Source organism: Pholis gunnellus, assembly GCF_910591455.1.
Source record: "Pholis gunnellus genome assembly, chromosome: 19".
Taxonomy (NCBI): Eukaryota; Metazoa; Chordata; class Actinopteri; order Perciformes; family Pholidae; genus Pholis; species Pholis gunnellus.
In genome coordinates this window covers 19,499,763-19,615,516 of record NC_136546.1, presented here as the reverse complement: position 1 = coordinate 19,615,516, position 115,754 = coordinate 19,499,763, and the positions used below count along the sequence as shown (strand labels likewise).

Here is a 115,754-nt window from a genome sequence, read left to right as displayed (position 1 = left end):
GAGGGGAGGAAACAGAGAGGGGGAGAGTGAGGAAGAAATGATGAGGTAATGAGAAAAAGGGAGAAAAAGATGAAGGATGGGAAGGAGAGGAGGAAAGACTAGAGGAAAGGGACTGACAAGGAAATTATGAGGAAGGAGTTCAGACGATACAGGGAGAGAAAAAACAGAAGGAGGAAAAGAAAGAGGGATAGGGATGGACTTTAAATGACAGAAGAAAGACAGAGAAAGGAAGAGACAGAAGAGGGGGGTGAAAGGAAAGAAAAATACATGGAGAGATGGAAAGAAGGGTGGGAGAAGTTAGAAGAAAAGGAGGGAGGGAGGAGAGGAGAGAAGGAAAAGAGTGAAGAAGAAGATGAGACAAAAACAGAGTATGGGAAAAGGGGAGGAGAGAAAAAATGGTGAGATAATGGAGAGATGGAAAGAAGGATGGAAGAGGAGAGGAGACGAGGAGAAGTGGACGATAATGGGACGAAAAAACGGTAAGAGGGATGGATGGAAAAGAAAGGAAGAGGTAGGATGAAAGGAAAGAAGTAATCTTAACAGGAGAGAAGGAAACGAGAAGAGGAGATGTGAGGAAGAGGAAAAGACTGAGGAGATGAAGGAAGGAAGAATAAAAAAGAGATGAAGACAAAAGGAAGTAAAGGACGGGGAAAGAAATGAGTCAGAAAGGAGGAAGGAGATCGAGGAGAAGTGGATGACAAGGGGGAGGAGAAGAAAAGGAAAGAGGGATGGATGGAAAGTAAAGGAAGAGGATAAGAGGATGAAAGGACAGAAGTGATCTAAATAGAAGAGGAGACGAGAGGAAGAGGAAACGACTGAGGAGCTGGAGGAAGGAAGCATTAAGAGAGAGGAGGAGGAAGAGGAGGAGGAGGGAGAGGGAAGCCTGCCCTGTTTAGGCTGAGCAGCTCGGGGTTGCTCGATTGCATCATCGCAGGATAAGCCTTCTATAAATAGGGTGACGTCACCCCGCTGCTCTCGCTCCACCCCCCCCATCCCTCACCTCCCCTTTCTCACCCCTCCCTCCCTCTCTCGTACAGCATTCCTGGTTGCGTCACCGGGCCCCGCCTCCGTCGTCCGTCTATATAAGCGGGTGATGCAACTCACCGGCCACAAGCGCAACTTTACGCACCGACAGGAAGAGACACGAGAGGAGAGAAGCAACTTTAGAGAGCTTTGTTTTCTTCCAACGACAAGTTCTTCTGAACCCTCAGACATTTATCAGGTAGGACGGCCGTCTGTTCACCGGGGGGGGGGGACCGGGTTTGGTGGCGGGGAGGTCGGTGTGTGTTGTGTTTCTGTCACAGAGAGGACCGGTGTGTGTCCCGGTGAGTACAGCGGAGACGTCCCGTCGCTGTCCCGGGACGACTTCACTAAAACTTTTAAAGTTGCTTCTACTTGTGATTAAATGAAAACGGAGAGGAGAAAAGTGTTCTGGCTCAGATTTCAGCAGTCATTTGTGATTATAAAGCAGTTTTTTATTTGTTTATAACACTTTGGGGAGATTTTACTCTGATAGGATGTTCTGCTTGGTCTCAGTTTGCGCTTAATGATAATAAAGAACTAAAGTAAAACTAATAATAATAATAATAAAAGAATAACGTGATATTTGGGGCGTTCTCTGGATGTTTGTGATTTATGTATTTGTCGAGTTAAAGTGAAGTTTCCTTTTCTGTTTTTATTTTAAACGTTGGAGCTGATGACAAAGATTTAGAGGTTATTTATTTTAAGTTAAATGGAAAACAACTTTGTTTATTCTCTGACTCGTTTTTTTTAAATGATAGTCTGCACATGTAAAACAAAACCCGAGGAAGAGTATGGACACGAAATGATCAAACGTACTGTAAACCAGTTGCAGATGTTCGATGAATTGGTAAATGAAAACAGTGTCTTATTACGACACCGTATGGAAATATTATAGAGAGAATAAGTTGTTTTAACTTTGCCTATATGAATGTGTTTTGTTGTTGTCTCACAAGGCTGATCATAATCGTATCAAGTCATTCTTCTCATGAGTCACTCCTCAGTCTAGATAACACATTAATGATTCTCTTTAATTGTTTATACCCCAGAAAGGCAAATAAGTTCATGTGGTTATTCCTCCTCCTCCTCTGTGTTGCATCAGATAACGCCATCTTGACTTTTGTTTACATGTTATACTTGTTGTGCAATATTTAAGAGCTTTACCATTATTACTCAGCAAAATCAATATCACTCTAAGTTATTAATAAGTGGCTTTAACATGCTGTAAGATATGTTTAACCTCTTGTACTATTACTGTGTTTGTGCAACTTAATATTGAGATTAAATGAGTTTTATTGCCTTTTATGTATTCATTTTATCACCATGATATCTTTATGGGCACATATTGAGGTTATTGTGTCTTTTTATTGTATTTGTTTGCAAAATATCCTTATAATTGTATTATGTGTGTCTACCTTAACTCTCGGTGACTTTGACCGGCATGATAATAATCTGTTGACTCTTGTTTTTTTTATTCAGAATGATGCTGCAGCACCCGGGTCCCTCGCTGGCGGACATCAGCTGCTCCGCCCTGGTGCCCTGCCTCTCCCCGCCGGGCACGCTCACCCTGGACGACTTCACCAACTTCACGCCCATCGTGAAGGAGGAGCTGCGATTGGCCATCCAGACCAAGCGTCTGTCTAACGGGCTCAGCGCAGACATGAGCTCCGACGGCGCCAGCTCCAGCTCGGAGCGAGCCTGGGAGTTTCGCGCCGGAGGATCTGGAGGAAAGAGAATGGTGAGGCAGGGAGGGGAACCGCTTCAGAGCGTTGCCATGTGGGGCTGGTTGACACCGTGTATTGACATTTTATCTCCGGTTTTCAGACCACACCTCAGGAGCTCGAGAGGAGGAAGAGACGGAGGGAGAGGAACAAGGTCGCTGCCGCCAAGTGCCGCAACAAGAAGAAGGAGAAGACTGAGACTCTGCAGCAGGTAGCTTTCAACTTCTATTGATTTTAGAAAAAGACAGATACACTTTTCTACCAGTTTTTAATCATAGAAGCGCAGTTTTGTTTCACTTTTTCCCACCACAAAAATAACTGCGGGTCATAAATGTCTGGCTCAAGGAGAAAAAAAATATTCAAATTTATTATATGTGATTTAAGAAAAACTAAATTCCAACAATAAGTTTTCAAATAAAGTTGTTTAACCGTTCAATGTGCGAGCTTTATGTTTTTGTGACTCCGCTCTTAGAAATTCAGAGGTGCTTCTAAAGTTCCCTCCTGCTGTAGGATCTGTGCTGATTTACAACAATCTTCAGACCTGCCTAAAATACAAAGAAGCTCGCCAAACAAAGCTTTAACATCCGACATACGAGCACAACATTAATTGATTTCTCCCTCTGTCTCTCCTGCAGGAGTCAGAGAAGCTGGAGAGCGTCAACAGCGACCTGAAGGCTCAGATCGAGGAGCTGAAGCAGCAGAAGCAGCAGCTCGTCTACATGCTCAACCTGCACCGGCCGACCTGCATCGTCCGAGCCCAGAACGGCCAGACACCCGAGGACGAGAGGAACCTCTTCCTCCAACACATCAAGGAGAGCACCTTGCAGCTCCACAACCTCACCTCCTCCACCAACACCACCACCACCACCACCTCCTCATCCTCGTCCATCTCCACGCTGTCGCCTCTCGACGGAGGACTTCTGACCCTCGATCACATTCACTGTCCCGGTTTCCTATGATGAGCGACCGGGTGCCACTTTTCTAAGACTTGCAATGCCGCCATCGGTGCAGCAAAGGATGTTGGAGAGGCTGGTGGAGCCGCCACACAGACCTACGACCCGAGAATGACAGTGGCTCTTCACAAACGCCATTAGGGATGAGTCCTCGGTCTCATTCACTGTTCACGAAGCTGCTAGAGACCTCAGCACCTCCCACTCCCTGAAGCTGCTGATGGGACAGGAAGTGTCCACAGCACCTTGACATGTATTACTGCTTTTTGTTTTGTTTTAAACATTACAAATAGTCATGGCCAAGGACAGATGCCAAAGCACTAAAAAAAACAAGAACAAAAACATCTTTTTTGTTTTTAATTTACTGGTATTTTGAAAAGATGAAAGTTAGACTTTTTTTTTTTTGTACCAAAGTGTGATTTCAAGGCACATCATTTAAAAGTTCACCTGAAAAGAAAGCAGATGGACCGTGTGAGTGTGCACAGACCGAGTGGGTTTTGAGCTGCAAGACTTTAAAAAAAGTCTTTGTTCTTTGTGCTTAGTGATTGAACATTTTTATATTTATTTAGTAACTAGTGTATGACATGTCATTGCCGTATCAACCCTGTCTGCTTGTCCTTCATACAACGTGAACTACTAAATTTGCTGCTACTACTAACCACTCCGGACCTGTGCTGTTGTGTAGAAGTTTCAGGTTGTCTGCTATCAGGGCCGCAGTAGCAGTTACAAAAAGGGAAATGTACTTTGCAGGCAGGGTTTATAATTATGCACTTAATAAAAAAACAAAGTAAAAAAATTACAATATAATAATTTATGCCGATGATAGCTTACTTTTCTGAACAATTTGCTGGCAAGCAAACTTGTCCCAAAAAAAACAAAAAACTGTATAGAAGTACACTTTATTTTATCACTGCGTTCCCTCTTAACGTAAACGGAACTAGTGTTGCTTTTTAAATCTTCTGTGACGATGAAGCTCCACAAGTACGAGTGTTATGTTGTTTTCTAGAGACGTTCCAATACCAGTTCTTTTCTTCCCGATACCGATTTCGATACCTGAACTTGCATATCGGCTGATACCGAGTACCGATCCGATACCAGTGCTCTAAAAACAAAATAAAGTTAAACAAGTCAAAATTCCCTTTTTATATTTTTGTGAAAACATCCTCAAAAAACTATTCATTCAAGTTTCTTGTCAAAACTGAATTTTACAAGATTACATTTGAACAAATCATTATGACAATATAATTCACCTTCACCCCAAATTATTGTTTTGACTGAATAGAGCTTGAACGCATCGTAATGTAACTCTAATGGAACCTCCGTACGTTGGCTGTTGGCTCCATTATTTAGCAGTAGGACTGTGCTGCCCGCCGGCTGCTAACGGCTAACGTTAACTAGCTCTCCGGCCGATTTCAATGTGGTTGTGTTGTTCAGAATGTAGCGTTGTCTGGGAAAAACAGGGTGACAATGATTGTTTTAAGCACAGGTGTGTAGTACTAGTTTGCGCATGTGCAGTACGGATCAGATAGCGGGTGATGTGTCGTTGTGGTTCCTGTGTATTGTGAGCTGATAAATTATATGACAACTCGATATCAGCATTTCTGAATCTGGTATCGGCATCAGAACAACTCCATTGTTTTCTACATAAAGTATCGAACATTGTATCGACTGTGCGTTAATTATGTGCTCCTGTATGTAAACACTGGATGCCTCCTTTTGATCTTGTCAGCGCAAAACAAAAGAAAAAGAAAGATGGTTTATTTTCTAAAATATATTTTTATCAACAAGATTTGGTTTGGAAGTTGTGTTCGCTTGATATCGTTAGCTAGGTATCGGAAGTGTTCATCAATCATCTTTTCGGCTAGACCTTCAACGCTGAGTTATGCACGATGACGTGAGGTGTTTATGCTTTGTGTTATGAACTTTTATCAGTATCCAGGCTTTAACTCACTGCCAAATAATTCCCCCTCCCTCCCCTCCCCCTTTCCTCTCTGTGGCCTGGTCGCTTTAGAGTGAAATCGTCCCTAACGAACGAGAGTTAAGACGATGTTCTCCTCGTCGATCGCTAATCATAGCGGCAACCGAGGGTTTCTAAACATCTGCGAGCGAGACGCTGAAACCCTCTGAAGAGGGAAACTCAAGCTGATCAGTGTTTGAATAATCGTCAGTAAGCCTGTCTGAACATTGAACATCCTGTTAGCTCCAGGTTATCCTAAAGGTTTGTCACTGTTGTGGGGAAATATCATCTGTTTCCTAATAGAAGAGTAATAATTCATGCAGCACATTACTGTCACGTTGAGGACTGAAGTTTTATATTTCATGTTTGCGTGGTAGAAGGTTTATATTGTTGATCGTGTGGTGTATATAAGCAGTCACATGGTTAAAGGGACGCAGGCGTTCACACTGTGTTTGTGGTTTCCGTGGTTCATTGTCCTGTCATGGCTAGATAGCTAATGAGCACTGAGTATGTATTCTATTGTGCCTACTTCTACTGGCTGTCTGTGTTGTTGTGGTTTTCTGCAGCTGCTCGACTGTTGGAGCATCGTGGCCTAAAGGCTGTCAAGTACAACTGCACTGCTACTACCAATGTGTACTTCCATCTTTGTGATCTGTCAACTTTAGTTTTTGATACTTTGTTAATTAAAAATATGTATTGCAAATGTAACCGTGCATGGTGTCGTTTTTTTGGGGGGAAATAATCACGTTGCTTTTAAAAAGACGTTCTTCGTCTTGAGAGATGTTGCTAATATTGTAGCCACGTCCCATTCACCTACATCACATACTCTGTTTTTTGAACTACACATCAGACATTTGTCTCTCAAAATGCATACGCACCTAGATGTATTTTTCCAGACAGGGAAGCTGATGTAAGAGGAAATTATTTTTGGCAGGTCATCGCTTCAGGCACTCCGTGTACAAAACTTCATAAGAGTGACATGAGTTCACCAGCAAACATCCTGCATGTGAGCTCAGACCGGCTGTGTTTGTGCTGCAGAGAGAGACAAGACTGGACATGTCAGCTGATCAGAGCGAGAGAGAGAGAGAGAGAGAGAGAGAGAAGTTACGACCTAATCGTTATCTGTGTAGATAAGCTGAGAAATACTGTTCAAAGAGTAACAAACCCACCACCTCACACTAACACTGGATGTTTTAAATTTGTGGAGCGTTAGCTTTTACAAAAGAGCTTATTTCCTTTCATTTATGACCTCATACTGTATAATCTACATTGTTAAGACCTCTGGCAGGTTTTTGAAATCATGCAATCATTGGTCAAATGAAATATAATAAATACAATGTTGGATGCAAACATATCATGAACCAGATTTTGGGAAAACTACACACTTCAAGTACAATTTTAAGGTTCTTGAACTTTTTTTCTATTTTATGCATCTTTAAACAGTTCAGAGGGAAATATTGCTGCTGTTTACATTCCTTATGATGCAAATACAAAAAATGCACGACAGGAATGTTTTTGTTTGTCATGTGTTTGTTGTGTTGAAAATGGGCTACAACTAAATTTCGTTGTGCATCCTTGTGTTGCATAACGACAATAAATGATCATTGAATCCTTGAATTGAAAGCTTGAGACATGGAATGCAGGACAGAGTAGATTTAAAGTGTTGTATTACTACTTTTACTTCACAGTATAAGAGTACTTCTTCCATAGAAGGTGGTACAACAATGCATGAGGTTCGGACGCTCACACTAAACGTGTTGCAAGTCAGTTTAATGGACTTCTTTTGGGGTTTGTAGCTAATTACCCAATTGCGCAACCAGCTAATTGGCCTGAAGCAGTGAACCCCACCCTCCTGCCTCACCACTATTTAACAAACACAATCACACGATCCAGGTTTACCGGTTTCTGCTTCAAAGGTTACCTCTAATGTAGCGTCACCCCGCCCGTCTAGAATGAAAAGGCGATTCAAACAAACACTGACATACGTCACCACGGCTTGTTTTTATTGTGCAGCTGTTATCACACATTTCTATTTTAATTCTATTGGCTGTTCGACCCCGGATAGAACACCATATTTGGGTGAAATCAGTAATATATCAACCACTACAACTAATTTCACCTAATTTAAACATACATGTAGGTTATTAAAGACAATTTAAGAGTACAAGGAGTCAAAAATAGTCTTACTGTCATAAGACTACATACTACAGATCCACAGCACTGTGAGAATGTGGGCGGTGCTGTTTGCTGGAGGGAAATGTTTCAACCTGCTTCAGTATTGTTTGATACACAACTGGTATGTTAATTATATCTTATAACATCCCCAGGTATCTCATCCTTCCTCTGCTCTTCTCTGGTTTCTTCCTTCACCTGTTTTATCTTTGATCTGCCCGGTCGTCAGAGAAAAGTTGGCTTTGTCCGTTTCTGCAAACCACGGATTTATGGCATGCGGATGTTTTTGCATTCAGTCAGAAATAACAAAAGTACAACGAGAGACCGCTTTTGAAAGTTACGTGGTATGAAATCTATGTGCTGTAAAAGTGGGTCAAACAAACACAGGCCTTTCATCCAGGACACTGCTGTTACGCTACGTTGTAACGCTACGTTGTAACGCTACGTTGTAACGCTACGTTGTAACGCTACCTTGTAACGCTACCTTGTAACGCTACCTTGTAACGCTACCTTGTAACGCTACCTTGTAACGCTACCTTGTAACGCTACGTTGTAACGCTACGTTGTAACGCTACGTTGTAACGCTACGTTGTAACGCTACCTTGTAACGCTACGTTGTAACGCTACGTTGTAACGCTACGTTGTAACGCTACGTTGTAACGCTACCTTGTAACGCTACCACCTTGTAACGCTACCTTGTAACGCTACCTTGTAACGCTACCTTGTAACACTACCACCTTGTAACGCTACCTTGTAACGCTACCTTGTAACGCTACCTTGTAACGCTACCACCTTGTAACGCTACCTTGTAACGCTACCTTGTAACACTACGTTGGCCTCCCCAAGTTGACATTTGCTGCGGGGCTATTGTATAACGTTACTTTATATTTGCTTGAAAATGGTTGTGGTTTTGGCTAAAGCTAACCATTATGATAAGAACGCTGCTCAGACTAAACTTTATTCAGAAGGAGCATAATGCAGAAAGGTGTTTTCTCCTATTTAAATGTTTTTACTATTATTACATCTGTTTTTAACAAGTCCAAATGTTAAATTGAAAGGAAATATCCTCAAATATAGATGCATGTGCATTTCCTCTTGTACTGTCTTGCAAAGGAATGACTTAAACATGTCTCTTATATTTCATCTGATTATGCGTTCGGAGGTGAGCCAGCGTTCAGCTGTCTTTTCTGCAGGCTTTAATTAAATGGGAATTAAATGGTTTGATGGGAATGCCGGGAGGAGAAACATTGGTGGCAAGAACAGGATCTGACATGAAAGAGTTTTGTAAATGAGACTTGTTTATCTGATTTTGTTTACGATGAGAAATCCTGCTGAAACACAACTCCTCAGTCTCTGTTTTTCTGGTATGCAAATGCAAAGCAACGGTGGAGGAAGCGTTCAGATCCTTTACTTTGTACAACCCTGTAAAGAAAACACTGTTGTTCCTCAGTTGAAAGTTGATTGGAGGGTTATTCAGATCACCTGTTGGTCAGGATGTGAGGACTGGCTCCTAATTAAGAATTGAGAGCAGCTTGATGCATTTCCCCTCTTGGCCAATCAGGATGAAGACAACTTCCTTTTCTTTAGGGTTCAAGAGAGGTGAAGAACTGAGCAGTCATGGTGTTCAGTTCCTCATTATAACAGAATCAGCCAGATGCTCTGGTCTTTAGGCCCTTTCAAGACTTCTTTGCTGTCTTAACTTTCCTGATTGAGGGTGTTTTATTGAAAGCTGGAGTAACAGTAAAGAGCATCTTTACGCCAGGTTACCTGCATCAGGGCAGGTCTTATTGCAAGAGTTGTTATTTTTCTCATATTGTCCCGTTTGAACCTGTATTCAGCCTCTGTCTGAAACGCTCCGTTTTAGCGCCTCTCTTTAAGCCCCACTCCCCCAAAAGAAGCCCAGTCTGCTCTGATTGGCTCGTGAGAACACATGTATTACAACACCTTTGCAAAGGTAGTTTTCAAAGCCTTCTGGTGGAGATACTCCGATGGGCTCGGTGTATTCCAGTGAGCCTGCAGGCTATATTTAGTGTTTTTGTTTATTAGTTTATTTCCATTGAAACACTCCAATGTCTTCATCATCAAAGAGGCATTTTATTATAAGTGAAGAGGCATCCTTTCATTATTACTAAAGAGGCTTTTTCTTCACTGTGGTTCTCAGGCTTCTTCCCGATCAGCTGAAATTTGGGAAATCGGTAAAACCACATGATTATAACCAGAAACAAAATAAAAGTACTTGTGCAGAAAATATATCCCCTGTGACAGTTATTCTGTTCAATATGATATGATTAGATTATTATTACTCATGCATTACAGCATTATTTTTACTGTCTGTTTACTGTAGTGAAGTAGAAAGTAAAATATTTAATTGAAAAGAATCCGGTAAAGTACAACTACGGGAAATGTGTACTTCAGTACAGCACTTGAGTAAATGTCCGTAGTTTCTTTCCACCACTGATTCTAACTTCCATTACATGTCTCAACGTCATTTCATACAAACAGTCCATCATTAAACCAAAAAATCACTCAACAGATTACAGACTGTTCTTTCTGAAGCTCTCTAAAGTACAGTCGGTTCTCGCTTGAAGCGGAAGCAGAAGTGGGAAGTTTCAACACGACTCTGTTACACAGTGGAGTATATTCTCGGGTTAGCTCGGGGTCACGAGTTGAGGTCATCGTAAGTTGCTCTCTCACCACGTTTCATTCCAGGAACTGATCGCTGACTTTCATCCCGTTGATGACATGCCAAGATGTTTCCAGCCGGGTTCGTCTTCACCGGAGTGAAAGCTGAAAATCTCAAAGTGCTGAACGGCTGTTATTCCCACACGGGACGTTGGTCAATATGGTGCCACAGTACAAACACACACACACACACACACACACACACACACACACACACACACACACACACACACACACACACACACACACACACACACACACACACACACACACACACACACACACACACACACACACACACACAGAGACACACACGTGGGAGAGGGAAGAGGCTTTGTCATGGAGGGAAATAAACTGGTGTAACTCAGTCACAAGTGGAGGCAAGGTGACTGATGCAACAGCGATGTCATAATCTTTGACCGGCAGCATCCTGTGTGGTAGGTCAAAGGTCACAGCTGAACACACAAGCACATTTTGCAGGTATTACCAGACAAACGAATGTCAAGTATTCTTTTATGCTGCTGCAGTATATAGGCTGGTTCGAATCAGATATGTTTTATTATCTTACGGTAAATGTCACAAATGATCCAGCCTGGTTTCACTCCCACAATGCACCCCTTCATCTGTATGAGACACACTGGACGTTCAACGTGAACCCATCTGTGTCATAACTAGACCTCGGGCAACAGAAGTAGTATTAAGAGGAGACTGAAACGAGAAGTCAACCCAAACCATCTTTTCCTAAACCTAACTAACTATTTCACAGTTTATTCCTAAATGTAACCAAGAAGTTTTGTTGCCTGAATCAAACTAAGTTTCCTTTTTGTTTCCTTTCATAGGAAAACGCACAAAAAATAAGAAATCACTTCTTCACCATACCGTTGTATGAGGACACGTCGCGTTCAGTCACTTGACCACAGGATTAAGGAACGATACGCCACATCCGAAGCTTACGTTGCATTTAATTCACACTTATTTGAAGCTAAAGCATGATGTGTTTCCCCTGACTTTGTAGTTTCGATGCGTAAATCGTGAGTTTCGCAGCATAAACCACATGTTACACGTTAACCGGGAACATTTCGCAATGTTAACCACGACCCGCGAGAGGCTGCCGTCATTACAGTGACGCTTTCTGCCCAGATGGCAAAATATGATGAGCAGTGATGAGATCACGTTGAATTATCTGATACACTAGTGAAGTTAAGTTCCTCAACAATCCTCTTTTAAAGGTAATACATTGTTCTTCATAAAGAGGCTGGTTGTCCCTTTCCTTAAAGAGACAAATATAAAGTACAGAGTACATCGACTGTAAGGAAGAAAACATTTACATGGAAACAGCCTCCTGGGCTCACTATGACGCATCAGGACTGCTCACACACTGACACATTAACAGAGTACAAGGAACAAAGGTTCCGTTTAAGGAAGTTACCCTGAACTAAATAGAAAGCAAGAGATTAATGAAACGTTTGCAAACCATAAGCATGATGCTTATTTCACTTACGATTAAATAAACGTATGAGTTTATGACACCAGTGTTCTTATTGTTAGTATTGAATCAAAGGGCTTTTTAAAGACACAAGGAAGTAAAAGAGGCTCTAATCTCTTGTAGAATCTCTGGTGAGGGGAAAATATAAGAAGGAAGAAGAATCGGACACAAGATAAGTGAAAACAAGGAATAACAAAAAACAACAAAGTAGGAGCAATAAAAACAACAAGAGGACGAGGAAGTAAACCTGAACAGTGAAGGGACGCTGATGGGGAAAACCGATCATCAGTTAGATGGAACGCTGTTTGTCTGGAGGTTGTATTTCTCTCACACATGTAACAGGTGAGAAAAGCGCACGTGTTTCCAGTCAGAACATTATATTTTTCTTTCAAAGAGACTGTGCAGTGTTGATGAAACGTGTGCAAAATCCACAATGTGAAGCCACACGCGCGGCGTAACGGATCTCGTTTGCTTTATTAAGCCGTGATGAGGGCCCGGTCTCAGTGATGTAAGATATTGGCACTGCTGTGTTATTCTTCCAGAGAAGTTATTCAGAATCCACTTGACAATTCAGTAGAAGTGTGTGCGTGTGTGTGTGTGTGTGTGTGTGTGTGTGTGTGTGTGTGTGTGTGTGTGTGTGAATGGAGGGTGGGAGGTGTGTATAAGTTGGTGTGCTGTTGGTGAGATTTTCAGATAATTCATCGCTTCAGTGTATCAGTAAAGAGGTGAGACACCGGCAGCACAGCGCTGAAGCTGAAGTTGTACTTTCTGCGTCCTCGAGGATCATCAGAGGGTTCAGCAGGCTCTGTGCAGACGTCCGCGTACGGCTAATTCACTGTGACGTGTGCAATCAAGTGGTAGCGTAGCGATCTTGGCTTTGGTGCAAGTGCACTTTACAGCTACTTTTGAAGACCCTTTATGTGTTCATTTGTAGGTTTTAGCAAACTTAGCCAACTTTAAACTCCATCATTAGTAATATTTTACAATCAGCAACCTCCGGAGATGAAAAATGAAGCAAAACAAGTGGTTTTGGTCTCTATAGCTAATGTCCCCGTTCATATACATGACATAAAAACACCAAAACAACTACAAAGAGATGCAAAGAGACACAATGTGAATATAAAAAGGGGCAACACAACCACAAAGAGACATGAAATGACCACAAAGAGACACAAAACAACTACAAAGAGACACAAAACTACAAAGAGACACAAAACAACCACAAAGAGATGCAAAACAACTACAAAGAGATGCAAAGAGACAACGTGAATATAAAAAGGGGCAACACAACCACAAAGAGACATAAAACAACTACAAAGAGACATAAAAAGAGCATAAAAAGCGCCTTTTTGGATTTAAAAAAGTTTTTCTGTGCCGTCTCTACCAAGATGGCGACGGCCGGAGCCATGCACCCACTTTAGCACTCCTCAGAAACCTCTAAGACATATTTTATTCAGTTTATTGTATTTTATCAATTACGTATACGTGCTTCAGCATTTTCTCTGCTAGAACTGTATTTTTGGCACCGTGGGAAGGCTTTGAAACATCGTTTAGATCTCCATAAACTTTAATTCTCACCACCTGAGGCATCAGGGCCGCACCTCATTTCATCAGAAGTCTGGAAATATTGATGTGTGTGTGTGTGTGTGTGTGTGTGTGTGTGTGTGTGTGTGTGTGTGTGTGTGTTTATAATTGCATCTGTTTTTGTTTACAGTTTGCAGTGGAAGGCGCCTGTGCAGACTTGCTACTGTATTCCTCAGAACCACTCTGACAAGTTGCCTCCTGCCTCCGCGGTGTTTCCTGGTTTGCTCGGTGACCGGCGTTCTCGTGACGGCGGTGCTTTTGGTCACTCGGTTAGAAACTGATCCGAGCTCTATAGTTTCCATAGTGACAGTTTCATGCGGAAGTCTCGAGTGTTGGGACGAGTGAAACCAAATTCTGTTCTCCACCAACGCTCAGCGTTTGTCTGGGACGTCACCCGGAAGGTTAACAGACACAAACACCACACTTTTCAAGAAATCAGTGCAGTTTTTCCAGAACATTGCAGCAGAGAAGCTTCAGTTCCACTTGGTTTATGTCGTCAACATCTTCGATATAGAGAATTCATCCCCCTCGCTGTGGAAGAGGAAGGAACAATTAAGAAAAGATTAGGTTTGATGTGATCGTGGTCAGATTATAGGGAAGTGTTCCTCTCAGTGAGCGTCCACTAACGTAACGGACCACAGCTCTGTTTGCTGATGAGTTCATGGATCCAGTCTGACCTCAAAATGACCTCGAGAGCTTCAGTAAAACGAGGAAACGTCCCAGAGGAACGTGCTCAATGATGGTGGTGAACGATCGCAGGAGACTGATGACACACTTGAAGGTTTTTTCTGTTTTCATACATCAGTTGTCACAATTCTGACATTATGAATCACTGGGGGGTTTTCTTCTGGTTTCCTTTCTGTATTGTGTCATATTTCTGTTTTCTTTTTATGTTTTATAAAAAATGTATTGTAAAAATTCCTTTCTTTGGTTATTACATGACGAGACATTTATTAATGATTTCTTTTCTATTAACTCTGAGGTCACTCACATCTTACATATTTATGCTGCGTTCAAATCCACAAACTTATATTGGAAATATTTTACTTCCACAATTATCATCAAAGTTCTAGAATACTGAATGTGTCGCACAGGATTTAATGGAAATGTGTAAATGACACAAAAAGGCATCTGGAATATCTCCATTTAAAAACTCTCACTGTATTAATTATATCATCAAGTTTTTTTCCTAACTTTTTAAAATAAGTGAAGATTTAAGGGGAACATCGGGATTTAAGAGGTTATTAAAGAGTGATGTGTTTCTCACTTGTCTACACCAACCAATCAGAATCCAACATTAATCTAACATTTATAAAGACCTTATAAAGGATGCACTGTGAGGAACAGTTCTTTGTTATTAATATCATATCATGACGTTATTACTCTGATTACTGCTGTATTTCTAATAGAAATGTTCATATAACATAAATTAATAATGACTGAAAATGTCACAATCTTTGTTCGACTCATGAATCTTTTTTATTTTTTATTATTTATCTACAACAAATAAACTTTATTCAACAGAAAGATCCACTGTTAACTTTACCAGTGCACGTTTTGAATTCATGTTTGTTAGTTGAATATCTGAGTGAAACAAACTAGAACATAATTAATAATGCTTCAAAGTGATTGAGTGATTTTTATCAGTTTAATTGTATCAAATTAAACACATTGTGAAATTATTTTATTGACTTTTTTGGGCGACAGCTGACTAGAATAACAATAATAATGTAAGAAGTAACTCTACACATAACAACTTTAACTTTAATATCAGTGATGTGAAAGGACTGTACAGATAATCTATTACTGTATTTACATTATGGACACGAGCTGCTGCATATGAGGTTGAACCACCAGAGGACGCGCGAGGTTCTGAGGTCTCCTCTCAGCGAGCAGCGCCCTCTGCAGGTGTTCTGGTGCAATTACACGAGAAGCAGCTTCAGACTCATTGCTGCTTTGCCTCAGACTGAGCGGGCCTCCATGGTGTCAGGCTGCAAACTGCACGAGGCAAAGGAGCAGTGCATGATGGGACAGAAGCGCTCGTGGGCCCTGAGGGTCTCAGAGAGCATTCGCTGCTCCTCGTGCAGAGAATCCACCTGAAGACAAACCGACCCAGACATTATATTAGTCATCATAGTGTAGATACGATCTTTGTTTTGTTTTCACATGTTGTTTAAATGCACATAGTGTGCTTGTGTTGAGTACAGATATAATGTACAGTAGTTATTTATTATACCTCTCTCCTCAGCTTCCTGTTCCTCTGCTCCAGCAGCTCACAGGCCTGGAGGAGAGGAGAGAAGGGAGGAAGGAAAGGAGAGAGGAGATCAGGAAGAGGCATACATGATGAAGGATTTAAAGACGTGTTTTATCAAGTTTTCTTTCTTTTACATTTAGTGTAGATACACTGATACCTGACTGAATGCGTTGTACATTAAAGCTAGGGTAGGAGATGTTTTTAATTCATTTTTATTTGTTGAAGTTCTCTTTACATCCAAACACACACATTGCTATCTTAGCAGCTTTGAGTACGAACAATAGTCCTGTTGTTTGTTGAATTTTGGGGGCGTGGCTTTGAAGGGTCAGTGTTGCAGACTTGGCGACTTTCTCCCTCGATGTAGCGACTTTTGGAGCTAATGCTGCTACTTTGTAGAGTTTTTATTAGGTTGGATCATTTTTAATGAATCTATCTGAAGGCCTTCACACACCGGGAGCTTCTTCTCACTGCGATTCATTTGCTCGTCAATATGTTTTTTTCAAACCGTTGCTTTCGTCTTTGGTCGTGCATTCTTTCACACAAAACGTTTTCTTTGCTCTTCCTGGTTTCTCCTGTAGCCGACCTCAGCTTTCAGGAGGAACTCCTGCATTAGACTCTGGAGATTCACACCTATACTTACACTTTAAAATCAACATATAACGCCCTTTAAAACACTATCTTTTGAATATCGTCTTTACTGAATAACCGGAGTAACTTTAACCCTAAAACCAGGACTTCACCCTCGAACATCCATTTGATGCAGTGAGGAACACAAAACAGTCCTCGCTCTCAGGGTCTATAATCAGAACAAAGACCAGAGCACACAAGGTGCACGCACACACACACACCTACACACACACACACACACACACACGCACACACACACACACCTCATGCAGAAGGTCAGCTCTCTGTGTTTGTCTCTTTCTGCTCTTCTGGGCTGCAACTCTGTTCTTCTCTTTCCTCTTCAACTTCCTGTCTTCATCCTCTGAACCCTGAGAGACACACACACACACACACACACACACACACACACACATGATCCATTCAATTGGCAGGTCACATTTGTGTAGTTTAACTTTATTCCAACATGTTTTTTAATAAACGGTTTGCTTCACTGAAACTACATTTTCTTTATTTCCTTTTCATTAAACAGCAATACTTTTAATCTGAGGCCTCACAGACATCCTGAAAATGTTGCTTTGAATGTTTGCTTGCACGACCTTTGACCTCCCTGTGGGATCAGCAGCAGGTTGCACTATGAATAACGTCCCTATAATAAGACAATAAAGACATAACGTAGCATCAGTGTGATCTCACCTCACATCCTTCACAGAGGAGGGATCTCTTGTTCTTCTGAGGAGATTTGCAGGAAGAATCACAGTCTGACATCACAGGTTTGTTAAAAAGCTGCATTCAAATGATGGAACGGGAGGACGCCCTGCACACCGGCTCGGTCAGAAACATAAACAGTGTGGTTGGAGGACTGGGCATCGGGTCCAGTGAAGCTAAAACAAGCCGGGCTGCAGTTTCACTTCAGCTTTCTTTTCACTTTTCAATTTCGCTGCCGCTTTAGCAGAAGCAGCAGCAGCGAGGGCAGTTCACATAAGTCACATGACCCAGACGGTTCCTTCATGCCTCACACACCTGAGCGGAGGGTCCAAACCTTTTAATTCCTTGAAGCCCCGCCTACTTTTATCGAAGAAAAACTGAGCTAAAAAAGTACAAATCCGTGAAGAAAATCCTCAATTTGAATAAAGTGATTCAGCGTATTGATCGAGTTAGTTTGCTTTTATTAAATCAACTTAATGAAAAGAAGTTGACATAAATACGCAGCCACATCTGGAATATAATTCTACACATAAACGTATAATAATAATCTTTATCTGCACAAACACCAGGTTCAAACAGGATGTGGACTTATACACTAACAATTTCTATACAGACTTTTGCATAAATGATCCAGTTAAGAGTGTTGTTGTGTTTTTAGTTATTCATGCTAATCTAATTCTGACATCCGAGCAGACAAATCCCAGCACAGCCCCTGTAACCTCTGGGGGGCCCCGGACCCCAGGTTGGGAACCAAATATGTATTAATCCCCCAAAAACGCTGATGTTTGAGTAACATCTTCAGTAGAAACCGACGGGCCGCAGGATGAGCAGACGCGTCAGAAAGTATCGAGACTCACAGGATGTTGGTTTTAGTATTTTATGGAATTTGTTTAAAATCTGTTTCAGTGGCAGAAACATCTTAAAATGAAGACATTGTTGAACATGTTGTGCTCCATGAATCAATCCACGAACCGTTTATGTGAAATCATAGTAATGTCTCCACATTAATAATATTTATTCATGTCTAAATGTGAGACACGATGGAACCTTTACTGCACGTTTAAAATGAATAAACCTGAAGAAGAGTCATTTTTAACCGCTGCTTCCTACAGTTTAAAAAGAGAAAACCACGGAAGCAGGAAGTGTCACTCTGGTTTGTCGAGAGGCACGTAGCAGTCCGCGGCTGCTGCCTCCTCTACGGATCTCGCGATTGGCGGCGGCGGCGCGTCCGATTGGCCGTCGGAGCCGAACACTTCTCGGTGGATCTCCAGAGTGGCGTGACTCGGTTTCATGTCGAGGATCTCACACAGGCCTTCGGCCTGTTTCTGCAGAGTGTTGATTGACTAGAGGGAAGAAAATATAAATAAATAAATACATCAATAAAGCTTCTTTATATCCATCCATCCATAACACTATATGGTGCGTTCAGGTGTGTGCGCTACCTTTATGACCTGGATGGCCTGTTTCACCATCACAGGAGCTGCTGCTGACAAGTCGTTCATGATGCTCTCTGGAGAACACACACACACACACACACACGCACACACACACACACACACGCACACGCACGCACACACACACACGCACACGCACGCACACACACACACACAAGAAGAGCACCGTTACACCGGTAAACTAACTGAGGCTGGTTTGTTTGTCTGCTCGTTAGACATACATCTATCTATATGTTCCTGCATACACATCTAAATATATGCAGAATCACGTTAAAAAATCAAGCTAATAATTCTCTCTATATATATATAATATTCTGCAGATAAACTGTTGTGTTGTTTCACGATGAATCCATGAACCGGCTGCTACACTTTGTGTTCGCACTCTCGGCTCCAAAGTCTCCTGAAACTCACAGTTTGAACAAAAAACAAAAGCACGGATGCATTCAGGTGTTTCAGTTCATTTATGCGTCTCAAATGTACAGCTGAAAGAGAAGTGGCTCTTCCTGTCAATCAGACAGGAACATCATGTATATGACGCCATAGGAGAGTGTGTGTGTGTGTGTGTGTGTGTGTGTGTAGCATTTAAAATGCTTTAAACCAGCGAGAAATTATACAAACGGCAACACAAAATATGAATATTTAGTCTCTTTTCTCGCATGCTTTTTGCAAAGACATCACTGAACTTTTTTCTGTTGATCTCTTACCCTCAGAATATCAAAGAACACTAACGTTCAGATTAAAGAATGTGTGTGTATTCAATGATTAAAAAGGTAAGAACCTTGAGCAGGATCTTTGAGCACCTCTTGAGGTTTGACCGCGTGCTCGTACAGCCCCTGAAACACAAACACAGATAGACGATAAATAAAGTTAAACATGTATTAATCGAATACATTTCAGGGTTTGATCACTAAACATGATGTAATTGATACTAAATCAGTGTAACGTTGATCTCAACAGTCACTTGTCAGCCTGAACATCAATCTGTGAAATGATGGATTCCTGTTTTTGAGCTGTGACTGTGGCTTTAATGTCTAAAGTGCAGCTTTGCAGCATGTCCCGTCCGCTCACTTTACTGCACATGTATCAGCCCTGAATGAAGACGGAGCTACTGCGACACCCACCATGAGTTTACGCTCAGCTTTGAGGGAGTGGACCACATGGGGCAGGATCTTTCTCGGGTACGTGCGGCGCCTCCTGGTGGTCTCGACTATGGTGTCGTCCAGCAGGCTTTCCAGATCCATCGCCTCGTCCTCGGCTGAGTGGAGGAGGGAGAGGAGAGACAGGAGCTTAGCTTTATTAAATAGGACTTTATTTCAGACAAACATCAACATTATTTACTGACGTGTGAATCACCTTCGGCATCAGGTGCCTCCTCCCACAGCTGTCCGTTCACCAACACGTTGTCCTGAACGGCTGCCTCAAAGTTCTGCGCGGATACAAACACAACAAACAATACAGCAGTTCACATCGAGCACAGTGTGCAAATACTCCTGCAGCACATCATCAACTGTATCGCATCTAAGGCGTGTTTCTAGGGCTGCAGATAAGCTTCTAACTATTCATGAACCGGCTGAATAGTTTCTAAAATGAGAATCTGAAAATGACAGAAAATATGTCATCAAATGTCTTGTTTTGTGCGAACCAAGAGCTCGAAATTCAAAGATCTTCGGTTTAGTCTCACTATCGAGGCAAAGAAACGCGCACGATGGAAAATTGGGAATATTTGTGCAGCTTTGCTTAAAAAGGTAACTTTTATCTGCTCCCCAAATACTCTTTATCTGTACGCTGAAAAACATACATACAGGAGTTTAGAGCAATCAACTATTCCTTTGTCATGTACTTAAAATAAATAAACACACATACATGCATATATAAATATATATATATATACATATAACACCTTTAAGCCGAAATTATCACTTCAACTCAACAAATATTAAGAGGACCTTTTAATTGTGTTTTTGCTGTTATGTATGAATGTTGACCACAAAGCAAACATTAAATTCAAGATTTTATACATTTGATTTGGTTCGGAAGTCACCAAAGAGACAACTGTGCGCACTTGTAACAAAAGTCTTCAATCAGCAGTCTTTTGATACTTGACAGGAACGGTTAATCCTTTAATTGTCTAAATGTACAGTTAGTACTAACATTAGGAGGTAAACAACGGGACCCACCGCCAGCAGCTCCTGCAGTAAAACTCGCTTCGTCTCCTCGGAAACTTCCGGCTGTCCGTCAAGAGCTGTCTTCAAAATGTCTTTATATTTATTTATCTGTCCTATCACGTGTTTCTTGGACGTGACTTGCACTCTGTACTCCTGATTTGTCTCATCTTTCGGTAACAGTCCGCTCTCCACGGGCTCCATCTTTACCGCCAACTTGTTTATATTTTTTTTTGTGGCCGCAAACCGGAAGTGGGTGTGTACCTTTCTGGTCCGACTGCTAATGTGTCCCCGGAACAACACTTCTAGCATCGCAGCAGCGTTCCGCCGGCTGTTAGCTATCGTTCGAATGTAAAAAATGGACAAATGTCGCGGTTTTTTAGCATAGTTTGGACTCATTATTTAGATTTCATCAATGGAGTATGGCTTCGTTGACTGTCACTGTCATATATCAGCCCGTGAGTTCGAAGAGGTAAGCGCAAAGTTAACTAAACCAACCTAAACAAGTAGCTTTGTTTTTAACAGTATATGGCCCTCATTACATCCGTTGTAGACTAATTATAAGTAACTAAAGCGTGTAAATATCTACTTTGAATCATAAAAGCTGTTTGTAGACAACAGCATGTTAGCGTGCACTCACTGTCCACACAGCCTGTTACAGTTGTAACTACAGTCTCTGTTGAATAGTTAGGTTGTGTTTATCTAATTTATGTGTCCTCCTACTGCTGTGCAAACTTCTGTTTGTCTTTGTAGGATCTGGAAGATGTGATCCAGAGGACCACTGAGGTCAGCACACACACACACACACACACACACACACACACACACACACACACACACACACACACACACACACACACACACACACACACACACATCATCATCATAGTAACATGATGAATACAAAGCCTTATCTGAAGGAAAAGAGACATTCATGTCTGTCTTTATATATATATATGTGTGTGTGTGTGTGTGTGTGTGTGTGTGTGTGTGTGTGTGTGTGTGTGTGTGTGTGTGTGTGTAGGCCGGGGTTAAGACTCTGGTTGCCGTTACAGAAGGACTCGGAGAGTTTGACAGAGTTCTCCAGCTGCAGGGACGGTGTGTATGTCTTCAGTCTCATAAACGTGTATTATAAAGTGTGCTTCATGGAGAAAGGAAGGACTGCATGAAATAAAGAAAAAAGAAATGGAGCTAACGATGATCTAATTAAGAATTTACTGGCATAATATACAGTTAAATGGCTGAATAAATTAAAGATATTTAGATGTAATGCACACAATCATTTTTCTGTGTGGTCTAACGACCTCATGTTCTGCTCGGTCATTTCCTGTTCTCACTTAATTTGCACATTATTTTCAGGGTAACTGCACTAGTCAGATCATTGTAATCAAAGTGTATAGTCTCACTGAAATTCAAGTGAAGTGCCAGAACCTCCAAACTGCAGCCACAGTGAGTGCAGCAGAGCTAGATGCTCTCAGCTGGATCACACGGTGTTTATTGTTCAGGCTGTTACAGTTGAATCCTCCTCTCACAGGTATCCACATCTGGTGGCTCCGTGCTTCGGCCTCCATCCGCTGCAGGGAGGCGAGGGCCCCGAGCAGCGCAGCGTGACGCCTCAGGTAGCTCAACAGTCAGCGCCTCAGCCGTCCTTTTGATTATTTGACTTGATTCATTCTGAGAGTAACTGAATCCGGTCCTGCTCTGTGGCGGAACACGGGAGGAGAGACGGAGGCCTCTGGAGGAGATGAAGATGTGTATTTATTTTTCCTATTAAGCTATTATTATAAGTACAAAATACAAAAACATAAACCTCCGGCTTACAGGGTGTAGAAATAGGGAGTAGCCCCCCAACGTTTCTTTAAGACTCACACATTTAGAAACACCTTTTTTTCGTCTTTACAACTTTAAATCTCCAAATAAAGCATTCACAAGTGAAATGATGTCTGCTCATTTCAAAGGTATAATATGCAACAATGTCCTACAAAACAATGTATAGACGGATAAAACAATAATCCCCCTCTCAATCATCACTTATGACCAGACAGCAACCTCCAGTTCTGCCGAGTGAAGCCGATGCTTCATGTGTTAAAGCTGCATTCTCTCTAGTGTCCACCAGGGGGCGACTCCTCTGGTTGTATAGAAGTCTATGAGAAAATGACTCTACTTCTCTCTTGATTTATTACCTCAGTAAACATTGTAAACATGAGTTTATGGTCTCAATCTCTAGTTTCAAGTCTTCTTCACTACAACATGATGTTCATTTAGTAAATTATGGTCCATTGTTTACAAACAAACAACAATGTGGCGACATATTTGACCTTTAACGACCCCTCACAGTTAACGGATACTGATGGAAATCTGATGCCAAGCAGAGAAAAAGAGTTTCATCTTTCACTTGAATAATCCATTGAGGAAAAATTTGGCACCAGACTAAAATGTAATAATTACCAATTTCTTGATATCTTGATGACGTGTTGAAGCACATCTTTAAAGCCCTTTAACATCCTGAACGGTTTGTGGACTTAAAGAAGCACAAAGTAGAGAGTTCTGTCTGAATTCTTCCTGATGTTGTTGTGTTCTCATCATAACGAAGAGCAAATGTGCAGAACATTCAGATGAACTGCTGATTAGAGTTCCAGGAGGTCACTAAAGCAACACTGAATGAAGCTAATACAGAGTTAAAGGGAGTTCAGGTGTAAATTGTCCTTTTTTAATAGTAAAGAGATGAAGTCACATTTGCATTGTTTTGGAAAATTGCTAAAAATAGCTCTATACTCTTTCTTTATCTGTTCTCCTGTTTTCTGTGATGCACTACTGTCCTCACACGTCAGCCCGTCGTGTGTTTGAACAGGTGCCGTTGGATTAAACCATGTAAAAACATAACAGATCCTGAACGGTGTTTAAAGGGAACTGAACATCTTTTAATGAAAGATGTCTTTTCCTCAGGATCTGGAAGCTGCTCTGCCGCAGTTCTACAAACACAGAGAACGCCTCGTCGCTATTGGAGAGGTAGACACACACACACACACACATTGTGCATTCCTGCTCATGTACAAACCTCCGTATCGCAATCGGGCTTAAAATCAGGTTCTTCGTCACCTGAATTCAGCGTATTTTTGCTTTTTGTCCGGTGCAATAAAGAGCCGACGAGGCCAAACGAGTAACGTACGGGCGGCCGTCATAGACTGTGTTTAAGAAGTGGACGTAGTCGTCGTGACATCACCCGTTGGTTTGTGGACTGCCGTTTTGCAGCCTTTTGGCCGTCGCCATCTTGGATTTCTGCCACCAGTGAACAGGAAGTGACCATATGTGGACTGTGGAGGAGTGACGTAGAGACGCCGTAAACAGCTCTGGTAGAGACCTGTCAATAAACAGCAGGCCCGCCCTAAAACCATGATCCAGATTAATATTGGAGTAATTAGGAAGTCCTCTGTCATAGACGCTAGTTTGTTCTTCTGTACCTGTTGGACCAGTACTGGGATAACACATTCCTTAGCCCCTTACCGTTACTTTAATCTCACCCTCAAACAGCCCATCAAAGGAATGGGGACAAAATGTCCCCACATACACACACACACACACACACACACACACCCTTGATTCTGTAGCTGCGTGTTGAGGAATGTGTGTGTTTGTCAGAGCAGATTTCAGGCACCACAGGGCTCAAGTCGACCGTCCCACGCTGACTCCTGTCCCAACAAATGTTATTTTTATGGATCGGGTTGGAAGCGCAGCGAGATGCCCCCCCTGTAGCTGCTGTGAGAAGCAGCGGGGGAATTCAGGTTCAGGTTCAGGTTCCTTTTATTTGTCCCCGTAGGTAGACTTGGTTTGCAACAGAAGGCGAGGCGTCCATCTCGACACACGTCATCGACACAGACAACAAGACAAAACATGATAAAAGTACACAAGGCTACAGATCAGTCAATCACTAAATAAAATCAATAAGTACACAAACGCTGCTTCTATAGCATCTGTGCACTGTTGCTCTAATCTGTTCGCCTGAGTGATGGCTGCTGGGAACACACACCTCCGTCTAGAAGGAAGAAGTCGTCCTTTAACACGGAGCCGGTGATCCGTCGTAACTGTCCGGTGTACGGCTGTGACTCACCAATCAAGTACGAATGTAACAAGTACCGTACTTTAAGTAGAGTGTTTCTATTTCCTGCCACTTTCTACTTCACTACACCTCAGAGGTACATATCGTACTTATGCTCATACATCTAATAAGTGAAGATTTGAGCACCTGGTCACTGTAACACAACAGGAACAGGAACACTCTGTGTGCTGATGCTGCTGCGATACGATGAGTTTGCTTTGTCTCCAGGTCGGTTTAGACTTCACGCCGTGGTGTGCTCCCACTCAGCGGGACAGAGACGACCAGATGTGCGTCTTCATTAAACAGCTGCACGTCGCCAAAGAGCTGGACCTGCCTGTGTGAGTAGAGAAGAATTACATGTTTTCACCTTTTATTGTATTGGTTGTGCTGCTGCCGAGCCAAAAGAGGCTGATTTCACTCCGATTTAAATCCAATTTGCACAGAAGCACGTTAGACACACGTTATTAAAATCCACCGATTTTCTTCTTTTCTCTGTGATTGTCAGATGGATAAATGACTCTTGGTGCTTCCTGTTTCCTGCACAGGAACGTCCACTCACGATCCGCTGCTCAGGTCACCATACAGACCATGAGAGAACAAGGTGCGTGTAGCCGCTCCTTTTTTGTCACGTCAAGACATAATAAGTTACGACATTTGGGGCGTAACCGTTCTGTGGTTTTCCGTCAGGTATCAGTCGAGCTCTGCTTCATAACTTTGCGGGGAAGCCGTCGGCCGCTCTGGAAGGTGTGAAGGCCGGTTACCTCTTCTCCTTCCCGCCCGCCGTCTGCAGGAACCGACAGGTGGGCGGGGCTTCACACGTCACATGGGTTTGATTCCTTTTTTGAAAGAAGACAGAAAAAAAACACAAATAAAAAAGCATCATTTAACAAACAGAAGATATTTCTCATGAAGCGATTTCTCATAATGTAAGCGGTTGTTTCATGGATGAGTTAGAGCCGTAGACTTCACAGAGAGGATTATATTCGCTGATGGTCTGATCCCTGTCTGCCATACCAGCTAGATCATCACAGCCCTGGACAATGATCTCTAGAAGAGAGTGGGGACCCTGAACTAAGTGCAAACATCATCATCTTAAATGCTCTTTGGTCTCATCCGGAACGTCTTCGTCTGCATTTCTTGTTAAATCCATAAAACCTTAAAGCTGAACGTTGGGCTCATCTGCAGTCGTATAAAAATGTACAGACGAAGTATGTTCTCTCTGACATGTGATGCACTCTGGGTAAAAACACCCAATTTATAGAATACACGTTTTTAGTGATAGTAGACAACGTGTGAATGATTTATCATAATTTATAATCTTAGTCATAATGCCAGTTTTTACTACTGGGATGGAGAAAGGAACTAGCAGAGCTAGTATTACAGCTAGTACTGCTAATACTAGTAGAGGTTGTTGTACTCGTAGGAAATAGTATTAGTAGTTTCAGCAGTACAGGATATTTTACCTTTAATATATAGTAATAAGAATGTATTGTGTTGTCCCCACTGTATTACGGTTATTTATATACACATTAAATGTTTTATGTTAGAATAAGTTTTTAATGCAGAGAGTGGCAGCAGTGCTAAAGAAGGACCTAATGAATCTGTCCATCACATTGAGGATAACATATGTTGAACACCACACAGAGAGACAAACTGATCAGGCAGATCCCGCTGGAACACATCTGTCTTGAGACCGACTCTCCCGCGCTGGGACTCGACAAGCACGTGAGTTTCAAATGTTTAAAATCTCATCGCAGACACTTCCAACACAGCTGCATCTCCTCTGCAGATGTTTGTGTTTTCTTATAATCTCTTTCTGTCTCCCAGGTGAGGAACGAGCCCCGTAACATCGTGCTGTCCTGCCGGTACATCGCCGACGTCAAAGGCGTGTCGCCACAAACCGTTCAGCTCGTCGCCGCACAAAATGCACACAGACTTTTCCCCAAACTCAAGCGCTAGCACGCAGCGCACACGTTTCTGAAAGGGCCTGAGGGTGGCGCCAGAGCCACCTTCAAGTTACTGCGAGGAACCAGTCTCAGTGTAGTCCTGATCCTCTATCAGACCTCCATCAGTAAAGAGACCATCAGTGAGAAGATGGTCTGTTTCTATAGAGTTGTTCTTGATGCTCGTCATCGGAGCCACCGGGTCGGGTTCTGGTGAAACCAGATGAACTCATGCAGGTTCACCAGAACCTCCTTCAGCTCAGACTCCAGCAGAGACCGGTCCACCGTGCACAGACCCAGATCCCCCGGCAGAGACCGGTCCACCTATTTGATTTCTTTAGAGGTGGAAGCAACAAGGCAAAGATGAACGCTCGTCATACTCCTGTAGCTCTTATGAATGGATATTTTATTATGAGGTATCCATTAAAGTTTCTTCAGGTCCTGTGTGTGTTTGTAGCCGCCCACACCAGCTGTGATCGATCTGGAGGAGAAGAACTGAGGCATCACACACAGGCTTCAACTTGTTTTTATAACATTTATACATGATTCATATGGTTTATATATATATTATATATATATACTGTGTATATATAAATCATGTGTAGGCTACCCTGCATTGCTGCTGGATGATTTCCCAAGTATACCATACAAAATTAGATTTTTGAATTATTATCAAGAACTGTTTTTAAACTTAATTCTCAGTGTCCGCTCAAGAGGATAAATGTAACACAACCGACTTAATGAATGAATAAATAAATAAACACTAACTTCCAATTTCTGTTTTCCTTCTCTCTTCTATAAGGCATTATAAAGATATCACAGCATGGCTTTAATGACGTGACATTTTGATAGTATAAGAAATGTGACCCTCCCTTAATCAGTTTGAAATGAATGGAGTCGTGCACGTGCAAATATGATTGCCATGAAGACATTAGGAGTATTTCAGTGACATCTTACTGCTCTCTTCGAAGTGTCTTCTCTCCGCAAGCTTGGAGGCGGGCGGCCACTCGCTGCGGGCCGGCCCGCGCTGCAGTCCGCCGGTCAGAGCGGCGAGGACGACCGGGCTGGTGCTCAGGTGACAACGGTAGTGTCTCCTCTCGGCCCTCTCCCGGAACCGCTGCGAGCTCACCTCCACCTGGCACCACTTCTCCCTCGTCAGGTTAGCCCGCTGCTCGGCTCCAGACATCCTGTGAGTGTTTGTGTTGTCTTTGGTTGCAAATGATCGAAAGTGTGTCTGTTCTGTTTGTTTTTGTGTAGGATGCCGTTTACGTGACAACGGGAAACCTGAAGAAGCGCGTTCCAAAGATATGTTACGTTACATGTGTATACATACCATACAAAATTAGATTTTTGAATTATTATCAAGAATTGTTTTTAAACTTAATTCTCAGTGTCCGCTCAAGAGGATAAATGTAACCGACCTAATGAATGAATAAATAAATAAACACTAACTTCCAATTTCTGTTTTCCTTCTCTCTTCTATAAAGGCATTATAAAGATATCACAGCATGGCTTTAATGACGTGACATTTTGATAGTATAAGAAATGTGACCCTCCCTTAATCAGTAGGGTTGGGTACCGAAACCCGGTGCCAATATGCACCGGTACCTATACGACCGGTACCTACCGGACCGAAACGCAACGCAGATTTCGGTGCTTCTTTTCGGTGCCTGAGCCGATTGAAATACTTTTTTTAACACTACTCTGATGACTCCGTCCTGGCAGCAGGTAACGATAGCTACCGTTTGTATAGCTACAGCAGCTAGCTAGCCATCAACCTTTTAACAGAGAAAATGCCGAAAGGTAAACGGTCAAAAGTGTGGCTGTTTTTATTTTGAAAGTCCGTTGCTCACTGGCAGCGGTGGAGGAATGGAGACTACTGGACATCGCTGCGGTAAAGTTAGCAGACACTCAGGTCTCCGTGGTCAACTCAGCACACACTTACATGTTAGTGACCTATACGCTGAAATTCACGGTAAACGCATTCAAACGGCACAGATCGGGAGCGAGCGAAGGACTTTGAAAGTTAGCGGAAAGATTTAACGCGAGACAACATCCGGTTTCTTCAGAGGAACATCCGGTTTTCAGAATAAGATACCAAAGTATGAATTAAATTCACATTAAGTATAAAACATGCTACCTGCATCTCGTGAGTTAAAGGGAAAATACACCTACATTGTGCGTAAGTGTGTCTTTATTCTTTGATCGCTGGGTAACCATCATCACCTCTGAGTTACAGCATTATATTGATGAACAGTAGAGCTGCATTCACATGCTCTGTCATGAAGACGACACACATTTAGATGAAACGTGCTGAAACATTGTATTCCTGTTGCACAGCAGTGGAACGTTTCACATGACGTCACACACTGAGCACAGATAGTGAAGAGATAGAACTGCTACTGTGTAAAGGGAATACTGCTGTTAAAAAGAACCTTATTTGTTTAAAGTGTTTGCAAACCAAATGTTATTGCACTTTTGTTCATATAGCAGTACTTTTAAAATAAAAGTGCACAATACACTACCTTTGAATTAATTATTGAACTTTGCCATAACAATGAGATTAATCGCAAAAAATCCATGTGATTAAAAATTGTAATCGTTGCCCAGCACTAATATGTATAGTATACTTTAAACAGTTAAATATATTGTTAAATTTGACTTGGCAATAAAAAAAGTATCGGTTCAGGCACCGTTTAGGCACCGGTATCGTTTTAGCACCGGTATTGGAAAAAACCCAAACGATACCCATCCCTATTAATCAGTTTGAAATGAATGGAGTCGTGCACGTGCAAATATGATTGCCATGAAGACATTAGGAGTATTTCAGTGACATCTTACTGCTCTCTTCGAAGTGTCTTCTCTCCGCAAGCTTGGAGGCGGGCGGCCACTCGCTGCGGGCCGGCCCGCGCTGCAGTCCGCCGGTCAGAGCGGCGAGGACGACCGGGCTGGTGCTCAGGTGACTCCGGTAGTGTCTCCTCTCGGCCCTCTCCCGGAACAGCTGCGGGTTCTCCTCCACCTGGCACCACGTCTCCCTCGCCAGGTTGAGCTCCAGGAGAGCCCGCTGCTCGGCTCCAGACATCCTGTGAGTGTTTGTGTTGTCTTTTGTTGTAAATGATCGAAAGTGTGTCTGTTCTGTTTGTTTTTGTGTAGGATGCCGTTTACGTGACAACGGGAAACCTGAAGAAGCGCGTTCCAAAGATCTGTTACGTTCCGGAGGATGAGGGACTCTGTTGAGAGTTTAAAACACACGTAGAGGTTCTGGCTTTTGTTTTACAACACTTGGAACTTTTGAGATTCTCTAAACCTTTATTTTCTCATTGTTTTGCTCTTTTTAAAGTCACTGAAAAAAGTCCCAGAGTTAGTTTTTGTGTCTTGGTTATTCAATCAAACACACGGTTTAAGAGTAAAACTATGGACACCATTTTTTTTTCCTATGTAAAATAAAGTTGAATAGCATTGTCAGTAGTTTTGCTCTCAAACCTCTTCGGTTTGTTAAGACACAACCCCATAATAAACAGATACCTGTCATGACTCAGTCTCATATCGCATGTGATATTTCTTACACAATATATCTCCTTATAGCAAACTCTTATCTCATTAATATGGTTTGTTAAAACAGGATTCATCAAACTACACTGAGAGTAAATTCTATTTTTTCTTTGCCCTCGTGGGACTTTGAAACAGAGACAGAGTGAGAGCTCCCTCACTCTGAGGTTATTTGATCCTCCTGAGATAGACCGACATCCAACAAAAGGGTTTCAACTGAAAAAAGACACAAGTAGCTATATTATATATATTATAGCCTCAGTTTGTTTTTATTACAACCTGGATAATAACTCCTTACTGACCGGTGTCTGCCATTCAATGGAATTTATATATTTTAATTAGTAGTTTGGGATCTGGCTTCTGCAAAGAGTCTGTCACTCTAAAAATCTCACTGTTGAGATGAATGAGTTCATCTTAAAAAAACAAACAGTGAGCACACTGAGCACCATCAGGGAGTTTGCAGAGCAACTGAACACCAACTTAAAATCTTGTTTTTGCTGAAGTCCTATGATTTCACGTCTCCCCTGCTGTGTACTCAGGACATCAACAAGACAGGCCAGTGAAATGCTGTTTCTCATGACATTCAGTCATTCTTTCATGTTGCATTAGGTCAGGGCCTAAAATACCATTTGGGGTTTAATTTTATTTCACAAATGTTGATGAAACAATTAAGTTAATGTACAATAAATATGAGTTTCATGTGGGATTAGACTGGTACCTGCTGCAGTGGAGTCCTGCAGGTCAAAGGATGATTAGGATTAGAGCAGATAACGGCCTGAGCACATGGTCAGACTCACTGTGAGTATCAGGACCGAGCAGCACTGTCACAAGGAACACAGGGGTTTACATTTGTCATTTATTTTAATGGATTTGTCTTGTTAATTATTCAAGATGAGACACTGCAATAAGTTTTGTTTCTGCATGTTCAGACTCGTGGAAAGAAAACATCCAAAATACACATTTAGATGTTTATTTTACTACTTTGTCTATTTGCCTCGGTAGATCTCTACTTGCCTTAATGTGAGTAGTCAATTGGGAGGTTTCATGGTCTTCTTTGTTGTTTTACATTCATATTTCACCATTTATAACAACAAACGATGATCATGAGCTCAAACTGAGATGAAACACACATTTAATGTGATTATTTAGTCATAAAACAGAAATGAATTGTGACATTTTCTTTAAAATGTTTCATAATGTAATGATAGTTTTCTTAAACATGCATTTAATAATAAATAAAAGTGCAAAGTCAGTGCAAAGACATTATCGTGACAGACTAAACAAGGAAATATAGTAATTAAACTGAATTATTTGTAATGTTTACCTCTTGTAACACGTGCGGTTATAACCTATGTACACGCTGTTGTATCGTCGCATGTCAGCCTCCACGTGGTCACCGATGCTTCTCTTATAAATATAAATATATAATATATTAAAACCACAGGCAGCAGTACAACATACCACCAGCTCTTGCAGCGCTACTATTGGCTCATCAGAAGCTCGTGCGACATCGTCGGATGAACAAAAGATAGAGGAACCACTTCACAGAGGGAGAGACGCACGAGACGCGCAGTACGTCAGAGAGAGAACAACCGGATGTTTTCTATCCGCGTGGAAGTAGTTTGTTTTAAAATGTATCCAGTCTGAGTGTTTCCGTGTTATTATATTCTCTAAAGCATCGTAGAGGTAGTTTTTCATCGCTTCCTGGCTCGCGTCTTGTCAGCAGCGGGAGGGAGGGGGGACGGGACGGGGGGACAAAATAATAGAAAGCGTCAAAACGGGCATCATGGTCGCCGGTGAGCTCGTGCAGGAGCATCTGCGCGTAGACACCGGCGAACTTGACGACATCGCGGTCAGCAGGAAGACTCCCGAGCCGGACGGAGCGGCGGATCCGACGTATGGAGCGGCGCCTACGGGCGGGGCTGGAGAGACGGACCCCGAGCGAGAGAAGGAGCTGCAGCCGGATGAGAGAGAGGCAATGCTGCCCAACGGAGGAGGAGGAGAGGCGAAGGAGAAGCTCGAGACGAAGCTGTACCGGCGCCGGTTCGCCGTGCTGGCCGTTTTCAGCCTGTACTCTTTGGTGAACGCCTTCCAGTGGATCCAGTACAGCATCATCGCCAACGTGTTCACGCGCTACTACGGAGTGACCAACGGCAAGGTGGACTGGCTCTCCATCGTCTACATGCTCACCTACGTGCCGCTCATCTTCCCGGCCACCTGGCTGCTGGACCGGAAGGGTCTGCGGCTCACGGCCCTGCTGGGCGCCGGGCTCAATTGCGCCGGCGCGTGGCTCAAGTGCGCCAGCGTGAGCCCCGGGCTGTTCGGAGTCACCGTCGCCGCGCAGGTCGTCTGCGCCGTGGCGCAGGTGTTCATCCTCGGCCTGCCGTCCCGCGTCGCCTCGGTGTGGTTCGGGCCCCGGGAGGTTTCCACCGCGTGCGCCACGGCCGTGCTGGGGAACCAGGTCAGTGTGTGTGCGCGCATGGCACAGATTATTTATAGGGCTATAATTTACAATGTGTTTAAGGTAAGACGAGTGGAATAGATAGAGTCATGGAAGAATTGGATGGTAGGGAGAGAGAGAGAGCCAGCAGACAGTAAAGTACATTTACTCAGTACTGAAGTGCAATTTTGAGGTACTTGTATACGTGAATATTTCCATTGTATGTTACTTTATTACACTCTCTCTCTCTCTCTCTCTCTCTCTCTCTCTCTCTCTCTCTCTCTCTCTGTCTCTCGCCCCTTAGTTAGGAACAGCCATAGGCTTCCTGTTGCCTCCAGTGTTGGTTCCCAACACGCCCCACGACGATGAACTCACGGGTCACAACATCAGCATCATGTTCTACGGCACCGCCGCTGTCTCCACCGCCCTCTTCCTCCTCACTGTTATAGGTACACACACACACACACACACACACACACACACACACACACACACACAGCGGCCTTGCATACGTTGCCTATGTGGCGCTATCTGCTCCAGTTGCTGCAGATTAGTGGTTCAGTGGCCTTGAAGTCCCGTGAGGTGACCACAGCAACAGCTGCGCAACAGAGGTGTGTGTTAGTGTGCTTGTTCCTGCACTTCTGAGGACCCAGATGTCCTCACAAGGACGGAGGATATTCCTGAAACTTTTCAAAAAGGGAGACATTTTGCCGCTCCTTAAATCTGTGGGCGACCGGTTCAGGATTAAGACTTGAGTTAGGGATTAAGAGTAGAATAGGATCAGGTTTATGTTAAGGAAAGCCCTGTGGTGAAGTGTTATGTTTTCTCTACATCAACACTGCATTGTGTTATGGAGTTAGTGGGTGAAATAGACCTTACAGATCATCAGTAACACCGATCCAGTGTAGTGATGGAGGGAAGCCGCTCCTTTAACTTTGTTGTTCATTATTGAGATCACAGTTATTTAAAATTACTGTGATGTTAATAACTCGTTATGAACCAGTCTCAGTGTAGTCCTGATCCTCTATATGAACCAGTCTCAGTGTAGTCCTGATCCTCTATATGAACCAGTCTCAGTGTAGTCCTGATCCTCTATATGAACCAGTCTCAGTGTAGTCCTGATCCTCTATATGAACCAGTCTCAGTGTAGTCCTGATCCTCTATATGAACCAGTCTCAGTGTAGACCTGATCTCCATCAGTAAACGAGACCACCAGAGAGAAGAAGGTCTATTTCTATAGAGTTATTCTTAATGCTCGTCATCAAAATGAGATGAAATCACGCAGGTTCACCAGAAACTGCAGAGACCGGTCCACCGTAGACAGACCAGAACCAGGACTGAGCGGAGCAGACTTTCAGACCCTGCTGCAGTTAAATTTGAGGTTTTCTGAAGAGACCACTTTTGTCCACAGTACCCACGAGGTAGACACTAAATTCCATTTATTTGTAGTAACTTTACCAACTTTACGATTACTCATCAACTTTGGATTTGAACATCTATGTAACCTGCTTTTGACACTGAACCGAGCCAAGTGATTATTTATTGTACTGTCTCTTGTTCGATATGGGCGCTAAAGCACAAACGAATAACCACGAAACACTCAACCGACACTAAAATCACCAGGATCTTCCCGGTGGGAACGCAGCTTCGGAGGCCCAGCGAGCTAACCCAAACGGTCTCTTGTGTGTCCTACAGTGTTCAAGGACCGCCCCCTCCTCCCTCCCAGTCACGCCCAGGCCGTCCTACCAGGCTCCCCCACCGCTGATTACTCCTACAAACAGTCCATCGTGAACCTGATGAAGAATAAAGCGTTCGTGCTGCTGCTCATCAGCTACGGTGAGTGTTTCTAAGGCTCTCGCGGCGCTTCTTCACCGTGACTTCACAACGTGTCTATAAAGGATCCGTCACGCATCTCACAGGCCGACTTTAAAGAAAAGGGCGAGGCCGTATTTAACGTCATGTAGTCATTTGTCCTGCGGGCGTTAACGCCTTTTGAGTCTGTAACCCAGCAACAGCCAATCAGGAATGCAGACACTCGCAGCCAGTCAGGACACATAGACACAGAGATAGTTGTATGCAAACACATGTGCTCTCTAACTATCTCAATGCATGCGTCCCAGTGAAGCCTGTGGCTGTTCTTCCATTTAGAGTTTGATTTAACAAGTTAAATTATAAACGTATAGACTCTCTGTTGGTGTTTGTTTGCAGGTATGATGACCGGTTCCTTCTACTCAGTCTCAACACTTCTCAACCAGATGATCATGGCCTGCTATGAGGTAAAGCAAACGGTTTAATCTTGTGCTCTTTCTCTCCACAACCGGACTCCTTGTCTGTTTCTCCCGGGTTTTAATTAAGGGAGGATGTTTTTGTGAGATTCTTTTTGGAGAAAGTTTTACGGATCTGTCGATTTAAATCAGTTAATCGATTAGTCGACAAAATGGCGTCAACAACCTTAATGTAAGGTCCGCTTCTAATCCTACTCCAGAGTTTTTAAACAGCTTCAAAACTCTCTAGTGATGAGGACTGTCGGTCACTTCGGTCCAGAGTGAATATCTGGAACATGAGAGGGATTACAGGGAGATTTGGTCCAGATGATTTGTGTTCTGCCGAGGTTAACAGGAAGTAGCAACAACACAACACACACACACACACACACACACACACACACACAGAGAGGCTGCAGATACAGAGAGAGTGAGAGTGCAGATACAAAGCAAACAAAACTATCTGTGTCAGCAGCTGCTGATCTTTTCTTAATCAGTACAACAACTTTCCCACCATGTAGCCGTTTCATTTCATTCTATTCTGGGGTTTAAAACATGAAACAGAAACTGGACGTTTGGATGGAAAGACAGATGAGAGAGAGAAGAACAAAGAAACGTTGATGGCTTTGATGAGACATGAGCTCATTGTCTGAGTTCATTTTCACGCATGCCTGCTGCCCACCGCGACACACACACACACACACGCACAGCAAAACGACAGAGAGAAAGACCGAGACACTCACTCTCAAACCCTCTCACACACACACACACTGACTGACGGTCAGTTTCTGCTTTTCTTAGCAATACATATTATCCCTGTTACACACACACACACACACACTTAGAGATGTTCACCCTTGCATGAACTTATAAAACTCTCTCAGATGACTTAACTACCCTCTCCCACCAGAAGCACTGTAAATCCCTGACCCCCCCCCCCCCCTACCCTCCAACTCATATACACACACATACAGAACTTGTGACTGGATTATCGTCCACCTGTACGAGTTTAAAGTTGCACAAGAAGCTTTTTAGTCAGCGGTTTGTTCCCTCTTGATGCATCATCAACACATCTTATCTCCTCTCCTGTCCTCCAGAACCAGGAGTTGAACGCCGGGAGAATCGGTTTGACTCTGGTTCTCGCTGGAATGGTCGGCTCCATCCTCTGTGGCGTGTGGCTGGACCGCACGAAGACGTACAAGTAGGCAACACATGCACACACACACACACACGTTCCCCACCCGTTTCCTGAGGTAATAAATCAAGAGGGCCGTAGAGTCATTTTCTCATAGACTTCTATACAACCAGAGGAGTCGCCCCCTGGTGGACATTAGAGAGAATGCAGCTTTAAGGCTTCACTTTCCCCATGATGGGGTTGAGGTCTGGACTCTGTGCCGGACAGTCTATTGCTTCCACACCAAACTGGGAAATCCATCATCTTAAAGCTGGATTAGTTCAGGACATTGTTATTGTGACAAAGGAAAGGGTCTAATGACTACCGTATCATTGTTTTCTGTAGCTTTAAGACTTCACTTCATTGGAGCCAAGAGGCCCCAAAACCTTGAAAAGGTGTCTCAGACGGGCCGTGTAGTGTGATATAAGAGTCGTGTAACATGCTCGCGGGAGAACAGCTGGGAGAGTAGATGAGAAATGAAACCTGAGACACAAGTTGAAGGGAGCTAAATAAAGATAAATTCTGACGCCACTTAGACACGCCAGGTTTGCGTCGGTGACAGGAAATTCGAGTTCTGCAAGCGATGTTTAAACGTGCCGCTGTAGTTATAGTCAGAGGAATGGGATTTCATTCAACTTCACAAGACGAGTGGGAGGAAAAGGAATCTAGAGAGCGATCACAGGAGCAACACGTGGCCTCTGATTGTCAATCAAAGTAGTTGAATAACGCTGTCATGTTTGTGTTTCACAGGATGACGACTCTGATCGTGTACGTCCTGTCCTTTCTGGGCATGGTGGTCTTCACCTTCACTCTGGACCTCGACAACATCATTCTGGTCTTCTTCACGGCTGGAGCTCTGGGGTACGCCTGGATCCCAGTCACTGAATGTCTACACTTACACGTTTAACAGATACTTCATGTCCTCTCGTAAACCATCTCCAGTCACGTCAGAGGGATCGTAAAGACCAGTGACAAACAGCATTGACCTTCACATGGAGATGTGTCCAAACTAAAGAAACTGAATGATTTATGAATCACAAAATCCATTTCATACTTTCTTGAGATAGAAAGTAAGCAATTGATTTTGTGTTATTTTCCTTTAAAGGAATACTTCACCCCCTAAACGACCATTACTCACCCGGAATGACCTTGAATTTCTGTTGGAAACGTTGTTTTTTCTCTCGTGCCTCCACGGGAAACGGTGTCGGAATCAGAAAACGGAGAAAAGTCTCATGTACCCAGTGGTACGCTCACTACTTCCCACACACGTGCATCTTCGCTAAAACGTCCATGCAGAGGTTGTTTTTAAATCGTGTGCTTTTTACGAAAGTAGTGCGAGTACGACTGGATGAACGAGACTCTGATTATGCTGCACGAGTTGTGTGAGAGTTTGTATTCGGACGTTTTCATGTAGTTTTACTGTTGCTGAACGCAGCCCTCCTCCTACTCATATTCATCAAGATGTTTTTATCTCCGCCATGAAGATCATGTGATGGTTTTGCTGATAGAGCAGCGAGGACAGAGCGTCTCTGTGACCTTCAGGCTGCACAGTCCTGCTTTCAAAACAAATGAAGAAACCGAGCGTCAGCTCCGTCTCGTTCTCTCATATTGTTTTAGGTGTAAACACACCTGCTGTACGAAGCAGGCGTGTTTACACCTACACTGTGTGCACGTTTACAAATCACATTGGAATCACACTTCAAACCTCCTCCAGAAGTGGTTTGGATCCGATTGGTCAGAATCACATTTTAGTTGTGTTTTTGTGTTGTTAACAGGATAAAAGCTGCAAAAACAAACCAACGGATTTGAGGCGGCAGTCTGAACAAGACCGTGCGCTCCTTTGTAATGTTGTGCACGTGACTGTATTTAAGTTGAAGCGTCTTGTGTTTCAGGTTCTTCATGACGGGTTACCTGCCTCTGGGCTTTGAGTTCGGGGTGGAGATCACCTACCCAGAGTCTGAAGGCACGTCGTCAGGACTCCTCAATGCTTTCGCTCAGGTACCACCAAGTTTCTCAAAAGGTGTCCTAAAGGTGCTGCATGTAAGAGCTCTCACACCCATTAACTATGCATATGTGTGTGTGTGTGTGTGTGTGTGTGTGTGTGTGTGCAGATGTTTGGGATCATTTTCACTCTGATTCAGGGCAAACTGACCACAGACTACAGTCCGCTGATTGGAAATATCTTCCTCTGCGCCTGGATCTTCTTGGGAATACTGCTCACCGGTAGGCTGCGTGTGTGTGTGTGTGTGTGTGTGAACATGTGTTTGTGTGTGTGTGAACATGTGTGTGTGTGTGTGTGTGTGAACATGTGTGTGTGTGTGTGTGAACATGTGTGTGTGTGTGATCTTTTGTGCATGTCAAGCCAGATATCAGAGATGTAATATTTCCTTGTTTTATGTTTCAGCGTTAATTAAGTCGGAACTGAAAAGACACAATATCAACATGGAGGCGGACAACGACCACATGAAATCAGTGAGTACACTAAAACACACACACACACACACACACACACACACACACACACACACACACACACACACACACACACACAGACAGCAGATCACTTTCTTTGCACAAGTTGACTGTAACATCTGGAGAGAAACATTCAGTCTGTTTTTCGATGCCACATTTTCATAACTGGAAATAAATTGTGGAAAGTTTGAGTCAGAGCAACAGACCAGACTTAGCAGGAAGTCACAGAAACAGTTACTTCCTGTTAGATCTGATCTGTAGGCATCTTGTAGTTTTCAGACCTTGTCCGGATTTATTCATCTCTGTTTGTAGAAATATATTTATGTGGAGCTGTTTGTGTATCTGGCATTGTATTCTATCCTTTATTCTTTTCATGTCATAGCAACAATCTGCCGTTACATGTTATGTCTGCATGCACCGGGGCAGGAGAGGCACAATAGGATTCATTTGTTCTTTCGTGAGCTTGCCACCCACGGTGCATCAGTGGCCCTTTGATTCATGTTAGCTTTAGATTGTTCGGGACAAATGGCCCCAACATCTTTATTCATTTCGATCATTTTCTCTTTCATCTGCGTCCCGCCGGTGTGCCCTTTAGAGAGGACAGCGTTGAGTGTGAGTGTCTCTTTGTTCAGCGTCTCTCCTCTCGCTGGCGTCCCGTGGCGTGACCTTATGGCGAGACAGATTCTTCATCCGTCCTCTGCTTTCTCTTCAGTGTGGACATTAAGTGTCTTGGGTGTGTTTCTGTTCTGGCATATAAACCTTCCTCGACACAAACAAAGCTATAAAATACTCGACTCTGCTCGCTACCAACTGATTATCTCTAATGGTGTCTGAAGGTGCCCTGCGAAGCGCCCTTCAGACACCCAGACCTTTAAATCTGTTTCTGGACTCTTCCGTGCATCTGAGTCTCAGCTGAAGTGACCTTCAGAGGAGGCGTTTCATCAAACACATCCTCTCCTTCCTCTTCATCCCTCGCTCAGAGGTTTACAGCTCAAGCTTTGGTTTCCCCCGAGAGATCACACGATCAAGTTTGAGACACCAGCGATCGACGAAAACACCAGCGATCACAGATAAAGCGTCTTATTGTCTTATTATTCGTCAGGTTTAAAGCAATCTTTAAAGATATTGAACTTTGTATGGCAGCCGTTGATTGAGAGGAGAACTGGCAACAGCTTTGTTTGCTACAGTCTTTGCTCACATGTTTGGTTTCATTGTCGCTGAGCAGAACAGTGTCTGGCTTATCAGGTGTGGAGCTCGGAATGTGTCCTCTGGCTCTCAGCCCAGCAGTAGGTTTGAGCAGGCGGCAATGAGGAAGTGCCCTAAACTTGTATTATCTCTCATAGCCGCCAATCGTGATGGAAAACATCACTAAGGCCAAGTTTGTCAAATCAGTTGGTGTTAGCCTAGGGGTGTTAGGTGTTAGGTGTTAGCCTAGGGTTCATCCCGGTTCTTCCAGACTGAAACAAATGCTTGTGGACTCGTCTTGCCGGTCGCCATCTGAAGTGTCTCTCTTGTGTTTCTGTCTCCTGTAGCTTCCTACTGAGAGTCCCGGGGACGGCCCTTCAGAGAAGAAAACCAACGGCGTCAAACTGGAGCCCTCGATCAGCTTCTCCCGTGAAACCTCCCTGTGACCCCGCCGAGTCACCGGATCCACCGAAGAAGGTCTCCCCCCGCTGCCCCGGGATACTTGTTGGCACCGAAATCTACGTGAAGTACCTAAAAAGCACACTTTGATTATATATTTATTTTGCCAAGCTCCTTGATGCCCATGTCTTATGAAGCACGGCCACAATCTGCAGTGGATTGAAGGCAGGCAGCTGACCAACGCGCCGCGGCGCGGTCGACGTTCTCCATCAAAGCCTGCTGTGGGATCCGGGTTCTCCCACTTCTAAAGTGTTACCTCCAATTCACAGAACGTTGGCTTTCATTACGGAGAGGTAGTTGTGGATTACATAAAAAAAGACAAGAAAAAAAAGAAGTATGCACGCAGTGTCGTGCAGAAGAAGCTCCACTGCACTTATCAAAGAACAACAAGCTTCCAGCTCTTACATCACCATCACCAGGTTGGCTGGAGTTGAGAGAGAATACTCTACAGGTGACATTGTGTGTTCGTTTGGAGTCTCCAGGCCGTCTTGGAGAACGAACCAGAGAGCCATTCTGTTTGCTTTTTCGTACCACTGCACACCGCACGGGGCCAACGTCTCCTGAGTTTACTTGAATTTGACTGTCGTGCTCTGGACTGAAGTTGTGAAACGCGCTGTAGATGTTGTTGATATCGCTTCATTTGATTTCTTCTTCTTCGCGTACGAACCAGTAAAACCATCTGAAACCTGGTTTTGGAGCGGCCTTCGACGGGAACAGACGACACAAATCGTGTTTATTTTTCTGTCATGCTGCATGCATAGCAGAAGGAGAAGCAGCTGCAGGCGATTGTGCGTGCTTTGTTTTAGTCTCCATGATAACGGGCGGACTCTGTCATGACAGTAAGTTCGAGGACGTCTCGACAATTACGGGAGGTTTTTATTCGCAGCTTTTCTTTTTGACACCGGTTTGAGTATGAATGTCGCTCTTTACTTGCTGTAATCCATAAAAAGACGCAGAAGAGTCAAATGTTTCCAAGAATGGTTTTGGGCTTTTAGATTCCTGGGGTGCATCGATGAGCTTTCCTCTCTTTTTCTTCCCTTAACTCTCCACCTCGTAGGGAGAAGAGGACATTTAGAACGGGTTATGAAGCTGTCCTGACACAACACTATGCAGTTATGAAGATGATTATGACATTACAGAAGTAACCGTCTGCAGTAGTAAAATAGATGTGTTGATGTGGCCGGCTTGTAAATGTCCTCTCTGCACAAACCGGAGAAAACAGAATATGAACAGTTCAGTGCACAATTAGAAAATACACGTTTTATACTCAAAGGCATGATTTCAGATGTTTATTACACTCTGTACGTCACAGCTGAGGGACGGGGGGACAGCGCCATCTTGTGGGTTTTCTTCAGCAGAGCGGGACAGCACAAGCACATAAAGTCCCATAAAGCTTTCTTTAACCATTTATAACTAAAAGTATTCTTATTATTAGTTCGGTTGAATAAAAGTTGCCAACTTTATAGTTTCAAAATGTGTAATTAGTCTATTTCAAGTTGTTTAACTGACACATCTGATGTTTTAAAGCTTAAAGTAAAACATAATAGGCTAGCTCAATTCTTTTTGGTAAATTATTTATATTTTTTATATTTATCCCTTTTAAAAAGTGCAAAAATAACTTAAACAACCAAACTTTAATATTTTGATCTCCATATTTGGGCTTTTATGTCTCACTGCATCGCAGCACTTCCCCCCTTTGTGACGGGACGTCGTCATCTTCACCCCAACGAGCTTCATGTCGGCTTAACTTTATTTATTTCTGCTGAAAACAACTTCAGCTGTTTGCACATCCCAAAAACACCCTCGACACCATTCTGGTGAAGAAATATTGTTGCTGTCAAGATTCAGAAGTTTGCAACATTTCAAAATGAATATTAAATAATGGTCCAATGAAATGTTATTGTTGTAGGTTGATGGAGAATATTAATCAAGTGTTGACTTGATGACATACTTTTCTTAGTGTACCTTCAACGTGATCGCATGCTTCTCCAAACCACTGTTACATCTTCTGTTTCTCTATTTATGTTTTCAAGCTTTATGTAAATATTTCATGTGTGTACTTTAATTTTCACTATCTTAACAAATTGAGATCTGTACGTTTCTTTGTCTTTCTCTAGTTTTTATAACAGGAACTTTTATAGAGCACTTAAGTTTTATCATATGGTCATATGATTTAGTTGTTAATTAATTATGAAAGGGTTATTAACATGTGACTTAGTTAATAGGCTTTAGTCAGAAAAATACTGAGAATCTAAGACCTCATTTGTGCATTTTCCCTTCAGCTCTACTGTGACTCCTTCTTGAAGGAAAAGGCTTGTGTTGGTCAACACATGTAGTGTGTCTCTTTATACTTTATGACTTGGGTACCCCATCCTGAAGCCCATAGTTGTCTACTGGGGTCGTAAGTCATAAAGTCAAATAACAGGTCACACATATATGAATGAAAAAAGGCTCAGAAATGTCCTTGAACAGCTGGCTTATTTATGTGTTTTTTTACAGCTCTATGGCAGAGAGGAAGACGATGTCCTTGATACACTTCAATTAATTGTTGATTTGTTCACAGTAAGAACAAGGAGAATATCGTGAGCCTCATCCTGTAATTCTCTGTGTATACCGACCCAAACCTGTAGTAGAGATACCTACATTTGTGCAGATTGTTGCACTAAATGTATTCCAGTATTCAAAAATGTAAATGTTTCATTCATCTGTGAAGCTGCTGTTGAAAGATGTAGAAACTTGTCTGCTGTCATAAATACTGGAATCACATTACTCTGAAGACATTGGGTCAAATCACAACAATAAAAGCATTTTTCTCCAGTACTCCCCAGTGTTTTACTCCAATGTCTTTCCTCTTGAGGTATGCTCAACAATGGCGCGTCGATGTTGTGGTTAGAACTGTCGCCTCAGATCAACAGGGTTCTGGGTTTGAACCAGGCGGCAGCCTCCGGTTCCACGGAGTGAAGCCGATGCTTCATGTGTTAAAGCTGCATTCTCTCTAATGTCCACCAGGGGGCGACTCCTCTGGTTGTATAGAAGTCTATGAGAAAATGACTCTACTTCTCTCTTGATTTGTTACCTCAGTAAACATTGTAAACATGAGTTTATGGTCTCAATCTCTAGTTTCAAGTCTTCTTCAATACAGCATGATGTTCATTTAGTAAATGATGGTCCATTTAGAGTCAAACAGACCATAAAGCAGGGTAGAGAAACCACTTAATCGACCACTTAATCTCATGAAACCATCTTCAAATCTTTTGAATATTGTCAAAAAAGAATTACTGTAACCGCCTCAGAGAATCAAATGAAGGAAGTCAAATGCTGCAATCGAAGTTGCTTCATTGTGATTACACAATGATTGTCTCAGGAATACCAACACACCCACACAAGTTCTTCCGAAATGCTGTGACTTAAATTTCCCATTAATACATTTTACTGAGAGAAATAAACCAATGCTCTAAGGATGCACGCACACAGACGCCTATAATGAAATGATCTCCCACTAAATGCTTGGGTCATTTTGAGAGACATTTGATTCACATTAAAGGAACCACATAAGCTGGTTTAAGTCCTGTCTACCACATTGTTTTCAGTTTGTTAATGTCAACAATTAATCCTGCTAATTCTATTCACCTTATATATGCTTCCTTTGGGGATTATTATTAGGAAACACTCTCAAACTTTCATTGATATGCAGACAATGCCCAATTATATCTATTGATCAAGCCAGACGACACCACAGTTAGGTAAACTCTAAGCATGCCTTAAGGCAACGCATTCTTACTCCCAACGCGTCAAATACTGACACTTGGTCAGTGGCCCGACGCTTCAAACTCAGATTCCACTCGGTACATGAATAGTGTCTTTTTAAAATGTTAGAAAGTTAGATTTAGGCAACAAAACCACTTGGTGACGTTTAGGAAAAGAGTGCGGATGACGTTGACGTTATACTATTCATCAGTAACTGCGACGGTCTAATAATGACACAGGAAGGAAGTGTCATCATCAGCTGCAGGTCACAGAAAAGACACAAAAAGCCCCACAGATCCCCGTCTGCCTCCAGAGAGCAAACAGAGAATGATTCGACTGGAATTAATCCTAGTTTCTGTGCTTCAGTTTGAAGGTAACTGCTCTGATTCTCTTTTCTTGTTTAAATGTTTATCTTTTTTACAAAATGTAGATTTTATCTGACTGTGATAGAACATCCATACCAAGTGAAATACTCAAAACAAGAGGGTCATAGAGCAGATATATGAACAAAAGTAACAATCAAATTTGTAAATTTGTAAATTAAATTTGTAAATTAAGATTAACATGAGCTTCCTTTTAAACTCATTTTACTGAATATTAAGTGTCTGTTTTATCTGAATGCATTTAACTAAATGTTTATAAAAGATAACATCAGAAGATTTCTTTAGCGAAGCAATGTGACATTTTGGGAAATGTGCGTTTATCTTAAAGGCTCATATTAAATATGGATATATGAGCCAGAAGAAGGTTAGCTTAGCATAGCATAAAGACTGGAAACAGGTGAAAAGGTAACTTTATTCGCCTATACCAGCGTCTTTATCTTGTTTTATTTGATCATTTAATAAATTGCGGTTGCACACGGCACTATTTCCTGTGAAGGGGCAGTGGCTTCCTGGAGTCTTATCGTCCCAGCGAGGTTGCCAGGCTGCCACCAGTATTATTGTAAACAACAACACATTTTCTTGTGTCGTAAAAAAAAAAAAAATATTTACTGTATTCAGATAATTGAATGTGTAAATTGTCAGTAACAAAAAACAAACAAATCTAGCTTTCTTTCCAGCATTGATCAGTGGAAAGATAATCTACCACAGACCTGGAGAGGATGCCGTCCTGCCCTGTGCCATCGCGTCCTACTCTGACCCAACCTGCCGCCTCGTTTCATGGTTTTACAACAGAGATCCATCTCAGGATACCGTTCAGGTCGAGATTGGAAATGCCAGCTCAGTCCCGGCCGCCAGGCTGAGCGTGGACACCGCGTGCTCTCTGGTCATTAAGAGCGTCACCGCTGAGGATGTTGGTCTCTACAAATGTCGGCACGAGGCGAGAGTTAGTGAGGACGTGTATCTCAATGTTCTTACAAGTGAGTCCGTGAAAAGCCATTGATGGTGCTACTGTGTTTAAAACCGTATCCACTCATGATTCTGTTCTTGTTCTCTTTCTGCCTCCCGGCTTCTGAGCCAATGCTGTCAAAAGGGAAGTCGTGACTTTCAGCCTTCAGCTATTAATTCCTCACAGACGGAGGCAGAAAGAGACACGAGCTTATGGATCTAAAGACACAACACAGTGTGTTTAAGGACACCTGGCAAGGGTTAAAATAAGTATAATCCTTATCTGAACTTCATTCTCTCTCTGTCTCTGTCTGGACAGCCAGCAGATCAGCATTTACAAATGTGAACCTCATTTATTGCACAAAAACTCCCAATAGATAAGCTCCCTCTTTGTGAATTCATAACCAAAAACCCATGAACACCATTGACTTTAAGACAAGGGAACCAGAAAAATGGTTTCAGGACTTATTCCTGCAGCTCAACTCGACTCAGTAAAACAATTATGACCGAAGACGAACAGAGACTCTTCTTCTTCTAGTGAAGTCGCTAACTTTCTTTCATCTCCTCCCAGTCTCTCCATCCCGACCAATGAGGGACGGCGAGGTCACATTAGACTGCACTCTGTGGAGACACGTCAACCTCCGTCCCTGTCGACTGGACGGCCTCAACTGGCTGGATGAGAAGCGAACCATGCTGCGAGGTAAAGGCCCCGGCCACCATTCCCACAGACAGAGAAAATGCACCTCTACTCTGACTGTGGAGCGTCAGAGCGGCCACAACAGGAGATACACCTGCCAGTTCATTGATTCGAGGGACGTAACGATAGAGGCTGAATACACACCTGACTTCACAAGCGGGACGACATCTGGTCCGGGTAAGATAACAGGCAGCCCAGACTTGATTTGATCCGAGTAAACCTTTGTCTCTTCATATTGTGTGTGTTGTAGAGACATACATGACAATAACTGTCCCCATGCAGATGATTTCATGTGTAACGTGTCATTTCTTACAGAATATCTGTTCTTTTCTTTCCAGCGGTTATCAGTGAAGCGCCCATCTCTGAATACACACCTGACTTCACAGGTGGGACGACATCTGGTCCGGGTAAGATAACAGGCAGCCCACCAGGTACAGCGTTTTGCCTCCTGGTTTCTCAGACGTTGGAGCTTTTTGTTCTGCGGGATATTTTTCATGTTCTTCTTTATTAACTGACTTGTGTTGAACAGACTCCACGGGTTGGTCTCCTCTGAGCTTCGTCATGTTGGCTCTACGTATTGGAGGACTGGTTCTAATGATTGTAATCACCGTTGTTGTCATCAGAAACAGATGTGAGGGAATTCAGATCATCATTTGGCAGAGCTGGTTAATATAAATCATACGTTTAGGATTTTTAATGATACTTTTTTTTAATTCATTTTTCTTCCAGGGAACAAAAAACCACTTGATGACGACAAAGTGAGTAAAAACGTAAACAATAAGTAACTTTTCTCATTCATGTCTGAAGCTATACGTCTGTGACCACAGAGGCTGCAGTCGCTCTGGTTCTTTCCCCTGAAACTATTTCATCCAGAATCTCACGTGTTGTGTTGTGTTTCAGGTCAATAATGATGACGGCGGCGTCCAGTATGAAAACGTAGAAGCACCTCGTGCTGCTGCTACAAGAGTGTGAACGTTACATTGATCAGGTGGAAACAACGCTGGTCTGATGTATGCGTGAATACAGAAGGCCACTATTTCTTTGCTTTATCCGCTGTACTAAATAAAATGTATTTTAATATGTCAATGTGTTTTTTGACCTTAGCGACATAAATTGATAAATTGAGCTTCAAAGGATTTTGAATTACTGTACTGCTGTCGTTCTCTATCTGATGCATATAACTGTCTCTCTATCTTCTCTGGCGTCAGATGTTGTGTTGTGATATACAGTCAAATAAAGACGACTGACTCATCAGGTTTGAAGACTTCCTACTGTCACAGCTCTGCCACCATTATCCTGTTTTGTCCATCGCTCACTCACCTAATCAGTTTATTCAGTGCACCTGCCAGTCGCACCCATCTCGTCAGCTCATTACTCTCACCTGCTCACTCTGCTGCATCCACTATTTAAACCCCAGTCACACACACTCACTCGCTGCCAGATCATTGTCATGTCTACCCGCCCGTTTGGGTCGCCTGCCTCCCTGCCTCCCTGCCTCCCTGCCTCCCTGCCTCCCTGCCTCCCTGCCTCCCTGCCTCCCTGCCTCCCTGCCTCCCTGCCCTGCCTCATGTTGCTGGATTTCCCCCCTTGTCTTGTGTCTTGTCTGGAATCTATGGAAGCCCATTCTTGCCAGCAAAAAAAAATAAAAAATCCACCAAAAAATAAATAAATAAATAAAATATCCACCCAAAAAATAAATTATATATATATCCACCCAGAAAAAAAAAAAAAAAAAGATTATCTTTTTTTTTTGTAGCCGGAAAAAAGTGAAGAAAAAAAAAAAGATGTTTTTTTTTTTGCTAGCAAAAGAGATTAGAAGTGCACATGCGCTTCAGTGACGATCTCCTCACAGGTCCCTTCATCCCCTCGCCAGTCTTTCCATGAAAACAACATGCAATTCTACATATTAATACTTAGAATGATATATAACATCTAACATTTACAAAAGTCACCAGTAATAGTTACCTTGTGTAGAATTGCATGTCGTATTTTTTCCGGCAAAACCCCCCCCCCCCAAAAAAAACATCATAATCTTTTTTTTTTTTTTTTTTTTAAACTTTTTTCCGGAACAAATAGGACATGCAAAAAAAATAAAAAAATAAACTGAATCTTTTTTTTTTTTTCTGGGTGGATTTTTTATTTTATTTTGCTGACGGGAATGGGCTTCCATAGAATTCCCTCTTGTGTTCCTGTTCTGAGTTCATAATCCATAAAATACCTGCTTCACTCAACTTCTGGTCTTGTCTGCATTTGAGTCCTCCACCCACACCCCGTGACACCTACAGTTTCAAACCACTTAAAAGCCTGCGTGTAACCTCATTTCAGTCTTTTGTCACAAAGGCTGATGTAAAGTGTCATGTAGCAACACAACATGCATCTGTTACACTTAACATTAAATGATACAATATAAAAGTGTACATGAAGAAACACCTCAGCGGGGCTGCAGCAGTGACAGGTGGGATGCCACCAGAGGTAAAGTTATCTTCCTCCTGCTGTCATGACTGGAATAATTAAGAAATATCTTAATAATAAAATTACAAGTGTAAGAGCCATTTTGTTGTTTTTGTTTTTGTACAACCTCCCACCACATGGGGGCGTAGGTATATAATCAGTGGGGTCATTGCATGCAGGTGTTGCTGAACAGAAGGAAGCGAACAGTTTTGGACCGTGCGACATTGAATGAATATAAATGTTATGATGTTGGTCTATGTAAAGGAAATGGATTACAGCACAGAAAGCCATGAATTCTGTTTATGTAGAGAATAAATTGCTTATATTGGAAGTGGAATTGGTTGTTGGGCATGCGTCTAAACAAACATTTTCAGCAACCGTGGTGACTTTTTATCTGGGAAGAAACGGGGTCACTACAGCATGTTTAAACAAAAGAAAAACAATATGAATTTGAAAAAGGGATAATTTCGCACCTTCCAGGACTTAATCAGAATCCATTTCCATCATCCTAGTAATTTGGGTTTCCTGCTACTGAGGAAATGATAGCATGCTAACACGCTAAACTAAGATGAGTTAGCATTTAGCTTAGCACCACGCTGCCACAGAGCTGCCAGCATCGACTGCAGACTCTTAGTCTTGTAGTTCTGTGTTTGGTGTCGTACCAAACATGCCACTTCCTCTTTTAAATACACCACGGGAATGACTAAATAGATGATGACATCATTTCCATCACACCATGAGCAACATAGATCTCAGATATAAAAGTTAATTTGGTTTCAGTGGAAAAACTGATCACATGTTTACCATATAGGTCAGGGGTTGAACTGGTGGAAGGGAGGCCGAACTTTGTTAGTTGGCCCTTTTCTACAGTCACTGAATGATTTAACCAGTAATATTGTTCACTGATGGTACAGACGTGTAATATTCTCATAATATCTCTGTCTCGACTTTGGTCTTTGGCTGAATAAAACCCTCCGGTTTGTGTCATCCAGATCAAAGAGGAGGAGGTGACAGAAGCAGACGATGATCCCAGCAGCCTCTGCAGCTATGTCAGCAAACCAAAATAAATCAGAGGAAATGAAACTTTGCGTGATGACGAATTCATACATCCTGCTGTCAAGAGTGTAATGCGCCCGTGTAATAAAGCTGAGTCCTTATCGCCAAGGCCTGGGTTTGAGTCCGACCCCCTGGCCCTTTGTGCTTTGGTGAGCTGCTCTCTAATTCTCACACCTTTCCAATCTTCAGCTCTACTGCCAAATAAAGTACAAACAAAACCCCCAAAAAATAATCTTAAAAAGAATAAAACAAAAAAAACATTATCTCGGTTAATCGTTGAAAGCGTCAAACTGACAAAAAACTAAAAGCGTAAGCATCAATATGTAACTAAAAGCAAATTATTTCCCTTAAAGTTAAAGCCCATGGCAATATAATACACATTAACCACGACTATCTTCTTACGACCAAGAAGTTAACACTTCATGGACTGGGAAAACCACTGGGGGACATTCTTCTTCTTTTGAAACAAAAATTTGTCAAAAACCTGTCGGGGCATATAAACTTAATTCATAGTAGATGTGCAGCTTTGATTTTGAAGTAGTTATGATGAGGTAAGCACCTCCAGGTAATGCTGGTACTCTGTTGGAAAACTTCACACAAAGGTCAGATAACTTGAGGTCTTGTTTATTATTTTGCATCTCAAGTTACATGAAAGCTGTTTTTGTAATAGTTTCAAGATGATTGTTCTCTGCAGGCGGACACAGTAAGCAGCCAATAAAGAATTTCCATTGCTGTGACATGAGTGATTCTAGAGCAATTCAACATACGTTTTCTGAATTACATCACTGATGTTTCAGTACTTTTATTTATAACAAGTCTGTGACGAGGGAGTGACAATGTGCTCATTACATAATTGATGTTGGACATATTCAATGCTGTTGCACTACACGGGATATAACGCTGTACAGATTAGAATCTGCTCTCTTGATTGCAACAGAGTTGAAGTATGAAAGTGGGCCAAGCAGGCAGCTGCTCACATGCAGGGAACAACACACAGTTTATGGGGTGAAGGGTTGAGGGTGAAGCCCACACGTGGAGTCAGATCCAGTTCATCCTCTGAGACTCCAGGTGGAGGAGTGAAACGAAAGTGTTGCATGAGGGTGGTGAAGAAGATGAAGAGCTCCATCCTGGCCAGGCCCTCTCCGAGACAAACTCTGCGGCCTGTGTGAGAGAGAACGAATGAAAATGTTCATTTCACCTGCAAAACAAATGTGAATATGAAGAAAAGACAGATTAATTTACCAACCTGCAGAAAAAGGCATGAAGGCGTCTCGCTTGACAAACTTCCCGTCTTTGTCCAGGAAGTGAGCAGGATGAAAGATGTGTGGCTTCTCCCACTCACTCTCATCATACAGGACAGATGTCAAGAGAGGATATACTGTGGTTCCCTGTGGACAATACATGAATTGAACAGTTTTCTATATTTTAGTATTCTTTTCAAACTACAAAAGCACAGAAATGAATTATTAAATTCAGAATTATTGTCTTAGTTTGTATCTCGAACATGCAGCTGTGTATGGAGGACCAAACGAGCCTTGTTAGAAAAAGAAGTTAGAAAAGATTAAAAAAAGAGTATTCGGCACCACCAGTGGGCCAGACAGCTCCGCCTCTGCGAAATTAGGTATCATTGTTACTGATTACAAAGAAATTCAGATAATCCAGATAAAGTTTAACCTGGAATTAAAGTTAGCAAATTCAAGTTTGAAAAGACATCAATACTTTAATGTTGGCCAGTCGAGACGAGGGACCAGATGTGTAAAAGATAAGAAAGCATACAACAGGCTAGGCATACACAAGGTTTTTGGAAGGAAGAAATTGAACATAAATTAAGAAAAAATTAACATGATTGTTAACTAGTTTCACTAATTGTGATGTTATTTTTGAAGGTTACTCCGCATTTTGTAAAATGTCAATCAAAAAAGTATTTCAACAAATTTCTTAAATCTTTAATTTCTTCCTTGATTTTCTTGATTTCTTTTATTTACATTTGAGAAAAAAGGAGATGCACTTATGACTTCTGGTGACTAGTAGTTCTCTTGAATACCTATGTTGAATACACTTATTGTAAGTCTGCTAAATTACTGTAATGTAATGTAATGAGCCATCATCTCCCTGTTAATGATTGATTCATTTGATCCCGAACTTGATGATGTTTACTCACTGCAATTGATTACAAAACAAATAAGAAATACATTTGGATACAAATAGATACACCTAAGAAAAGAAAATGGCACATAAATAATTAAAACATTAAAATAACGTATTTTACCAGTTTAGGTTTGTATTATTATTTCATTATGTCATACTATTTATTGACAGGTTGGGTCCTGCATACAATGCGTTTCTTTCAGTCTGACCTTCTTAATGAAGTGACCCTGGAAAGTGACGTCTTTGCTTGTTTTGTGAGGAACTGCCGTGGGGAGGATGCTGCCCAGTCTCTGTGTCTCATGGACGACGGCGTCGGTGAAGGGCAGGTTCTTCCTGTCCTCAACCAGCACTTGACGACTTCCTATCACCCTGCTCAGCTCCTCCTGGACCTGGTCTGGAAGATGAAAAAGTTTTAGTTTTTATGTAGGTCCATTTTCTGTTTTGTTGTATGAAAATTGTGGGGAACTTTATCTCTTTGCCTTGTATTTTTGGATTCTTGGCCATAAACAGAAATCCCCATCTCAGTGTGGTTGCTGTTGTATCAGTGCCAGCAGCAAAGAGATCGAGAACGGTGTCCATAAGGTTGTCATTGTTGAAATGACTGTTGGTATTCCCAGATTCCTGCAGGTAATGAATCAGTGCAGTTATTCAAACAAATATGATTCAAAATTTTGATACGTTACATTATTCACGGACTGAAGGATTTGTTGTTTTTGTTTTTCAAAGTTGCTTATATTTTAGCTTAATCTTCTGCTAACCACCTCAGCCACCATGGCTGCAAGACTAAAAACATGAGAGAAATATTGCTAGTGAATGAAGATGAAAAGATGGCCCTCTGTAGGGATTATTTTCTGCAAACAATGTAGCACCAAAGCCTCTGGGAAATAGCATGCTAACTAGCATACTATTTGGCTAGCTTACTAATTCCACCATGCTTTCATGCAACACTGACTACAGAACATAATTCGCACAAAGTTGTCACTTATCTGGCAATAGCAGTGTGCTTTCTGACATTAAATTGTAAAATGTTACTCTTTTTAGCTAATTAGCTAAAAACTACTTTGCCGGAAGGGGAGGAGGAGGTAGCTCCAGAGATTAGCTAATTAATTAGTGAACTCTGGAGATGGACATGCTAGCTAGCTAACTAGCCAGCCGTCCTTTTCAGAGCTCCCGTCTATTCTCCTTCCGGTGAAGTTGTCTACCAGCGACATAGGGGTTGGCTAATATGGTCCTGTTCGTTAATAGTTAAACCACATAAACCCGACAGGCCTGCCAGCTGTCAGGTTTAACAGTTTACAGTTTACCATCGAAAAAATACACTGATCACGAAACGAATATAATGATATCGCATACCAAATGAAACTTCAGAACCTGGGCTACAATAATATTCAAGCCGTTTGTACATGCTCCAAACAACTCAAACCACTCAAACAACCAACTATAAGAATGACCAAGTCGTATTTTCTTCACCCATAATAAAAAACAAAAAGCTAACAAAACTTGCTAGCCAGCATTAACAGCAATGGAGTGTATGTACAGTCTATTTTTACATATAATGTCCTTTTTTAAGCATCATATCTGAAACTGTACACTACATCACAATCAAACATTTCAATAAAACATCTACTGTCTACTTCAGTTCAAACATCCTTTGTTAAAGCTACATCTTAATAGCAATGGCCATAATAGCAATTTTGATAAGTGATACATTTCCCAACCTCCAGATTTTGCTTTCGGACTAGAAATGCGTCCACAAAGCCTCTGCACATTTGTTGGTTGAGGGTCTCCTTCAGACTACTGAACAGCTGTAAGTTATGTTCCCTGTTGGCGGTAATCAACTTCTGGATTTCCTGCTTGTCAGCAATCCATCTACCGATCCATGGGAACAGGTTATACAACTGTTGGAAAAAAATGTAAATAAAATATACATATAAATATAAAAATAGTATGTAATATTATTTCTTCAATTTAGGTCAGCTGTATTATTTATAGTAAATTCACAATAATACAAGTCTATGCTTAATAAAAATGAAATGACACCAGTATTGACGGAGAGCCCGCAAGTTGGAAGTTTCTGTTAGTTCGATCGACCATGGATGTAAACTGTGGATCATCATATTCAAATCTGTTGCCATACACAATGGAGCAGATAATATTTGAGACTGCGTAGTTCACTGGTTGTGTTGTATCAAAAGCTTCACCTGTAAAAAAGAGGGAAAAAATCAATATCATGAGGATTGACGAAATGTTATGTCATACTGTTGGTTGTAATGAGACATTTACCTTTGTGTTTCTTAAACACTTCAATGAGGCGCTGACATTCCTCACTGATTTTTTCCTCGATCGCCCTCTTGCCCATCCCAAAGTCTCTCAGATTCGTCAAAGCAAAGCGTCTCATCTCTTTCCACGAATCACCATTGGTCCATAAAATCCCTGAGAAAAAGTAGTTCAGCAAAATATGGTAACAAATTAGCGCATTGTGGGCAAAGACTATAAATATGAAAGTATTTGGGAAAATCTTTCTTTACCATGTCCTTTAGTAAGTACTTTTGAAATTTGCATTGGAAGTCTGTCTCCAAACTCATCAGCATAATTGACAAGTGCCTCCTTCACCGTCTTGTATCCAGCCAGGACCACCACTTGTTGGGATCCCATATAGACGCTGAACACAGATCCATATTTCTTGGAAAGCTAAGAACAGCAACATTATGTCATGGAATTTTCTGATATAAGACACACACATGAGAAAGAAAACAGGATGAAAGAGCTGACTAAGAAGCAGAAACAACAAACTCCCCTATGAAGAAGCTACTCTTACCTCCAGTAGTGTGTTGTGGGGTCTCTTGAGGTCAAGCTGCAGCAGGTTCCCGAGTAAGGGAAGTGGTGTTGGTCCTGGAGGTCCCTTCCTGTCCCCCTGGGAGCTGAAGCTGAAAGAGGAGACAAGGTAGACGAGTAGCAGGACCACCAGAGCCCCCAACAGGGAGACAGAGCTGGAGGACTGGAGGAACAGGTCTAACATCCCCATGACTTTAAAAGAAAAGGTATCCTTGCCAGTGAACTGACAAAATAAGTTCCCTGTCCTGCTGCCTTTGCCTCTGTGACTGTTTGGGTAATGAGATATGCCTTTTGTAGCTGCCAGTGAGAGAAATGGGCCAGCCTAAGGGTGGGGCTATGGAAAAGTTCACCCCCCCCCCCCAATGGGTTTGATTGTTGTTTGAGTTTAACGAGACAGATTTGCACTTGTGTTATCTTAAAACAAATATCTTTAGGTTGCCATGTCAGTACAAAGTCTGTACAGAGTTTGAAGAGACAAGCGGGTTAAAGTTTGACTGGACACAATCCAGTCTGTTGGTTTTTGGATTCAGGCTCTTATCAAGACTTATTTTTTCGTGCATTGCTCATTGTTAACACTCCGCTTAGCAACTTTGGATATAAGACTGGAATTGGAGATGAGAAACAACGTTTAAGACAAGATAAAGCTAAAGCTAAAGCAATAAAAACTAAATCATCATCAGACAATATCTAATGGGCTCTGAGATTGCATTTTGCTCTGCACACGGACTGTTTACCTGCACTCAACCAAAGCTTGCTTGAACTAGCTCAGCACATTACACAGAAACATGTCCAATATAAACCTTAGAGCCCACCAGTGGGCCGTGGAGGTACTGCCAAATAGTTAGTTTAGATTATTTGTCTTGGTAATTACAAAGCTAGTGAAAAATAATAACTGATAAATGGGCTCAAGAATTAACGTAAATAAAAAACGTCAAATTAAAATGCATCATTTCAATGACTTATGGCTGCTGGTTATGTTTGAATAGCACTATCAGTGGTTCAAGGACACAGGGTGTCGTATGCTGTACAGAGTTACCAACCTTCTCTTCCTCAAAAAACAAAGACGCAATGGAAAGCTTTCAGCAGCAGTTGCCATCCTGCTCACTCCAGATATGAGGAGTTACATCATACCTTGACTCTGACCTTAAGTGGCCCTGCTCATATGTATCCTTTAACTAGATATTGTAAACACTGGTAAATGATAAACTGTACTCGATCAAATTTTATTTTTTTATTTTGGCTTACCTCGGATGATTTTACATCACACCATTGGCAAAGATCATCATAAAAAAAGTTTTATATGATGTTTCAACTTTGTTCTCTGTCACCTTTCATCCTGCATTATCTTTGATCCTCCTTTCTTTTCACAAAACCCCATAAATAAGTTTTACAAATGAACTCTGCTGACATTTTTGACCAAAAAAATAATAAAAAAAGATTATGATGTTTTTTATTTTTTTTTTATTTTATTTAACCAAAAAAAAAAAAAAGGTCATGTTTTTTTTTTTTTTCTTTTTTGGGGAAAAAAGTTAAAAAATAAAAAAAAATAGAGATTAGAAGTGCGCATGTGCTTCAGTGACGATCTCCTCACAGGTCCCTTCATCCCCTCGCCAGTCTTTCCATGAAAACAACATGCAATTCTACATATTAATACTTAGAATGGTATATAACATCTAACATTCACAAAAGTCACCAGTAATAGTTACCTTGTGTAGAATTGCATGTCGTATTTGTCGCAAAACCCCCCCCCCCCCAAAAAAAAACATCATAATCTTTTTTTTAACTTTTTTTCCGGAACAAATACGACATGCAAAAAAAAAAAAAACCTTTTTTTTTTTTTTTGGGTGGATTTTTTATTTTATTTTGCTGACGGGAATGGGCTTCCATAGAATTCCCTCTTGTGTTCCTGTTCTGAGTTCATAATCCATAAAATACCTGCTTCACTCAACTTCTGGTCTTGTCTGCATTTGAGTCCTCCACCCACACCCTGTGACACCTACAGTTTCAAACCACTTAAAAGCCTGCGTGTAACCTCATTTCAGTCTTTTGTCACAAAGGCTGATGTAAAGTGTCATGTAGCAACACAACATGCATCTGTTACACTTAACATTAAATGATACAATATAAAAGTGTACATGAAGAAACACCTCAGCGGGGCTGCAGCAGTGACAGGTGGGATGCCACCAGAGGTAAAGTTATCTTCCTCCTGCTGTCATGACTGGAATAATTAAGAAATATCTTTATAATAAAATTACAAGTGTAAGAGCCATTTTGTTGTTTTTGTTTTTGTACAACCTCCCACCACATGGGGGCGTAGGTATATAATCAGTGGGGTCATTGCATGCAGGTGTTGCTGAACAGAAGGAAGCGAACAATTTTGGACCGTGCGACATTGAATGAATATAAATGTTATGATGTTGGTCTATGTAAAGGAAATGGATTACAGCACAGAAAGCCATGAATTCTGTTTATGTAGAGAATAAATTGCTTATATTGGAAGTGGAATTGGTTGTTGGGCATGCGTCTAAACAAACATTTTCAGCAACCGTGGTGGCTTTTTATCTGGGAAGAAACGGGGTCACTACAGCATGTTTAAACAAAAGAAAAACAATATGAATTTGAAAAAGGGGTAATTTCGCACCTTCCAGGACTTAATCCGAATCCATTTCCATCATCCTAGTAATTTGGGTTTCCTGCTACTGAGGAAATGATAGCATGCTAACACGCTAAACTAAGATGAGTTAGCATTTAGCTTAGCACCATGCTGCCACAGAGCTGCCAGCATCGACTGCAGACTCTTAGTCTTGTTGTTCTGTGTTTGGTGTCGTACCAAACATGCCACTTCCTCTTTTAAATACACCACGGGAATGACTAAATAGATGATGACATCATTTCCATCACACCATGAGCAACATAGATCTCAGATATAAAAGTTAATTTGGTTTCAGTGGAAAAACTGATCACATGTTTACCATATAGGTCAGGGGTTGAACTGGTGGAAGGGAGGCCGAACTTCGTTAGTTGGCCCTTTTCTACAGTCACTGAATGATTTAACCAGTAATATTGTTCACTGATGGCAAAGACGTGTAATATTCTCATAATATCTCTGTCTCGACTTTGGTCTTTGGCTGAATAAAACCCTCCGGTTTGTGTCATCCAGATTAAAGAGGAGGAGGTGACAGAAGCAGACGATGATCCCAGCAGCCTCTGCAGCTATGTCAGCAAACCAAAATAAATCAGAGGAAATGAAACTTTGCGTGATGACGAATTCATACATCCTGCTGTCAAGAGTGTTTTCTGTCTGTTAGGAAGTGGACTGTTGGATTTGTGCTTCAGTTTTTCTGCTCAAACACTGTTTCTAGTTTGTTGGTTACATTCAGTGTTCTATCACTTAGTCAGTTTAGGATTTTAAAAAGACAAAAACCCGTTAACCAGATTTGGCAGCATGGTTGTTCCCTATCCACGTTTTTATTGATATAAATATCATCGTTGTTTGTTTGTTTATTGGCAAATAGAAAAAAAGCTGCCGAGCAATACAGTCCTTATTGTGTATATTATATCCAGATGTTCAGTTTTGCAACGAAAAATAATTACACTTAATATTCAAGTATGTTCTTGCTGCAGTAGTAGCACTTTTTTGTGTGAGCATATTGTGGCATCAAAAGGTGGGCGTCAGCAGTGTATGGGGGTGGACTGACTTACTGTTTTTTACGTTATTTTGCCAGTTGAGGCATTTTTATTTTGTTGTAATTTTGTTCCATCGGCACCGCTATGATATCCAGTAAAGAGATTCAAATGAAAATGGTTCTCCATTGTGTGTGTTTAGCTTGTCAAAAGTAAAAGTGACTCACTTCCTGGTAGAGTGTGCGCCCGTGTAATAAAGCTGAGTCCTTATCGCCAAGGCCTGGGTTTGAGTCCGACCCCTGGCCCTTTGTGCTTTGGTGAGCTGCTCTCTAATTCTCACACCTTTCCAATCTTCAGCTCTACTGCCAAATAAAGTACAAACAAAACCCCCAAAAAATAATCTTAAAAAGAATAAAACAAAAAAAACATTATCTCGGTTAATCGTTGAAAGCGTCAAACTGACAAAAAACTAAAAGCGTAAGCATCAATATGTAACTAAAAGCAAATTATTTCCCTTAAAGTTAAAGCCCATGGCAATATAATACACATTAACCACGACTATCTTCTTACGACCAAGAAGTTAACACTTCATGGACTGGGAAAACCACTGGGGGACATTCTTCTTCTTTTGAAACACATTTGTCAAAAACCTGTCGGGGCATATAAACTTAATTCATAGTAGATGTGCAGCTTTGATTTTGAAGTAGTTATGATGTGGTAAGCACCTCCAGGTTTAATGCTGGTACTCTGTTGGAAAACTTCACACAAAGGTCAGATAACTTGAGGTCTTGTTTATTATTTTGCATCTCAAGTTACATGAAAGCCGTTTTTGTAATAGTTTCAAGATGATTGTTCTCTGCAGGTGGACACAGTAAGCAGCCAATAAAGAATTTCCATTGCTGTGACATGAGTGATTCTAGAGCAATTTAACATACGTTTTCTGAATTACATCACTGATGTTTCAGGACTTTTATTTATAACAAGTCTGTGACGAGGGAGTGACAATGTGCTCATTACATAATTGATGTTGGACATATTCAATGCTGTTGCACTACACGGGATATAACGCTGTACAGATTAGAATCTGCTCTCTTGATTGCAACAGAGTTGAAGTAATGAAAGTGGGCCAAGCAGGCAGCTGCTCACATGCAGGGAACAATACACAGTTTATGGGGTGAAGGGTTGAGGGTGAAGCCCACGCGTGGAGTCAGATCCAGTTCATCCTCTGAGACTCCAGGTGGAGGAGTGAAACGAAAGTGTTGCATGAGGGTGGTGAAGAAGATGAAGAGCTCCATCCTGGCCAGGCCCTCTCCGAGACAAACTCTGCGGCCTGTGTGAGAGAGAACGAATGAAAATGTTCATTTCACCTGCAAAACAAATGTGAATATGAAGAAGAGACAGATTAATTTACCAACCTGCAGAAAAAGGCATGAAGGCGTCTCGCTTGACAAACTTCCCGTCTTTGTCCAGGAAGTGAGCAGGATGAAAGCTGTGTGGCTTCTCCCACTCACTCTCATCATACAGGACTGATGTCAAGAGAGGATACACTGTGGTTCCCTGTGGACAATACATGAATTGAAGTTTTCTATATTTTAGTATTCTTTTCAAACTACAAAAGCACAGAAATGAATTATTAAATTCAGAATTATTGTCTTAGTTTGTATCTCGAACATGCAGCTGTGTATGGAGGACCAAACGAGACTTGTTAGAAAAAGAAGTTAGAAAAGATAAAAAAAAGAGTATTCGGCACCACCAGTGGGGCAGACAGCTCCGCCTCTGCGAAATTAGGTGTCATTGTTACTGATTACAAAGAAATTCAGATAATCCAGATAAAGTTTAACCTGGAATTAAAGTTAGCAAATTCAAGTTTGAAAAGACATCAATACTTTAATGTTGGCCAGTCGAGACGAGGGACTAGATGTGTAAAAGATAAGAAAGCATACATCAGGCCAGGCATACACAAGGTTTTTAGAAGGAAGAAATTGAACATAAATTGAGAAAAAGTTAACATGGTTGTTAACTAGTTTCACTAATTGTGATGTTATTTTTGAAGGTTACTCCGCATTTTGTAAAATGTCAATCAAAAAAGTATTTCAAAAAATGTCTTAAATCTTTAATTTCTTCCTTGATTTTCTTGATTTCTTTTATTTACATTTGAGAAAAAAGGAGATGCACTTATGACTTCTGGTGACTAGTAGTTCTCTTGAATACCTATGTTGAATACACTTATTGTAAGTCTGCTAAATTACTGTAATGTAATGAGCCATTATCTCCCTGTTAATGATTGATTCATTTGATCCCGAACTTTGGCAAGTGAGTTTCAACATGATGTTTACTCACTGCAATTGATTACAAAACAAATAAGAAATACATTTGGATACAAATAGATACACCTAAGAAAAGAAAATGGCACATAAATAATTAAAACATTAAAATAACGTATTTTACCAGTTTAGGTTTGTATTATTATTTCATTATGTCATAATATTTATTGACAGGTTGGGTCCTGCATACAATGCGTTTCTTTCAGTCTGACCTTCTTAATGAAGTGACCCTGGAAAGTGACGTCTTTGCTTGTTCTGTGAGGAAGTGCCGTGGGGAGGATGCTGCCCAGTCTCTGTGTCTCATGGACGACGGCGTCGGTGAAGGGCAGGTTCTTCCTGTCCTCAACCAGCACTTGACGACTTCCTATCACCCTGCTCAGCTCCTCCTGGACCTGGTCTGGAAGATGAAAAAGTTTTATTTTTTATGTAGGTCCATTTTCTGTTGATTTGTTGTATGAAAATTGTGGGGAACTTTATCTCTTTGCCTTGTATTTTTGGATTCTTGGCCATAAACAGAAATCCCCATCTCAGTGTGGTTGCTGTTGTGTCAGTGCCAGCAGCAAAGAGATTGAGAACGGTGTCCATAAGGTTGTCATTGTTGAAATGACTGTTGGTATTCCCAGATTCCTGCAGGTAATGAATCAGTGCAGTTATTCAAACAAATATGATTCAAAATTTTGATACGTTACATTATTCACGGACTGAAGGATTTGTTGTTTTTGTTTTTCAAAGTTGCTTATATTTTAGCTTAATCTTCTGCTAACCACCTCAGCCACCATGGCTGCAAGACTAAAAACATTAGAGAAATATTGCTAGTGAATGAAGATGAAAAGATGGCCCTCTGTAGGGATTATTTTCTGCAAACAATGTAGCACCAAAGCCTCTGGGAAATAGCATGCTAACTAGCATACTATTTGGCTAGCTTACTAATTCCACCATGCTTTCATGCAACACTGACTACAGAACATAATTCGCACAAAGTTGTCACTTATCTGGCAATAGCAGTGTGCTTTCTGACATTAAATTGTAAAATGTTACCCTTTTTAGCTAATTAGCTCAAAACTACTTTGCCGGAAGGGGAGGAGGCGGGAGCTCCGGAGATTAGCTAATTAATTAGTGAACTCTGGAGATGGACATGCTAGCTAGCTAACTAGCCAGCCGTCCTTTTCAGAGCTCCCGTCTATTCTCCTTCCGGTGAAGTTGTCTACCAGCGACATAGGGGTTGGCTGATGTGGTCCTGTTCGTTAATAGTTAAACCACATAAACCCGACAGGCCTGCCAGCTGTCGGGTTTAACAGTTTACAGTTTACCATCGAAAAAATACACTCATCACGAAACGAATATAATGATATCGCATACCAAATGAAACTTCAGAACCTGGGCTACAATAATATTCAAGCCGTTTGTACATGCTCCAAACAACTCAAACCACTCAAACAACCAACTATAAGAATGACCAAGTCGTATTTTCTTCACCCATAATAAAAAACAAAAAGCTAACAAAACTTGCTAGCCAGCATTAACAGCAATGGAGTGTATGTACAGTCTATTTTTACATATAATGTCCTTTTTTAAGCATCATATCTGAAACTGTACACTACATCACAATCAAACATTTCAATAAAACATCTACTGTCTACTTCAGTTCAAACATCCTTTGTTAAAGCTACATCTTAATAGCAATGGCCATAATAGCAATTTTGATAGGTGATGATACATTTCCCAACCTCCAGATTTTGCTTTCGGACTAGAAATGCGTCCACAAAGCCTCTGCACATTTGTTGGTTGAGGGTCTCCTTCAGACTACTGAACAGCTGTAAGTTATGTTCCCTGTTGGCGGTAACCAACTTCTGGAGTTCCTGCTTGTCAGCAATCCATCTACCGATCCATGGGAACAGGTTATACAACTGTTGGAAAAAAAAAAAATATATACATATAAATATAAAAACAGTATGTAATATTATTTCTTCAATTTAGGTCAGCTGTATTATTTATAGTAAATTCACAATAATACAAGTCTATGCTTAATAAAAATGAAATGACACCTGTAGTGACGGAGAGCCCACAAGTTGGACGTTTCTGTTTGTTCGATCGACCATGGATGTAAACTGTGGATCATCATATTCAAATCTGTTGCCATACACAATGGAGCAGATAATATTTGAGACTGCGTAGTTCACTGGTTGTGTTGTATCACAAGCTTCTCCTGTAAAAAGGAGGGAAAAAATCAATATCATGAGGATTGACGAAATGTTATGTCATACTGTTGGTTGTAATGAGACATTTACCTTTGTGTTTCTTAAACACTTCAATGAGGCGCTGACATTCCTCACTGATTTTTTCCTCGATCACCCTCTTGCCCATCCCAAAGTCTCTCAGATTCGTCAAAGCAAAGCGTCTCATCTCTTTCCACGAATCACCATTGGTCCATAAAATCCCTGAGAAAAAGTAGTTCAGCAAAATATGGTAACAAATTAGCGCATTGTGGGCAAAGACTATAAATATGAAAGTATTTGGGAAAATCTTTCTTTACCATGTCCTTTAGTAAGTTCTTGTGTAATTTTCATTGGAAGTCTGTCTCCAAACTCATCAGCATAATTGACAAGTGCCTCCTTCACCGTCTTGTATCCAGCCAGGACCACCACTTGTTGGGATCCCATATAGACGGTGAACACAGATCCATATTTCTTGGAAAGCTAAGAACAGCAACATTATGTCATGGAATTTTCTGATATAAGACACACACATGAGAAAGAAAACAGGATGAAAGAGCTGACTAAGAAGCAGAAACAACAAACTCCCCTATGAAGAAGCTACTCTTACCTCCAGTAGTGTGTTGTAGGGTCTCTTGAGGTCAAGCTGCAGCAGGTTCCCGAGTAAGGGAAGTGGTGTTGGTCCTGGAGGTCCCTTCCTGTCCCCCTGGGAGCTGAAGCTGAAAGAGGAGACAAGGTAGACGAGTAGCAGGACCACCAGAGCCCCCAACAGGGAGACAGAGCTGGAGGACTGGAGGAACAGGTCTAACATCCCCATGACTTTAAAAGAAAAGGTATCCTTGCCAGTGAACTGACAAAATAAGTTCCCTGTCCTGCTACCTTTGCCTCTGTGACTGTTTGGGTAATGAGATATGCCTTTTGTAGCTGCCAGTGAGAGAAATGGGCCAGCCTAAGGGTGGGGCTATGGAAAAGTTCACCCCCCCCAATGGGTTTGATTGTTGTTTGAGTTTAACGAGACAGATTTGCACTTGTGTTATCTTAAAAGAAATATCTTTAGGTTGCCATGTGAGTACAAAGTCTGTACAGAGTTTGAAGAGACAAGCGGGTTAAAGTTTGACTGGACACGATCCAGTCTGTTGGTTTTTGGATTAAGGCTCTTATCAAGACTTATTTTTTCGTGCATTGCTCATTGTTAACACTCCGTTTGCAACTTTGGATATAAGACTGGAATTGGAGATGAGAAACAACGTTTAATAAGACAGGATAAAGCTAAAGCTAAAGCAATAAACAGCTAAATCATCATCAGACAATATCTAATGGGCTCTGAGATTGCATTTTGCTCTGCACACGGACTGTTTACCTGCATTCAACCAAAGCTTGCTTGAACTAGCTCAGCACATTACACAGAAACATGTCCAATATAAACCTTAGAGCCCACCAGTGGGCCGTGGAGGTACTGCCAAATAGTTAGTTTAGATTATTTGTCTTGGTAATTACAAAGCTAGTGAAAAATAATAACTGATAAATGGGCTCAAGAATTAACGTAAATAAAAAACGTCAAATTAAAATGCATCATTTCAATGACTTATGGCTGCTGGTTATGTTTGAATAGCACTATCAGTGGTTCAAGGACACAGGGTGTCGTATGCTGTACAGAGTTACCAACCTTCTCTTCCTCAAAAAACAAAGACGCAATGGAAAGCTTTCAGCATCAGTTGCCATCCTGCTCACTCCAGATATGAGGAGTTACATCATACCTTGACTCTGACCTTAAGTGGCCCTGCTCATATGTATCCTTTAACTAGATATTGTAAACACTGGTAAATGATAAACTGTACTGGATCAAATTTTATTTTTTTATTTTAGCTTACCTCGGATGATTTTACATCACACCATTGGCAAAGATCATCATAAAAAAAGTTTTATATGAGGTTTCAACTTTGTTCTCTGTCACCTTTCATCCTGCATTATCTTTGATCCTCCTTTCTTTTCACAAAACCCAGTAAATAAGTTTTACAAATGAACTCTGCTGACATTTTGGACCAAAAAAATAATAAAAAAAGATTATGATGTTTTTTATTTTTTTTATTTTATTTAACCGAAAAAAGAAAAAAAAAAGGTCATGTTTTTTTTTTTTTTTTTTTTGGGGAAAAAAGTTAAAAATAAAATGAAATAGAGATTAGAAGTGCGCATGTGCTTCAGTGATGATCTCCTCACAGGTCCCTTCATTCCCTCGCCAGTCTTTCCATGAAAACAACATGCAATTCTACACAAGGTAACTATTACTGGTGACTTTTGTAAATGTTAGATGTTATATATCATTATAAAGTCTTTCAATCAGTCCATTGTTGCAGCTAAACACATTACAAGATTGCTGTTAATGTAGCTTTGACAATAATATATTTTAACTCTCGATGAACCATGTTCACCTGTTAACGTTCACGCCCCTCGATGGTGTGTTGCATGTGTTACTCAGAATAATTATACTATTATTACACTATACTATTGTGTATACATCATGATCTTTTTTTTCTTTCTTTTCGGTTAAATAAAATAAAATTAAATTAAAAAAACATCATAAGCTTTTTTTTGTTTTTTTTGGGTGGATTTCTTTTTTTTTTGCTAACGGGAATGGGCTTCCATACATTTTTGGACACAACTTTGAAGAAGTTTGTCAAGGAAAAGCCAGTCATGCCTTTTTCCTCCGGTCTAGGATTTGAAATGAGGGCATATTTGTTTTCATATGGGAGTTTTACAATCAGTGTAATAAGCACCTTCTTGTTTTTCCTTTTTAAAATGCTCATGGTGAAAACTGTCATTCTGTCTCAATGGTGGGAAATGAAAGAAATTGTTGAGTGTCATCAGCATAGCAGCGGTAGGTTAACCATGCAATGTATTGTGATGCAAAGAATCTCCGTGTCCAGCATTGCATCTGGGCTTTTCGTCATCCAGCAGGATTGTGATATTTCTACTGGTTTCATCAAACTGTGACCTCCTGCGCACACTGGTTCAGTTTGTAGTCGAGGATGATGTAGTTGTGTTGATTGTCTGCACCTGAAAATCTGCAGCTACAGCGCCAACAACTTTGCTGAAATGAAGGACTCCAGTTATTCCAGGGTCTTGTTTATGAGTGAGGATCAGATGGAGAGAGTCTGACACATGGATTGGTGCAGCATTTTTAACTTTGATGTGTTTATTGAGGTCATATTAGAGATTAAACAAACAATAGAAAATAGTACATCTGCAAAGAGCTCGACTGACAGGAATTTTGGGGCAGATTCCGATATTGGGGAGTAAAAATAAATCACATATATTTTTACATTTTTTTTTTCTATATTTTATTTTATCAGTTTTATTGTATTTTTTTATTGTTAGGAAAAGTACATTACATTTTATTCTATCCACATATATATGTATCCAGGTTTCCTCAGGGATCCCTTAAATGTGGTAATCAAACACAAAGACGTGTTGTGTCTTGCTGAGCTATACCAGAGTGCTTGTAACTTGTTTTCAAGCAAACTGATTTTTGGATGTTTTTTATCTGCAGTTAGAAAAGCACATGTGCTGACAGCAATACATCTGCAATGAGCTCATTTTCACCAAATGGCTCTACAGCTGCAGTCTGCACCACAACAATCCTGAATTTCTTTTTTATAATTCTGTGCTCTACAAATAAGCATGAACCTTGAAATTAAAACAGCAATTCAGTTAGAATATTCTTGACATTGGTATTAAACACATTCACTATTTTAAACTGTATGGAGTTCAAGGGCAGGGGTATGATCAGAACTAGTTCATCTTAATTCTGCTCAAATTACAATCTTAACTTTTAAGTTAAGCTATATGACAAAGGTGAATTCATGCCACTGGTTCCGAGACACATTTTCAACCCCCACCACCCTCCTCAAATACAGGAGACAGCACACAGTTTATGAGGTGAAGCGTGGAGGGTGTGGCCCGTAGATGGAGTCAGATCCAGTTCATCCTCTGAAACTCCAGGTGGAGGAGTGAAACGAAAGTTCTGCAGGAGGCTGGTGAAGAACATGAAGAGCTCCATCCTGGCCAGACTCTCTCCGAGACAAGCTCTGCGGCCTGTGTGTGAGAGAGAGAAGAAATTAAAAGGCTTCCGTTCATCTGCAAGTAAACTAACAATTAACCAAGACGTTACGCCTCTGCTCACAAACCTGCAGAAAAAGGCATGAAGGCGTCTCGCTTGACAAACTTTCCGTCTTTGTCCAGGAAGTGAGCAGGATGAAAGCTGTGTGGCTTCTCCCACTCGCTCTCATCATGCAGGACTGATGTCATGAGAAGAAACACTGTGGTCGCCTGTAGACGATACAGCAAATGAAAATAATGATTACAGAGTAAGTCATAGCATTCTCTTCAAACTACAAAAAGAAGCCCAGAAATGTTTTATCCTATTACAGATATGTAGGACCAAACAGGACCCCTTTAAAAAAAGAAAAGAATTTACAGATAATCTACAGTTAAAGTGACAAAAATAAAAGTGTGAAAAGACATAAGATAAGCTGAAGAAGCCTCAGTGAAACTGTTTTCTTTTCTAACATCTAAAAATCTCAAACTTAATACAAAATGTTCTGCCCCATGTTGTAAGATATATTTGTATCCATATTGTATTGGCATTCAATAATTAATGGATGCGTGGAGGCCAATACCATATTTTGGAAGATTGCCTCCGCAGAGTAAGTGATTGTAATTAATCGTAAAATTAATTGAAAAGTATAATCTCTAGAATAATTGAATGCATTTGAAAACTAATATGGAACAGAAGTAGATTAAGAATAAAAAAACGTGACCTCAGGTTGACACTATACTCTCACTTTTATCTATTTATTCACTGCTCTCTTTTAACCATTAAGGTGTAACTTCACCCCCACTGTACCGTTAGCATGAAAACATGATTGAAACTAGCAAACTAACTATTTCATTACGTATATTAGTCCTAAACGTTGACTGAACTGGCATTGAGAGAATAGGGCTGATTTCAAACAGTAGATGGCGTTTTGAACCATTTTCAACCATGAAATGCATATTTCTTTAGAAATTTGGAAAGAAATGTCAATATTAACACAAACATTGATGTGTTCCATCAAAGTGCAGTTGTATAATTTAGCTTAAAAACATGTTTAAGTGTGCAGTTCATTTGTTCTTCCAAGTGAGGTTTGTTCCTCCATGATCGGTGCTTTATTCAGTCTGACCTTCTTAATGAAGTGACCCTGGAAGGTGACATCTTGGCTGGTTCTGTGCATTAGAAAGGGGACGATGCTGGCAAGTCTCTGCGTCTCATGGACGACGGCGTCGGTGAAGGGCAGGTGCTTCCTGTCCTCAACCTGCACCTGACGACTTCCTATCACCCTGCTCAGCTCCTCCTGGACCTGGTCTGGGACATTTGATCCTTTCAGTGTCATCCAAATTCAGAGTTTGCCTCCCTTTTATGTCAGTGACATTATGATCTTTGGTTTTTAATTTACTGTTGTATTTTAGCTATGTTGCCAAGATAGTGCTCAGACAATGAAACCTAATGACTTTGGGAATCATCTGACTTTTCATCTCGCGCCACCAGCAGTTAAAACTTTTCACTTTTTCAAAGTGAAATATCTTGGTTTTCACTTGATGAATTGGCAAAAAGTTTGGTACGGATCATTAATAGCTCCCAGACAAAGTATCTGAGTGACTTTGATGATTTTTACTGTAGCGCCACCATGAAGTTGACTTTTATGATTTTGGTAAAGACATTCATGCTCTCCTGAGGATGAATTTCAATAACGTTGAGCATGTCTTGACTTTTCAATTGTGCCAACAAAGATGGTGAACATGGCAAACACGGACGCTTTCATTTCATCAGCATGTTGAGCTTTGTTATTAGTTATTATGAGCCTCCGCTGATGGTGCACGAGCCACGGACACGCACAAAAGAGTTTATGCTCAATGCGCTGTTCGTTGCATTCATTTCTGAAATGCCGGAGGGTCTACAAACAGAATGAACTGTGAAGAAGCAAAAAGATGACAAGTGTAACCGGCAAAATGCCATAAACCAAGGTCCACACCGCCAAGGAGGGATTGTAATTATGTGTAAACGCATATCTCACTGTCATGGACTTCTGTATTGCCTTTATACAAGCGCTATAAAGAAAGCAGTTAAGTATTAAAAAAGCAGTATAAAGAAACAAAGGTTGAATATCGTGTAAACAATTTGATTTGGCTGCAAAGTATTTACTCAAATGTAGAATTTAAGACCTGTTTCTAAAGCGTCTAAAGATGAATTGTCCTTCTTTGTACAACCCTTAGACATGTAAATAGTGCTTCTATCAGTGAACTATTTGTGACAGTCACGTCTGAAAAGCTCTGAATGCGTTCCGCACACCATGTTATAAACACGCAGAGATGAACGACTAAGAAGCGCAACCTCTTGCGGAGCCTTCCGCGCGACGTGTACGACATGATTACATAATCTTCTGGCGCGCCGGCTTCACTACTCTGACCATAAACTACACTTTAGCGTGATAGCATTAGGACCTTTGATATCATTTAGCTCAAATCACTGCTGTGCCTAAGTACAGTGTTAGTGACAGAATCTTGTCTTGTTTTCATGAAGATGACTTTTGTGTTGATGAAGCAAAGCTTGGACCATTTGTTTCAAGCCTTTGAGCCATGCACATCTATAACTCCTTACCCTGTATCTTTGGATACTTGGTTATAAACAGAAGACCCCATCTCAGTGTCGTGGCGGTCGTGTCAGTACCGGCAGCGAACAGATTCAGGACTGTCATCATGAGGTTTTCATCATGGAAGTGACTGTTGGTTTTCCCAGATTCCTGCAAGTATAGATGAATCAGCACAGTTATTCATATAAATATAATCCAAAACTTCAACATATTACATTTTGAATGTGTTAATTGAAAACTAATTGAGATCATATGGGGCCTTTGACTAAAAAGATGTTGGGTTATTTGATATGATGTGCACTACATGAACAAATCGATTCTGATATCATGTTTTTAAATCCAACAACAATGAGATCAAACTATTAGTAGATGATACATTGGCTAACCTCCATATTTTGCTTTCGGACCAGAAAGGCGTCCACAAATCCTCTGCACATCTGTGGATTGAGTGTCTCTTTCAAACGACTGAACAGCTCAGAGTTCTGTTTTCTATTGAAGACGGCGGTCTTCCGGATTTCCCTTCTGTTAACAATCCATTTGCAGATCCATGGGAACATGTTGTACAGCTGTTGAGAAAAAAATGTAACTATATTTCTCATACAATTAAGACAATGTTAGTGTCATGTATTTAATATTAATTTGCTATGCTGAAAGCTTCACCAAATAGGGAATGATGTACCTGTATCGACGGAGAGGCCACGAGTTGAATGCTTCTGTTTATTCCATCTACCATGGATGTAAACTGTGGGTCATTGTATTCAAATCTGCTGCCATAAACCATGGAGCAGATAATATTCGAGACTGCATAGTTCAGTGGTTGCATCGTATCAAAGGCTTCTCCTGCAACAACGGAAAACAAGTCAAAATCACAGCAGGTCTTTTGGTTCAACATCCAAAAAAAGTAGCGAACCATATTTGATTAAAAGAAAAAGAGATTTACCTTTGAATTTCTTAAACACCTCAATAAGTTGTTCACATTCCTCAATGATTTTGTCCTCACATGCCTTCTTGCCCATCCCAAAGTCTCTCAGGTTACTTATGGCGAAGCGCCTCATCTCTTTCCATGATTCACCATTTGCCATTAAAACCCCTGAGATTAAACGTGTTTTTTAGATAAAACTGGGAATGGGTACAGACAATAAACATCTGCTGAGAGTCAAACAGAACAGGAAGATGAATGTCGTAAAAGCTCATTTATTTCTTTACCGTGGCCTCGATTAATTTCGTGTAGTATTCGTGGTGGTTGTTTGACACCAAACTCATCAGCGTAGTTGACGAGTGCCTCCTTCACCGTCTTGTATCCAGTCAGGACCACCACTTTTTGGGGTCCCAAATAGACGGTGAACACAGATCCATATTTCTTAGAAAGCTAAGAACAGGGGCATTCTCTTTTTAAAAAACAAACACAGGCCGACAATGTGATAGAGAAATTACTGTAACAGTGGCGTTGCCTGGAGAGCAAACAAAGATAAATAATTGACAACGCTCATTCATCCATCAATCTTTGGCCATGACGTCACAATCTTGGACTTTAAGTTGACAAAGAAAGTGCTTTATTCCCGTCAATTAATTTTTTTCACCTCCAGTAGTGTGTAGTAGGTTCTCTTGAGGTCAAGCTGCAGCAGGTTCCCGAGTAGGGGAAGTGGTTTTGGTCCTGGAGGTTCCTTCCTGTCCCCCTGGGAGCTGAAGCTGAAAGAGGAGACAAGGTAGACGAGCAGCAGGACCACCAGAGCCCCCAACAGGGAGACAGAGCTGGAGGACTGGAGGAACAGGTCTAACATCCCCATGACTTTAAAATAAAAGGTGTCCTGCACTGACAAAATATGGCTCCTTCAGAGCCTTTAGCTTTGTGAATGATTGGGTCAACAGTTTTGAGAAAAAGTACCAACCAAAAGGGGAGGGACAAACTGTCAAAACCTCCCACTCATTGTTGGGAGTTCCTTTCAGGTCAGTGCTCCATAAAATTCTGCAGAGCAGATTTACAGTAGAAATGTATTTGTCAAGTGAGTTGTTGCATAACGTTTGTGTATTGTGTGTTTGTGTGTGTTTGTGTGTTTGTGTGACACATGGAAATCATGTGCGATAGGTAGAAGGGCAACAGTCACAGGCCTTTTTTTCACATTTCTTGCTCATATTCATGTCTGTTTTTTCTTGCTCAATGGTTCTCATATATATGTTTGTACTTTATTAGTTAAAGTTCTAGTGCCGCGGTCACCAGTCGGGCTTCTGTGTGATAAAGTTACAGTGACTGTACTTTACTGCTGCGGTGAGGATCTGCCTTGTTTTGACACACACATGCACGCTGTTACGCTTATTTCATAAACACATTGAGTGTAAGCGTGGCCTCCATAGTGTGTTTCATTCCCCCGTTAAATATTCGCGGCCTCGCCGACATTGAGCGTGACGTGACTACTTTATAGTCTACGCCATTGTTACGTCTTGTGTGGCGTAAACACAAGTCAAAACTTGCAAACCAATCAGTAGAAATTAATTGTTTACTGATTTTTGGCCAGCTCTACAACACACATATGACTGAGCCTTGATTCAATACGTATGTTCCATAACACACAGACTTCTTTCTGGATGATCCCGCTTCCATCAACAGATTGCTCTCAAAGGTTGCTTAGCTGGAGAAGTCTGCCATAAAACAATCTATATATAATACAATAACACATTGAAATGTGTGAACAGTAAGACAGTCAGTGCAATGGTGCAGAGTGCAGAGGGTCCTTGGAATGATTAATGTAAAAGGTTACTTTATATACATGAGGTAAGAAGGAGGATCCATGTATGTACAAGATGTCATTATAATCAATCACAGAGAGAAATATTGCTTCCACTTCCAGTTTTTCGTTGCATTACTAGTAAAGCAAGATTGCTTTAAAAAAGAAGAAGCAAATTGTCACTTTGAGCTTTACTAACTAGATTAGCAATGTCAGCTTGTCATCCATACCCAAGTACTTGAACGAGGGCAAGATTTCAATTAATTTACAATCAGACATGACAATGCTAAAATCATCAAGCGACTGTGAGCAAGCTATTGAGAATACCATAAACTTTGTTTACTGATTATTTCAAATCAATGTTGAATTCAGGAGAGCAGTTTGTAATAACTGAAATGCAGTCTGAAGCTCTTCCACCGCCTTTCCTAGAGCATGTGTATAAATGATAAATGATGAATAGAAGTCTTTTTTTGGCCTCAATGTCCTTACTCAAATCATTTATAAAAAACGGAAAAAAACTGGTTCCAAAAGTCGAACCCTTGGTGGAAACCTCCGTTTTACCATTAACACCCTTGGGATCAAACCCATTGCTAAGTTTGTTCAGCAGCAATATCACTGAAACAAATGTTTCCGTTAAATCCACAAATAAGGCAGCGCAATGCTGTTTTCTGTCAAGTTTATAATTCTGCCAAGAACATTCCCATTGTCTTCAGTCTGACCATTGTACGGTTCAATGCCTCGTCTGTGCGCACCGTCAAGATGAGCGGCAACGTTTGTTGTTCCCAGTAAGCATAATTTGATGGCATTATCCTCATGCGGTGCACAGCTCGTGTGTTTTAACAGCCCTTCTGAAAGATGTTTTAAACATGGAAAGCAGAACAGGGCTATTGTTTATATATGCTAGCAGTTAACCAAGGTTTCCTTTTGATGGTTGAATTATCTTTTTACACGAAACATATACATTTATATAAGATATAATGCAGGATAAAAGGTGACAGAGAACAAAGTTGAAACTGTATATAAACCTTTATTACAATGATCTTTGCCACCAATGTGTGTAATGCTGAGTTATTCAAGATAAGAATTTAGTCCTATAAAGTTCATCATTTACCAGTGTGTGTGTGTGTGTGTGTGTGTGTGTACTAGGTCATACGTCCTCATCTAACCTGCTGTTATGTCTGTGATGACAATGAGCAGGATGGCAACTGTTGCTAATTTTTTAGGTTCCCAGATTCCTGCACATCAATGTTGGCATCTGGCAGGAACGTGTTTGGTTATGAGCAAGAATGAAACTGTTATTATTAATATTATTAATAATTAATCACAGTTAACTTCTCTTTATTTATCTCTATCAATACTGATCAAAATAAATCAAACAAACATAATACAATTACAAGCATACTACCTAAAAGCAGCAAACAATCACATGGTGAGTGGAGTGTGTGTGTGTGTGTGTGTGTGTGTGTGTGTAGGAGGGGGAGGAGAGAGAGAAAGAGAAAGATGGCGGACTTGTGTTTACGCCACACAAGACGTAACAATGGCGTAGACTATAAAGTAGTCACGTTACGCTCAATGTCGGCGAGGCTGCGATTATTTAACGGGGGAATGAAACACACTATGGACAGAGATGGGCAAAAATACATCAAAATGTATTTTGATACAAAATACAAAATACCCCCAAATAAATGTATTACAAAAAAATGCAAAATACTGGTGCCAGAAAATGTAACAAAATACATGTATTTTGTATTTAAAATATAGGAAATACTTTTTTCTGGATTTTCCGTTTTCTCACCATGTGGTATAGCAGAGCATTCAGGTTTATATAATGTACATAAAGCTCTGGTGAACCCCACAAACAGGAAGAACAGTCACAGAATGTCAGTGTAACTAAGCAAAGCTATTGAAAGACAACAACTTGATTGTATATATATATTTTTATTAATGGGACTTAACAGCCCATAAACTTTGGCTTTGTATCAACAAGAAAATATTCATCATGACATACAAGCTCCCAATCGCCCTCTTCCTATAGCTAGCTACTCGACTGATAAGCTAACTTGCTAAACACTGGCTATGCGCTAGCCTAGACAGCATGCTAGCATCATTAGCATGTTAGCATCGATCGCTAGCTTGATATTATAACCATCACCATGTATATACAGTAGGCTATGTAGCCAGACCCAGACATAAATTATACATCAAGCTAGCTGACATCTGTCACACTCAGATAAAATATTTAACTTGACAGACAATCAGCTGAACTTGAAGATCTGAAGACTGAACTCGTGAACTGTTTTTTGATTCGTGGAGAAAGTATTTTGAGTATTTTAAATACAAAATTACTCCACTCTAAAGTATTTTGTTACAAATTACGTTAGATTTTTAATCGGCCCTATCAAATACAAAATTACAAAATACTCAAAAGTAATTGAAATACGTATTTAAAATACAAGTAATAGAAATACTGCCCATCTCTGACTATGGAGGCCACACTTACACTCAATGTGTTTATGAAATAAGCGTAACAGCGTGCATGTGTGTGTCAAAACAAGGCAGATCCTCACCGCAGCAGTAAAGTACAGTCACTGTAACTTTATCACACAGAAGCCCGACTGGTGACCGCGGCACTAGAACTTTAACTAATAAAGTACAAACATATATATGAGAACCATTGAGCAAGAAAAACCAGACATGAATATGAGCAAGAAATGTGAAAAAAAGGCCTGTGACTGTTGCCCTTCTACCTATCGCACATGATTTCCATGTGTCACACAAACACACAATACACAAACGTTATGCAACAACTCACTTGACAAATACATTTCTACTGTAAATCTGCTCTGCAGAATTTTATGGAGCACTGACCTGAAAGGAACTCCCAACAATGAGTGGGAGGTTTTGACAGTTTGTCCCTCCCCTTTTGGTTGGTACTTATTCTCAAAACTGTTGACCCAATCATTCACAAAGCTAAAGGCTCTGAAGGAGCCATATTTTGTCAGTGCAGGACACCTTTTCTTTTAAAGTCATGGGGATGTTAGACCTGTTCCTCCAGTCCTCCAGCTCTGTCTCCCTGTTGGGGGCTCTGGTGGTCCTGCTGCTCGTCTACCTTGTCTCCTCTTTCAGCTTCAGCTCCCAGGGGGACAGGAAGGAACCTCCAGGACCAAAACCACTTCCCCTACTCGGGAACCTGCTGCAGCTTGACCTCAAGAGAACCTACTACACACTACTGGAGGTGAAAAAAATTAATTGACTGGAATAAAGCACTTTTTTTGTTAACTTAAAGTCCAAGATTGTAACGTCATGGCCAAAGATTGATGGATAAATGAGCGTTGTCAATTATTTATCTTTGTTTGCTCTCCAGGCAACGCCACTGTTACAGTAATTTCTCTATCACATTGTCGGCCTGTGTTTGTTTTTTAAAAAGAGAATGCCCCTGTTCTTAGCTTTCTAAGAAATATGGATCTGTGTTCACCGTCTATTTGGGACCCCAAAAAGTGGTGGTCCTGGCTGGATACAAGACGGTGAAGGAGGCACTCGTCAACTACGCTGATGAGTTTGGAGACAGACAACCACCACGAATACTACACGAAAATAGTGGAGGCCACGGTAAAGAAATAAATGAGCTTTTACGACATTCATCTTCCTGTTCTGTTTGACTCTCAGCAGATGTTTATTGTCTGTACCCATTCCCAGTTTTATCTTAAAAACACGTTTAATCTCAGGGGTTTTAATGGCAAATGGTGAATCATGGAAAGAGATGAGGCGCTTCGCCATAAGTAACCTGAGAGACTTTGGGATGGGCAAGAAGGCATGTGAGGACAAAATCATTGAGGAATGTGAACAACTTATTGAGGTGTTTAAGAAATTCAAAGGTAAATCTCTTTTTCTTTTAATCAAATATGGTTATCTACTTTTTTTGGATGTTGAACCAAAAGACCTGCTGTGATTTTGACTTGTTTTCCGTTGTTGCAGGAGAAGCCTTTGATACGATGCAACCACTGAACTATGCAGTCTCGAATATTATCTGCTCCATGGTTTATGGCAGCAGATTTGAATACGATGACCCACAGTTTACATCCATGGTAGATGGAATAAACAGAAGTGTTCAACTCGTGGCCTCTCCGTCGATACAGGTACATCATTCCCTATTTGGTGAAGCTTTCAGCATAGCAAATTAATATTAAATACATGACACTAACATTGTCTTAATTGTATGAGAAATGTAGTTACATTTTTTTCTCAACAGCTGTACAACATGTTCCCATGGATCTGCAAATGGATTGTTAACAGAAGGGAAATCCGGAAGACCACCGTCTTCAATAAAAAACAGAACTCTGAGCTGTTCAGTCGTTTGAAAGAGACACTCAATCCACAGATGTGCAGAGGATTTGTGGACGCCTTTCTGGTCCGAAAGCAAAATATGGAGGTTAGCCAATGTATCATCTACTAATAGTTTGATCTCATTGTTGTTGGATTTAAAAACATGATATCAGAATCGATTTGTTCATGTAGTGCACATCATATCAAATAACCCAACATCTTTTTAGTCAAAGGCCCCATATGATCTCAATTAGTTTTCAATTAACACATTCAAAATGTAATATGTTGAAGTTCTGGATTATATTCATATGAATAACTGTGCTGATTCATCTATACTTGCAGGAATCTGGGAAAACCAACAGTCACTTCCATGATGAAAACCTCATGATGACAGTCCTGAATCTGTTCGGTGCCGGTACTGACACGACCGCCACGACACTGAGATGGGGTCTTCTGTTTATAACCAAGTTTCCAAAGATACAGGGTAATGAGTTATAGATGTGCATGGCGCGATGAACAGCGCATTGAGCATAAACTCTTTTGTGCGTGTCCGTGGCTCGTGCACCATCAGCGGAGGCTCATAATAACTAATAACAAAGCTCAACATGCTGATGAAATGTAAGCGTCCGTGTTTGCCATGTTCACCATCTTAGTTGGCACAATTGAAAAGTCAAGACATGCTCAACGTTATTGAAATTCATCCTCAGGAGAGCATGAATGTCTTTACCAAAATCATAAAAGTCAACTTCATGGTGGCGCTACAGTAAAAATCACCAAAGTCACTCAGATACTTTGTCTGGGAGCTATTAATGATCCGTACAAAACTTTTTGCCAATTCATCAAGTGAAAACCAAGATATTTCACTTTGAAAAAGTGAAAAGTTTTAACTGCTGGTGGCGCGAGATGAAAAGTCAGATGATTCCCAAAGTCATTAGGTTTCATTGTCTGAGCACTATCTTGGCAACATAGCTAAAATACAACAGTAAATTAAAAACCAAAGATCATAATGTCACTGACATAAAAGGGAGGCAAACTCTGAATTTGGATGACACTGAAAGGATCAAATGTCCCAGACCAGGTCCAGGAGGAGCTGAGCAGGGTGATAGGAAGTCGTCAGGTGCAGGTTGAGGACAGGAAGCACCTGCCCTTCACCGACGCCGTCGTCCATGAGACACAGAGACTTGCCAGCATCGTCCCCTTTACAACGCACAGAACCAGCCAAGATGTCACCTTCCAGGGTCACTTCATTAAGAAGGTCAGACTGAATAAAGCACCGATCATGGAGGAACAAACCTCACTTGGAAGAACAAATGAACTGCACACTTAAACATGTTTTTAAGCTAAATTATACAACTGCACTTTGATGGAACACATCAATGTTTGTGTTAATATTGACATTTCTTTCCAAATTTATAAAGAAATATGCATTTCATGGTTGAAAATGGTTCAAAACGCCATCTACTGTTTCTTTTCACACTTTTATTTTTGTCACTTTAACTGTAGATTATCTGTAAATTCTTTTCTTTTTTTAAAGGGGTCCTGTTTGGTCCTACATATCTGTAATAGGATAAAACATTTCTGGGCTTCTTTTTGTAGTTTGAAGAGAATGCTATGACTTACTCTGTAATCATTATTTTCATTTGCTGTATCGTCTACAGGCGACCACAGTGTTTCCTCTCATGACATCAGTCCTGCATGATGAGAGTGAGTGGGAGAAGCCACACAGCTTTCATCCTGCTCACTTCCTGGACAAAGACGGAAAGTTTGTCAAGCGAGACGCCTTCATGCCTTTTTCTGCAGGTTTGTGAGCAGAGGCGTAACGTCTTGGTTAATTGTTAGTTTACTTGCAGATGAACGGAAGCCTTTTAATTTCTTCTCTCTCTCACACACAGGCCGCAGAGCTTGTCTCGGAGAGAGTCTGGCCAGGATGGAGCTCTTCATGTTCTTCACCAGCCTCCTGCAGAACTTTCGTTTCACTCCTCCACCTGGAGTTTCAGAGGATGAACTGGATCTGACTCCACTTACGGGCCTCACCCTCCACGCTTCACCTCATAAACTGTGTGCTGTCTCCTGTATTTGAGGAGGGTGGTGGGGGTTGAAAATGTGTCTCGGAACCAGTGGCATGAATTCACCTTTGTCATATAGCTTAACTTAAAAGTTAAGATTGTAATTTGAGCAGAATTAAGATGAACTAGTTCTGATCATACCCCTGCCCTTGAACTCCATGCAGTTTAAAATAGTGAATGTGTTTAATACCAATGTCAAGAATATTCTAACTGAATTGCTGATTTAATTTCAAGGTTCATGCTTATTTGTAGAGCACAGAATTATAAAAAAGAAATTCAGGATTGTTGTGGTGCAGACTGCAGCTGTAGAGCCATTTGGTGAAAATGAGCTCATTGCAGATGTATTGCTGTCAGCACATGTGCTTTTCTAACTGCAGATAAAAAACATCCAAAAATCAGTTTGCTTGAAAACAAGTTACAAGCACTCTGGTATAGCTCAGCAAGACACAACACGTCTTTGTGTTTGATTACCACATTTAAGGGATCCCTGAGGAAACCTGGATACATATATATGTGGAGATAATAAAATGTAATGTACTTTTCCTAACAATACAAAAATACAATAAAACTGATCAAATAAAATATAGAGAAAAAAAATGTAAAAATATATGTGATTTATTTTTACTCCCCAATTTCGGAATCTGCCCCAAAATTCCTGTCAGTCGAGCTCTTTGCAGATGTACTATTTTCTATTGTTTGTTTAATCTCTAATATGACCTCAATAAACACATCAAAGTTAAAAATGCTGCACCAATCCATGTGTCAGACTCTCTCTCCATCTGATCCTCACTCATAAACAAGACCCTGGAATAACTGGAGTCCTTCATTTCAGCAAAGTTGTTGTCGCTGTAGCTGCAGATTTTCAGGTGCAGACAATCAACACAACTACATCATCCTCGACTACAAACTGAACCAGTGTGCGCAGGAGGTCACAGTTTGATGAAACCAGTAGAAATATCACAATCCTGCTGGATGACGAAAAGCCCAGATGCAATGCTGGACACGGAGATTCTTTGCATCACAATACATTGCATGGTTAACCTACCGCTGCTATGCTGATGACACTCAACAATTTCTTTCATTTCCCACCATTGAGACAGAATGACAGTTTTCACCATGAGCATTTTAAAAAGGAAAAACAAGAAGGTGCTTATTACACTGATTGTAAAACTCCCATATGAAAACAAATATGCCTTCATGTCAAATCCTAGACCGGAGGAAAAAGACATGACTGGCTTTTCCTTGACAAACTTCTTCAAAGTTGTGTACAAAAATGTCAACAGAGTTCATTTGAAAAACTTATTTACTGGGTTTTGTGAAAAAAACGGAGCATCACAGATAATGCAGGATGACAGAGAACAAAGTTGAAACCTCATATAAAAGGTAACCGAGGTAAGCTAAAATAAAAAAATAAAATTTGATCCAGTACAGTTTATCATTTACCAGCGTTTACAATATCTAGTTAAAGGATACATATGAGCAGGGCCACTTCAGGTCAGAGTCAAGGTATGAGGTAACGCATGCCCACCGGTGGGCTCTAAGGTTTATATTGGACATGTTTCTGTGTAATGCGCTGAGCTAGTTCGAGCAAGCTTTGGTTGAATGCAGGTAAACAGTCCGTGTGCAGAGCAAAATGCAATCTCAGAGCCCATTAGATATTGTCTGATGATGATTTAGCTTTTTATTGCTTTAGCTTTAGCTTTATCCTGTCTTATTAAACGTTGTTTCTCATCTCCAATTCCAGTCTTATATCCAAAGTTGCTAAGCGGAGTGTTAACAATGAGCAATGCACGAAAAAATAAGTCTTGATAAGAGCCTGAATCCAAAAACCAACAGACTGGATCGTGTCCAGTCAAACTTTAACCCGCTTGTCTCTTCAAACTCTGTACAGACTTTGTACTCACATGGCAACCAAAAGATATTTCTTTTAAGACAACACAAGTGCAAATCTGTCTCGTTAAACTCAAACAACAATCAAACCCATTGGGGGGGGTGAACTTTTCCATAGCCCCACCCTTAGGCTGGCCCATTTCTCTCACTGGCAGCTACAAAAGGCATATCTCATTACCCAAACAGTCACAGAGGCAAAGGCAGCAGGACAGGGAACTTATTTTGTCAGTACACTGGCAAGGATACCTTTTCTTTTAAAGTCATGGGGATGTTAGACCTGTTCCTCCAGTCCTCCAGCTCTGTCTCCCTGTTGGGGGCTCTGGTGGTCCTGCTACTCGTCTACCTTGTCTCCTCTTTCAGCTTCAGCTCCCAGGGGGACAGGAAAGAACCTCCAGGACCAACACCACTTCCCCTACTCGGGAACCTGCTGCAGCTTGACCTCAAGAGACTCCACAACACACTACTGGAGGTAAGAGTAGCTTCTTTATAGGGGAGTTTGTTGTTTCTGCTTCTTAGTCAGCTCTTTCATCCTGTTTTCTTTCTCATGTGTGTGTCTTATATCAGAAAATTCCATGACATAATGTTGCTGTTCTTAGCTTTCCAAGAAATATGGATCTGTGTTCACCGTCTATATGGGACCCCAAAAAGTGGTGGTCCTGGCTGGATACAAGACGGTGAAGGAGGCACTTGTCAACTATGCTGATGAGTTTGGAGACAGATTTCCAATGCAAATTACAAAAGAACTTACTAAAGGACATGGTAAAGAAAGATTTTCCCAAATACTTTCATATTTATAGTCTTTGCCCACAATGCGCTAATTTGTTACCATATTTTGCTGAACTACTTTTTCTCAGGGATTGTATGGACCAATGGTGATTCGTGGAAAGAGATGAGACGCTTTGCTTTGACGAACCTGAGAGACTTTGGGATGGGCAAGAGGGCGATCGAGGAAAAAATCAATGAGGAATGTCAGCGCCTCATTGAAGTGTTTAAGAAATACAAAGGTAAATGTCTCATTACAACCAACAGTATGACATAACATTTCGTCAATCCTCGTGATATTGATTTTTTCCCTCCTTTTTACAGGAGAACCTTGTGATACAACACAACCAGTGAACTACGCAGTCTCAAATATTATCTGCTCCATTGTGTATGGCAACAGATTTGAATATGATGATCCACAGTTTACATCCCTGGTAGATCGAACAAACAGAAACATCCAACTTGCGGGCTCTCCGTCAATACAGGTGTCATTTCATTTTTATTAAGCATAGACTTGTATTATTGTGAATTTACTATAAATAATACAGCTGACCTAAATTGAAGAAATAATATTACATACTGTTTTTATATTTATATGTATATTTTATTATAATTTGTAATTTTTTTCCAACAGTTGTATAACATGTTCCCATGGATCGGTAGATGGATTGCTGACAAGCAGGAACTCCAGAAGTTGGTTACCGCCAACAAGGAACATAACTTACAGCTGTTCAGTAGTCTGAAGGAGACCCTCAACCAACAAATGTGCAGAGGCTTTGTGGACGCATTTCTAGTCCGAAAGCAAAATCTGGAGGTTGGGAAATGTATCACCTATCAAAATTGCTATTATGGCCATTGCTATTAAGATGTAGCTTTAACAAAGGATGTTTGAACTGAAGTAGACAGTAGATTTTTTATTGAAATGTTTGATTGTGATGTAGTGTACAGTTTCAGATATGATGCTTAAAAAAGGACATTATATGTAAAAATAGACTGTACATACACTCCATTGCTGTTAATGCTGGCTAGCAAGTTTTGTTAGCTTTTTGTTTTTTATAATGGGTGAAGAAAATACGACTATGATATTTTGGTCATTCTTATAGTTGGTTGTTTGAGTTGTTTGAGTTGTGTTTGGAGCATGTACAAACGGCTTGAATATTATTGTAGCCCAGGTTCTGAAGTTTCATTTGGTATGCGATATCATTATATTCGTTTCGTGATGAGTGTATTTTTTCGATGGTAAACTGTAAACTGTTAAACCCGACAGCTGGCAGGTCTGTCGGGTTTATGTGGTTTAACTATTAATGAACAGGACCACATCAGCCAACCCCTATGTCGCTGGTAGACAACTTCACCGAAAGGAGAATAGACGGGAGCTCTGAAAAGGACGGCTGGCTAGTTAGCTAGCTAGCATGTCCATCTCCAGAGTTCACTAATTAATTAGCTAATCTCTGGAGCTCCCGCCTCCTCCCCTTCCGGCAAAGTAGTTTTTAGCTAATTAGCTAAAAAGAGTAACATTTTACAATTTAATGTCAGAAAGCACACTGCTATTGCCAGATAAGTGACAACTTTGTGCGAATTATGTTCTGTAGTCAGTGTTGCATGAAAGCATGGTGGAATTAGTAAGCTAGCCAAATAGTATGCTAGTTAGCATGCTATTTCCCCGAGGCTTTGGTGCTACATTGTTTGCAGAAAATAATCCCTACAGAGGGCCATCTTTTCATCTTCATTCACTAGCAATATTTCTCTAATGTTTTTAGTCTTGCAGCCATGGTGGCTGAGGTGGTTAGCAGAAGATTAAGCTAAAATATAAGCAACTTTGAAAAACAAAAACAACAAATCCTTCAGTCCGTGAATAATGTAACGTATCAAAATTTTGAATCATATTTGTTTGAATAACTGCACTGATTCATTACCTGCAGGAATCTGGGAATACCAACAGTCATTTCAACAATGACAACCTTATGGACACCGTTCTCAATCTCTTTGCTGCTGGCACTGATACAACAGCAACCACACTGAGATGGGGATTTCTGTTTATGGCCAAGAATCCAAAAATACAAGGCAAAGAGATAAAGCTCCCCACAATTTTCATACAACAAATCAACAGTAAATGGACCTACATAAAAAACAAAACTTTTTCATCTTCCAGACCAGGTCCAGGAGGAGCTGAGCAGGGTGATAGGAAGTCGTCAAGTGCAGGTTGAGGACAGGAAGAACCTGCCCTTCACCGACGCCGTCGTCCATGAGACACAGAGACTGGGCAACATCGTCCCCATGTCACTTCCTCACAAAACAAGCAAAGACGTCACTTTCCAGGGTCACTTCATTAAGAAGGTCAGACTGAAAGAAACGCATTCTATGCAGGACCCAACCTGTCAATAAATATTATGACATAATGAAATAATAATACAAACCTAAACTGGTAAAATACGTTATTTTAATATTTTAATTATTTTTTATCTTTTCTTAGGTGTATCTATTTGTATCCAAATGTATTTCTTATTTGTTTTGTAATCAATTGCAGTGAGTAAACATCATCAAGTTCGGGATCAAATGAATCAATCATTAACAGGGAGATGATGGCTCATTACATTACAGTAATTTAGCAGACTTACAATAAGTGTATTCAACATAGGTATTCAAGAGAACTACTAGTCACCAGAAGTCATAAGTGCATCTCCTTTTTTCTCAAATGTAAATAAAAGAAATCAAGAAAATCAAGGAAGAAATTAAAGATTTAAGAAATTTGTTGAAATACTTTTTTGATTGACATTTTACAAAATGCGGAGTAACCTTCAAAAATAACATCACAATTAGTGAAACTAGTTAACAACCATGTTAACTTTTTCTTAATTTATGTTCAATTTCTTCCTTCCAAAAACCTTGTGTATGCCTGGCCTGATGTATGCTTTCTTATCTTTTACACATCTGGTCCCTCGTCTCGACTGGCCAACATTAAAGTATTGATGTCTTTTCAAACTTGAATTTGCTAACTTTAATTCCAGGTTAAACTTTATCTGGATTATCTGAATTTCTTTGTAATCAGTAACAATGATACCTAATTTCGCAGAGGCGGAGCTGTCTGCCCCACTGGTGGTGCCGAATACTCTTTTTTTAAATCTTTTCTAACTTCTTTTTCTAACAAGTCTCGTTTGGTCCTCCATACACAGCTGCATGTTCGAGATACAAACTAAGACAATAATTCTGAATTTAATAATTCATTTCTGTGCTTTTGTAGTTTGAAAAGAATACTAAAATATAGAAAACTGTTCAATTCATGTATTGTCCACAGGGAACCACAGTATATCCTCTCTTGACATCAGTCCTGTATGATGAGAGTGAGTGGGAGAAGCCACACAGCTTTCATCCTGCTCACTTCCTGGACAAAGACGGGAAGTTTGTCAAGCGAGACGCCTTCATGCCTTTTTCTGCAGGTTGGTAAATGAATCTGTCTTTTCTTCATATTCACATTTGTTTTGCAGGTGAAATGAACATTTTCATTCGTTCTCTCTCACACAGGCCGCAGAGCTTGTCCCGGAGAGAGTCTGGCCAGGATGGAGCTCTTCATCTTCTTCACCACCCTCATGCAACACTTTCGTTTCACTCCTCCACCTGGAGTCTCAGAGGATGAACTGGATTTGACTCCACGCGTGGGCCTCAACCTCAACCCTTCACCCCATAAACTGTGTATTGTTCCCTGCATGTGAGCAGCTGCCTGCTTGGCCCACTTTCATACTTCAACTCTGTTGCAATCAAGAGAGCAGATTCTAATCTGTACAGCGTTATATCCCGTGTAGTGCAACAGCATTGAATATGTCCAACATCAATTATGTAATGAGCACACTGTCACTCCCTCGTCACAGACTTGTTATAAATAAAAGTCCTGAAACACCAGTGATGTAATTCAGAAAACGTATGTTGAATTGCTCTAGAATCACTCATGTCACAGCAATGGAAATTCTTTATTGGCTGCTTACTGTGTCCGCCTGCAGAGAACAATCATCTTGAAACTATTACAAAAACGGCTTTCATGTAACTTGAGATGCAAAATAATAAACAAGACCTCAAGTTATCTGACCTTTGTGTGAAGTTTTCCAACAGAGTACCAGCATTAAACCTGGAGGTGCTTACCTCATCATAACTACTTCAAAATCAAAGCTGCACATCTACTATGAATTAAGTTTATATGCCCCGACAGGTTTTTGACAAATGTGTTTCAAAAGAAGAAGAATTAGCGAAACATAAAACTCATCCAGTTTAAGGGAGTTGGACTTCATTAGAAATGATCTCCGTCCAGACTAAAACGCCTGAAAACGAATATCACGTGACTATTCGCGGACACTGGGTATGTGGGTGCCGTGTAAACAGGAAGTAGATTGGTTGCTTAGCTAAACAAAATACGACAGAGTAATAAAGTAGTCTTTAATAATGAAAGGTCGTGTTTGATACTTAAGATCTTCTCTAAAATCTTCCTCTATGAACTCAAACAGACACATTTAGTGGAAAGTTTTAGAAGTTTTATTTTTTAGACTTAACGTGAGTTAACTACAGCGCTGCAGGTCTTGCTCTCTCTCACACATCAAATTGACTTTAAAATCAACACTTACACGTACACATTTACTAGATTATGGGTCCATAAATGGGGTCAACACGTCTCTCACTCGTTTCCTCAGTTTCGTTGTTGTCTGTTCTCACTCGTAGTTCTGCTGGTGTCTGAATTATCTGTCCTACTGGAGAGCAATTACTGCTTTTGTTCCTTTACATTTTATCTGCAGACTTCACAATAGTTGTGCAGAACAAAATAAGCATTAATAAGGGCAGGAAAGTCCTCCGTTTTGTGTCCATCACCCTACCCAAAGCCAGTAACTGTGACTTCAGACGTCCGCTCCGTAGCGCTGATAACGCCGCTGGACACGTCGCTTGCCAATCGTTCCATTAACAGCTGCTTCCTCCGTAATAATGCAGACTTTTACTTTTACTGGACAACAGCTGCTAGTAAAGACAACACGGTCAGCAACACCTGTAATCAGTTGTCCATGTTGAATTAACCTGGTAGCCGATCGGTAATCAAGGCTGTTGTTGTTTGTGAGCTTCCGGGTACGGGTCACGTGACAGGGGTGTGAAGAACCAGGGAAGGAGGACAGTCGTGACTGCTAAGAACCAATCAAGTAGCGAACGCGGGTGTGGGCGTCATCTAGAGAGAACAGACCAGACCCCAGCAAAGGTCAATTGTGTCTGGAGTGCGCCATCTAGTGGGATCAACTGAAACGCCCGGTATTGCAGGAAAAAGGAATGCGGTCTAATTTCGACAATTTTGTACCAATATTTGACGGGCCGGATTAAAAAGCCCAACGGGCCGTAAATGGCCCGCGGGCCGTAGTTTGCCCATGCCTGATCTAATAAGATAACGTTTTCAGTCTGTTCATCTCACTTCAATCATTTATATACTATGCTGTATCGTTTTTTCCCCCACCCCTATTATTTTCATCTAAATTTTGTTTAGAGTACTTAACGGTTAGGCTGTACGGGCCAAAGTTTTTAAGATCTTTTTACCTGCTTTGAATCCCAGGTTCCCCTGTTATGATTTCCAACCGGCTCGGTTCACAAAAAGGGACTCGTCACTCCATCTCCTCCTCAGCAGAATCTTGGCCTGTCAATTTGCCAAACTATTCTCGTGTGAGGATAGGGCGGAGGGCTTTCTCAGAGAGTCCTAAACTCTCCTGTGCACAGATGCAAGTTCAAAGCCGGAGAGAAGTGGAGATATCAAGTTCCGGCTCCGAAGGACCATTATGTTACGGAAAATTCACTCGAGCCGAAAAAGTACAATAAGACAGCGATATGTGCTCCTTCCAAAATCAGAATTGGCTGACCTCAGCTGACCTGTACACCGGCATTTATTTCTCAGGCATACTTCACTCTATCAAAGCCAATTTTTTTTTAAAAGGACTGCTGACATGTTGTGATATCATTTGGGAGAGTTTAGGCCTGCGTGTGCATCATTTAAAATTAATAAAAGTGCTTTTTAGGCACAAAAAAAAAAGGCAAACCTGAAAATTTTCAATTTGAGCTGTGTGTAACATTCATTTCAGCATTTACCAGTAACATATACAATGATATGGACACATATTAACAAAGCTCATATTTATTTGTGTTATTTTGCCATTTAAATTATTCAAATAGACCTTGTAGTTAGAGATTTACACTCTCTAGAGTTTGAGTATGACATTTTCGAGCAGAGGGCTAAAAGTAGGCCTAGGGTTTAAGAGGGTAAACAGGACATTTATTCCTTGCAAAGAAGGCGACAGAGTTGATTCACATACAGTATACATGGATCAAGGCTGCTAGGAGATCTGTCTCCGAGCCTCGGATATTTATACTAAGTAAACAACAGTGTCACTGGCAATATACGTCACAGAAGGATAACGCACACGAATTGCCTTCATACAGCATATTCCATCTGGACACTTTAACAATTTGTTCTAGTACAAAGGTCACTTTTATAATCGGAAGACGCCATGAAGTATTGACGCTGTCTACAACTTTATTTACCATTACAAGCAGTGCTGAGTGTTGTTTTGGATAGACTAAACAGCTGTGGCGCTTAATGTCAGAGGAAGTTCACACAACGAGGACACATAAGGACACCAAGCTTTGTAAGCACACATTATCATTAGTCATTTAGATTTTGACCCCAACACATATACACAATATTTACACATCTGAACAAATCTCACAAGTGTTACCTGTATTATAACATCAAAATTATTAAAATAGACCTTGTAGTTACAGAATTACAGTCTTTTTAGTATGGGTAGGCAATTTTTGAGCAGAGGCCTAAAAATAGGGCTAGGGTTAAGATGGTTTGCTGTGGTAGTCCGTTGGAAAACACTTCAGGTTTAAAAAGAGTTACTCCATACAGCAAAACCTTTTATTTTGCACTTCAAGTTAATAAAAGCCATTGTTGCAATAGTTTTAAGATGATTGTTCTCTGCAGGCGTACACAGTAAGTGGTTATTGAAGAATTACGATTGCTGTGACATGAGCGATTCTAGAGCATTAATTCAGCATACATTTTCTGAATCACATCAACGATGTTGAAAAAATGTTCTACTGTTAAAACCACTTTTCTTATTTTCAAGCCCTCCTCGTGCTCATGTTTGGGGGGCAGCACACAGTTTATGAGGTAATGGGTTGAGACCGAAGCTCAATTGTGGAGTCAGATCCAGTTCATCCTCTGAAACTCCAGGTGGAGAAGTGAAACGAAAGTTCTGCAGGAGGCTGGTGAAGAAGATGAAGAGCTCCATCCTGGTCAAACTCTCTCCGGGACAAGCTCTGCGACCTGCGAGAGAGAACAAAGGAAAGGCTTCAGGTCATCTGCAAGTAAACTAACACTTAACAGCAAGTTACCCCTCAGCTCACAAACCTGCAGAAAAAGGCATGAAGGCTTCTCGCTTGATGAACTTTTCATCTTTGTCCAGGAAGTGAGCAGGATGAAAGCTGTGTGGGTTCTCCCACTCACTCTCATCATGCAGGACAGATATCAGGAGAGGAATCACTGCGGTTCCCTGGAGACGATACAAACATTGGAAATATTTTTACATGAAGGTAAAGTATTCTTTAAAACTCCTTAAAAATGTCTCACACCCAGAAAATACTTGCTCGATGTAACAATAGTCACATTTATTTTAGAGCATGAAGATGAGTATGAAGTGATATGTTTATTTATTCAGTTGGACCTTCTTGATGAAGTGACCCTGGAAGATCACATCTTGGGTAGTTTTGTGAGGAAGGGACATCGGGGCAAGGCTGGCAAGTCTCTGTGTCTCATGGATGACAGCGTTGGTGAAGTGCAGGTTCTTCCTGTCCTCCGCCTGCACTTGACGACTTCCTATCACCCTGTTCAGCTCCTCCTGGACCTGGTCTGGAAGTTTTGGGTTCACAAAGACAATTTATTGACATGTTGTGGCATGGACTGTATATTTTTCTGTAAAACTTGTGCCTTACCTTGTATTTTTGGATACTTGGTGATGAGCAGCAGTCCCCATCTTAGTGTAACTGTTGTTGTGTCAGTACCAGCACTGAACAGATTCAGAACTGTTATCATGAGGTTTTCATCATGGAAGAGACTGTTGGTAATCCCAGATTCCTGCAGGAAAAGATGAATCAGCATTTATCCAAAGAAATCCGATACTAAGTTGTTGTTTTCTTGTTTCAAAGTGTTTAAAAGAAGTCACTATTTAGTTTGACTGTATTCTTAAAACCTTTCAATCCCTAAGCGTATTTTTAGGCCTCTGCACGAAAATTGCATACCCATACAAAAGAGAGTGTAGATCTCTAACTACAAGGTCTATTTGAATAATTTCTGATGTTATAATAACATAAACACTTGTGAGATTTGCTCAGATGTGTAAAATCAGTGTATATGTTACTGGTTATTACTAAATGAAGATGGCACACAGCTCAAATTGAAGTCTGTAAACCATGGATCCATTCTCGTCTGACTGCAGTCTTCATGTGTGTGAGTGATGCTTTCTGGGCCTATGATTGGTCAAATTCAGACTATGACACCTCGTTCGACGCGTCAGAGTCTCAGGGAGACACTGGGCGTAAGTTGGTGTTAATTGACAGAATCGTGAGCCAGTAAAATTTCAAAATTCGCTGCCCTTCGCCGCTCGTAAATACGGATTCGCCGAAAAGTCAAATCCCTACCCCCCAGTCCCCCAGGCTTGTTTTACCCCCCTTTCACCAGGAAGCAGTAAAAAAAAACCCGGATATACACAGCAACAGTGTAGCTTAGCCGTTAACGGATTATTGGATTTTTTTCTTCATGATTCTTCTCAAAGTAAGGAGCTTTCACGGGTTTTTCTGCTGTTGAGTGGCTTGGTGTTGTGGTGCTTGTTGGCTTGTATCTTTGTAATGGTTTTATGGAGATACAGTCTGAAGATATCTCTGGATTCGTTGTCGAATTCTCTTGCTCTTAGACGTATTGGTCGGCCATGCTAGTTGTTAGCTCTTTGTTCGTAGCCTTCTCCGGAGTGCGAAGCTCGCCGACTCATGGCGAAACATACGTGATATTGTAGAAAATCTTCTTAGTTAGTTAGTATAATCGTGTATAATTGTGTTTGCAGTGTGTAAAATGGTTTACATGATTAAGTTGCCAAGAATTTCTTCGTTAATTCGGTATATAGCATGTGTGTAGCATTATTTATATTTATTTATGAAAAGTGCATTCTACCACACTAAATGCATTCGCTCTGAACCAAGCGAACCCCAAATAGGGCTCATTCGGCATCAAAAGATAAAAGAAGAAATTTTCCAGTATATTGACCGTCAGCTGTTAATCAAATTGCAACTTCACATTTCTATTGTCAATATATTTCAAAAAAGCAAAGCAAAGAGTTCTGTCTTAATACTTTTTGGTTTTGAAATTTCTGGAGCTAACTCAGCACCTTTACTAATTGTGGCCCATAGTGTACATTGCCAGGTGTGTATTTACACCTGTTGGTCTGTGTCTGGAGCACTTCACACGTAGTTCTTTCCCTGCCTCCCTATCCGGGTCTATTTTTGCTGTTGCAAGTTATTTCTTTGAAGCATGAAATTCAATGATAAATGTAAATAAATGACTGTTTTTACTGGCAATTGACTGAAGTAATTTTAAATGATGCACTTACTTGATCACTGACTACCTAAACACAAAATATAAATGTTCATAGATTTGTTTTCTAACCTCCAGATTTTGCTTCTGGACCAGAAAAGCGTCCACAAAGCCTCTGCACATCTGTGGATTGAGGGTCTCTTTCAAACGACTAAACATCTGTAAGTTCTGTTTTTTGACTACAGCATAAAATCCGAGGAAAAGCTTCCTGTTAGCAATCCATTTGAAGAACCAAGGGAACATGTTGTACACCTGTCAAAGAATAAAGTTCATGATACATTTTATTAGGTGAGAGAAAAATGAAAAATGATACATTCCTTTCTTTTTGTTTATTTGCTCATATATGTTAAAATGAGAAGTTTCATAAAATGTAAAATTATACCATTATTGACGGGGAGCCAAAAAGTACATTTCGTGAGCTCATATTATGTACCAGGGATGTTAAATCTGGATCATCATATTCAAATCTGCTGCCATAGACCATGGAGCAGATGATATTAGAGACTGCAAAACGTATTGGTTGGGTCGTATCAAAAGCTTCTCCTGTGGAAAAAGAAAATTATAATCTTTAAGTTCTTCACAGAAATGTTGCTCACATAATTGATTGTAATGATAAGACATTAACCTTTGAAGTTCTTAAGCACTTCAATGAGGCGCTGACTTTCCTCAATGATCTTTTCCTCGATCGCCCTCTTGCCCATCCCAAAGTCTTTCAGCTTCGTCAAAGCAAAGCGTCTCATCTCTTTCCATGAGTCCCCGTTGGACCATATAATACCTGAGTTGAAGTGGTTCAACAAAATATGTAAAGGCTCAGCAGAATGATGCAATTTTAAGGAAGAGATTTTTCTGTTTTTCTTTCCTTACCATGTCCTTGATTGGCGTCATGCTGGATTTGCTCTTGATCTCTGTCTCCAAACACATCAGCATGATTGACAAGTGCCTCCTTCACCGTCTTGTATCCAGCCAGGACCACCACTTTTTTGGGTCCCATATAGAAGGTGAACACAGATCCATATTTCTTGGAAAGCTAAGAACAGCATTATGTCATTTCATTTTCTGATATAAGACACCAACATGAGAAGGAAATCAGGATGTAAGAGCTGACTAAGAAGCAGAAACAACAAACCACCCTACGTGAAAGTTACTCTTACGCACTTACCTTCAGTAGTGTGTAGTAGGGTCTCTTGAGGTCAAGTTGCAGCAGGTTCCCGAGTAGGGGAAGTGATTTTGGTCCTGGAGGTTCCTTCCTGTCCCCCTGGGAGCTGAAGCTGAAAGAGGAGACAAGGTAGACGAGTAGCAGGACCACCAGAGCCCCCAACAGGGAGACAGAGCTGGAGGACTGGAGGAACAGATCTAACATCCCCATGACTTTAAAAGAAAAGGTATCCTTGCCAGTGAACTGACAAAATAAGTTCCCTGTCCTGCTGCCTTTGCCTCTGTGACTGTTTGGGTAATGAGATATGCCTTTTGTAGCTGCCAGTGAGAGAAATGGCCCAGCCTAAGGGTGGGACTATGGAAAAGTTCACCCCCCCCCCCCCCCCCCCCCCCAATGGGTTTGATTGTTGTTTGAGTTTAACGAGACAGATTTGCACTTGTGTTATCTTAAAAGAAATATCTTTAGGTTGCCACGTGAGTACAAACTCTGTACAGAGTTTGAAGAGACAAGCGGGTTAAAGTTTGACTGGACACGATCCAGTCTGTTGGTTTTTGGATTCAGGCTCTTATCAAGACTTATTTTTTCGTGCATTGCTCATTGTTAACACTCCGCTTAGCAACTTTGGATATAAGACTGGAATTGGAGATGAGAAACAACGTTTAAGACAAGATAAAGCTAAAGCTAAAGCAATAAAAACTAAATCATCATCAGACAATATCTAATGGGCTCTGAGGTTGCATTTTGCTCTGCACACGGACTGTTTACCTGCATTCAACCAAAGCTTGCTTGAACTAGCTCAGCACATTACACAGAAACATGTCCAATATAAACCTTAGAGCCCACCGGTGGGTATGCGTTACCTCATACCTTGACTCTGACCTGAAGTGGCCCTGCTCATATGTATCCTTTAACTAGATATTGTAAACGCTGGTAAATGATAAACTGTACTGGATCAAATTTTATTTTTTTGTTTTAGCTTACCTCGGTTACCTTTTATATGAGGTTTCAACTTTGTTCTCTGTCATCCTGCATTATCTGTGATGCTCCGTTTTTTTCACAAAACCCAGTAAATAAGTTTTACAAATGAACTCTGCTGACATTTTTGTACACAACTTTGAAGAAGTTTGTCAAGGAACAGCCAGTCATGTCTTTTTCCTCCGGTCTAGGATTTGACATGAGGGCATATTTGTTTTCATATGGGAGTTTTACAATTAGTGTAATAAGCACCTTCTTGTTTTTCCTTTTTAAAATGCTCATGGTGAAAACTGTCATTCTGTCTCAATGGTGGGAAATGAAAGAAATTGTTGAGTGTCATCAGCATAGCAGCGGTAGGTTAACCATGCAATGTATTGTGATGGAAAGAATCTCCTTGTCCAGCATTGCATCTGGGCTTTTCGTCATCCAGCAGGATTGTGATATTTCTACTGGTTTCATCAAACTGTGACCTCCTGCGCACACTGGTTCAGTTTGTAGTCGAGGATGATGTAGTTGTGTTGATTGTCTGCACCTGAAAATCTGCAGCTACAGCGACAACAACTTTGCTGAAATGAAGGACTCCAGTTATTCCAGGGTCTTGTTTATGAGTGAGGATCAGATGGAGAGAGAGTCTGACACATGGATTGGTGCAGCATTTTTAACTTTGATGTGTTTATTGAGGTCATATTAGAGATTAAACAAACAATAGAAAATAGTACATCTGCAAAGAGCTCGACTGACAGGAATTTTGGGGCAGATTCCGAAATTGGGGAGAAAAAATAAATCACATATATTTTTACATTTTTTTTTCTATATTTTATTTTATCAGTTTTATTGTATTTTTTTATTGTTAGGAAAAGTGCATTACATTTTATTATATCCACATATACGTTTCCTCAGGGATCCCTTAAATGTGGTAATCAAACACAAAGACGTGTTGTGTCTTGCTGAGCTATACCAGAGTGCTTGTAACTTGTTTTCAAGCAAACTGATTTTTGGATGTTTTTTATCTGCAGTTAGAAAAGCACATGTGCTGACAGCAATACATCTGCAATGAGCTCATTTTCACCAAATGGCTCTACAGCTGCAGTCTGCACCACAAAAATCCTGAATTTCTTTTTTATAATTCTGTGCTCTACAAATAAGCATGAACCTTGAAATTAAAACAGCAATTCAGTTTGAATATTCTTGAAGACATTGGTATTAAACACATTTTTATGTGTCGTTTTGACTTTTTATTAATATTCCTGAAAATGCCACTGCACTGATGAAATAAACTTCCTTCCAGAGCCTTTATCTTTGTGACTGTTTGGATAAAGTCTTTTGAGGATAAGCACAGCCGAAGGGGAGGGACACATTTTTAAAAAAAGGTTTATTTTCCTAAAATCTTGCAGCTATTGCACAACCTGCGTGTGATGTGTTGTCCTATAGTTTAACCATTAACCCTCCTGTTATGTTTGTTTCTTACAGCAATGATGTTCTCGGGTCAATGTGACCCGGTGCATGTTTAATCATCCAAAACTTGTCAGAAACCAAAAAATCCTAATAAATATAGTTTGTACCTCATCACCAACACCCAGCTCAAAAGCTGACTTGATGTCTGTGACACAAGTCACTGCCATCCTGGTGGGGCCTGGCACTGTCTTTATAATATTTTCGGCAGACAGTCTTTCTTTACATGAACGTCTCGCTTGGAGGAACAGGTATATCAGTTTCCTCATCTGATGGTTCATAATCAAAGAAAGAAATGGTCTAAACTTGACACTTCTGAAGTGAGCAAGTGAGTATGACCTCCACCAGTCAGTAACGACTGCACCGTAGAACATTAGCAGCACACAAGCTCCACAACCATAAAGGCAATAATTGATATCTTCTGGGTCCAGGCTACAAGGTTAATAATGACACAAATGATTCTCTCCAAGAAAGGTCGGGGCCCTGTATGCAGCTAGCCTTCTCAATTCCTGTCCTGATAGTTTATAGAAAAACAAAGGTGAGACTGAAAAGAAACAATAGCAAACCTGCAAACTTATCAAACTTAACATTCATTCCTTGTCAGCTCGAGCTTTATTCCTAAACTTTTACAGACCACCTAAATACTTTGCAACCTTCTTTGATGAGTTTACTGAACTGCTGTCTATAATCTGTATTGATTTTGACTGTGTTGTTATTGTTGGCGATTTTAACATCCATGTTGATAATCCCCAGGACAGAGGGTCTATAGAACTATGTGGTGTCCTTGATCACTATGATCTGACTCAGCATGTGACAGGAACCACCCACAACAGGGGACACACTCTGGACCTAATCATCACCAAAAGTGTAAACATTTACAAGGTCGCTGTGACCGATGATGCACTCTCTGATCATTTCTGTGTTTTCTTTCAGATTCCAATCTCCTTGCACACAAATGTCTAAACCGAGGTTGTGACAAAGCGTTGCATCTCTGAAAACACCAGTGAACTATTTATTCGGAAGTTCTCCTCCACACCAGCCCTCTCTTGCATGTCAGTCAATGAGCTTGTAGATAGCTTCAATTCTAAAGTTAAAAATGTTATTGATGCCATTGCACCCACTGAAGTGAAGGTTGTCTCGAGTAAGCAAAGATCTCCTTGGAGAGTGTCGGAAAGCTGACTGCAGGTGACGAAAAACAAATCTCCAGGTTCACTGTGACATCTATAAAGAGAGACTTCGCAATTATAATTTGGTACTTAGAAATGCAAGTCAGTCCTTCTCTGACATCATAACCAAAAACAATAACAATACACGCGGCTTATTTGCTACCGTCTACAGGCTAACAAACCCTCCAGTGTCAGTAGCTGCTGAGCTCCAATCCACCTGAGCATGCAATCAATTTGCCTCCATTTTTACTGACAAAATTCTGAAATTTAGACAAGCAGTCAGTGCCTCCACACCAACCACAAGATATGTGTTGTCCTCATCTCTGACTAACATCCATTCAAATATCATGACACAATTTCATTCAATCGACCGTAGAAGCCTAGAAGACATTATACAACATCTGAAGTCATCCTCCTGCTGCTTGGATATTCTACCAACACACCTTTTCAAAAATATTTAAAACTGCATGACCACTGATCTTTTAAAATTTTAAATACATCCCTTCTCTCAGGTGTCTTCCCACAAGCCCTAAACACTGCAGTTATTAAACCACTCCTAAAGAAGGCTAATTTAGACTCCGCAACAATGAAAGATTATAGGCCAATATCAAAAAAGCGGGTTTTCAACAGCTGAACAACTTCTTGGCCGTAAATAACTGTTTTGATGTCTTCCAGTCAGGCTTTCGACAGCACCACCGTACTGAAACTGCTCTTGTTAAGGTTTTCAATGACATCCACTTAAACACAGACTATGGCAGAATTTCAGTCTCAGTATTACTAGATCTCAGTGCTGCATTCGACACGGTCGACCATGACATACTACTAGAAAGACTAAAAATCTGGGTGGGACTCTCTGACACAGCACTCAACTGGTTTGAATGCTACTTGAAGGACAGAGAATACTTTGTGTCTGTAGCTAATTACACATCAGAGCTGACTAAAATGACATGTGGTGTTCCCAGTGGCGGGCCGTCAGGGCCTGCAAAGCCTTCTCTGCTGGCCTAAACAGAATCACAAAGTTAGAGCTATTTTATAATTGAATCATTTTTCTTAAATACACTACATATATCATAATTTATACAAATATTTTTCCCATTATCTTATTTTCTCATTGCACAGCTACTGTGTTCCTCAGTTGCTCTGCTTCCAGTGCAGCTTGTTTTAAGTAGAGCTTTTATCCAATCAGAGTTCACCTCTGTGTCTCTAGGTAGAAGAGAGGCCCCAGGCCTGCAGACTCACCAGTGAATCTTTGTGCAGTTTAAGTGAATGGGGACGATATTGTTGATTGTCATATTCTTCAACCAATCAGATCTTTAGTTTGAGATTCTTAGACGCGCCAGAGTGGCCTGCAGGCCTACAGCTACGTCAGCATTAGCAGCAGCGCTGCAGTGAGATTCTGTGCTGTGATTGGTCAGTGGGCGAGCACGTGACTGTCGTGAAACGAAACTTAACAACAGAGGCTTAGTCGAGTATTAAGAGTTCATATTGAAAGATATGAATGAAATTATATTTTTTGCATTTTGCTTGGTGTAGATTTGACAATTTTGCTTCACCTCACCGGACCTCTCTGTACTAAAACCTCTAACTTTTTTATGCTTCGCTTTATCAAAGCCACATTTTTTTTAGAGACTGCTGACATGTTGTGCTATGATTTAAACTTCCACCTGCATCATTCAAAAGAGATAATCATGATTTCAGTGCTTTTCTTTCCAGGCAAGACCGGAAACTTTTCAATTTGAGCTGTTTGCCATCTTCATTTACTCTTAACCAGTAATATATACAGAATATTTACACATCTGAACAAATTGAACAAAAGTGTTACCTGTATTATAACATCAACATTATTAAAATAGACCTTGTAGTTACAGAATTACAGAGAAAACCTCACTGCAGATATAAACTACACATGCCCTTAAAATGTAGGATCACTTTTCCACCAATGACCCCCAGAGCATGTGGAGGGGCCCCAAGAGGACCACAGACGAAACAAATGTTTAAAGGGAAGTTTAGAAACAAACAGATATATAACTTTAACTACTAGAGATGTGGAAGGAAATGTCTTTATCATCATTTCTAGGATGTATTGTTGTAAATCGCTCTTTGTCCAGAAGGGGGGGTGGTAGGTTAAGGTTCTAGTTGATGAACTTGTTGTCAGGCATTTAGTTGAGCTCAGTGATGAATCACATTTGTGTTCTCAGATGTGTCTGTATGTCCTGTTCAGTGCGCAAAAGCAAACTGAGAGGAGGGGACAGAATAGGTTATGTCAACCTTTTAGAGTTGAATTAAACTGTTGAATGAGTGGAAAGTGTGAGAATCCTAAAGGGTTAATAATTCACTCTCTTTCTTCTGCTGTAAAGGTGATGTTACCGCCTGCTGCTGCAAATCATTCCCAGCTAGTGTCGCTTCCACACAGTTTGTTGGCGGGTGGACGGAAACGTTCACCAGCTACAACAAATCAGTTACAGTCAGACAAAGAAAAGTCCTCAGTATGTTTCATTGATCGTGTGACTGGAGCGGGTTGGTCAGTTTGGTTCTTAAAAAGGATGATGTCATCTGGTGTTAAATATAGAGAGAATTAAGACTTTTTTTAATTTGATAATGTAGAAATCCATTTGTTGCATAACCTTCTGTCAAAGTAACTGTGTTTTAGCCAGTTGTTAATAACAGACGACCCTACAATTCAAGAAATATGGAGAATACGTTTTCCAAAAAGGGAAGATTATTTGCATCTGTTGTTTTAGCTCTTCATTTAATAAATCTACCCCCTCTAAACTCTACCTGGGTATGTAATTACCGCACAATTTCCTGGTTCTTTCTTAAAAAAAACGTATGTCTGTGTTCGTCTCCATCCTACATCCTCACTCCGGTTTCACAGGAGTTTTGTCCGGTCACTGTGAAATCTTACCTCCGACTTTCTGACACTGCTCATTAAATAATTAAAAACAAGAGTTTGCAGCTATATGCACGCAGCTCTGTGCAGCTGTACTTAGCATTCTAACATTAGCGCATTAGCACAAAGCACAAGTGAGGCTGATTGAAACATCCTTAGTTTAGCAGGTATTTAGTTATAAACCAGAGTGTCGGACAAATAACGATGTTGACCTGATAATGACACTAAATGTAAAGTTAAGGGATCACCAAAGGCAATAAGACTTATCTGGAGGAGGACATGAATGTGTTAATTTTACAATCCTTCCAATAGTTGAGACATTTCACTCAAAACCACACGTTTGGACCTCATGGTGGCGCCAGAGGAGAACTCCAGATCCCCAATTTGATGCTTTATTTGTGTCCCAGTGTCTAACAACAGCTACATAAACAACACAATGTTAATCTCATAAACACATCAAAGTTCAGTAACAATCCTGTTTTCCGAAGTCTACTCTGTGTGATGATTCTAACTGTATTGTATTTAAATACATAACTTTTAAGTGACTCCAAGAGAAGTCATCCTCCACTTCAGCACCACGGACAGCGGCAGGTGTCTGATCCCAGGATTGTGTTTCGTATAACTGTACCATGCACCTCACAGTGGAAGGTTAATGTAATTCTTTGCTGTAACTATTCTTTCTTAAGTTCTACATCACCAAAGTATCCAGGATACAGAATGTACCGCTGTCCTTATACGCGTTCTCACTGTTGTTACTGTCCAGCAAAGACGTAACCTGTTTATGTTTGCGGCCCCGGTTTGTTTCTGGATTGAAATTCTTTTGCACATTCCCAATTTGGTTTGAATCTAATTTGCAAGATGGAGAATACGTTGTGACCGTTTGTAACAAAAAAAACACCAAACAACGTCTTTCTAAACTCGCTCACGCTAGCTATGATCCTGTAATATAATGTAATATAATGTAATATAATGTTGAGTATTTTCTCAGGCGTGTAAAAAACTTAAGTCTTAATTTTCTTCCAGTTTAACTTTTGAGACTTTACATTAAGATTGTTGTCATTGCTCTTAATATGTTCTCTATTTGACATTCTGAGCATTAATATATCATCAAACAGCGTTCTGCTCTGCAAAGATATGGTGACGTGATGTCACAGATATGCTCTGATGTAGAATTCAGAACCTTTGACTTTAAGCTTTGCACAAGTGTTTGAGTCTCTTTGTGAACACAAGAGATGATTCATTTAGATTCATAACGCTGCTGTAAACATGTTTGCTGTTCGTCCAGTATATTTTATTTTGTACACATTGTTGTGTTGGTTTGAATGAGCTGTCAGCCTGAATAGAGTCTCTTTGTTATGACTCAGAATTATATAATCTGCAAATAAAGAATGTGCTTCAGAGCGACTCGTGCATCGTGTTTTGTGTAACCGTATCATGCATTTTGCAGCAGAACGTTATATCGATGTTATTTCTTAACTTCTGCAGAACATAATTATCAGGAGACAGAATGTAACGCTGTCCTCACGTTTTCTCACCGTTGTTACTTCCAGCAAAGACGTAAACTGTCTTTCTTTATGTTCGTGTTGCTGCTGAATCCAGATTGTTTCTGGTTGAGATTTCTGGAATTTTCCCAATTTGGTCAAAATCCAATTAGCAGGATAGAGAATACTTTGTGTCCACTTGTTACAAACAAACACAGAACAATGATGTGGAGTTCCTCGTTGGTCGACTCCTTCTTTTAAACTCTACACACCAGCTCAATGTAGCTAAAGTCTCTTAATATAATTATTCAGATCCCACAAATCATTTTCTCATGAAAGTCACAAGTTACAAACATTAGTACGGTCATGAACTGGGACTTTAACTCAAACAGCCACATTAACATGAATCCAAAATGATCCTGTTGACACGTTTTAAATGTAGTGACCGTTAAAACATTTCAGTTAGAGCGATGAAATGAAATGTGTCCTCGTGTTCAGGAAGGAGTTCTGTGATAAGAACAGAGACTCTCATGAACGAAGGTGCTTCTGTTGCTTCACTACACTCTGCTCTGCTCACAAACACAACTCACAGGATGTTCATCATATTGTGATGCTTTGCATTCTGTCATGTTTTAATAATGCAACATATAGAGCCACAACATTACACCCTTAAAAAACAATTAAATTACTACAAGGAATATTAACTTTCTCTGTGTTGATTCTGTCGCCCCCTGTGGACTAAAGTGGTAGTGTCTCTGAGCACCAGAGTCTCTTTAGAAAACCTCTCATTCTACTGCAGCAGGTCCGACAGTCTGCTGGAGGATCTGGGTCTGTCCACGATGGACCGGTCTCTGCTGGAGTCTGAGCTGAAGGAGGTTCTGGTGAACCTGCATGAGTTCATCTGGTTTCACTAGAATCCGACCCGGTGACTCCGATGACGAGCATCAAGAATAACTCTATAGAAACAGACCATCTTCTCTCTGGTGGTCTCTTTACTGATGGAGGATCAGGACTAAACTGAGACTGGTTCATATAGAGGATCAGGACTACACTGAGACTGGTTCATATAGAGGATCAGGTCTACACTGAGACTGGTTCATATAGAGGATCAGGACTACACTGAGACTGGTTCATATAGAGGATCAGGACTACACTGACACTGGTTCATATAGAGGATCAGGACTACACTGAGACTGGTTCATATAGAGGATCAGGTCTACACTGAGACTGGTTCATATAGAGGATCAGGACTACACTGAGACTGGTTCATATAGAGGATCAGGACTACACTGACACTGGTTCACATAGAGCACATGTGTCAAACTCAAGGCCCGCGGGCCGAATCCGGCCCGCCACGTCATTTTATGTGGCCCGCGAATCCGCCAGCAAAAAAAAAAAAAGTAAAAGAAAAAGAATTTTAAAATCAGACTTGATACAAATTACAATTATCAACTGCTCTCTGTAACGCGCACAGCGGAGGTCCTCCCCGATCCGCGCGCGCACACCTCCACCAGCGGATGTGATGTGTATCTGGTCCTCATATGGTCAAACCTCCAGAGCTCTGCTGCGGTTTCACACATTCTCACCAGAACACTTCCTCTTCAGTTCTAAGAAAATATCAACACGCTGCAATGAGGAACAAACTAGTTGTCAAAGCACCAACACGTCATCATTATGAACCAGTATGAGCATATTAAACCATGAGCTTCATATTCTGGTGGGCGTAGAGTTTGACTAACTTATCTGTTTATGAGTCGTGTCAAACGTCATCATGGTTTGTTCACTCAGCTGTATTTTAAGGTCATAGTTGCACATTTACATTTAAACTCAACTCCCTCAGAACTCCTCCTCTATTCTTTCAGGACGTCTTAAACATCATTGACACAAAATCAAGTCAAACATCAAAACACCACAATATAAAGTGTGAGCTGTTTAAATATATATATTTATATCTAGATATACATCTACAAGACATTAAGAGAGATGAAAAGCTGACCCGTCTGCATGAATACAAGAATAGATTCCACGTAACGATAAGGAAGTGACGCTTCACTGATAAGAGGAAGTAAACGCTGCGTCTCTCTGACAGACACACTCGGTCAGAAGCTTTGACAGTTGAAGGCGTGAGAACCAGAGACAGAGACAGAGAGACACGATGGCTGAAGTCAGATGGATTAAAATGACTTTGTTTGTGCTGCTGCTGCTTCAGTTTACAGGTAAGAATATAAAACACATACACAACTAAAAGAAACGTTACGGAAAGTATTTTGAGTAACTTGATTTAAGTGAAACGACCAAGTTTGCTGAACTTAGTGTGTCGAGTGGATTCTTGTAAAAAGGACATTTTCTGTTGTTTGTTGTATTTAATATAATCCTTGTATAAAACTGTAAACATAAAGGCATAAAGGATTCTGATCACAGTTCATTTCTTAATATATTTCTCATGTATTTTGCAGCAGTAACTGGACAAACCCTCCTCTCCCTCACCACCAGAGCTGGAGATGAAGTCACTTTGCCTTGTGACAATGTGATAAAAAATCAAGATAAATGTGGCGGTACTACTTGGCTCGACAGTAGTTCTGGAGCAGCAGTGGAGCTGGTTGGTCTTGGGGTGATTAAAGATAAACCCAACAGACTGCGTTTGACAGCAGACTGTTCTCTGGTTATAAGAAATGTAACAACTCAAGATTTTGGTCGTTACACCTGCAGACAGTTTAACAAAGCAGGACGACAACAAGGTCAAGATGCTGTGGTTCTTCTGTCTGTTATTAACAGTGAGTATTTACATCATGATGCTTTCAGCTCAAACTGTCAACACACTGAAACATTACAATCATTGATATCACTGTGATGAAGTTAATGTTACTCTTGTTGTCTTTCTCTCATCATGAACTTCTTCACCAGTGGAGGAACAGAATGGCAGCGATACGGTCTTCTTGTTCTGCTCTGTGTTGAGAGACGGTGGGTGTGAACACACAGTAGAGTGGCTGTATGAGGGTAATGAGACTGATGTGGAGACATCACAGGATGGCTGTAAAGCCAGTGTGACATTTAAAACTCGTCATCTTAATCAGAAGTCAAAGTATTACGAGTTACTGAAGTGTAGCGTGACAGACAAGAGAGGAAACACGCTGCTGTATGAAGTCTGCAACAAGTTCTCATGTGAGAAAACAGGTACGCTTTGTTCTAAGTTATAAGATTTCATAATATTTCTCTCATTTAGTCTCAACATGGAGGTATTTTATCACCATTTCTTGTGTTTTGCTTTTTCTAATCATATTCAACAAAATCAAAAGGAAGCACATCAGAGGAGAGAAACAATCCACCGCCTGGAAACAACGACACTCCAACACAACCAGGTAGTGACTGAACATCTTACGTCTCTCTCTCTTTATGAAGCCTAAAGTATGAATGTCAGACCAACTCTCTTATCCACATGTCTGCTGGTAGTTTATAATCTCTGTTGAATTTTGGTTTTGCAAATATAATAAAAGAAAACACATTTTAGTGCAGCACTCATAAGATAAGGTTTTATTTTATGTAGGACTCACATCATTAAAAACTTATTGCATGCATTCTGATTATTTATGTAGTTAAAGTTACTGTATTGAAATAGATGCAAAGTAAGATTCAGTAAATGTAAACAGTGTCTTAAACACGCAGATACGTACCGACAGAAACTGATTTACATCACAAAGTTTCAATACGCAGCCCAAATGCTTCTAATGTTTTTATTCTCCTGCAGAATGGTGGGTGTGGCTCATCATTGGGTCTGTGGGTTTAGTAGCTCTCCTGATAATCACTGTGGCAGTCATCAGATGGAAGAGAACTAAAGGTGAGAAATGACTTCCATTGTTCTGCGTTATGATATTATTTTTCTTCATTTCTTTATGGAAGCTAAAGTCGACTCTCCTTCATCTTTTCAGGGAAGCGAACACAGATGGATGAAAGCATCGTGAGTTTTAAAGCTAAATGATCAAATGTTTATACAGTTATGACTAAACAGGACACCACTCGGTTCATCCCTGTCAATCAAAAATCTCGTCCCCATACAACTAAACTGCATTCTCTATTACTTATCGAGGATAAACCTATCGTCTCCTGGATTACGGACGGTTTCAAACTGTTTGACACATGTGGTTAACGTTATTAATTAACAAACAAAAAACTGCAAAACTACCACCGACCGCCTCCCGAAGCGGACTTCCACGGACAAATTTGAAACTTATTTGTGATACGTCAAAAGCAAACGTGATCCCTGACGAGTGATTCACAACGCAGTGTGGTTGTAGGGGAACATCATTGTTAGGAGACAGCGCTGCTGTTGCAGTAGCAAAGGTCAGAAGATGCTCAAGCATACTTGTACCCATAATCTTTCAGCTTGAGAGAGATAGAAGAAGTAAATATACAAAATGTACAGCATGGCACACCGTTTATTCTATAAGAAGTGACCATTGATGTGAATGGGAAACTGTAACTACACTGTATTAAATACAAAGTATTTACTGTATTTTTGCAGGGACTGAGCGTGAACCAGGCCGTGACTCCACCTGTTCCAGAAGCCAGTCAGGACACAGTGAGATCACACACCATACTGTACAGTTACACCCAACACTACATGTTTGTTCTCTAACATGTAGCAGTAACACACTGCAGAGTGTAACTTCCCTCTGCCGCACAGAAAAAGAGAAGTCATGTGATGCAACTAAAACTAAAATACTCATGTTAATGAGCGGCCATGACGGTGTCTTCTCTGTGCAGGCTGATCCTGAAGAAGGTGTTGCATACGCCTCCGTCAGCTACACCAAGAAGACCAACGGTAAAGCCCAGGTGAGCTCTCTGATTGGTCGCACCGGTGTTGGAAGTCACTGAGGAAACAGGAATCGTCGGCCGCGTGAGGCTGCAAAGTGTCGTTTTGAGCCAATTGCGTAACACACCACGCTAACCACACCCATGATGCTAACATGCTCACAATGACAATGCTAACATGCTGATGCAAAGCAGGTGTAGTTCTGGACAGACACAGACACTCACTCACTCACACACTCACGGCTGCACACACACACACACACACACACACACACACACACACACACACACACACACACACACACACAACCGATCACATGATCCTATGTGTATTTCAATTGACTTTTTTTTTTTACCAGAAAATGGCACCAGATAAAAAGTTAAAGGAACATTTTCACAAATCATCCTGAAAGGGATGTTTGTTTTTGGTACCTTTTAATGTCAGCCCTCATGGTGGCTTTAGGGGATCATTAAAGTCCTCATGATGTGTTCATTGTGTACGTTTTGCTGTTTTTCAATTGTGTTGGATTACAATGGGTTGAATTAAGTCGCGTGACGTCGTGTTGTGTCCTTCATGTGCTCATATCCCTCTCGTTTCCCAGGTCCAGGTTAAAGATGATGATGATGATGATGATGATGATGATGATGGGGATGCGGTGACCTACAGCACTGTGAAAGCTCCGCCTTCTTCTTCTTCTTCTGCTGGAGCCTCTGCTGATCTCAACAACCTCTACGCGACCGTCAACAAACCCTAAAGATAGGAGACCACAGTGTAGCTCCAGCTCATATCATTACGTTGATAATTCATTTGTAGACCAAGTCACTCTTTGTTCCGTGCGCCTTTCAACAGAGTTCACTCAGACTGTGATGCTGGTATGTATTAAGCCATTTAGCAAGATTGGAGAGCATTTAATATTTATTGATACTTTTGTGTAAATAACCCGAACGTTACTATAGAAACATGGAGGAAAAGAGAAAAAAACTTGACGCTCAGCTACATCTTTAAAATATAGTTTTTGCATTTCAGTTGTTAGGTGAGCATGTGACCATCTAATTATTTGTTGTGATCATTTGCAGGATTTATTGCTGTAAAAAAGCCTTTCTGTCCAGATGGGGGTGTAGTAGGTTAACTGGTAGCACAATGTACAACATTCATATGTCTGGTTTCTTAAATAATTGATACAATGTCTGTAATATATGATGTTTTTTTCTTTGCAAACTTGCTGTCAGGCCCTTTGTTGAGCTCAGTGATGGATGTTTGCCTGTTAAACTGTGAACTTAAAGTACTCAGGGACCTGCTGGTACCTCAGGGTTTCTGATCTGGTGCTTGTTAGCGAGTTTATATCCATTTATAGCCATTTATTTGTGTTTTGCGCTGTTTTGCATGTATTTTCTCATCAGGTTTTGTATAAAATAAACATTTAATTAATAAATAATACAATGTGTCAGTGTTGATAGTTAAAGACTGATCAGATTTTCTTTTATATCACCTGTAATTGTTTCACATGTAATACGTTTAGTTTGCTTTGAGCTGAACAAAAATACACTGACAGGAAGTGGGTTGTGACATAGACCAGTGGTGGGCCGTCAGGGCCTGCAAAGCCTTCTCTGCTGGCCTAAACAGAATCACAAAGTTAGAGCTATTTTATCATTTAATCATTTTTCTTAAATACACTACATGTATTATAATTTATACAAATATTTTTTCCATTATCTTATTATCTCATTGCACAGCTACTGTGCTCCTCAGCTGCTCTGCTTCAGTGCAGCTTGTTTTAAGTAGAGCTTTTATCCAATCAGATTTCACCTCTGTGTCTCTAGGTAGAAGAGAGGCCCCAGGCCTGCAGACTCACCAGTGAATCCATGTGCAGTTTAAGTGAATGGGGACGATGTTGTTGATTGTCATAGTCTTCAACCAATCAGATCTTTAGTTTGACATGTTGGGCGTATTCTTTGACGTGCCAGAGCTGCTAGCTGGCCCACAGCTACGTCAGCATTAACGGGCAACTCAGTTTTCAGGTGCAGCTCTGCAGTGAGGTGCAGCGTGTGCTGTGATTGGTCAGTGGGCGAGCACGTGACAATCGTGAAATTAAACTTAAAATAGCAATCAGAGACTTAGTTGGAGTAGTAAGAGTTCAAATTGAAAGATATGGAAGAAATTATAACATTTTTAGTGTTTTGCTTGGTGTAGATTTTTACATTTTTTACCTAGCTTTGTTTTTTTAACACTTAATGACTGAAGGAGGAGAAACGGATTTGTGAGTTGGGATTTAACCGTGGGATTAAACTCTTTGTCAACAAAGAAAGGAGGATGGAGTTTGTCTTTAAATTAAGTGATCAGCATTTGATAAGTCAACTGCGTTTATCCTTTTACTTCTAATATCTGAATGGCCCTCGAGTGTGTAGCAGAATGCGTGTTCCACTGCAGTGTTGCTGGATTGATTTGTTGCTCTGTTGTCATATGAATATATGTGACTGGTTCTTGTGAGTTTGTTGTTGTCATTGTGTTAATTACATAGATTTGGACTGTATGCATTGTCCGTTAATTACGAAGCATACCGTCATGCGCGGAGTTATTGTTTGTTAAGCTAGTTTAGCCTCTCAGAAGTGCGGGGCCTCAGCTGTTTTTGGTTGTGGTTTTTTTTGTTCCGGGTTCAGAGGTCACAGAGCCTGTTGTCTGTTACGTGAGCGCAGTCCACAGAAAACAATTTCCCACAATTTAAGCTTCTGCATTTTCCAAATGCACTCGTATTATTCAGACGTATTGTTCGGTTTGTAAGCCTCGTAGCGAACGGTTTAATACGAATACGTGTATTATTACACCACTAGAAACAAATAACCGTAGCTGTGGCGCCATCATGAGGTTATTAGGTGGTGTTTCAGCTGCAAGACAGCACTGAAGGCTCAGGTATAAAATGCACGGCCCGCCACTGCATTCGTGAGATCCGTATCAAAGGTTTGATCTGTATTCACATTATTGGTTGCTTTTAATAAACACGGCATTCAGACTTTGTCAAGAGTGAGGATTGAGAGGGATGATTTTGTATCAGTCTATACATTTTTGTGAAATTGTAGCATATTATACCTGTAAACAAAAGAAAACTTCGACCTAAAGAGGTTATATTTTCACTCTCTTTCTCCTGCTGCACCAATTCTTGAGTGTCGACTGATTCACAGAGCAAAGAAGGAAAGCGTATGTTTTCACTCTTGGTTTAAAAAAAGAAAAAAGATCAACTGACATCAGAGGAAGAAAGGATGACACTATAAGGAAGTTGACAAACTAACAGGAAGTGGGTGCTGTATATTTCTTTAGGAAGACGTTGGCAGTTGACAGAGTGAGAGCAGAGAGACAGACGCACGATGGTTGGATTCAGATGGATTCTAATTTATTTCTTACTGCTGCAGATTACCGGTAAGGACACAAATATCACAAACTATGCAAAACTTCAATGATACTCGTGTGATTCATTATCTAACGTCAATTTAACTCAGAGTTAGCTATTTGTTTTTAAAGAGATTTTACACACTTTTGTTATCATCTGTTGTTTCTAAAATATAACTATGAACATTAATACCTGGTTCTCTCCCCAGAACCTGTAGCTGGACAACTTTTGCTCTACGTCAATGTCAGAGATGGAGATGAAGCCACTTTGCCTTGTAACAATGTGATAGATGATCAAGAGAACTGTGACTCTACGATATGGCTCTTCAGTAATTCAAGATCACCAGCAGTAGTAGTTCTGGTTAGAGATGGGCAGATTGTTGAAGAAGCCAAAGCTAAATCAGACAGACTGAGTGTTTCAGAGAACTGTTCTCTGGTTATAAAGAATGTCACAGATGAAGATGCTGGTCATTATGGCTGCAGACAGTTCAGATCAGGACAAAAACAAGGTCGAGATGCTGTGGTTTATCTGTCTGTTGTTACCAGTGAGTATTTACATCATGATGTTTTCAAACTGTCTTGTCAGAACAATAAACTGAAACATTATAATAATCATGATTATAGTGATGAAGTTACTCTTCTTTCTCTCACAATGTCTCCATCTTCTCCAGTGACTGAACACGAGGACGATGATGATGTGACGTTAAGATGCTCTGTGTCTGCATATGTAGAATGTAGACACACAGTGAAGTGGCTGTTTCAGGGTCAAGATGTGGATGAAGACAACACAGACTTGAGGACATCACAGTCTTCCTGTTACGCCTCTCTGACGATTCTGACTTCTCATTTCATTTACACATCGAGGTTTAAATCATTTAAGTGTGAAGTGACCAGACTTGACAAAGTGCAGCAGTTTTCTTTCAGAAATTCTCCCTCAGGTGAGAAAACAGGTGAGAACATTAAAGTCACTCATGATCACTTTGTTTCACGTATTGTAAGTTCTTTAGTTTGTTGAGTTGTGTTAATGTGTTCAGGTGAAGACACAATAACAGCAACAGCTGAGTAGATGGGGGTTGTCTCTGTTCTTGGTTTACACTTTGAACCCTTTCACACTGTGAATTATTTTAACTTCATGAAAGTTAACTGTAACATTTCGGTCGACTAAAACTGTCTTATTCATCATTCGGTTGTACTTAGCTCCACCCTCTCCTGTCACTTCTGCTCCCAAAAACCAAGACGGCGACGGACAAAATACAGGTAAAGTTTTGTCTTTAGATTTGTGATTTTCCAATTACCAACGTTCACCACACTTGTTTGTTTTCGAAACGTAATTGAGAGTGCAGTGTAGTTGTATGGGAGCGTAATTTTGCAGAAGACAAGGTCGTTAGAGGACACTTTCTTATTTAGTTAATGCAGATGGACACCTTGACGTAGTAGTAACAGTAACAACTGAATCAATGACAAGAACAACAAAGTACACCAGTAGGAAGAAACTCAACAGAATCTGAAAACAAAGAAACAGAAAAGGACTAAACATCTTCTATCCATCATGTAACCTGTGTTTTGTGGTAGAACGTCTGACTGACGTATTACTCATGAGGGCAGTTTTTGCTACAAATGGTTTGTTCTAGATGTTGAACACAACAGAAAGCTGCAGCCCAAACGTGTAATGTTTTCGTTTTCATTCCAGGTTGGTGGCTGTACGTCGGTGTGGCTCTGGGTTTAGCAGCGCTCTTGATTATCGTTGTTACTGTCGTAAGATGCATTAAAACTAGAGGTGAGACAGATTTCATCCACAAGATTAGCTGATAAACCATCACTGTGGAAGCTAAAGCCGTCTCTCTTCTGTCTTTTCAGCGACCCAAACACAGGTGGATAACAACATTGTGAGTTAAAAACATATATATATTATACAATATCTATACAATCATAGAGTATTGTATTGACACTTAGAGATGTGAATCTTTCAGTGTCTAACGATTTGATACAAAATGATTTCCGATTCAAAGTTGATTCTGGAGCTGATATCAGACACTAAAACCTGAACGCTGCTTCCCGTCATCCTGCACGTTGTCCTTTAATACGATAGAATATTACTTAGCATGCAACTCAAATCTTGTACAGATGTTCATGGATGTACAATTTTTTTTTATTAATCCATTTTTGGTAGTTTTGAATCGAGTCAGAATTATAGAAGATACAAATCTTGATCCTTACATGAATCCATGTTTTCCTCCGCCCGTATTGAAACTAAATGGCAACAAAAGTCGGGATTCACAACCATTGACATATGAGCTAAAATATCAAGCACACCTTACAATATAAGGCAGTCCAGGAGAACCAAACCCTCAGAGTGTGGGAGGAAGAAGGGGGTCAAATGGGGCTGAAGACTTGGTCCCAGGGCCTCATCAGCCGGATGATCCGGCCGTGAACAACATACATGTCAGGCTCCAAAATGACAATAGAGTTAAATCAACGTCTCTCTGACAAGGAGTCAGCAAAGAACTGAACACTTTCAGCTTCGTAGTGACAATATTTATTGTTGCTTGATTGTGTTTTGTCAAGAGAAGAAGGCTCCTCCTCCTGCAGCGACATACACAGATACCGTGTGATACATTCTGTGTGTTACATTGTACAGGTGTTGCTTGTTTTGTACCGTGGCAACAAATGCATTAACTCAACTGTTCCGTGCTTTTTCGTTCCAGGTGTTGACCTCAAACCCTGCAGCGACTCAGTCTGCTCCAGAGGACCGTCAGGACCCGGTGAGGTCACACTCTACAGGGCTTTGCTCCCCAAAATATGTATGTGCAACAGTGTTGAGAGGGTGGGAATGTGCAGCTAAGATGAAACGAGAAGTTAGATGATGCAACTGGATGACGCCAGCAGAGAGGCTATAAAGGAACTCCACCACGGTCACATGACTTCACGTCTCCACCACTAAGCTAAAGCAGGACTAGTGTGTTAGTGAGGACGCTTAGTCGTCTCATTAAGACTCGTTGAGACACCTTAAAGCTTCTAAATTCACTAATTCAGGGTATTTAATGTATTTTTATGTTGTAGGAAAAAATTCTCCTTAGCTTGTGTTAACCACAGACCTTATTTCAGACATCTAACCAACACCTTTAAAGGAAAACATTGACTTCAAGACGAGGGAACCGGCAGTGCAAACATACTGACTAATTTCTCGGTTTTACGACTCCTTCCTGCAGCACTCTGTAGAAGCTTAAATGTTGATAAGATCGAAGTGAAGAGATAAAAGAGTGAGTCAGTGTGAGTCCAAATGTCACTGAGCAGCCATGACGGTGTCCTCTCTGTGCAGGATGATCCTGAGGAAGGTGTTTCCTACGCCTCCATCAGCCACACCGGGAAGACCAACAGTAGAGCCCAGGTGAGCTGTCAATATAATACACTTTAAAATATGTTTTATTGTTCATTTTTGAGAAAATAAGTCTCTATTTTACCCTTAAATTCTGCATAATTTTATGATGAAGTGTAACTGTGGTGTCAGCCACTCTGTGTTTTAAACTGCGGCCTATTTCTGAGTTGCATGTGAGTTGTCGTGCATTGCATTGCTTCATGCCGTGTTTCTTTTTTAACGTTGTGTCGTGTTAATGTGGTTGTCGGACGCTGCTTTAAACTGGCTTTATCTTTCATCATGTGCCATATCCTGTTTAGTAATTTGGGTGTTCTGTTTTTCTCTGTGTGTCGTCTTTAGGTTCGGGGTGGTGAGGATGCAGTGACCTACAGCACTGTGAATCATCCCTCCGCTGATGACAACAACCTCTACGCCACCGTCAACCAACCACAGAAATGACCCAAAGTGTTGCTTTTTCATTGATCGTTACTTAGTTAAAGAATTCTGCTGTGAAAACAAAGTCAGCTTTTATTTACAGAGTTAACTTTGAGTTGAATTCAGCCCAGAAGTCATTCATTTCCGCCTGCTTTGATTGCACTGCATTGAGAGTATTCGCTCTAACTCAGGTATTTAGTGTTGCAACCTTAATTGTTTCGGATTCAGGAGGCACAACTGCACTTCATCATGATCAGGTGTTTACCTTTTCTTTCTGCTTTGCTGTGAAAACGCTTTTTGTCCAGAAGGGGGAGGTGTAAGTTAATGTACGACCCACAATGTGAATGTCCAACATTCATATGGCTGCTTGTTATATAAAAATGATCCAGTGGTACAATGAACTTGCTGTCGTGGGTACACGATGTATGCACTGTGATGTATGGTTGTAGTTCAATGATTAATATGTATTTTAATTGATTTGTAAGTTTTTTAAAACACTTGTAATAGCTTTGAATGCAACATTACCCCCCTGTCCTCCTCTGTAATATGATGTATGCCTAGTCATAGTTATTTACAGCCACATTTTAAACTTTTATTAAAACTGATATTTTGTGTGGATTCTGTGCGGATGGACTTTTGCTGTAAGAAAAAATAAATATATTATATTATATTATACTCTGTTCAATTATATTTTATTTTTGAGAACTAACCTTGTCAAGCACCTGAAATTGTACAAAATGTGCAAAATCAACAGTTGCAAACAAGGGGCAGAACAATCCCATTTGTTGCAGACTTATCACTTGTTGACGCCTTCGTCCATCAAAACCCACCAATCAGAGAGCGTCAGTCAGCTCCAATCATGGTGGAGCACTCTCTCTCCGGCCCGCCCTCCTTTGTTGCCTCGACCAATGAGATGCGAGCAGCGGTGAGATTCAGGGAGAACGTTAGGGTTGCTAGTAGGTCCGTTTTTATCCCCAATGATTTAATCATGTGAGGGATGAAAGAAGCCGGTTTTTGTTTTCAACATGAAGTCGGGATTTCCGGGGAGATTGACACCGAGGAGCCGAGCCGGGTGCTGACTGGGAGAGGAATGCACAGAGGAGGTACAGTTTTCCCGGACTGGGAATAGTGGGAGGAAACGGCCCCCTGCAGTGAGCTAGCTAGCGAAACAGAAGCTGTTCCGGAAGATATTTTCAAAATTAAAAAAAACTCCGACCAGAAAATATTTTTTTTGTTCGAATTTAAATGGATAAAACATTTACTGACACGCGTAAATATCTCACATGCGAAGAAGTGACGGGTTCACGAGTATGCTGCAACGATTCGGGCTATTTATACAATTTAAAAATATTTGCACCACTATTTAGTTAGTTAATTTAAACGTTGCTCTACTGTTTAGTTAGGTAATATAATATTATTCTATTTCATTGTATATGCTGTGCATTTTTTACATTTAATATTTTTGACTCTATTATTTGTATTGTATATATTGTGCATTTTTATACTCACTATTTTTTTATTTTTAACCATGTTACTTTGATTGCTTACCTGTATCATAATGCAGCTGGAGCGAACAAATGTATGAAGTATTAATTAATTAATAAAGTATCTATCTATCTATAAATACGGAAGGTCGACAAAACGTACTGCTTTTACTTTGAAGGGGATACTTCCGGTAGTCCCAGCCCGCTCGTTGTTAGCTGTTGTTAGCTTGACACATACAAGAAAGAGGGTGAAGTTACAAAGCCTGGAACCAAAACACGACTTCTCATCCCGTTAGCGGACACCACCGCCCCGGTATGAATGAGACCCACCTCGTCTCGCTGGGTCTTCTTCGAGTAAAAAGCCCTTCGAACCGGAGGGTCCGTCGTTTATCTGAAAGAGGATCCAACGGTGGTAAATACGCTATGAATTAGTAACGGTTGGGATATTTCAACGGATGCACTTGGAACTAAAAACCTGCTTTCGATATTAACTTGTGACCGTGGTAAGTTACTCTCTAGTGAGTTTTAAACACGCGTTTGTTCGGCAATAAGTCCGGTGTGTGTTTAGCATCACTGAAACACGAGTTTGCATGAATCTTGTTGGTTTTATTATAACTTTATTGTACTTTATCGTATATTTGATACACGTTTGGAACAATAGGCTCCTTGTGTGACCCAATGTTGATATAAACATGTAACCTAACGTTATTAAATGAGGCTGTGTCACCTACTATAAATGATTCCTCTTGTCGTCTTGCTTATTACAGATGTCAGTCCTGGTCGACTGTTGTCATGTTGTTCCTCCACCATTGCTCTTCCTAACCAGGAGAGGAACACACCTTCTCTGGGTGTACCTACCCCTATAAAACACAACTTGTGCTGCAGAAACTCACCTGTTCTGTTGACCTATTTCCTAAAAAGTGTGACACTTTTTATTGCACACCAAGACTGATTTGATTATGGGTTTTTCTGACCCTGCAGGTTTGCAGTTGAAGATCAACATGTGCTGTCCGACACTGACGAACTCAAAGCAGCTCTTGTAGCTGGGGGAGGATTGCCTGCCCTAACTCCTCCTCCTCCTCCTCCTCCTCTTCCCGGCCCCCCTCCCGGGATCGATGACCGGACCCAACTCCCCGAGCCGGACCGGCACCACCCCGGCAAAGCTGAGCAGGCATGGCCGATCCAAGAGCTCCAGCTCCCACTGCCTCCTCCGCTGCAGCACCGCCCGGGAGGAGTCCGCCGCCTCGCCCCCCAACAACAGCGCCCGGTCCCCCGGGGAGGAGGAGGAGAAGGATGGAGGGGTCCTTTTCTACGTCAACAGGACCGGGTTCCCCATCGAAGGAGTGACGTGGGACAGGATGTGGTCCCACGTGGCGGCCGTGCACCCCGAGGGTCAGGAGATGGTTGACCGGATACGAAACGCTGCGTACCTTCCCAAGGTAGGCTGTGATTGGTTCGTCCCTCTGCGTTTAAACAAAAGTCTAGAGGGAAACCTAACTGTGAGGCAACCAAACAATGCTACACAGGTGAGCAGAGGAGTTCGAATGAGCGCCATGTGTCAAACCCCACGGTTCCATTATTCAATTCACCTGTGCTGCTGGAGTTTGCTGTGTTTCGGATGTGTCGTCATGAATTACAAACACTTTCGTTGCCGTTAGAGTATGATGCAGTGTTCTTGACCAACGCTCCTGTAACGTGGAGTTCTGTTTGTGGCCTTATTGCCTCTTTGTCTTCCGGCGATCTTTCACATCCACGAGTCTACAGAGCACACGATGGGCTCCATCGCGTCACGTAGACGGACTCTGAATCCTTCGCCGTGTTGAGGGCCGATACATGTGCTCTGAATATCATAGTGAGCACCTTTAAGAAATGAGAGGTGTTCTCATGGCAGCATTGATACGGTGGAGGTTGTTGGAAGTGCTTTCAGTGGTAATGGACCCTTTAATGAGGGTTTCCTCACGGGACCGTCTGGGGTTCTCTGTGGCTGCTGCACTATTAAGGAACCAGCCCATCTATATCATGGAAGAGGCTTTCATTGCGTCTATACTCTGTATACACATGTCATCACCACCTTGCTGTGAGCTTGGTGCTTGGTGCTTGCTTGGAGCTCCAAACAAATATATGTTTCTACTAATTGTTTCAGCGCTAGAGCTAGTCAATAATAATGTTCGTTCTTTATGTATGTATGCAGACAAACTGCATCTTATTGTACTCCAGATGTCCTCTTCCCTCCCGGCGTACGTACTGTTCAGATGTCACGGCAGTCAGGCTGATTATGGGTC

At 41.0% G+C, this 115,754-nt stretch overlaps 13 protein-coding genes and 1 long non-coding RNA gene across 16 annotated transcripts in view; 9 read left to right on the top strand and 5 right to left on the bottom strand.

The window, feature by feature from the left end:
• Positions 1–1,124: 1,124 nt before the first annotated feature.
• atf3 (activating transcription factor 3) lies at positions 1,125–6,356 on the top strand. Its single transcript, XM_079180860.1, has 4 exons — positions 1,125–1,222; positions 2,500–2,758; positions 2,845–2,952; positions 3,377–6,356. Exons 2-4 carry the CDS (start codon positions 2,501–2,503, stop codon positions 3,698–3,700), a joined length of 690 nt encoding a protein of 229 aa, XP_079036986.1. The 5' UTR covers positions 1,125–1,222; position 2,500; the 3' UTR covers positions 3,701–6,356.
• Positions 6,357–15,533: 9,177 nt separating this feature from the next.
• Positions 15,534–16,866, bottom strand: batf3 (basic leucine zipper transcription factor, ATF-like 3; the record flags this gene model as incomplete). Its single annotated transcript, XM_079180748.1, has 3 exons — positions 15,534–15,668; positions 15,809–15,853; positions 16,717–16,866. 3 exons carry the CDS (start codon positions 16,864–16,866, stop codon positions 15,534–15,536), a joined length of 330 nt encoding a protein of 109 aa, XP_079036874.1.
• An 800-nt stretch (positions 16,867–17,666) lies between these two features.
• Positions 17,667–20,981, bottom strand: nsl1 (NSL1 component of MIS12 kinetochore complex). Its single transcript, XM_079180552.1, has 6 exons — positions 20,790–20,981; positions 19,966–20,038; positions 19,734–19,867; positions 19,391–19,445; positions 18,601–18,668; positions 17,667–18,501 (listed from the first exon to the last, which is right to left on the bottom strand). Exons 1-6 carry the CDS (start codon positions 20,976–20,978, stop codon positions 18,304–18,306), a joined length of 717 nt encoding a protein of 238 aa, XP_079036678.1. The 5' UTR covers positions 20,979–20,981; the 3' UTR covers positions 17,667–18,303.
• Positions 20,982–21,117: 136 nt separating this feature from the next.
• On the top strand, positions 21,118–27,306 carry tatdn3 (TatD DNase domain containing 3). The gene is made up of 10 exons (XM_079179918.1): positions 21,118–21,246; positions 21,528–21,560; positions 21,799–21,872; positions 22,309–22,393; positions 23,721–23,783; positions 25,099–25,208; positions 25,416–25,471; positions 25,558–25,670; positions 26,515–26,595; positions 26,698–27,306. The coding sequence occupies exons 1-10, from the start codon at positions 21,190–21,192 to the stop codon at positions 26,827–26,829; spliced, it is 804 nt and encodes a 267-aa protein (XP_079036044.1). The 5' UTR covers positions 21,118–21,189; the 3' UTR covers positions 26,830–27,306.
• Positions 27,307–32,148: 4,842 nt separating this feature from the next.
• flvcr1 (FLVCR choline and heme transporter 1) lies at positions 32,149–43,116 on the top strand (the record flags this gene model as incomplete). The annotated part of the gene is made up of 10 exons (XM_079179998.1): positions 32,149–32,823; positions 33,107–33,251; positions 34,498–34,638; positions 35,011–35,078; positions 36,164–36,267; positions 36,991–37,101; positions 38,133–38,238; positions 38,352–38,463; positions 38,645–38,712; positions 40,245–43,116. The coding sequence occupies 10 exons, from the start codon at positions 32,149–32,151 to the stop codon at positions 40,341–40,343; spliced, it is 1,629 nt and encodes a 542-aa protein (XP_079036124.1). The 3' UTR covers positions 40,344–43,116.
• Positions 43,117–44,437: 1,321 nt separating this feature from the next.
• LOC306711607 (uncharacterized protein) lies at positions 44,438–47,348 on the top strand. Its single transcript, XM_079180617.1, has 7 exons — positions 44,438–44,476; positions 45,164–45,463; positions 46,003–46,305; positions 46,467–46,535; positions 46,658–46,759; positions 46,858–46,886; positions 47,029–47,348. Exons 3-7 carry the CDS (start codon positions 46,020–46,022, stop codon positions 47,098–47,100), a joined length of 558 nt encoding a protein of 185 aa, XP_079036743.1. The 5' UTR covers positions 44,438–44,476; positions 45,164–45,463; positions 46,003–46,019; the 3' UTR covers positions 47,101–47,348.
• A 2,944-nt stretch (positions 47,349–50,292) lies between these two features.
• On the bottom strand, positions 50,293–54,870 carry LOC306711843 (cytochrome P450 2K1-like). The gene is made up of 9 exons (XM_079180904.1): positions 54,602–54,870; positions 54,312–54,474; positions 54,067–54,216; positions 53,824–53,984; positions 53,502–53,681; positions 52,263–52,404; positions 51,993–52,177; positions 50,882–51,023; positions 50,293–50,796 (listed from the first exon to the last, which is right to left on the bottom strand). The coding sequence occupies exons 1-9, from the start codon at positions 54,806–54,808 to the stop codon at positions 50,609–50,611; spliced, it is 1,518 nt and encodes a 505-aa protein (XP_079037030.1). The 5' UTR covers positions 54,809–54,870; the 3' UTR covers positions 50,293–50,608.
• Positions 54,871–59,004: 4,134 nt separating this feature from the next.
• Positions 59,005–71,282, bottom strand: LOC306711730 (uncharacterized protein). The gene is made up of 18 exons (XM_079180747.1): positions 71,046–71,282; positions 70,672–70,834; positions 70,406–70,555; positions 70,145–70,305; positions 69,852–70,031; positions 69,474–69,615; positions 67,999–68,180; positions 66,964–67,105; positions 66,692–66,871; positions 63,390–63,703; positions 63,100–63,262; positions 62,855–63,004; positions 62,612–62,772; positions 62,294–62,473; positions 61,052–61,193; positions 60,779–60,963; positions 59,658–59,799; positions 59,005–59,572 (listed from the first exon to the last, which is right to left on the bottom strand). The coding sequence occupies exons 1-18, from the start codon at positions 71,250–71,252 to the stop codon at positions 59,385–59,387; spliced, it is 3,132 nt and encodes a 1,043-aa protein (XP_079036873.1). The 5' UTR covers positions 71,253–71,282; the 3' UTR covers positions 59,005–59,384.
• Positions 71,283–75,171: 3,889 nt separating this feature from the next.
• On the top strand, positions 75,172–79,298 carry LOC306711845 (cytochrome P450 2K1-like). The gene is made up of 9 exons (XM_079180906.1): positions 75,172–75,423; positions 75,635–75,797; positions 75,914–76,063; positions 76,164–76,324; positions 76,438–76,617; positions 76,854–76,995; positions 77,585–77,766; positions 78,170–78,311; positions 78,404–79,298. The coding sequence occupies exons 1-9, from the start codon at positions 75,217–75,219 to the stop codon at positions 78,589–78,591; spliced, it is 1,515 nt and encodes a 504-aa protein (XP_079037032.1). The 5' UTR covers positions 75,172–75,216; the 3' UTR covers positions 78,592–79,298.
• Positions 79,299–80,729: 1,431 nt separating this feature from the next.
• On the top strand, positions 80,730–84,939 carry LOC306711844 (cytochrome P450 2K1-like; the record flags this gene model as incomplete). Its single annotated transcript, XM_079180905.1, has 9 exons — positions 80,730–80,936; positions 81,064–81,226; positions 81,322–81,471; positions 81,554–81,714; positions 81,864–82,043; positions 83,152–83,293; positions 83,382–83,566; positions 84,525–84,666; positions 84,752–84,939. The coding sequence occupies 9 exons, from the start codon at positions 80,730–80,732 to the stop codon at positions 84,937–84,939; spliced, it is 1,518 nt and encodes a 505-aa protein (XP_079037031.1).
• Positions 84,940–88,383: 3,444 nt separating this feature from the next.
• LOC306711729 (cytochrome P450 2K1-like) lies at positions 88,384–92,253 on the bottom strand (the record flags this gene model as incomplete). The annotated part of the gene is made up of 9 exons (XM_079180746.1): positions 88,384–88,571; positions 88,656–88,797; positions 88,969–89,153; positions 89,237–89,378; positions 90,960–91,139; positions 91,270–91,430; positions 91,513–91,662; positions 91,752–91,914; positions 92,047–92,253. The coding sequence occupies 9 exons, from the start codon at positions 92,251–92,253 to the stop codon at positions 88,384–88,386; spliced, it is 1,518 nt and encodes a 505-aa protein (XP_079036872.1).
• A 9,866-nt stretch (positions 92,254–102,119) lies between these two features.
• On the top strand, positions 102,120–106,240 carry LOC306711329 (uncharacterized protein). 2 transcript variants are annotated; one of them, XM_079180208.1, is made up of 9 exons: positions 102,120–102,223; positions 102,464–102,781; positions 102,912–103,181; positions 103,304–103,366; positions 103,753–103,842; positions 103,934–103,962; positions 104,527–104,583; positions 104,769–104,837; positions 105,425–106,240. In XM_079180208.1, the coding sequence occupies exons 1-9, from the start codon at positions 102,163–102,165 to the stop codon at positions 105,569–105,571; spliced, it is 1,104 nt and encodes a 367-aa protein (XP_079036334.1). In that variant the 5' UTR covers positions 102,120–102,162; the 3' UTR covers positions 105,572–106,240. The 2 variants fall into 2 exon arrangements, with proteins under 2 accessions (XP_079036334.1, XP_079036333.1); XM_079180207.1 differs by having other exon boundaries at positions 105,419–106,240.
• Positions 106,241–109,898: 3,658 nt separating this feature from the next.
• On the top strand, positions 109,899–110,949 carry LOC306711804. Its single transcript, XR_013767531.1, has 3 exons — positions 109,899–109,975; positions 110,056–110,084; positions 110,904–110,949. It is a non-coding gene; the product is annotated as an uncharacterized lncRNA (long non-coding RNA).
• A 2,020-nt stretch (positions 110,950–112,969) lies between these two features.
• Positions 112,970–115,754, top strand: part of vash2 (vasohibin 2) — an 18,684-nt gene continuing 15,899 nt past the window's right edge. The window contains exons 1-2 of one of the 2 annotated variants that reach the window (XM_079180811.1): positions 112,970–113,091; positions 114,454–114,911. In XM_079180811.1, coding sequence (XP_079036937.1) covers positions 114,588–114,911 — 324 coding nt within the window. In that variant the 5' untranslated portion in view covers positions 112,970–113,091; positions 114,454–114,587. Of the gene's footprint in view, positions 113,092–113,907; positions 113,976–114,453; positions 114,912–115,754 lie in introns of those variants that run through there. The other variant, XM_079180812.1, reaches the window with a different exon arrangement.

Coding starts and splice junctions, on each gene's coding strand:
- nsl1 (XM_079180552.1), bottom strand. CDS start 20,978: ATGGAGCCCGTGGAGAGCGGACTGTTACCGAAAGATGAGACAAATCAG. Junction 20,039..20,789: donor TACTGCAGGAGCTGCTGGCG/GTGGGTCCCGTT, acceptor GTATCCGCGCAG/AACTTTGAGGCAGCCGTTCA. Junction 18,502..18,600: donor AGGCCATCCAGGTCATAAAG/GTAGCGCACACA, acceptor TCTTCCCTCTAG/TCAATCAACACTCTGCAGAA.
- LOC306711730 (XM_079180747.1), bottom strand. CDS start 71,252: ATGGGGATGTTAGACCTGTTCCTCCAGTCCTCCAGCTCTGTCTCCCTG. Junction 66,872..66,963: donor CTTCATGCCTTTTTCTGCAG/GTTTGTGAGCAG, acceptor TCTCACACACAG/GCCGCAGAGCTTGTCTCGGA. Junction 62,773..62,854: donor AGTGTTTAAGAAACACAAAG/GTAAATGTCTCA, acceptor TCCTTTTTACAG/GAGAAGCTTGTGATACAACA.
- atf3 (XM_079180860.1), top strand. CDS start 2,501: ATGATGCTGCAGCACCCGGGTCCCTCGCTGGCGGACATCAGCTGCTCC. Junction 2,759..2,844: donor GATCTGGAGGAAAGAGAATG/GTGAGGCAGGGA, acceptor TCCGGTTTTCAG/ACCACACCTCAGGAGCTCGA. Junction 2,953..3,376: donor AGACTGAGACTCTGCAGCAG/GTAGCTTTCAAC, acceptor TCTCTCCTGCAG/GAGTCAGAGAAGCTGGAGAG.
- LOC306711845 (XM_079180906.1), top strand. CDS start 75,217: ATGGGGATGTTAGACCTGTTCCTCCAGTCCTCCAGCTCTGTCTCCCTG. Junction 76,325..76,437: donor TGGCCTCTCCGTCGATACAG/GTACATCATTCC, acceptor TTTTCTCAACAG/CTGTACAACATGTTCCCATG. Junction 78,312..78,403: donor CTTCATGCCTTTTTCTGCAG/GTTTGTGAGCAG, acceptor TCTCACACACAG/GCCGCAGAGCTTGTCTCGGA.
- LOC306711329 (XM_079180207.1), top strand. CDS start 102,163: ATGGCTGAAGTCAGATGGATTAAAATGACTTTGTTTGTGCTGCTGCTG. Junction 102,224..102,463: donor GCTGCTGCTTCAGTTTACAG/GTAAGAATATAA, acceptor TGTATTTTGCAG/CAGTAACTGGACAAACCCTC. Junction 103,367..103,752: donor CGACACTCCAACACAACCAG/GTAGTGACTGAA, acceptor ATTCTCCTGCAG/AATGGTGGGTGTGGCTCATC.
- LOC306711843 (XM_079180904.1), bottom strand. CDS start 54,808: ATGGGGATGTTAGACCTGTTCCTCCAGTCCTCCAGCTCTGTCTCCCTG. Junction 54,475..54,601: donor CCCACAACACACTACTGGAG/GTAAGAGTAGCT, acceptor TGCTGTTCTTAG/CTTTCCAAGAAATATGGATC. Junction 52,178..52,262: donor CAAGAATCCAAAAATACAAG/GCAAAGAGATAA, acceptor TTCATCTTCCAG/ACCAGGTCCAGGAGGAGCTG.
- tatdn3 (XM_079179918.1), top strand. CDS start 21,190: ATGGAGTATGGCTTCGTTGACTGTCACTGTCATATATCAGCCCGTGAG. Junction 21,561..21,798: donor TGATCCAGAGGACCACTGAG/GTCAGCACACAC, acceptor GTGTGTGTGTAG/GCCGGGGTTAAGACTCTGGT. Junction 25,472..25,557: donor ACAGACCATGAGAGAACAAG/GTGCGTGTAGCC, acceptor GTTTTCCGTCAG/GTATCAGTCGAGCTCTGCTT.
- LOC306711607 (XM_079180617.1), top strand. CDS start 46,020: ATGAGGGACGGCGAGGTCACATTAGACTGCACTCTGTGGAGACACGTC. Junction 46,536..46,657: donor TGGGACGACATCTGGTCCGG/GTAAGATAACAG, acceptor TGTGTTGAACAG/ACTCCACGGGTTGGTCTCCT. Junction 46,760..46,857: donor TGTTGTCATCAGAAACAGAT/GTGAGGGAATTC, acceptor TTTTTCTTCCAG/GGAACAAAAAACCACTTGAT.